We start from the raw sequence: 120,519 nt of genomic DNA, 5'->3' as shown, positions 1-120,519 counted from the left end.
GGCTCCCACTGACTGAAGAGTCAGCGTCTTGAATTTGCTGTCCTGAAAGTCTTCTGGCGATTTCATGAGCCGGGCTTGTAGGACCTCCGTTTAGCTTTGAACTCCAATGCAAAAAAGAGTCATTTGTAAATAGGATTAGTAATACCTGCACAGGATTTTTGAATGGTCCCATGAGTTCGTGGGACTGGTCAGAGAACAGTCAACCGCAGCCATTACTGGCGAGCAGATGTATTTTCTGCTCTAGATATTACCTATTAAACCCTCATATTACCTATGAGTAACCATTTCTAGCTACATAGCACATTGTATTAGCTGTAATAAGGAGAAGCTGAAAGAGAAATATCAGGGAAGTCAAGAGGCTTCAAGGACACTAGAAATAAAAGGTACTCATGAAACTGGGGCTCTAGGCAGTGCTAGGAATAGGTATCAGCTGAACCCAACCCTGGTTGCATTGAGGGGTTCCAGTTAAATTGCACTGAGCCTTTTGGGGTCAATCAATAAATATGATTAAAGATACCATCCTGCTGACATTTTCATCAGAATTTTTTACATTGTAAAACATGACAGAAAAGCTAATGTTGTTTGAGTAGACATCAAAAAGCCACAATGGGATTATAGCTCCACAGCACAAATTTATCAAGGCATGTGTGCGTGAGGGTTGTGGTGGAACAGGGAGATACAATGTAACACCCCAAATACCTCTGTTTCCCACTGTGGCCCAAAACGTCTTAAAATATCAGCGGCTTCCTCGCTGCCGTCTCGCTTCTCCTGCAGGAGACTTCTAGACAGATGACTGGCAGAAGAGTTGCTGTTATTTATAAATCACTGTAAACATTTATAAAGTGCCAATCACCCATTCTAACTCAGCATGACTTGAGATTTTATATCCATAATGCTGTTTATATTTAACTTATGCACTGAAGACATCACACTGCAAATGCTCGACGCACACAGTTAGGGCGGCTCGCCTGAGGTGTGGTATGTAACTTACTGAGGCATGGCTCTTGATCACGAATCTGAGGGCTCTCATACCCAAGTTCTGCTGGGTCCCACTGCATCTCTTTCAGGTGTTGAAACTTCCAGTTCCTTACGCCTCTGCTCGCAGTTGCTGCTGCCAGTGAAGAGGTGGCAGGACAAGGTGAGTCTGTACTCTCTCCTCTGGTGCGCAGCCTGCTGTGCTATCGCCAGCCCATCTTTGTTGGCAGGGTGAATTAAAATGCCAATCCTGCTACTGGACCGATCCCAACCAGTGGGAGATAGCGGCAGAGCCACTGCCTAGATTTATCAGTCATTGCCTAAATCTTTACTTTGATAGCAGCTTCAAGTTAAATAGGCATAAACTATTTGTGAAATGACTGAATTGCATTCATATTTGTGTGGTGCCAATTTTAACTGCACAATTTTGAAAAAGTACAGCTAAAAGAGATCACATGGGTATATATATTACTAGAGTTTGATATACTACAGATTATACGGCAGGGAACAATTTGTTTGCATACTGTTGTATTTCAGATCATGTGGCGCGTGTGTGTAGCTGGTTTATTACAATGGCTGAATATATGCTGGTGTTACCTGTGATCTGCTAAGCCTATTGAACTATGGATCTTCTCAGGAGCGGGGCTCATGTATCCCACCTCTCCCTTCCCCTCTCTCCACACACACTTTCAGACCCATCCCTGAATAAATCCTCATCTGCGTGGTTTTCAAAGCCTGTGTCCTGGTTGTAAGGCTCCACTCTCCCCTCCTCCTGCCGGCATGACTCATCACCTGTCACTCCTCTGCACCGCCTGGGCTCTGCTAATTCCATTTCTCATTTGCCATTATCCCTCTCGAGTGCCTCATTTCCCATCCTGCCCCTTGTGAGTGCAAACGCCCTCCCTTAGCCTGCCCACGGTGTAACTTTCCTTCTCAAATCCCATCTTGTAAAACACAGACCAACCTTCTTTACTCATAAACCAAAACCTGATCTGAGAGAGTTCTCCCTTTTTTTGGTCTGTATTTTGTCTTTTTATGCTGGGTAGCTCTGTAAAGAAAATCATCAGTAAAAGCATATGTAGAAAATAGTAAAGACTGGATGTAGCTGTAAAAGGGAAGGAAGGGTTCTAATTTCTTGTAGCACTGAAACTGTGTGAAACACATAGAATAACATGAATTTTCCACTTGGAGGGAACTGCAAGTTCCTAAGAGCTGTAAATATATCGACTCTGTGTACGTACTGCTCCAGGGCTCCAGTGAAGTACTGGCACTGTCCACCACTGAACAAGAAATAGCTGTCAGAACAGCAGTGTCGTATGCTGTGCGATGGAGATACCTCAAACGGCTCCAAGTGCGCTGGCATGGGCACTAGAAGACTTCTAGCCACAGTATTATGGATTTACTGTGTGAGTTACATTTTCCTCACGGGCTTTCTCCAGGCAAAGACACAGCAGGCACTTGCCTCTGGCAGCAGATTCTTGGGAACAGCAACATAGCTGTGGTTCTGCTGCCCGCTCTGCCTGTGCCAGAGCCCTGGAAAGCGAGGGCTGTTCCTGTATCACAGGGTGGAGTCAGACGTGCAGGGCAGCGTTGCTGAGAAGGAGAAGCTGACTATTCAAGCAGCAGCAATCACCATCTCACTCCCTCAGTGGGTGCGTGAACAACAAGCCCAAACCCTGCCGGGATGCCTAGCTTGACACCTTTTGCTCCCCTTCCCAGGGTAGGACCGGGCCAGCCCCAAACCCTCACCCTCATGTTTGGCTAAGTTTGACGTTGCTTGTGCTGTCCAGAAGCTTGGAGCTTGCTCAGTTTACCCTGCTTCTTATTCACAGGCAGTTTGGGTACCTCAATATCCTAAGGTCTGAACAGTTTGGACACATCTGTATGAGGTTTAACAATAAACACTTGAACCAGGTAGTCGTCTGTCACACATCTTTTCCAGCACAAGCAGGATAAAACATTTGCTCCGTACAAACATGTTTCATGCTACTCCCATCTATTTCCTGCATGTTTGGGGCTTAAGAGGCTAGTTCTCAGAAGAAAAACAGGTGGAAAAAGCAGCTGCAATCTTGTGCAACATGTTGGTGAAAGCAGCATTGCAGAGACTGTGCTGGGCAGCTGGGTTCTCTGTTCCCTCACAGCAAAGGCATTAGAATTGCTCATCTCACTACTCTTTGCTTCAGACTCTAAAAGTGAAGCTATAAATTCAGAGAGGCAGAAGAAGGAGCTAGGCAGGTTTGGAGATGCATGCCTAAAGGGAGAGAAGGAAAAAAGGGAATCAGCAGTGGAGTGGGCATGTAAGAAGGAGCACCTGAGAAGACTGTAAAGCAATAGTTCAGAAATACTGGGAGACGCAGAGGTGAGCGGGCTGAGTGGCTTCATGTACTGCCATCAGAATGGGGATTCTGTCCCTTTTGGGTCAGATGACCAGTAAGATCTAAAATTTATCATTTAGCTTCATGGCACTTTTCATCCAGAGTTGCAAGAGAGGTCAAAAAGTGAATGAGCATACTGTGATACGGACAAATGAACTTAAAACATTCCTGGTAACTTTCAATTACCAACCAAAAAAGACTCAGGAAAACATTTGAATCAGCCAGGTTGCTACAGTTTTTAGAATTGGAAAGGATAATTTTCTATCCACACCGTAATTGAGCTAAAGATTCTTGTTATTGTGTGTATGTAAGTACCTGCTGAAGCAGCTGCACAAGAATGAAGTCATATTATTTGTGATTAAAGATTTTGGGGGCAAATCCTGCTCTGAGCTACAGGAACATAGATTTTAAGTAATTCCAGTGAAATTTATCATCATATTATTATACCAAAACTCCATAGACTCCCTTGTTTTTTTCCTTTTCTTTGATGCACATGCAAAGACCTGACTTTAATCCACCAAGCTTTTTAATGCATTGAGATCCAGCTACCTGTCTTGTTATTTGTGCTGAGTTTGTTCTCTGCTGCAGAGAATAAGAATCTGAGATGCTCAGAACAATATGACTGTTGGGATGTATTTTTATTCCAAGAGAAGTGGATTGATCCCAGACTAGCTGAGATTACTTTGAGTACAAGATCTTCCAGCTGACAGTCTTATTTCTTCCTCCACAAAACTATGAGACCATGTGGAGGAAGAGGACAGAGACAACCTACTTGTTTTTCCTTTTGCATAACAATGTTGATGAGTTAGTAAACCTTAGAAGGTAAACTGTAGAAGGATTCTGTTTCCATTCTTTTTAGCCAGCACTGGCTGAATTGTGTAATAAGAAATCACTTCCCTGCTGTTTGGTTGACCTGGCTGAAATATTTATGTGCCTCAGTCTCAGCTGGCATTGGTTCAAGAACCACTGTAATCCCCTGCCTTCACTTCACCTTCTGAACTTCACACCTAATGTTGGGAAGAATCAGATGAACTGTCACCATTTCATCTGAGTCCACTCTTTATCTTACTAGCCTGAACAGTTTTCTTGTTGATGAGGATTTGCTTGGATGAAAAGAAGCAGTATGGAAAAGAAACAGTATGCAAAGATTCATAAACAGTAAGAATGAACAACTGTCCTCTGACTTCACACATACCCAGAGGTCCCAGGATTTCCCTGAACTTTGACATCAAAGCCAATAGTTATGGTTGAGCTAGAGCAAATCTGGAAAGAACATAGATTTTGAAATCTTTAGTGATGGAAAATCCATTACAAGCCTTGCTAAGTTGTCCTGTGGTTAGGCTTATCCTTGCTGTAAAGAAAAATCTCTTTCTCTGCTCTGAATTTTTCGAGCTATTCGATCTTGTATCTTTATACACGAGACTAAAAGCTCATTATTACTACATGTCTGTCCCTTTACAGCCTGTGCTTATGCTATCTTTTCCTTCACACACTTAAGAACGGCCCTTAAGTATCAGGTGATTAAATAATCTTAGGAGTTGCTGGGCTCTCCTTTGAGCCCTTTCCAGATTCTCAACATCTTTTTGACTTGTGGACGTCAAGAACCCAGGGTTCTCCAGCTCTGCCAGACATCAAGGGACATACACGGAGCTCAGCCAACTTTGTGAGCCTTGTTTATTCTGTCTGTATTTCAACCTGTAGAGATGACATTAGCATTTTAATGATTTTGGCTCTGGCTGAGATGATGCCCAAGATCTCTTTAGATTCCAGGTTAGACTCCCCATCTTCTCATACCTCTGCCTGCAAAGGTTCTTCACTCCTGCATGCCACCTTACTTTTGAGTGTGTAGAAACATACACGGTTTTCTTGCACCAGGGTTACAAGCACGTACTGGAATAACTTCCCTATGGATGGCAGGGAATCTCTCCCCCTGAAAAGCAGATCAGGCAAAAATCTGTCAGAACAGCCAGTCCTTCCTTGAAAAAGGTGAGGGATGGAGTGATCTTGAGGTCCTCACCTGCCCTATTGACAATCTAACTAGATCACCCCCTTGATTTTTTTCTCTCCCCTTTTCAACAATGCCATAATTTGTGTCATTGGCAAAGTTCTCAGTAACAACTTCATAGTTTCTTCTGCATCATTGTTAAAAACATAGTTAAATACTGTAAGGGCAAGAAATGATCTCTTTGAGCTCTCATTAAAAACCCATCAAGTTGATAAAATTTTCCCCATTTATGGTGACATTTTCAGACCTAGGATTTAGTCAATTTTTAATCAATTTAGAAAAATACAAATTCAATATAACTTACATTAATTTCCTAATTAAAATGTCAGGTAGCGTGAAGCTGTATACCTATGAGAAGTCTGTAATATCAAACCCATTTCCTTTACCAGCTAAACTTTTAATTCAGTTTTAATTTCACCAGGTATTTTTGTTGACTGGTGGTACTTCCATTGTCCTCCTTTAATTCTTTAGCAAGAATTCTTTATAACCTGTGTAAACTGTTCCACTGTTTTACCTGGAATTGGTCTTAGCTCTGAAAGACCTCCAATTACACCACCTATTCCATATATCTCTAAAAATGCTGGCATAATATTAGCTGTCTTCCACTTTAATGTTCCTAGCCTTCCAAAATCTGTTGAAGCAGCATGTGTCAGTCAGAGAGCTCCTCAGCATGCACATTTAAAATTCTTGAGAGCAAAGTGTCAGGACCTGATGATTTCAAAACATCTTAAGTTAGGATTTGCTTTTTAACATCATCTTACTGAAGATCCTTAAAATAGGAAATAAGTTATTACCTTGCAGTATAAGTAATGTATAATTTAACTTTTTTTTCCAGATACTTTTTGAAGTCTTTGCTTTATTATTCACAGTTCTATCATTTCCACCTAGTACTGATACAAATAATTGTTTGAATTACTTTAATTTCTGGGATGCTTAACTCCTTTCATACTGTTAATTCTGCTAGCCATGGACTTCTCCGTTTGCTTCCATTATTTTTTTTTCTAAAATCTCTATTTCTTTTTTGTCTCCCATGTTTTATAGAATGTATTTGTATTCATACCCCTTCTGAGTCCGTCTGTTCTCTGTTAACCAGAATAGCCTCCGTTCTCAGTTGGATTGTGGTTTTTAAAGCATCTCCTAGAATGTTTTAAGCAGTTCATAATTATTATTCCCTTTTCTATTTGTTTTTTTTTTTTTTTCTTTTCAGCTGATTTAGCTTTTAACTGTTTTCAGCTTTGTGAGACTGGGTTGCTTTGTTTTTTTTCTAAATTACCGAGAACACATATAGCTGTGTGAACTATCTTCTGGTCACATATCACAAATGCAATCAAGTCATGATACCTTGCACTTAAGCAATCTCCTTAATTTAGTGACAGATTTCTGTACCAGTCAAGACTGAGTCTAACACATATTCCTTTCATGTCAGATGCAGAGGTTTTGGGGCTAGGGAAGTGATCCTTAATGAGCAGAACTTTTCACAAGAAATTATTGACCTGACAGGATATCCTTCCCGACCCTTCCTGAAAGTACATTTAAAAGCAAGTCCATAGAGAGATTTTTCACTTGGCCATGTTATCAATGAAGAAGAGGTATGAAGAAGATCAGCATGTTTTGGAAATATTAAGAGTGGGGTCACGTTAACGTGCTAATTTCATTTCTTATGGGCCTTTTTCCATTTGAAACTCAGCTTAAACAGTTCCATCTACAGAAGTTCAGTGCAAAATAGAAACAAAATACTTTTGTCTTCATAATGTTAAGGGATGGGCATATGGAATCTTTACCTTAGTTGCCTGTGAACTTCTTAATAGTTTTCACCATGTTTTATCTCCATAAACCAGCCATAGTGGAGCAGTGATCCCTAAAAAGCCCTTGCGTGTTGTGTTTATTTAGAAGGTATGGTTATTTGGATCCTCACACGTTTATGTGGTTTCTTCACATTCTTGCTGTAGAAAGGGGAAAATAATGGTCACAACAACAAGCCAGTTAACTTTTTTTTTTTTTTTTTTTGTGGACTTACTACCTCATTAACAAATGTCTCAAAACAGAGACTGTAAAGACGTGTTTCACTTTCTGAGAAAGCCCATCTTGGAATGTCATTTGAAACTCATCTTCACTAAATAATGTCCTTGGACTTCCCTCTCCAGATGAAAACATGAAAAGATGTTCACAATTAATGTTGATGGCAAACATCTTCTTAATAATGTTTTATTTTAAAACACTCCCATGGTTTAAACAAAGACAGTATATATGCCTTTGGGGGGCAGGGGGGAAGACATCTTTATAAACTAGACTATTTAAAACTCAAAATATAATGAGAGGAAAAGAAAACCTCAGTGCTATTTGACAGACAAGAACATTGTACTGATAAGCACAGCTTATTTGTTCAGTGTTGGCATTAGAGCAGGATGCAGTGAGTAGAAGGGAAAATGCCATTTGTGTTAGAAAACTCACTGTATTTTAATTAAAAACTTGATTTATATGGATCAGATTTATCTGTATTTTCACTATCTGGCAGAAGTAAAAAGAGCCTCATAAACTTATAGTTGCTTCAAGCAATAGGGGTCAAGCAATGCATCATTTTACCATGTGTGTGCTTTAAAACAAGTTGGGGACCGAATGAATATTTTGCCCAGGGGTTCCAAGAAGAAAACTATTGCACTCCAATCCACTCCTTGCAAATACGTTAATAGCAGTTGTCTTGGAGATCATGAAGTTATTACTACTCCGTAGGACCAGTAGCAATGGTCTGTTTGGAGGTCCGTGCGCCTTTCAAAGGGAGATGCATTTAGTAATTTGTACCCTGATTTAAAGCTGACTGCAGTTCATGGGAACTACCACCATTTTCAATAAGTTATAGATCAAGCAGTTATTGAGTAAGGACTGCAAGACTAAGCATGTGATAAATTCACTCCCCTGGGAATCACCTGGCACCAAATACCAGGCCTCACATTTAATCAAGTTATCAGAGAAGCTGAGTTACATGAAAATGTGTTTTACTGAGTATCAGTTCAATGACTATTTGTCAGACATCCAAAATGTACACATCTTAAAGAATATTTTTATACCTACAAATATTTTTTAACCCACTCAATGCCTAAGAGGAAATACTTTGAGATAGCCTATTAGTCTTCACAGCTTCTAGTCTTGCCACAAAAAAAAAAGAAATGGGGAGAAGAAGCTGTTTTCCTGTGGAGGAAAATAGGTCAACATTTAAAGATGGTCCACTAAAATATACCTCTAAGTATATCACTTTGGACAAAAAAGTATTTATTCCTTAAGTCGTAAAGCAGCTACTTATTTTCTAGAATCTTACCCTGTTTGCATTACAGGGATGTACAGGGGTGCATGTACTCTTGCCTTTTTATGATGTCTCTTCATCTTTTTCCACCTTCCAGTTCATATTCCAGAAAAATTTCCTCATTCCTTCCACAGGCACATCTGCCCAACTGAGTGTAAAATGAACAGTTTTTTTGTTGTTTTGTGGCTTCCGAAGTTTTACTTCCCTCCATCACAAGACTTAAAGGCACCATATTCTACAAACTAGCACATTTAGATTCAGTGAAACCCTATGTTACTGCACACTAATGTAATAATGAGAAATGTAATTAAAGTCACTACTATAATAACATCTTATCGGAATGCACAATGAAGATAAACTTGCTTATTCCAGAGACAGAGGGCTTATTGCATAGGAAGCAGTTTGTTCTGATGGATTCTTTGATCTACAACCGGTATCTTTGTTAACTGGAGGGGTGGGGAAGGGCTTGGTACATATTGCCACATTTTCCTTCAGCTGCCAAGAGAAGAATAATTAAAAATAAGGGGGGCTTCAGGATCAAAGAAATGGAAAAATTTACCCTGCCTGAGTGAACAGGCTGAGGGAAAAAGTTTTTAAAAAGATCTTCATTAGTAAATATTTAGAAGGCACAGATGCTGAATAAACACCTCATTTAGCTACAGACTTCAGCAGAACAATTACTGTATGAAAAAAAATCAAAAGACTCAAAAGAAAAATAAAACTAGGTTGGTGGCAAGTATGTAAACTGTGTATAGAAATACCACAACTATGCACAAGGTATCAGGTTTTCTTCATAAAGGGCAAGAAATTACTCTGACTCATCTCTCCATATTTTGTACACAAATGAGACTGGATGGCAACTGAAAGCCTCAGAGACATTTCAGAAGTCAGTCCCTGGGAACTGGGGGAGATAGATAGCTTCAGCATACTGGTCCTTGGCACTGTGTATCTCAAACTGGGACATTCTACTAGCTCCAGTCTCTTCCAAAGAAAGTGCTAACAAGCTCAGGGAAATAAAGAAGAAAAGAAGGAGTGATTTCTTTTTTCTGCTTAAGGCTTGCCAAAGCTAGAGCACAGCATTAATAGTTTATTCCAAATACTTAAACACTCAGTGCATGGGTCCATGTTTGCAGAGTCCAAGTGGAAATGACTCAGCATGCAAAAAAGAAAAAAAGAGCAAGCTGCCCTGTTGTAATTCACATAATTAAAATATTCTGCCTAAATGCATTACATCTCCTCACACACATCAAAGGCTTGTGTTTCCTCAAACTCTTCATTTACATTTAGGGAAGCCAGAGTTCTTCAGAGAGAGAGAGAGAAAATATGATGTGGCCTGGGCATCTCTGCCTTGGTGTGGATAACACATCCCAACACTGTGTAAAATACCAGGTCCCAGGCAAAGATGCCTTATATTTAATATATACTGCAGCAGTACCACAACTCAGTTACCCTTTGCTGTACTAAGGGCTGTATGTCCAACTCAGTTTGTATGTTAGCCTGTATTGACATGTGCCTGCAATAGGGCATCTAGGTCCTTTAGTGATCTACACCACTGGCAGCCCAGCTGTGTAGGAAAACTAGGTTGCAGGTGTTAAGGAATCGGCACAGGAATTTGTCCTAGCTGGCAGGTTTTAAAGGCTTCCTGGGGGTGAGTGATTTTTGGTTTACTTGTTTTTTCAAGGTTGTGTGGGGAAGTCCTGGGAAATGGAGGGCTGCCTAGAAGGGTGGCACTTCTGATGTGAACACGGCAAGGGTCTGCTCTGCCACTGATGGTATTTGGATGGGGCTACCCTGTTCTCCTGTGGGGTTAGATAAAATCAATGAAGACTTTCTTCACCAGGATGTGTGACGTATTTGCTGTTTTGCCTAGCAGCCTTCAGGTGGTGGAGAATGCAGGTTGAGAGGCTGCAGTTTAGGGAAACAAGGACTCAGAGATCCTGATGTGGGAAGAGCAGTAGCAGCAGCTGTGGGTTTTGATCCAGTAATGAGAGTTACAGTCATTGCAGAGGTCCACTGAAAGCAATGAGGAGCCAGCAGTAATTCTTGTCGGGGCTGCTTGCACTATGACTAACAGGTAGTGGGTCAGGTGCAGCCTTGTGGGGCTTTGCTGGGAAGAGAGATGGATAGGGAAGATGAGGGGCAGACACACAGTGCTTGTTGTACCGTCTTGTATCAGGTCCAGGAGGCCAACTGATGTGAGCAAAGAGAAAGATCAAAAGCCTTAGAAGAAAAGTTGGATGCTACTTTCCCCTTTATAGCTCAGTTAGCTGGGCCTAGACTGGGGTGGCACTAGGTCAAGGATGCTAAGAACATGAAAAGAGTGAGGGTAGGGGCCAGGGTGTGGTGGTGATACCCCACATCTCTAGGTGTCAGGTCAGGCCTTTGCCTTGGCTTAGGGGGCTGTGTTCTGGCTGACTATGTGATAGTGTCAGGAGTCTTCTGGTAGGGGCAGCCAGTCCACGAGCTGGAGTGTGTCACCTGGCCCATATTCCCCTTGGCTGAAGCAACTTCTCCCTTCAGGTGTCCTTAATGTTATTTGGTACTTCCAGTGGGGTAGTGCCATTTACTGGCATACTGTACTGTGTCTCTTGGGAGGACAAGACTTATGACTGACTACTACAAACTACCGCACAGTGGTTCTTCAGGGGATGAAGAAATGAGACCATGGACTGAGCATATTTTGGAAAAATTTCCTTGCTCAGCTTGTTTTCTTTTCCCGTGATACTCCCAATCTAGTTTTCTGTAGCAGAAGTAACTGATCATTCTGTTGCTTTTAGTCTTATGCTACAAAACAATGGTTTCCCAATTAATTATGCCTTAATGAAGAGTTTGGGAATGGATCTCATTTCCACACCATGACTGTATAATGCCCTTCTGGTAAAGTTTTGATGGCAGTTGTAACAGTTCTCCCTGCCTGTCTTAGCCCCTCAGTTGAAAGTTGTTGAGCGTAAGAGTAGGTGCTTGATTCAGCAGGGAGATTCTCACAGTGTAAGGTAGGTGGTTGGGCTCTTTGTAATGGACAAGGCTGGGTGCTCCCACAGTGGGGTCAGTGCAGGGTGTGTGGAGCTCCATGATGGTCTTCAGCTGATCAAGGCAGGGCTGTTATCAGTAGGGACTGTCCCCAGCTGTGCCTTCTTGTCCCTTCCCTTGTAAAGGCATTTGTAATTGGGTCTCCATGTGGGGAGTTTGATGGGTAAAAGGTCCAGCTGAAAATGAAATACTTCAAATGTGTTAGCATTCAGCTGGCCAACATGCTGATGTAGATGTGGTTGTGCAGTAGTGACATGAAGGAGGAGATGAGGATGACAGACAAGAAGATCAAGACCACACCTTACAGCAGCAGGGGAACCTTATGTAGGCTTAGTGACGCGGTTATCTCTTGATGGTATGGGGGCTCCATATGCCTCTGTATGGCAATTTCTGGTTTTGTTTTTATGTGTGTGGGAGCAAGGCCATTTGGCGTCAGCTGCTAGAAAACACAGTGTATTTGAAATGTGTGCTTCAAGAGGCACTTTACTCAGGGCTTCACAAGAGACTTGCACCTCTGTGGAGAATGAGCACCAGACCATCTTCTGAGGAAGGTAGGAAGTAGGGACTATGTTACCACAGCAACATAATGGTTACAGCGAAATGGAGCAGAGGGGTTCTGGGTCCTCCTTAGCTTAAAGGAATTTAATCTGTGGTACCTCCTTTCTGAAATAGCTGCTGAGCTATGGAAAGGTCTAGCAGGGGGTCACTGAACTCTTGTTGAAATGGGGCTGCTGTTCAGCAAAGAGTGCAGGACTCCTGAGGACACAGACTAAGTGGAGAGGTACATAGCCTCCTTTTTTACAGAGGAATGTGTCTGAGAATGGGAAGTCTTGGTTCTTGTCCATGTGCTGGGAACGGCTTCACAACAGTTGCCTGACAAGCCATTGAATAAAATGCCTCCACAGCACTGTAAACAAGACTGAGGACTCCTTTCCCAAGGGGATATTTAAACTTTTCATTGGAAAAGATTTAAACTTTTCATTGGACATATTTTGTCAGCAATGATTTTATTACTCAGTGGCTATTAATCATGTGCCTTACTGTGGCATTCATATTTCAAGTCATTAGCCTTTTATTTTCTGGCAAAAATGTAGTAGATCTGTAAAAGTGACTGTTCCCTGCTATTGAGAAAGCCATAGCATCATAAAACTTGAGAAGCCTTGCACTTATGTAATCAATCTACTAAATGACATCTATATTTGAAATACGGTGTGCATGTATAATGGCTCACAATAGAAAACAAAATACTGGTAGCACTACCATGTTGTGGCTCTGTTCTGCATTCGTGTTCTGTGGCATTTGCCGAGTTTCTTATGTGAAGCTTCTTCTATGTTGCAAACTCTTCTTCTATGTGAAGGTCTGTTGCCTCTGACTTAGTGGCGCTTATCAAACACAAACGTTGTGTTGCCACATTACATTTTGATATCAGGTTTGCGTCTTCAATTTTTTTAATTACATTATCTGTTTGATATGAAAGATAATATTTGCCACTGACTTTACATCCAGTGAATGTTTCCTATAAGCTTTTTTGCTGTGTTAAGCAAAGCCCTGGGAAATGTGAGCCAATTTATTTTGAAGTTCTTTAGTGTTTTACTGTCTACAAAGGCAACAGCCATCTTAGATGCATTGCTCTCTTTGATCTGTCCTCTTCTTTGAGAATTAAGAATTAATCTATACAGGACGCAGTCCTATCTAGAAGGACTGGATGGGATTCAACCATGAAGGAGTATAAATGCAGATTAAATTAGCGGCAAAATGTTGACAAGTCTGCAGAAGAAACACGGAAGGAATGAACCTTTTGCAGAGCTAGGATTGTGAGTATCCTAAGAAGCTTTTAGGGTCCTTGTAAATTATTATCTAGGCACAGCTGAGAATAGCAGTCTACATGCTTGCTGACTTTTCCTAATTCTTAAATATCTGACCGAGGGCAGTAGTGGCTTTATGAATGACCACTGTGCAAATGTCTTCCCAAAAATCTTGCTTGATGGAAAAATAAAAGCTCTTGCACATTGCTCAAGCTTGTGCAACTATATTATGCACTAGATTTGCATGTAGTAGCAAAGATGGTATTCTCCCCAAAGTAATCACTGTGCATAATAAAACTTATTTAAAGTGGGGGATGTAATTGCTTGGTGTTGACTGCATACCTACAGAGCTATATGCATAATGTTTATATTAATAGAGAACACGAGGAAAGGAGATAAAACCCCAGGATTTTTAGTGCAGCCTGCAGGCAGGGTAATTGGGGTCCTAGGTAATCAACAAAATCACTTCATACCCTCCGTGAATGTTTGCTGTTCACAGTGAGGAGCTTCTGTTCTAACATATTGAAATCTTTTGCCCTACCACTAGAAAATTCAGTAGGGGTTTTCTGAGGGTAAATAAATTATCATGCCCATCTTCCAGATTAGGGCTAGACTGAGGTACTAGATAATCTTGAGTAAATCAGAAGTAGCCAGGAATAGAAAGAGTCCTTCATTATTTTACAACCCAGAGAAATCAGTACACGTAAAATTAGATTCCCTAAAACATGCAGGTCTGTTCAAGCCACTCCTGAAATTCCTTTGTGATGGGGGAGGGTGCATGCAGCAAGATCAACCTTTCCTCGCTACTTTCTCCAAAGCTGTTTCAGCATTGGAGGCAGAGCATCCATGCTTTCAGGGAATGGAGTGGGCCTTGCACTGGATTTTCCTTCCTTCAGTCTTCCCAGTGTAAGATGCGACTGCATTCTCCCTCCTTTGAATGATTGTTCAGGTGTAATTAATTTCTAGGGTACCTGAGCAGTGACCCTGTATTTGGGATTTTACCATGATCCTCTTCTGTTGTCGGGAGAAGGCAACATCCAGGATATGAAGTTAGCTCTTGCTTGGTTAGCATGAGGCTTAGGAAGGCACTGGCAAGTATGTGAAAGCCAAACGTTGTACATGTAGACAGAATGGTGAGTAACATCTCCAGTCTGCAGTATTTCTGTAGCATCTGACAAATCACAGCATTCCTTATTCCTTGTTTACCACTTAAAGGTGAATGGCTCTAGTAAGTTGTCTAGCTGTATTTATTCGTTTTAGTAAACAGTCTTTCCCAATAATTAATTCATTTGATAATTGAACTGAAAAGGTCCAGATTTTTTTCACCATGGGATCACTTGCACTATATGCAGATATGGGTGTGGGTGTAAGAATTTCAGAGGTATTGTGGAAGTTGAGGCAATGCATGAAAACATGAATAGTGCACACAGAGGTTGCTTAAATCTAATATATTCTTGTGCAGTCAGCCATTCTTTTTTCCTAGCTTTCTAGCAAATACTGGAATGAAATTCCTTGCTGTGTCCTTTATGAGAATAATTGGTCCTTTTTGTAGTCCCATTGCAGTACTCCTGCACAAAACTGGTTATTTTTCTTCTATTCCTGTTCTTAAGAAGCATTTTATTAAGAAAATAAATTGTCAAGAATAGTAAAATTAGACATAACATGAGAAAACATTTTTGTGAGACCAGAATTTCATTGTTTGATTAAAAAACAGTAAAGGTTGTTCTAACCTCATCTGTCCTTAAGCTCTCATTATCATGAAACCTTCTACCAGACAGAACCTAGCCAGACTTGTAAAACTACCAAAGGAAGAGCTGACACAGTTGATTACCGTTTCCAAAACTTATGACTTGGCTGGGAGACTGGAAGATGGCCATGGATATGGTTTTGTTTTTTTGTTTTTTGGCAACAAGATACGAAAGTTATCAGCAGTTCTGTTGTTGAGACCTGAAATGGCATCAGACCTAGTCAGCCAAAAAGAGTTAGAAATTCCTTGTGGTTTTGACCTAGTCCCTAGTTTGACAGCAGATGATTGAGAGTATGCAGCAGGGTAGTTTATGACAGCCTGTGTAACTGAGGTTGTAACGTCCTTGACATAATTAGCTAAACCTTTCTCTACTCTACAAAGATAGGAAGATAAAGATTTGTCCCACATGTGGAAGGCTGCTTTCCAGAGACCATGCAAAGTGAATTTGCCAAAACTGTTTGCAGCACTCAATGATTCTTCATCATCCTGTGGTTCAAACAGCTCGTCTGATCTCCAGTCCAGAAGCTGACACTCAATATTTCCCCTTGCTTTGTAACGGGATCTTTATATAGCTTCAGAATAACCCCAGATGAAACATTAGAACATGGCAAAAAACTGATGGGAATTCCAGAGTTAATGTCACCTCATTCTTAAAGAATATTGTATAGAGCATACCAGCGACAAAGGTTTGGATTCAGTCTAGATATTGAAGTTCACTCTGCTAAAACAAGAGACTGCTCAAAGTTCAGAGGAGGACAGTGATCTTGACAGCAGAAGATGAAGACACAAGGAAGGTAGAGCTTGACTGATGAAAAGGCATGTACCTGAGAGGGAGTTAAGGTCATGTAGGTAAGAAGGATCACCTGTGGCTAAGCCATTTGGGGAGGATGTTTGTCTGGTCTGCAGCTGTTCCTTGAATACTAAGTGTACATGTAGAAAGAGACTGTGAGTATGAGTAAGTTATTTATATAATTTGCTGCTTGCATGAGAGTGCTGGGAAGTGTGGTAGAGTAAATGTAGGCAAAGGATAACAGCCCACAGCCTGTTAGAGAACTTATGGCTGTATTACTGCTCACTGATGGTAGGCTGTGTCCTTAGAAAAGGTATGAAAATTGGGAGGCCTTAATGCAATACCTGGAAGCCTCAGGAAGTCCGAAGAGGAGTACTCCCTGCTAGTGTAGCTTTCCTGGAGAAGTTGGAAGCATTTCCCCTGGGCCTGCTGAACTGCTCTAATAGTGCTTACTTTGCAGCTGGCCAACACGCCCAGCTGACCCACACCCTGTACTGCTGCAGCTTGCTTGCTGCCGTTTGCCTCAAGTAAGTTGGATTATTTCTAATAACTGCAGTCATGCATTTATAGTGCATTGAAGAGCTACTGCTGAACAAGCTGCTGGTCTGAAATGGGCTAGACAGTTTAACTTCGTTTAAAATGGGTGTCCTACATTTGTCAGGTATGGAGCTCTATTACCAGTGGATTCCACATCCAGCAAGAGTTCATCTCCTTCTGCAGAAAGGTAGGCATGGAGCACATTGCTTTAGCAAAAAAAATCTACCTTTTGCACTAACGTGCACATACTAAGGCTGTGTGTGTCTATGTGTGTATCATATAATCATAGGATGGTTTGGGTTGGAAGGGACCTTAAAGATCATCTAGTTTCAACCCCCAAGCCATGGGCAGGGACACCTTCCACTAGATCATGTTGCTCAAAACCCCATCCAACCTGGCCTTGAACACTTCCAGGGATGGGGCATCCACAGCTTCTCTGGGCAACCTGTTCCAGTGCCTCACCACCCTCATAGTAAAGAACTTCTTCCTTGTATCTAATCTATATCTACCCTCTTTCAGTTTAAAGCCATTACCCCTTGTCCTGTCACTACATGCCCTCGTAAAAAGTCCCTCTCCAGCTTTCTTATAACCCCCCTTTAAGTATTGAAAGGCTGCAATAAGGTCTTCCCGGAGCCATCTCTTCTCCAGACTGAACAACCCCAACTCTCTCAGCCTGTCTTCATAGGAGAGGTGCTCCAGCCCACTGATCATCTTCGTGGCCCACCTCTGGACTCGCTCCAACAGGTCCATGTCCTTCTTATGTTGGGGGCTCCAGAGCTGGACGCAGTATTCCAGGTGGGGTCTTACGAGGGCAGAGAGGCAGAATCACCTCCCTCGACCTGCTGGCCACACTTCTTTTGATGTAGCCCAGGATACAGTTGGCTTTCTGGGCTGCAAGCACACATTGCTGCGTCATGTTGAGCTTCTCATCAACCAAATCTGGCAGACAGACGGACAACTTACAGACCGATTCACTGTTACCTGCAGAAGTGTACTGGTACTTGGAAGACTGTGCCAAGCAAGCGTGACTGGAACAGGTTTTTTGTTATTTTTTTACACCAGGGAATTATCTAGTTATGCAGTTAGGGCAGTTGAACAGATCTATGAATGATATAAAGAAAAATGGTTTAAAAAAAATCCAGGAAAATCGAGGCTAGTTAGCTCTTTCTTTTCTGATGGATCTAAATCATATTCTAGCACACCCCTCTCAGCTATGATCTCACAACTATTACTTAAGCTCGGTCATATAAAAATACCATCTCTTTTTCCAGTAAGAAACAAAGGTTTGTCTGTACCTTCTCCCCTGAGCCTAGATGACCCCTTGGGCTAGTGTGCTCGAGACTCCCTTATGTGCCGTTGGCTAACACAATAGGCACGACATAGTAGCATCCAATTCTTAACCTCTGAATCCCTATGCAAAGAGGTAGATAACTTATGGTTCAGCTGGCAGGGTGCAGCCTCCAACAGTGCTGGAACACTACTTTAATTCATGCCCCTTGAGCTATAACAGACATGCCACTGCATCCCTAAGAAACATACACGGATCATAAATAAGGTTAGATGTTATTTTAAGTAATAAACACTGAGATACAGAAACTTCATTGCAGCCTTCTGTCTTTGCCTGTCTCTTCATTTGGACTATTTTTAGTTTGCAGTCAGCATTATGACTGTGAACCCAAGGAACACTTGGACAATAGGTACATAAACAATCATGGATAGGTCTCCAGAGCCTTGAACATTAGCAGAGGATTCAAGTTAAATACTGGCTGGGACTATTCAATGGCTTGGAGATGTTGCTGTGCTTATACATATTAATACAATTTCATTTTCCGTGGTGAAAAACTAACCTGGACTCCTCTGCATCGGTGGTGGTGGAAGGGTCTGCACAGAAGCTTTCAGAGTTGTAAACTGATGATTACCAAACATAATTCTGCAGAATGAACTGGAGCTGTCTTCAGTGTTTCACTGTTTACTCTTCACAGTAGTGATTTCTGAGTACTTTATATGGATTAAAACTGATTAAAGCTGCATTATTACTCATTTAAGAGTTACGCTGCTTTGTGATAATGATGCAGTGTCACTGAAACCAGTTAGGGATATTGAGCTAACTGCTAGAGTTGTCATAGAAAACACAGTGTGCATCAGCAGGACATGTCTGAGAGTAAAAAGAGAGAAATATTACTGTCTTTTCCAATCCATATCTGAAACATGAGTAAAAAAATGGCTTGTAAGTATAAAAGCTAAGTGTGTATCAGGGCATTTTGCATTGCTCTTGCTTTGGGTTGTGATAAAAAATGGTAACAGTGAAGAAAACTACTGAACCTTTCTCAGTAACTTGGGTTTTTGCAGGTGTTTTTCAAAGAGAACTCTTTGATACTAAGTAGCCTATTGAAAAAGTCACTTGTGAAGTGTTAGTAAAGTGGTGCAGAAAAGTAAGGTTTTTACGCAGAGATTTTTTTTTTTTTAAATTTAAATCTAAATTTATGAAAGCACTAGTTATGCAGGCATTGATGTTGGTAAGAATGTTGCAGAATTACCATGCAGATTTTCTCTGCTTGATTTTATTTCTCTGTCAAAGTCTGTGAAATTATTTGGTTTTATGTGTCTTTGGAGGGCTGGGCCATGTAGGACAGTGAGTAATCTAGAAGACTTCTATCAGCAGGAGTCACCCTAGCAAATGCAAGGGTAGGAGGAAATAGTAAAGGTTAAGAGCCCACTGAAATACAAATGAGGAGACCTTTTGTATCTTTGCAAGGCTGTGAAGAGTGAGGACAAGTTAGGCAGAGCACTGGTTTGAATGACAGGCTTTGTGATCAGGGAAGCTGTCTACTCATGCTGAGAGAAACTTGGGCCTCTACACAGTCTCTGTAGTCAAGTAGGACTGCATCAAATGTGAATCAATCAGCCTTTCTCCTAGTAGGAATGACCAGGAAATGTTCCACCCAAGCCCACCATTCCATGTTGTGACACTCCATAAAATCAAGTGGGGGCTCTGGAATACATCAAGAGAGGGAGCCAGGACTTTCTTGCTGGAGCTCGGTAATTAAAGGTCTCATTTTAAGAAGGCAACAAGACCTCAGGTCTTGTCTAGGCTTAAAAAGGAGGAATTTAAATTCACATTTCCTTAGAAAAGTATCCTAGCCTCCAGGTGACAAGTCATTCTTAAAGCCTGTGGTGAGTTCACAGCTGTCAAAAGGGGAAGTCCTCCTTTTGCTGCTGCACCCTGTGCCTGCTGGACCACTCAGTGAGTCATTTTAAGTCACTGAAATGGCAGAAAACTATCTCAGAAGAAAAGAAAGGAAAAAAAACCAAGCAAGGGGAATACAATGCCCCTGTACTTGGCAATGGGGAAGCTGCACCTCGAGTACTGTGTTCAGTTTTGGGCCCCTCACTACAAGAAACACACTGAGGTGCTGGAGCGTGTCCAAAGAAGGGCAACGAAGCTGGTGAAGGGTCTAGCGCGCAAGTCTTGGGAGGAGTGGCTGAGGGAGCTGGGGTTGTTTAGCCTGGAGAAGAGGAGGCTGAGGGGAGACCTTATTGCTCTCTACAACTCCCTGAAAGGAGGTTTTAGCGAGGTGGGGGTCAGTCTCTTCTCCCTAGTAACGAGTGATAGGACAAGAGGAAACGGCCTCAAGCTGCGCCAGGGGAGATTTAGGTTAGACATTAGGAAAAACTTCTTCACCAAAAGGGTGGTCAAGCATTGGAACAGGCTACCCAGGGAAGTGGTTGAGTCTCCATCCCTGGAGGTATTTAAAGAACAGATAGGTGTGGTGCTCGAGGACATGGTATAGATGGACTTGGCAGTGGTAGGTAAACGGTTGGACTCAATGATCTTAAGGGTTTTTGCCAGCCTTGACGATTCTATGATTCTGTGGCATCCTGCCATTCTAGTGAGCTGAACCGGCTTGAGGGAGACTCCAAGCAGCCCCACAACAGGTGTAGAGAAGGAGCCGGAGCGCTCCTCTTTGTGGCTTTCTGCAAATAAACCAGCTGCTTCTGAAATGGTGCCTAGGAGAATCTGCCACTGATTCTGCAATCGCTGTGCAACAGTTGAGATATGTTGGGCCTGAAGAAAGACAGAGGAGAGTACTGCTCTCAAGAAATCTATCACCTGATACCCTAAGTATTTATAGTAAACATATAGTAAACAGACAGTAAATATCCCAAAGAGAAGGGCTGGAACCCAGGTCTTTCTCACCCTCAGGTAAGTGCCATGATAAATGAGGCAGAGTTATGTTTCACTGTTAGGCTTTATGCACATCAGTGCACAGTGGAACAGCTTAAATAGAAAGCAGTCAGAGAACAGCCCATGGGACACATGGGTTTGACCTCCCTCCAGTGTGGGAACCTACTCGTGGTCTCCCATTTCTCAGATACAGATTTGAATCAGTAGACTAGTAAGCAGGCTCCAAGCCTAGACCTGTTTTCTGAAAGGCTTCTACTCCTTCCTACTCTAGAAAAAGGGCTCTGGGCTGTGCAATGAGCGGAGAGAGATCTCCCCGCACGCTGAACAGGCTGATGTGAGACAACTCCGACTAAAGCCAGCAGGTTGGCCTGCGATGTGCAGTATTTCACGCAGGTAAAAGGTGCCTTGTTCAGGATTCTGGATTCCAACAACCTTAAACGTAGGCACCCGGGAACCTGATGCTTAACTTCTGAAGTCACATACTGGGTCTGGTCCAAAACCTCTGTCACCTGACGTGATCTTCATGGGAAAATCAAGATAGATGATTCCAAACTTCCCATTGGTTCAGATAGCTACACAGAAATATAATGGTTATAAATTAAATAAACTTGGAAATAAACTAAACTGAGTAACTAGTAAGTATCTACAAATTTATGGATTTAACAAGAACAGCTAACTCTTCCTTTTAAGGTAAAAGCTTGGGGAAGATCAGGATGTGAATGACTGTCAGGATATATATTTCATACCAAGACAGGGCATCTCTGATCTCTGACAGTTACAGATTTCGATTAGACGTGTTCTTAACTTTTAAAGGATCTGATTTCTGGCAATTCTAAATGAGTTATGTTTCCCATCACTCTGCCTCTGACATCTCTATAAAACTTACAAGTTCGTGTAAAATGTTTTGGTGTCAGAGACTGCTGCTTGTGTAATTAATACTGTAATTTGGGGTCTCTGCCATGTGGTCATCTCTTATTTAAATAATTCATAGCCATTGCATAGCTGCTTTTCAAAATATCTGATTATCCTTCACATTTGATTAACAGTTTTCAGCGCATACGTGTCACTGTGCTTCCTTTTCTCTGCATTCAGTAAATATTTGGATTAAGTTGATGTTGACCTATGTATTGATATAGGGCTCAAGACACAAGTGGATTTAAGACCTCTGGCCCAAAACTGAAATTTGTCAGTGTTCAAAATCTTCACTCTGCTGTGGCCTGACCTGAAGACATGTAAAAGCCATGGACTTCAAAATCTTTTGAAGTTTCTCAGGTGTACTAAATTTCACTAGGGACAGGCTCTTATGCCCTTTAGTTTTTACAGTGAAAAGCCACTTTTTGCTAATCTTTTATTTGCTCCTAGTTGGGATCCACAAAGCAGGTGCACCTTTGCTTCATGAGCATCATGTTTACACGGACCTGCCCAACACACGTTTAGGGGAATGCTGATAACTGACTGTGAGCAAAAACCTAAAACCAAGCATGAGTCTAACCTTCTGTTAGAGCATGTGCCTGCTGGAGTCCTGGTCTCCTGTGACAGCCTGTGTGTCTTGTATTTCATAATCTGCAAACACAAGGACTTGCGTGTGCTACCCAGAAGCCTTCTGATCACTACCTGAGTGACAGAAGGCAAAGCCAACCATCCTTCTCAGCTAAACTAAGTCTCCCTTGCTGCCTCTGCTTCAGAGAAAGCTTGAAGCAGTTGGTTCAACAAGCGCAGGTAACTGTTCCAGACCTGAGGTCATTCCATACAAAGCAAAACAGTTCTCAGAAAAGCAACCGATAAGGTTTCAGCCCCAGAACACATTATGGCAGACTTGGAACTCAATTTTTTTAACTCTGATCTGCTGGAAGATAGGGATAGTGCCATATCTGCATCACTGAATTGTCCAAATATCCCTCTGAAGTGATTGGCAGAAGGGCTTGGGAATTCTTTCACCATTTCTTAAGATGTGGGCTTAAACAATAGAGGAACTCAATCTGTACCTCTAACACCCTCTTTGAATGTGTTGACCATTTAGGCAAGAGGGAAAAGAACCATATGCCTGTCTTATTTCAACTTTATCTGATGAAGGAGAATATTTTGCCTCTCTTTAATCCATTGTCTTATTTATACTCTATCCAAACTTGCATTTTCTAAACAGAAGACCAATCAATCAAGTTGTCTTTGCCATACCACTCATTGGTTCCTGAATCAGTCCCATGCCCTAAAAATACATCTTTTAGGAAAAGCAGTCCTTACATAAGCAAGTATCTCCTCTCATAGCACATACGCACAATGTGGGAATGAGTCAGAAAGGCTACTTTTTTTTTCCTATGTTCTTCATACCTGGCTTTCTGAGTCTGAAAAGTGAGCTTTCCGTGAAACTTGGTTTGTATAATCTCCCACATCTTTGTGAAAGACTCCATTGCTCCTTCATGCTGTTCAGAATTGGAGCCTGTAGATCTACTGCAGATTTTGGTGACCAGGGCTGGAAGAATAACTGATACCAATAGCCAGTTACTCTCTTTATGGACCGACACAGAAAGAAGATGAGATATGACTTGCCAAAGGATTTTGTAGAGGTTAAATAACGACTGAGAAACACTGAAAAAGGGGTCCTGGGTTCCAGCCCAGGCTCTGAATATCACTGTATCTTCAGTTCCAACTTGTTTTAGACAGTATCTGTCCTAACCCTATTCATATGGAGGACTTGGCTTAGTGAGCCCCTTCAGCTTCCCCTTCCCTCATTAGCAACTTTTCCATTTTTCAGCCCTTAACTGATCTGTCTCCTTCCCCATTCCCTTGTTCCAGTCTTTTTGCTGAGCCCATTGCTGTTCCACCCCCATTCCTCATGCAGTGTCAGTACTTTCCATCTTCCATTTCACTCTCTGGCTTTCAATCTCAGCCCCAGATCAAATCTGGGGGTTTCTGTTTCTCCCCTTTTTCCTTCTGTCCCAGTTTACTCCTTTTGTATTTTTCATCCCAGTTCAGCTTTTATCCCCACTGCAACAGAATGTGTCAGGCTACACCGATATAAGTAAACTACACTGTGCCAGCTGTCCCACAGCTGCCTATCCCTGCTCTCAAAATATTTTTGGGCACAGCGTGGCAGTCAGTGCAGGTCAAGGACTATCTCCAACAGACAGTTCAGATGTAGCAAGCCTGCTTTGAAAGGCAGCTGAGAAGGGAGATGTAGGCATATGGATGTGACCTGGGCCATGTCTATCAACCTTAGAGCCAGAGAGCAGACTCTGGACTATGAAGATGTGTAGTGACCTTCATCCATGGCTCAAATCCACTGAAAGCCTAAGAGAATTCCCTGCCGACAAGTTCTAGCATCCAAGCCCACAAAGCTCAAAGATGGTAAATCTAGCCTTTCTTCTGCATCTCTGAGGTGGAAGATATCAAGTATTTTCCTGGACTGACATATGCACAGTTCCTAAAGGAGACTGCTCAATAAGGAGAGAGTTAATGGAGAGTTTATCTGCAAAGTTTTCAAAAAACTTTATAGAAAATGCATAAATTTGTGCAAAAAAGATCATAAATTTAGGACCCCCCCTTCCAAGCTTTGGCATCCAATTCAAAAGCAGAACTGTTTTAAAGATGTCACCAGATGTTTACTTATCATGCAGAAAATAATACATGACCTAAGCCTCATCATTTGAAAAAGCTGAACTACTTTGGTTAAAATTTCAAAAAAAACTCAATTCAAGGTAAGACTTGAGGAAAATTTTATGAATCTGCTTTTGAGAACTGGTTGGCAACTTTAATTAATTGTAGGCAGAGCTATCATTGTCCTGGTTTGATCAGGGAAATTCACTTTACAAAAACTGAGATGCTGGTATTTTATTCTAGCGATAGCAACGAGGAGTCATGTGATTGGTTCTGCAGAAATGGTAGTGATGTACGTGGAGTAGGCAAGACAATAAAGCCTGTGAAATCAAACTGAAGATATTTTTTGAGAATTTATTGCACCATTTCAATTTATAGAAAACTGAGGTAACCCTTAACAGGAGGAAAATTCAACTCAATATTGCAGAAAGAATAAGAAAAATCACCAGTGAAATCATATGTGAAAGTACAACCATATACTGTTCATTCTTTAAATCTGTTAAAATTTGTACATGTTTCCGAAAGAAAGATTGGCTTAGTTTGTTGGCAACCCACAACTGTTTTGAAAGCACTACTGAAACTTGTGTACTGTAACAGAGTATGACATTACTAAGAAAGACTCAAGACCCTCCCTCCCTCTCTGATCTCATTTGAAGCATGAGAACTTCAAATTAGCATTGCTAATGCACAGGACCCCAATGTACATTGTGTCTCATTTTTGTATGCTCTGAATTAGCTTTCCATACCCTTTTCACTACAGATTTGTAGATGTCAAGGACTCCTAGCCTTGAGCATGCAGTATTAATTAGTACATATGAACAAAACATATTTATAAAAGACATTTTAAAATGAAATGTGCTTTCTCTTGGACCTTCTACAGTCTGGAGATGATCTGCAGTTTGATCTCAAACTATTTCAGCTTCAGACAAAAACATTTGGAATGTTTGGAAAGACTACTGAAAGTTCTTAAAACAGCCTTATGAACATTACTGTTACAACTCAGTAAAACCCATTAATGTTTCCCGCAACACTGAATCTAAACATGCATCAGCGTGACCATGATTGATAATTCCAAGTTGCAATATGGACATATATTTCCAGATCCTACAGAAACAAGTGGCTGTGGTCATTCACAACACAATATTGCACAATGTAGAATAGAGTGCCTCTTTTTAATATGTATAAGGAAATTCCAATGTGTATGATGAGACAAAAGCAGATATATTTACTTGAGTGAATTTGTAAGGCATGTTAAAGCTACTATTTAATAAAATAAAAACCTGATTACCAGATAAGAAAATCTTTTTGGAAATGCTTTCTCTTTTCAAAACATTGTACAAATTCCCCGCTGACAATTCTTATAAAACATATACATGCTGCAAAAATGAAACGTACAACAGGAGCAATGAAGAATTACCTCAGCTTTCATCACCACTTCACTTGATTGAAACTGTTCTCATGTTCCATTAAGTATAATAATATATTTGGAAAATGTAAATAACCTAATTACATTTTCTTGTTTCAAGCTGCCAGGCACCAGTCATATATCGCAGTCGTATAAAAAGAAGATCCCTGCCCATCTGCAGCCAGCTCCAAAAGGGAACTAACTTGGAACCTGTGATTAATGAAAAAGAAAATCAGAAGGACGTTGTTAGAAAAAATGAGCATTGGCAAGACACACATTTAAGCAGTCATGAACCTCTGCATTCTCACCACATTCAGCCTCACAACCTAGACCTTAATATTAATAAAAATTTATATTGCGAAAGTTATTGCTTTATAGTAATTACATTATACCATAGGTGGGAGATTCTAGTTTGCAAGCAGCACAGTAATTCCATGTATGTCACAAGATGCGTAGTCTTCTCTGCTACAAGGCTTTGTTCAAGTAAATAGGAACCTGAACACCGATAATTAAGCAAATGATTTCTTAGTGAATTTGGAGAAAAGGACCACCATGTTGTCTTACAACACTAATATGAACGTGTCAATCTTCAGGCAAGGTAAGGAACCCACACTATGAGACCAAGCCCTCTTCCATCTCTGCTCACATTTGTGTTAGGTGCAATATACATGTAGAACTGCATTGAAAGAAAACATTTCTTTTCTAGTAAAGTTGGCTTAGGATGTTCTCTACTTGCATCCTTCATCACCATTGCAGTTCATTATACTTTCTGTTGTTCAGGGGTGGTGTTGAGGATAAGAGATTCAGATTAAAAAAAGAAAAAAAAAAACCATGAAAGAGAAAAAAAGAAGGAACTGCAATTGATGGGAGGGAGGAAGTGAGCAGAAGCAAGCAGTACCGCTTAAGCTGGCTTTGCTATGAAGACATATGTATGGAGGTACACTTTCCAGTAACCCAGTAACAGAGACCTCCCTACAGGTCTGAAAGAACATCACATCTTAAGAAGAGCGAGTGCCCTAGAGGAAGGCTTAATAGGTAGGCTGAGAATTTTGGAAGGCAAGACACAGTGAAATGGAGTTGAATCAATAAACAACGATGGTCAGACTTCCTGCACAGTGTTTTACAATTGTAATATTTTTATTAACACATTACAGCAAGAGGATGTGCCAAAATAGTGCTTTGTCCTAGCAGTGTAACTACCTACTTTTGTCTCCAGTGGGAGTGAAGAGTTTTTCTCCCTTGCTACCCCTTCACCTACTCTTCCTGTACCATGCCATGGCAGAAGGCTGGCAAGGACATGAAATTAAAAATTCGTATGGAAAGAAGGCTGTGTGTTATCAAAACTGGGTAAAATATGGGAAGACCCTCAGATATTTTATTCTGGATTGACACTTAAGGAATCTTACAAGAGTATAAACAATTTGCCTACCTTCAATTTCAGTCCAGTTGACAGCAACTTCTGCTATAGGTATTCTCAAGCGCTGAGCTATATAAAGAAGTTCCACATCAAATGCCCTGAAGAAGACCAGGAAATAGCAAATAGTCACACTTATTTCCAGAAGAAAGATGGTGGCACTGTTAATTAAATCCCTAGCCTGATTTAAGAAGGTTGATGTTCAGTTATGAAGTTGATACCAAAGCTCTACAGGTCAGATGCACATGAAAGGGAAATTAATTTCCCTGACTGAACAGCTCAAAACATAGCCAATATACAGACAACAATACTTCATTGCATCCTGTTTTTGAAGGTATAGGTCACGCTGTGTTCAGACGACTGCTCACTTTTCATTCTGCCACAATCATGATTTAAACGTTTTTAAAGACCAAGCAGTCAAACGTGCAGTGTGAATCTACATCTCTAGTAGTTTCATCAAAGGGGACAGGTACCTGCTGTGGCTTTACGCTGATCTGATGGTTTCTCCTTGTACTTTCTAAGTCAAGAATAAGGGCAGCAGCACAGAAGTGAGAAATTATTTATGTTACTGTGCATAACAGAACCTGAACAACAGTTGTACTTTACTCGGTGACCATTTAATGTACAACACAAAAACCCTCTTGAGAGACCTGTCTTTTTTGCTGGCACAATTGTTTGCAGGTTGTTCAGCAGAATGAACTGGGGAAGTGATCCTACTCTCTAAGTCAGCTGCCCCTCCCGGCCCAGTTAGTCCAAAATATGCTTTAATCCTCTCAGTTCTCTGGACAGAGAACTGTTTCTATGTTTCATTCTTGCAAGTGCATGCTCAAGTGGGCCTTCTGGATCTGAGACATGGAGGCTTTTGGTATTTGAAAAGCGTTTTGGTAACCACAGCTTGTAATGCTTATGTAGAAAACAGCATATGAAACTACCAGTAGCTACTATTGACAAGGGTGAATGCAAATCACAATTATGAAGATCCTGGTGATTTTGGTTAAGTTTCTTAGATTTATTGATTGCTGGCTTTTTTTTTCCCCTCTTTGTAGTCTTCAAATGCCAGTAGAGGTGCTCTTGTTCCTTAAATGAGTTCTAGTAATCGGAATTTAAGCTAAACAGCCCCCCGCCAATAAAAAGCTTTTTAAAAATACTAGTCTGTATTGGAAAAAACTGTCAACGGCCATCCACATCGGATTTCTACCAGATTCAATACATATTCAAACACAGAGGTTTTTTCCCAGGGAACTAAACCTTGAAGGTTAAGGAATTGGAAACGTTTTAGCCAAGCTGTTGGTAAGGTTTCCAGTTTGAGGTCAATGGAACAGATGTTCCACACCAGCTTACACAGGTCTTGAAAATGCAGCTGCGAGGCAGTCAAGTACAATTCAATACTAATCCACATTTTCTCTCAATAACTTCATAAGTTTAGAATCTCCTTGAATTCTCATTGCTAAGTCCAAGACAATTTTCTTTTGAAATGGAAAAAAATCTTTTGCCACTGGAGCAAAAGTATGCAATAAAAAAAAACCCCAACATTATTCATTCATGCTTCAAGGGCTGCTTGAGTTCAAGTCATTGGTAATCCCATTTAACACTACAGAAAGGGTAGAAAGGGACAGATAGGTGATCAAGAGCAGGCAAAAAGACATACTTTAGCAGGTTGCTAGCCAGGTTCAGATGCTATTTCCTTCTACTTCAAGCCACTCTCTCCTTTTAAGCAGTGCAGTGCATTTCTCCAAAACTATTAATGAATGCCACAACAGAAGACCACTTTGAAATGTGCATTTAGGTATGACACGTACACGTAGGTTCCCATTGAAGTACAGACCACAGCACGCTGGCTTGCTGGTGAAATCATTACCAAACATGCATCAACCTGAACTCGCGCTGTACGTGTATGTTACAGGAGAGCTATTGATATCACCCTGGACAGCATTAAAACATGCAAAGGCAGCATAAACAGAGGTTATCTACAGAGACTACAGTTATTGTGTATAGAGAATTTAGAACCACTTTGTAAATCTGATTTTGATTAGGGGACAGGCCTTTTACTTGTCACAAAAAAAGTTACAGGAATAAATGGGGTTTTTGTTACCTCAGTGAACTGAATCTGCTCCAAGTAGCCTTGCCATTTCACTGTTTTCTTTAAATGAGGGTTGAATATTATTTTATTAATTATGCCATGGTCTCTTCTGCTGAAGTTGTATTATTTAATTTTTTGCTGACATTTTACATTTGTAAGCCAAAACCCCCATGTATTCACCTTTGAATGTTTATGAGTCATGTGTATTAAGACTAAATCTAATTTTGTAATACTTACTACTTAACTGACTAAAAATCTTAAGAGACACAGAGTAATTGTCTGATGAATTATACTATATGAGCTGCTCTAAAAATATTACTACATAAAGTATTAGCCTAGTGAACTAATACTTGTTTGCAACAATTCCTATGGACAACTGATTACTGGAATGTCAGCATATACATCACAGTACAACAACATTAAACAGTTTGGTGAACTACAGCACTCAAAGTAAAAGATTAAAAGCACAGGAATTAATCAGGTTGAACACTAATATTGTTACATGTGGTTGCCATTTGTGTAACAGTGAACATATCCTGAAATTAAAACACCCCTATTCAAAGCTGAAAGGAGAATTACTTCCGTAGTATACCGCTGGGATACCTTTTTCCTTCCCCTGTTCCCCACCACTTTTCAGTACACCTCATACGCATACTAGAATAGTTAAGCGGGGAATATAGATCGCAGTGTATTCAATACGCTGCTAGTATTACGCCCATACTGCAGATCACCAGATCCAGATGGTACAGAAGAACCGTACAGAAGTTTCCATAGTCAGGATTTAAGTGTGGGTATGTTAGCTGGAGCCTACCCTAGAGGAGATCAAAGCAACACCAATAGATGAGTTGGTAAGTGCAATACATGTGTTTTGACATGAAACCATTTGTGACTAGTTAACATGTGACAGAACCGCTCTTAGAAACAGCAAGGAATTATTCACACCACGTACTTCACCAGATCCTGCTGCAGGGAGGGAAAGTAGGTGCCTCTGGGGAGGGGGGGATGCAGCTCAGAATACCTAAGTTCGGCTCCAGCCTGAATGAATTCAGACTCCAATCTAAGTACCCAAAGTTAGACACCCAAAAATATATGGTGTGAACAACTTCGCCATCTATTTCTAATAGTGGCTCCATTAGGTGTTAATTAACACAAACATGAAGTATAAAATATAGAAAGAGAAAAAACTTCTCCATGTGGTTGTGTTTATGCTAAGAAGTACTTTTGGTTAAGTTACAATTTAAGATGATGCTGGCTAAAGTTCAGCTGAACACCAAGTTGGTAGGTGTTTAATTGAATTCAACCCTTTTAAACTGAACCCTTAGAATGCTTCATCTTATAAAATATCTACCCTGCAAAATTATTCTGTATTTTTAAATCACACTAGGACTCTTTTTTGCTGGTCCAATATTAAGTATTTCAAATATCAAAATTAGGCCTTCAGTTATACTGTTTTAACTGGAACTTTTGGACTTTTCTACACCCAAGATATGTTGTTCCAGAAGACTCTTAATGGGCAGAAAAAACTTTCAACAGTTAAAGAGGTTTAAGAATGAAATAGGATGTCAAGAGGCTTAGACTGCCCCGTACTGCTCTAGCTGTACTGGGGCTTTTGAAAGTCCACACGTCTGCCAGGAGCAGGACTTTTTTTACAAGACATAGTTATAACAGCATAGTTATAACAGCAAAATATTTTTGCTTTGATTAGATGTTCATAAACAATTCTACTTGTCATGCACAAAACCAGGAAAAACCAATTCATTCCACTGCTCATGTTGGTCTACAATGCCAAAGAAGTGGAAAAAAAATTCCTGTAGCAATATGAATGCTTATTTTTCTGAAATTTTTATATAGAGACTCACATTTAGAGATTAGTGACAAACTGGAGAAACAAACATTAATTTTTTATATTGAGCTTTTGAGTTTTAAATGTGAAACAGCATGGCTTGTTCAGTGCACAAGGCAATTTTTATAGACAAAAGTAACAGCAACAATTTGGTCTAATCAGTGATCTGCTGAGTTGTGTAATATCATTATAAACTGCCCCTTTACAAAAGTATGTCAATCAAACCAGGACTAGAACTATGTTTTGAATTTCCTCTCATTTTATCAATATTCCAGGTAGGACAGTAACCGCTGCTACGTCTAGTTCTCCTATGTAAGGAAAGACATTTTCTGGCTGGAAGAAAATTTGTGATTTTTCTGTAGTCAGAAGAAATCAATGATCAAATTTAGGGTAGGAAAATTCTGCCAGTGAGACCATTTAGTTTTCCAGTTTTTCTCCGGTGCACTGAAATTTAACATAAACAGTTACATTTCTCAGGTCAAGACTGTAGATGCAGAACTAGAGCTTTTTTTGGAGCCTGAAAGTGAGTAATTCCAACTGTCTCTATTATGTTTTTAAAACATCCCTTTTAATTTTCTTTTAAGTTTTAATTTAAAAAATGTGCTCCATCTATTTCTGAAAAATAGATCAGTGGTGTAATCAGATTCAGAACCTAAAACGCAAAGCATATGCTCTCTGTTCAAAAGGTTGCTCTCATTTCAAACTAATGTCAAAACTTTGCTATTTAGAAAGTAAATTTCAAGAACGTTTGGTTTGTATTCATATATACACAGCCAGCTCTCCAAAGGACAGTTAAACAAATAAGTCAACGAGAACACTCACAAAAAAAAGCTAGTTTAGGATGTAAGCATTATTTCTTAGTATCAAATATATAAACAGTTTCCAGTATCTATTAATTTTCAGATGTTTTCTAAACTTTAGGGTTAGATTAACAAAATATTCTAGGAAATACTGTGAGCTCTCTGTAAAAAGTGTTACATGATCCTTATCACTATAAAAGAGTATTTTTTCTTGTATATTTCAGTTTGCTTTTAAGATTTCCTAAACATAAGCACCTATAAATCAAATTCAGCACAGCAAGAAGAAAACTGTGGTCTGATTTCTAGTATTTTTAACATTAAAGAGGTGATATTCAATTCAATGTCCACTGGAATAGAAAGAGCATGAAGAAAGCAGAAAGCCTCTACAGCCCAGAAACTAAGCTGCCTTTGATACAAAATTGCTACAGTAGTTTTTCTTCTAACTCACTACTTTCAGGATTTACTGAATAGTTTATCCTTTTGACACAGCTGAGGCACCAGCAACCTGACACATGTTTTTTCCTACATATTACTATGCAATGAGTTGAATTCACCCTGCTGAACTTCAGTTGTCTACAGCACAGACAACTCCTCCTGTACAAATTGTCCAGAGTCCCTTTATAGTCAAGGGCAGGAAACAGGCATTTGTCGGCTGCACTTCACCTGGCATATTTTAGAGGCCTATATTCAGATGAAATGAATTATACTCTAAAACTGTCCCTTCTATTGGTCTAAAAAGGGAGGCTAGATGACAAGGAGATGCACTCTATATGTGACGAAGCAAATCCTCTGTTGTGTGTGCGTATTTATACTCTAAATGAGCAGTAAACCTAACAGTTCAGGGCAGGAGTTATTAGATAGCCAATTTGATAGTCATTTTATATTAACATTGTGAGTAAATATGTTATGTATTAATGTTTAGTCTAAATACTTATTATGTCCTCACCTAAGAATTTCTTTAACGCTGTAGTATCTCAAAAAACCCAAGCCTGACAAAACTTGAGCAGACAGGATACATCTATCCTGCTTCTGCAGAAACCGAATCATGTTCGTTCTCTTCAACAGCTCACCACATGCTCTGGTTCAGCAGCAGGGAGCCCTCGACAGACGCAGTGACTAGGGTGCTGGCTCTCAGACGGCTTTTATCGTATTAAATCCTGCTTGTTTGTTGAATACTCCCCAGCACTCTCCTCCATTATTACCAGAATATCTGAGCACTGACCACACTGAACTGAATCCTTCTTTCAATACCCAACAGAGCTGCATGTCACTAATGGGATTTTAAGATTCAAAAAGAATCAAATAATTCCTTCAGATGTCAAATAGCCCCAATGCAGTGATGTAGAGGTGGTAATAAACCCGGATTTCAGAGCCTTTTGTCCAGTATCAAGATAGTGGTTTCTCTGCAACCCCTTGCTGATGGTCTCAGTATGAACAAGTTGTTCTGTGACCCAGTTAGGGACTCACCATTGTTCCAAGTCAGCAGGAACGTAATACTGACTACTATTTCTTCCTCTTAAATTTTCATTCTCATGACATGTACAAAACCTCCACGGCACAATGTCTAACCAGTTTTTATTTTCCTTTTTACACACATGTTATATGTGTGTAAAAGACATCAGGGAACAATATCAGGGGCCAGTTTTGTTTAAAATAAGAAGTTTCCATTATTGGGCTATTTCAGATTCTTACATTACCACATACAAAGGAATCCAACGTATGGTTCTATGGGATGAATGTTTGATGTCCCTGTATCATTTCCTACTGCAATTATCCCAACCGTCTGTACACCACAGACATTTCATTTAGGACTACCGTTTCCTTTAATATACCCACTTTCCCCACATGCTTATACCTCCCCATCTCCCAGTTTTCTTTCCAGATCTTATGAATATTAACTGGGAAAGGGACAGTACTCTCTTTTGTGCACTGAAACGTTAGCTTGCAGTGACACTTGCTGAATGGCTATCCATGAAGCTGATGATAAGCAACTTTTGAGTCCATACTGTAGTTTTTTTCTTCAGCTGTGGTAACAATCTGAGTTTCTCTCCTCTACTAGGGTTTCAGTTGCCACAAAACTTGCCAAAGCTTTCCACTTGAGATCTCTACTCTTCTGTCAGATTTTGCTGAAATTAGCCAGTAAGTATGAAAATAAAGGCCAGGAAGTACAGGGACTGCCTGAAGGACAGATGAGGATAAAAGCAGGCAATATATTGCCTGTTTTGGCAGAAAATTAAACCAAATAAAAAAACCTCTATTGTTGTTTTAGGCAAATTTGTGACTTGGAAGTATCTGAAGAGCTGTTTACTGGAAGAATTTGAGTTATTAAAACAAACATTCTTCATCACTAACCAATAAATTTCACGCAAATAGGAAAACACGTAGGGGATTAGTTTATGCATTACTGTAAATAGAAGAGCAAGAATAGAAGGCTAATTTTATAGCAGCACATAAAAGCACAACGAATTAACACACCAAGACCTGAAGATCTGGTGTGTTCCACACCAGCAATATAATTACTATAAAGTAAATGAGCAATATCCCTTTTTCACTGCCTCTGTTCCTGGATAATGGGGTACAGATGATAATGTACAGCACATTATTCGTACTCTTTTGTTCCTTTGTTGCTAGAGAATCTGAGTAGCAGGAGAAAGCTTGTTAAGATTTTTTTTAATAAAAACCTGAACATTTTATGTAATATGTCCACCCAGTAAGTACAATTATATTCAAAATCTTCCATTTACAACAGAATAAGATTGAAGATTGCATTTTTACAGATTAAACTGATCATCCTCATTCATTTCTTTCAGTATTTCTTCTTGAAGCCCTTCATTTAAAGAGTGAAGTTAAACATGATAATTTTGAGATGTGCACTTCTGGGCTACGCATACATGTTTATCCATGTATTTAGAAAATTCCTGTATATGAAATTTACAGAACTTTATAGATCAAGTTTGGTTTTGGAGGTAGCAGCAAAAATCACATTTCTGGTTCAGCTATAGTTTTCTTTAGAGCAATAAGCAAACCACTCAGCTAAGAAAGTGATTTTGCGAATGCTGACTGCTCGCAATTCCACATTCAATTGAACAGAAGCTCCATGTTCTGCATCAGATTTGTGCACCCAAACATTACCTTTGCAATCCCATTCTGGAGGAGCAACAGAGTTCAACTATCACTGCCAAGGCTCAACCTAAAACTAGATGTATTGGAATTGACTAGGACTGCGGGACTACACACATTCTCGTACGAGAACATTGTTCAGTAATTCTATTCCCTGTCAGCAAGCAGTAGCCCGTGAGAGATTTTCTTGGACGAAGACAACAGTTTGAAAAGATTTGATTACACTTAATTAAGCCTAGGGACTGTCACCATCCTTTTCAGCAATAATTGTGGTGTAGGAAATTTACAGAAATTATGGTATTTGTGCGGAAAAAGTGTTTCAGTCCTGTAACAGTAGTCATGACTGTATCACTCTCATAAGGGAACTGTTCCAGCTAAATTATAATGAAAGAGAGCTCTAAAGTAATTCAAAGACTATGCATAATTTTCTTCTGTCAATGAAATCTATCAGTAGTTTTCTCATGAAATATTCTAGCAAGAAAATAAGATAAGAGTAGGCATTTCCTTTCACTTTGAGGCTTCAGCAATTACAAACATCAACTATGGATTTTAGGTAAAATGTTTTGGTTAAGCAGCACTGAATTTTGAGGTGGTAATGCATAAAAATAAACTGATAAAATTTTTTAATAGGATTAATAACTCTTAACTTTCCGTATCATAATAAGAGCTGCTCTCCATTTCTTACTCTGTTTGCATGGCTCATACCTGTAAAAGGAGAGAGGACTCTCAGAAACAGGGAGTGGATTACGACACAATCAAAAATTGTTTGTTTGCGATTTCTTTTAGAGGTAAAGAGAGAAGAGTTGAGTTCTTGGGATTTTCTTTTTGTTTGCTTCCCTAATCAATTACCAGTTGCTCTGACAAGGCAAAACCAAAATGTCCTACTTCTCCGTATTACACAACTCCTTCTATATCACATGCCAAAGTAAAATGGACTTGCAAGGAGTCAAGGAGACAATTGTTGCTGCTCAAAATCTCAGCAATGTAGTCTTAAAATCCTTCTTGCAGTTTATGTTGGATGCTCATTTAAACTTAAAATTTAGTAAGCCCATCTGTTCCCCTTCTCCCTATCATCACCAGTAGAAAGAATAAAATTAAATACTCAACTATTTCCTAAAGTATATCTTAATAATAAAATAGAAATCCTACCAAATACCAGGATATTTTAGCACAACAAGAAATCTAAATTGCCAAGCAAGTAGTACTATAATTGGTTAAACTGAGCAGCTAGGATTTATACACAAATGTCACATGCTTCATAGTAGCTGCAATACTGAAATTACTTTTTCAAAACCATGTTTAATTAAGAAAAAAAAAAAGAACAAAAAAAGAAAGAATTTACCAGCGTTCTATATGAAGAGTTGAGAAGGTCCGCGAGGCAGCTTCTCTGGTTAAAAGCTTAAATCCACACTGCGTGTCCCTGATCTCTTTAACACAGAGAAACCATACAAGGAAGTGGAACCCATACATAAGAAGAGTTCGAAAGTAAGAGCGCTGTGGACAAAAGACAAGAAGTTAGATGGTTTCATTTAAGTGATGAGTGAAGTGTTTGAACAGAACTGGCTTACAGGGCAATAATCCTGTTTCATGATAGCTTTCAAAGTTTGTAAACTGTTTTTGTTTTGCACTGGATAAACCCGGAACTTTTCAATTGTTACACTGAAACAAAATTACAGCTGAAAAGGAAAGACTTGCCCGTCAAGCGCATGGTTAGGATGCTGGCCTAGGATATGAGAAGTCCAAGTTCTTTTTTCTGCTTTCCCTAATTCAGAGCAGCTTTTCATTCTGGATAATGCCTTAGTAAGTGGAGCAGTAACCTGCACCTGGATTTCAATTAATGAGTGGGACAGCCATAGTATCTTCTACATGGTTCTCTGGGAATTCCTCCAGGAAGAATGAAGAAGGAGGGGGGATGGCATGCTACCTGCTCTATTCCACTGGACACTTATAAGCTATTTTGCCCCTCTGTCTACTCCCCTTGTTTTCCTAAAAATTGGATGAACAGGTCCAACAAATTCAAAAGTTACTGGGACAAACAATGAAGAATAAACCAGCAGGACTGCATAAAGACTGCTATTCTTAAGAATGCACACTAAAAACTAAACAGGTTCCAGCTGCTTCTCTGAAACAAAAATTTTTAAAAAAGTTTTATATTATAAAAAAGCCCAAATGGGAGCATCTCTTGTTTTTCACCACCCACTTCTTTCATTCAAGACTGCATGATCTCCAGAGCTTGCACACACCATGTTAAGGCACTTAAGGGAATGTAATTAGAGAATGCACTTTTTTGCAGTATATGATGGACCAAGTAAAACCAGGACTAAAGTAACAGCTGCTGTGCAAGATAATATTTCATTTTATATTTCCAGCAATGTTACACAGTCATCTCTTTTGTTCTTTTGCTTTCACAAATGTATTTTATGTTCCTGGTAAACGTTCTCCCAGCCTACTCTTTGGTTACATTTTTGTTCTTGACCTAATAATCATACAGGTAAGTTTGTCCATGGAATCCAGAGGCTGGACTCTGGGTTTGCAGTGGTCCCTCCTAGTCTTTTATTCAAGACAGCTCCCGAACAACTAGAACTCTGATCCACAAACAGCTTCTGAACTCACTGCTGGTCTTAAGCTCAATTCAGGTGATTACATCTAAGACTGCAAGCCAAATACTATGCAAAATCTTTAGAAGCCAACAATTTAACTGGTAAGCATTTCTGCGTGATAAGAGATGCCTTTAAAGCTAATAATTTCAAACCTCACTTGAAAAATGAGAAGATGCTCGGCTTAAGGAAATTCAAATTCATAGCTTGTGCCTCTCAGAAAAGTGTTCTAGCCCTAGGTTAATGGTGGATCTGGTGTGGATTCTTTGGCTCTTTTGGTGAAGGTGAACCACTGTGTGACCAAGAACACACGGCTACTAGTCCCAAAAGGGAAGCTCTAAGAGTCTGCATGACTGTCAGCCAGTGAAACTGTGCACTTACTTCACAAAGAGGAGTTCCTGGTTTATGTTCATCACTCCCAGGACTATTTATGCATGTCATACTAGGGATTCATTAAAGTACATTAACAATTCTGGAGGCAGAACAGAATTCTTGATGTCTTGAGACTGAAATTAAGAGTGAAATTCTGGTCTTAATAATAAATCCCACATGGCTGCTTCTTACAGCTTCATTCTACTGTTTTAGATGCCACTAAGCCCAGAGAGAAATCCCAACTTCTCAAAGATTGTTCTGCAATTTTTTTTATACCTAGTGCACTACAGAACAGTCTCTTCCCAATATGGTAAAGGCAGTCTTTCCTCTCCAGTCTAGGGACAGCTGGGTGATGAAATGGGCTACATATTTCAAACAGAGCAGTACTACCTAACCAGTTGGTGATTCCTTTATCAAAAAAATCAGAAATATGGGGAGAAACAGGAAGCAAAGAATGGACACATCCTAAAAATTGTACTTCTGCATTAAAAGATAAAGTCCTATTCCCATTCCTCTCCTTCATGTAGCAAGACCTTCAAAGATGAAAAGAAATATGAATGCACTGAAGAAAGTTTTTCTATATTCAGTACCTGACCACAAAATGAAGCATTTTTTCTGTGCTCAAATTTATCAGCTATGTGGTCTCCATGCAGTAACAACATTTCCAGGATACACTGGCTGCACAGATAACAAATAACTGCAAATGGTATATTTTGTACAACAAGTGTGCAAGTACCATGTCAAAGATTTATCCTAATTTCTGATAATGATGAAGGTTTTGAATTTTTTTTTTTTGTGAGGATGCTAACATACATGCAGCAGTATTTACAAGAAGTCTTTCCAGTGAACCACTCCAATAGTACCTGATAAACCAGCAGAAAAAATTAAAGATCTGCCAGGGGATGAACATTACCAGTGTAACTTCTTTTGAACTTTTGTAACTATTTTAGTAGTTGTGTATATATTTTAGAATCATTTCAAGTGTTAAACATCAATATAAACAAAACTTACTCTTGAGAACATTCAACATGATAAGCACATCCAATGATGCTGAAAAAATTAGTCCAGCAATGTGCCTGTTGCAATACAAGTTCCATGCCTGTGCTTTGTCAACTGTCTGCCAAGACATCAGAAAACCAGATGCAAGATAAGACTGTGCGCCTATGCATCACTGTTTATTCCACAAGAGCCACACACAGAACAGTACTGTCTGTGTGTTCAAAACTCAAAAATTTTACTATGAGTAATACAGAAAAATTACAGTACTTTCCCATGAATTGAGATACTCTTCAACCAGTTTGCTGCTAATTATCCCTAACTCATTTTAAACGGGTTTCAAGATCTGCAGATCAAGTTCTTGCACTGGAAGGGAATCAATAAAAATGAACTCATCAGTTGCCTTCCACTCCAGCCGCAGTACTGGTTACTAGCTACCAATTCTGACAGGGATTAGAAGCTATGCTTGTAAGATGTTCTCAACTAGGAAAATTAAATCCATAAATTGGAACACTAACTGACACCAGTTCAAAGTACCTGAAATCTAGAACACATCCTTTGCATATGATGGAGCACATGCTACACTTATGACAAGCTTTTCCTACTGTTTTGCTTGCGTTCTTTTACAAATATTGATTATTTAATTGTAAAATCTGTAGAGCGGAATCAAAAAATTGAAGTATTTGAGTATTAGTACAGAGCGGGAAATGGAAACAAACCTTTGCTATTGAGTCTTTCTCCAGATGAGCTCTAGAACCACAGGAAATAGCCATCTGGTTCTGCACAGGAATACAAATTACAGAGTTATTACTCAAACTAACATTTTCTGAATCAGTGGAATCTTGTGCTGAGAGCTGTATCATAAAAAACTTCAATGAAGTATACTTTTCTGCTTCCTGTAGCTGCACTTTTTCTACTGCTAGATTCTGAGGCTAAAATCAGTCTTCTCTACAATTAACAGATCATCTAAAGTTTATTACATTTTGCACAGGGTGCATACAAATTGCTGCAATTTATCAAGGTCTGGTTTAGCTTACATTGTTCCTCTGAGGTATGCATACAGTAAATGTGTCAAACAGCACAGATAAGCATTCAGCATTCCTAGGCACTTAATGTTATAACGTATGTTTTCCCTGAACATTGCACTGTTGAAAGGATAACAGAATAAAGTACTTGGTGCACTGATGTACCTTCAAACAAATAAAACGCCATGGTATTAGCCAAAAATACCATCTCAAATTAAATCAAAAGATGTGATCAAAACAAAAGGTTTAAAATTATTCTCGCGCTACTACTTCTCACGTGAAATCTCTCAAATCTACTGCATTTGAGAGTGCGGGACTGACGCTGGAGAACCAGCAGCTGCTGCCGCCTTGGTAGCGGAGAGCATCAGGGCAACACCGCCGCCCGGCGGCTCCCGCACTTGCGGTCCTGCACTCGCAGGCTGCGATCCTTCAGGCCGGCACATCCCTCGCAGCTCCTGCTGGAAGGCTGCACATCGCTTCTGGCACATCGGGAAACGAGCTACGAGTACCTCGCTGTTCTGCATTTCAGCACTAGGTTAATAAAAATAAACCTCGGTTCTTTCAAGTCAAGCACCCAAAAGAGAATGACTATGCAGGGAGGAGCTCTTGTTACACAGGTTTTTGAATTTTTATTTACAATAAAAGTTCTTCCAAATACTGTCATTAAACTAACAACTCTGAGAAAAGAGAAGCTCTATAAAACAGGGTGAAATTAAGATGCATCCTTAAAGGTATACAGGATGACATCAGATAAAAAGAAAATACAAAACAGTTAACAAAGAAAAAATTGTTTTTTAACTGAGTAGGCAACTCATGGTATTTATACAAAGTAGAACGACTTCAAAGGAAGAATGATAAATAGAACATTATGTACTGCATTGAAATAGGCACAGTGAATGCAAAGGATGTAAGAACTCTGTGAAAGCTACCTTCTGACAGCCCATTCTTGCAGCTTCTAAGCTTACACCTAGGTCTTCAGACTTACACCTAGATCTTCAACCAAATCTCAAAAAAACCTCAAGTTGAAAAGAATTACAAAAATCAATCTGTATGCATGTGTATTAAACTAAAACCACTAGAATTTATACTCACAGGCCATGGCTGAAGACTTTTTAGACCTTCTTCTACTTTTTCAATATCTTCAAATTTTGTAGCTCCATCTGCATCGGCCATAAGAATTTTTTTCCCTCGAGAACTAAAGACACCCTGCAATCAAAATAGTCAATAAAAATCAACACCTTTGAAATCAGTATTTGTCTTTAGCTGCAAGACACTCCAAAAACCTAATGTAGTAACTAGAACAGCGGTATCTCAAAGATTCAACACAACAGATGAGTCTTAATATTCTGCTAACAAGAATTTATCAATTTATATTGTAATAACATCTAGAGACTCTACACACTGAGTAGTGTCCCACAGTGACAGACAATGCATGAACACGAAAAGTTAACAACGCCTCTCCAGAGAAGCTTGCAAACTAAAAGCTTTACAAACCAAAATCCCAAGAGACAACAAGTTGCTACAGTCAGTTGTACAGCGGAGCACAAAGAAGCAGTGATTAGCAGCTGCCACTGTACTAGATAGCTTTTCTTTGTCATTTGAGGTATGGAAAGGAGGATGCAGCGCTATTTTTTCCTAACACTGTTTCAAGAGAATTCAAGAGAGAATCTTAAATTAGCTTTGAGAAATAAGTCTTAAGTCACAGTATCACTGCAAAACATTTATGATGCACAGGTCTCACAGTTTGTTTTGCCATATTCTTGGTCAGACATCTTTGACAATTTTTGAAGGGGTCCAGACAGGAAAACAATTAGCAGTGGGTTTGCCAAAAGTACTGTCGTAACCAAGCATGTGTGACTTTGGAAAAACCTGTCAAGAAAGTAGTAGTATATACATCCACTCTACGCTCTGCAGTGCAAAAATATATCACACAGAGAATTGTTCTCCTTCTGTTGGAATAACTTCAAAATTATATCCCTTACAAAAGCTCCATACTTTCTAATTTAATGTTTTCTCCATTTCCTATAGTTACTCATGTTTCATTAAAAAAAAAAATTAAATTGACATATTGAAGATAGAACTTAAAATACAGATAAAGACAGTCACTGATAACCCATAAACGATACCAGCCTTTTTCATAAAAGTAAGGTGTCATTCATCTTGGGAAAAAATGTTCCTTCTAAATGTGTAACAGCTATTTTATTTTTAGATCATGATGATTTTATGATAATATCTATGTGAAAATTAATATGTGAAAGCATAAATTGTGCTGGTTCTACTAGCGAGCACAGGTGATAGCAGTAGGCTTCAGTAAACACAAACTTTGCTAGATGAGAGTGTTTGTTCATTAGCCATTTTTAAAGCCACAACTATTACCTGGAAAGGAATGTTTGCAAATTTAGCTGTATTTTCTCTACAAAAGCTTTACTTTAATCTGTAGAGGTTTGGTTTTTTTTTGGTTGGTTGGTTTTTTTAAATGCAAGCCTATTTCTAAGTGGAACTAACAGGAACATGAAATTCAAGTGGAACTACCAGGAACATAAAATTCAAGTGGAACTTTTTTTTTTCTTTTGAATTCTCATATAAAAAAAAATTTTGTTACTGATCTTCCTGGCAAGAAAATACCAGGTTTCCAAGATCTGAAATAAGCTTATTTTGAAAAGTTTTTGCCTTTATTTATAGAACCTGTACTCAGTTTTCTGATAATGATTTTGTTAATATATTGAATTCAAAGTGTCAATCAGCACAGCTCTATCTTCTGCACATTTGGGCACAGGTAGTTCAGACAGAGAAGGAGATGAAAGTATCAATTACCATCCTGACTGCTCCTCCTTTCCCTCGATTTTTTACCAAAGAAAGCACTCGCACTTTGTCGCTTCCATATTTCTTGCAGTATTTCATTGCAACCTGATAGACACACAAAAAACAGCATAAAACAAAAACAGGAATCAAGGTAGAAGTTTACATCTGCTCACCCTTTTTAAAAAAAAAAATAATAGCACAGAGCTATAACAACTTCAGTCGGCACAAATACATTGCCAGTGTTTGCTGGAGTCTGTTTGGGAAAATAAAAACCAGTTCACAGTCAACACAAGAAGACCGAAGAAGCTAGTCATGTTCAATAAGAACAGGATATTCCCCCAAGAAGTTCTAAACCCCATTCACCCAAGCCCAAAAACCTCAATGCTAATGGAATTTGTATCATGCTATTATAGACCTTTTATACCAACACCAACAGTTATTCAAAGAAAAATAATTTTCTACTACTGCTACCTATTTCTCACTTGTCTTGCTGCTATCTGTGGCTTTAAACAAAAATTCACAGTGATCTAAAATCCCATTTGCACTGCAGGGATGTGCACATTTTGTTCCATGTTGTGGGGAAGAGAAAGCATGAGTTTTCTCCTCTATTTTTTTCTAAAGGTTCTCTCAAGTCCTTGTAAGTCCAGAGGCCCATGGCCATAGTGTGCTCAGTTAGAAATGATCCTAGAAGGAATGCAAAGCAGTCAAAAAATATATACAAGCAATCCTTAATGGACAAGCTTAAGGGAAGTAAATTAAAAAACAGCATTCATTTTAGTAGCTAACTCAAACATCTTCCAATCAGTGGTAAAAAACCCCTCAAGTTGGCCAGCCTTCCTTTCTAGTGACATACATCGAAGTCGAAGCAGAAGAATGCAGAACAATTTTGAAAACACTACTATGGCATGGGGATTTTTAAATGAACAATGCCATGAAGGGTATGGGAAAGAGCTATACAACATGTCAGCTGTTCTGGCAATCACAGTATAAATCAGCTATTTTAGAAGGCTTTTTAGCTTCATCAAGTTCATATTCACATCACTATGCACATGTAGAATATTTTATAAGAAATTTCCTGAAGTTAAGACTAGAATTTTTGGAATCTCAGCTGCAGGAAAATGGCTGTCACAGCTGCCAATCAAGAACACTAGTATTTGCAAAGAATTATATGTGTATGCATGCGTGTACGTGACATCTACAATGCATATAGGACAATGACAGAAAGTATTCAGAAACATGAATTTTAATTATCAACTACTTCAAGTACCAAAATATAAATGCAAAACGTTGTTATATTTCACTAATGCAGTACAAAAATACGTACCTCTGATTATTTGGTATGACACTTCTTTTTCTTACCTTTGTAGTTTGATCTTTACTACCATCATCAACCACTATTACTTCATAAGTGAATGAAGGATCTCGTTTCTTGAAAATAAAAACAGAAACAATGCATTTCATCTGATTTCTTAAGTAGGCAGTAGGTCTTTCAAACATCAGCATTCTTTTCTCCCTAGCAGTTTTTAACTCATTCATGGTTGCCAACAGACACCAATACGAATGTAGTAAATTTGTTTAAGCTGGCATAATTAAAGAATTTTGCCATATGTGATGCATGTTCCATTACATTGGCTTGTCAGTTTTCCTCAGCTACCATCAAGAACTGCAAAATCAATTTAGTTCTAAAAGATGAAAGCTCAGAACAACATCACTGTTATGAAAACCCAAACAAAACAAAACCCACAAACCTTCACAATGGGCTTCTTACCCAGAGAACATATCCTAAGGAAGAACAGATGCTTAAGAAACTTGTTGGAACAAACAAGGATTTAGTTTAGAAAACGAAATGTATGGTTAATCCTTAATCTCTGTCTTGGAGAGATATCATGCATGCAAAGATTTTTCATCATACAGTAGTATCTTAAATTTTTACTTAATTTAAAAATACCTTCCGGCATTCAATCTAAAAATATCTGATAAGAGACAGAAGCATTACTTCTAAGTGGCTAAGTAATACTGTTTTAACATACACCAAAATAACAAAGTCAATAGATCACTGACTTATTATATGTAATACATAGAAAAATAATGAATTTTGAATGCAAAATGAAAATACCTGTCTTTTTTCTAGATAATCCAAAGCTTCATCCATCATAAGAGGTACTAGGGAAAAGGTGGGGGAGATCAGGTTAGTAATTATAACAAGCAAAGCACCAAAAAGCACCTGCACAAGCAAGCTGAAAACAACCACAAAGCAAAGCTGAGAAAATTGCCTCTTTCATACACTACTACCTTCAGTAAATAAGCTTAGCACCTGCAACTCTAAGTCCTGTCCTTTCTGAATGCAAAAAGAACACTGAAGAAAATCACACATGTAAGACAGGACAAAAACATTTCTTCTGAAGGTAAGAACCAACTTTCCATTTTGAAAGATGTAATTCTCTACACAATATTAAAGGGAAAAAAAAAAATCATTGTCCATGACTGACCCTGCAAACCAGCACTGACTTTATCTCCTTAAGCAAGCTGACAGAGAAGGCAACAAGAGAAATTCCTAACACTAGTCAGTAACATGCCTTCTCTTACTAAGGCTGCTGGCCATGATGCTTCAGCCAATGAACAAGCACTACGTTTGCAGCTGATTTATCTGCAGGTTAGAAAGACATTCAACCTTATGGTTGTCTTTGCAGTATATGTTCATTTCTGAGCACATCTCAGGTGATTTTTCTGTCTCCAAAGAGAAAGACAACTAAATGAAAATCACATGATGCATATTAAGACCTTACTTACTGAAGACAGGTGTACGAGAACCAGGACTGAGGAATGCACTGGACTTGAGAAAGGGCCAGGCCTACCCTGTGTCCAGATACACTTTATTTGTCAACACCTCTCTTAATGGAATCCCAAACAGCTCAGTATATTCACTCACCAAGAAAAGCAATGACAACGTCAGCTCCAAGTACAGCTTTAAAGCTTGATTATTTCTATCGCATCTGAAAGCCTTCACTTTTTAGTATCAGGTACTCGTATATATGGCCAAGTCAAACAGAAACCCATGATATTATCCTTTTTTCTGCTTGTCTAAAGCTGCTACTGTTGTTTACAGAGTGGGAAGGTCTCAAATCAATTTTAAAAGTCTTTTTCTACTTCTTGCCTTGTAGCATTTACAGGGGCAATGAGCAGCCGTTCTGCTGGACTTCATTAAAAGAAAGAGGATTCTTACAAGTGCCTCATGCTATTTTTAGCAGCAGAAATCAAGTTATACAGTGTCTTAATTTTGAAATTCAATGTACTTGGGCTATTTTCTAGAAACTGTGTCCAAAATCAGATACATAATCTGGCCTGCCAGAATCTACTGCTAACATAAACTGACCTCTGCATTATTAGAGTAACAACAGATAGATTGTCTTCTTTTTCTCAAAACAAGAAAAATCTTACACCGGTCTTCCTCATTGTATGAGGGCACAACAACAGAGAGTTCCCTTGTAGGGGGATCATGTATACTTGGTACAGGTTCTTTCCTGCCTTCAGCATTTACGAAGAATTTCTCTTCTTCATGTCGGTGAAGGGTTGGCATTTTTCTGGCAGTTACATGAGCAATCACACAAATCTGTGATAAAAAAGAAAAAGAAATGAGAAAAATTGTTGAGCATTCCATTAAAGGTTTACCTAGCTGTTGAATGTGCTACAAGGGGCGACCAACTATATTTCAGTAATGAGGTGGCTCAGCGGTGCAGTACTTCATCCACTGACCAAATCACACAGGACCAAAACCTTCTCATGCCGTTTGATTACTTCATTTCACCTACTCTGACCACTGTCAGCATCATTGGCTTATTGCTGTTTTCAACTGTAAAGCACTTAGATGCCTCCAAACTTGCGGTCCAAGCCCTGCTGCCCCTTTTCCCAGTTACCTCTACCACACAAGCTGATCCTGCACAGAGCCAGTGAAATCAATGGCACTACTGATGACCAGCCAGCCGTATATGCTTGCAAAACTGAGGCTCAGATCATTTTTTTACGCATGGCTAAAATAAATCTGTAGAACTTGGGAACTCCATATAGGCGGTATTGTTGATGGGCAGCAGAATTTCTCTTTCCAAGTGTCGAACTTCTCAAACTTGCACGGTATTTCAGTCACTCAGAAACATACAGGACTCCCAAGTGGTTACTGTGAAAAGCGCGTTCCCAGGGCCTTTCACAAGGACGAAATGCTCCACTTTCATCTCGTTTGCAAGGCGTTTCACCCCACGCCTCGTGAAAAAACATTCCCCTCATAAAACCACGGGCAAGCACGGCCCCGCCAGCTGCCGCAGACACGGAGCCAGGGGTGAGCCGCGCTGCCGGCCCGCCCGGGCCAGCCCTGCCGCCTCCGCGGGCGCGGCGGGGTCGCAGGGCCCGCTGCAGGCCGCCGAGCCCCCTCGGCAGGCCCGGGGCCCGGCAGCGCCCCTGCCCCACACAGCGGGGGCGGGGAGAGGGCGGCACCAGGTACCGCCCCCGCCCCGGAGGCCCCCCCCCGGGCCCGCGGTGACGGCGGCGCGGCTCTCACCAGGACAAGGAGGAGGGCGGCCAGGGCTGCCAGCACGGCCGCGGCTTGGGGCAGGGGCAGCGGCAGCGCCATAGCCCCCGGCCGGCGGAGGGCAGCGGCGCGGGGCGGCGCCCTATCGCGCAGCGACAGCGACGCGGAAGCGAGCGCCTCAGCGCCCGCCGCCAAGAGGGGCCGCTCCTCCCGGCGAGAGGCGCTGAGAAGCCGCCCGCGCCCCCCAGCGGCAGGAGCCCGCCAGCGCCGCCGCCCCGATTGCCGCCGCTGTAACGGCCGCCGCCGCCAGGCCGCCGGCAGCGGCTTCCGGCCGGCCGGGTCACGAGGCGGCAGCACATCCGGGAGGGCAGCGGCGCCGCCATGGCGACGGCTTTCAAGTAAGTGAGGGGCCTGGCGGCCGTTGTCCTCCGCTTGCGCGGCGCTGGGGTCTCCTGTCCGCTCTTCGTCCCCTGTGGCAGGCGGGCGCCCCTCTTCCCGCTCCTGAGGGCCGAGGCAGCGCTGTCCCAGCGCCGCGGGGACCGCTGGGGCCTTTACCCCGTTAGCGCTGCGGCCCTGCGCCGTCCCCAGCAGCGTGCGCCTGGAGGGGAGAGGGCCCCGGTGTGTTCTCTTCAACTGTTATCGTTTGGTTTGCGATGCTGTTTCCCGCTGCCGTGCGGTCCGCACGGCAGAGTCGGCAGCCGCCCGCAACCGCCCGTTCCAGCCCCCGGTTTGCGGTAGGCGCCGGCGCTGCCTGAGGTAGCCCCGCGTTCCGGCGCTGCGTCGCGGGTGGGTGTCGGGGGCTCCCCGTGGAGCTTCCCGTTGGGCACCCCAGCGCAGGACGCCTCACGGCCGTGGCGCTGGGCACCTGGGGTGCCGGCTCCGCTTTGGGGCATCCCGGTACGGGAAAGATTTGGGCAGGCGAAGGCAGGTCCAGTGGGGGGTGCCGAGGGGGCTGGAGCCCCGAAATGTGCGGGGAGGGGCTGAGCGAGCTGGCTTTGTTCAGCCTAAAAAAGGTATGGTTAAGCGCAGAGATCAGTAAGGCCTTGAGCTCTCTAATAGGGTGGGGTGTGGAGAAGAGAGAAGAGGTAGACGGTGGATACAGGTTGAAACGTATTTCTGAACAGATACCGGGGCGGGGAGGTCATAGTGAAGGGTGGTCAACCAGGGAGGCTGTGGTGTCTCCATCTTCAGAGACAGTCAGTGCAGTCAGACAAGCAACACATTGCTCTGTGTGGGACCTGGTTTGGGTGCGGGGCTGGACCCAACACTCTCCAGAGGCTCTGCCAGCCTGAACTGTCCTGTGGTTGGTTCCTGGGGCATTAGAAGTGGAGGAGGACAGCCTTCAAGAAGTAAGGGCAGAACTAGTTTAGTGAAGCACTGCAAGATGCTTAAAACACCAGGGAATTCAGTGGCTTCCCATTTATAACTGCTCTTTTTAGAATTGTAGAATGTTTGGGTTGGAAGGGACCTTCAAAGATCACCTAGTCCAACTCCCCTGCCACGGGCAGGGACATCTTTTGCTCAGTCAGGTGGCTCAAAGCCCCCTCTGGCCTGACTGTGAACACTTCCAGTGATGAGGTATCCACAGCTTTTCTGGGAAGCCTGTTCCAGTGTTCCTGCTTCTCCCAGATTTACAGCTTAAACATGTGAAACAAGGTTTAGCAAGTGCTCTTACATGAATTGGAAGAGAACAGGCCATGTGTTGGGGTTAAAAAATGCTAATACAGGACAAACATATGGGGAACTGACAGGGGTTAATTCATGCTTGCCATCATGAGTTGTGATATGTCTATATGTCAGTTTGCATTTGAAAAACTTGCCTTTTCCAGTTAGCCTTTTTTTTCCCAGAAGTGCTTATTTTAACAAAACTGAGAAGGCTTTGTTCAAATATTAACGACACTTTTATGAGTATTTTTTATTTTGATGTTCTGTGCTTAAAATACTAATAAACAAATGCTGTTAGTAGTATATAATTAATAATAAGCATTGATTATTTCTCAACTGAAGCACTGCATGAAGCATATTTCTTAATTTTACATTTTCTTAAAGATTCTAAAAAAAAAACCAACTGTAACATTTCAAGACTGTAAAATTGTTTTAAACCATTTTGTACATCTGGATGCAGTCCCTGAACCAACAAATATTTCAGACACTGTAATAAAATTACCCTTTCTGCATTTCTGCAAAAACATTCTACACCCTTGTCTCAATAAACACTCCTTTTGAATTAAAACTAATGGTCAAGGTTATTGAGGTGAAAGCTAGTAGTTTGCGTTTGACGTATGTGCAGGCAGGTTCCTTGTAAGGAGGAAGCATTTTGGAAGTGAATGTAGGAAAACGTCTTTTTCTTAGATCAGTTTAGAGTTTCTTCATCTTTCTGTAACCATATTGCTAAGCAGCTGTGCCAGTCATCTTGATTCTCAAATTATTTGTTGTTGTAGGTTAGTGGTTGCTTATCTGTTTTGCTATCTTACCTGTTTGGGAGCTTGCATGTAAACTTGTCTTTCTGTTTGTTTTAGAACAGTGGAACCATTGGAATATTACAGAAGATTTTTGGTGAGTAAAACACGATATGCATGTTTAAATTGGTTGTAATCAATGTTACTTCTGATTTTCTAATTCGTCTGTATGGAAACTTGAAACTATAAGGGAAAAACAAAAACTCATTGAGCAGGGGAAAAATGGTCATACTCTTCAGAACATGTTTTTCCATCTGTCTGTGGCATTGATGCTGCAGCAGGTTGTGTCCCTGTTCAACTCAATGGGTAAATGCTTCTGTTGGCCTTGAAAGGAATGTGAGTTAAATTTGACCAAGATGGTGATGCAGGTTTGTGTCTAGTACAAAATTATGTCAGACCAGGCTTTTAGATGCTAGTAAAAATAAATAATAGAGAATATCGCTGCTAACCATGCTCACCATAGCTATGAAGGAAAACCACTGACTTTTTGGTATATTAAATTAGTCTATCCGCTACTAAGGTAGTATCAACTTAGAAACGGGTCCAGTATTATTGCAGTCAGTTTTGGTTCTCGTAATTGAACCAAAAGTCTTTGCTTTTGAGAAGCTTGAAATTGTGACGAATAATACTTCAGGTCTAACATGATTGTGAATTGGTGCAATTTCTGACTTAAGGTTCAGGTATTGTACAGCTTCTGACTGACAGTATTTGAATGTTGGGGTTTTTCTGGGGAGGTGTTCTGGGTTTTTTTGTTTGTTTGTTTTTGTTTTTTTTCTTTAGTTCACTCTAACATTAATTTTAAGAACTCCACTAGGTGGAGATGGGGGAGAGGAATTGCTTACAAATTCTAAACAATGCAGACAAGTGCAAACTCTAATTTTAAGGTATCAATGAGTATTCATTCTTGGATGATATTCTGCATCTAGCCTGTAGTACTTACTCTTGAGACAATCAATCTATTGTTATATTTATTTTGTAAATAAATTATAATAAATTTAAAAAAATAATTTTTTGCAGGCCTGCAACCACAAACTACATATCAGTTGATGAAAAGCTGGCTAGAATGTGATTGAGTTTTCCCTAGCATTTTTGTAACTGTGTATTTCTGCTAAAAAGAAGAGAATACTGTTTTATATGAATTCCTATAGCATAAATATTGGTGTGTTATTTAATAAAATATGTTTTCTAATTTGAACTTTGTAATTTTTTTTTTAGAAAGAGAACTGTCGACCTGATGGAAGGGAGTTAGGTGAATTCCGGGCAACCACTGTCAACATAGGCAAGTGCTTATTTGAAATAATAATAATGGGGGAGGCATTATTAATCTCAGATTATAATAGTTAGTGACCCTAATGACTTGCTAATCAGTTTTCTTTGTGCTTGCATTTTGAAACAAGAAAGAGAAAGGATTTTTATTTATAGTTTCAACAAGCATTAAAGGGAATGCATGGTATGTAATATATTTGAGCACTGTTATTCAGTTCTGCTCCTGGGCTGATATGCACAGTGCAATTTAGGCGGTTGTGGAAGCTTGTCTCTTTCTAAGATCAGCAGTGTACGTGTTAGATGCTGAAGCCAGTGTCTAGGCATATACCGACCAGCACAAAACTGATGCCCTAGCATCTTGAAAGAGGCAGTGACTCCTGGCTTCTGCTTTGTTCTAAGCTTAATGAGCAACTGTCTCAAGCAGAGGCAAGATACCTCTTATGCAGTGAGCAGCAGCACCTTACCTGCTGTTGTTACACCTTATAATTTCTACAAGTAAAGTACAGGTTAGCATACCATCGTGGAATAGTTGCTGATTATTGCTCAAACTTGACACTGCAGCTCTCTTCCATTGTACAACACTGGACCACAAGACCATTAGGTCTTGCTGTAAGCCAGCCAGGAGGTGGGCTTATGGCAACCATCTAAGGTTTCTGGTTTAAAAAAAGTACACCAGGGATCAATATTGGGTCCAGTCCTGTTCAGCATCTTCGTTAATGATCTGGATGATGGGGCAAGGTGTACCCTCAGCAAGTTTGCAGATGACACCAAACTGGGAGGAGTGGCTAATAACGCCAGTGCTGCCATCCAGAGGGGCCCCAACAGACTGGAGAAATGGGCCAATGGGAGCCTCATGAAATTCATCAAGGAGAGGCACAAAGTCCTGCACCTTGGGGAGGAACAAGCCCAGGCACTAATATGTGCTGGGGGCCAGCTAGCTGGAAAGCAGCTTGACAGAAAAGGACTGGGGAGTCCTGGTGGACACAAGGTTGAACATGAGCCAGCAATGTGCTCTTGCTGCAAAGAAGGTCAATGTTACCCTTGCCTGCATTAGGCAAAGCATTGCCAGCAGGTGGAGGGAGGTGATCCTTCTCCTTTATTCAACACTGGTGAGGCCACACCTGGAGTACTGTGTTCAGTTCTGGGCTCCCCAGTACAAGAGAGACATGGACATACTGGAGAGAGTCCAACAAAGGGCCATGAAGGCGATGAAGAGACTGGAGCATCTCTCCTATGAGGAAGGGCTGAGAGAGCTGGGACTATTCAGCCTAGAGAAGAGAAGGCTGAGAGGGGATCTTATCAATGTATATAAATACCTCAAAGGGAGGGTGTAAAGAAGACGGATCCAGCTCTGTTCGGTGGTGCCCAGTGACAGGACCTGAGGCAGTGGGCACAAACTGAAACACAAGAGGTTGCCTGTGAACATGAGAAAACACTTTTTTACTGTGAGGATGACCGAGCACCGGCACAGGTTTCCCAGAGAGGTTGTGGAGTCTCCCTCCTTGGAGATATTCAAAAGCTGTCTAGACATGATCCTGGGCAGCCAACTCTAGGTGGCCCTGCTTGAGCAGGGGGTTGGCCCAGATGACCTACCTCCAGTGGTCCTTTCCAGCCTGAACCATGCTGTGTGATTGACTGTTTAATAGGGAGATTCTGTTCCCACCCTGGATTCATTGAGACTTCGCTTAGCCTGTGTTTAGTATAAAGTGATGGAAAGTAAACACTTTGTGAAGGTGGATGTTAGTTAAGGCCCCTTGAATGGAAAAACAGATTTTATTGAACAGCACTGTCTCTCTTCAGGTTCAATTACAACTGCAGATGGGTCTGCCCTGGTGAAGTTAGGAAATACTACGGTGATCTGTGGAGTTAAAGCGGTATGGTTGTTTTTTATTTTAACTTAGCTGTTAGTTGAATTTGTGTATTTGTGTTTAGAATGAATCTCCTGCAGAGTTACAATAATATCCCAGTCCGACACAATTACAGTCTTTCACCTGCATTACTTTCAGACATGAAAGTTTAATATATAATTTAATTGTCTAATCCTACCTGCATAGTCTGAGAACATGTATTTTTGTGGTGTGTTGTGTGTATGGGGAAAAATATATACAAAAATAAAGTCTTTGTTATTTCTAGATAAAGGCTGTATAATTGAAGAGTTACTAAGTATTGATCAATAAGTGCGCTGCTGGCCTGCCATGAACTATGAGACAAATCACTTCATGTCCCTGTATTGTGCTTTCCCGTAGGAAAAATATGGATGGGGACTGATTAAAAATGGCTCTTGTAAATCTCATTGTAATGATAACTGGGAAGAAAATGACCATTTGTATATAGACTAGCTGGAAAGTCTTTTTGTACAAAATTCAGCTCTTCGTTTTTGTCTTTTTTTTCTCCAGGAACTTGCTGCACCCGCAGTAGATTCTGCTAATAAGGGATATATTGGTAAGCTTTTCCGTATGGATCTTACTCAGATCTTGTATTGCTTCAGCTAAAAGGCTGTAATGATGGGACAGATTGAGTGTGTTGTGAAGACTTCTTAAAAGAATGAATTTGGGTAAAATTATATTACTTTCCTTAAAATCTGTTTCCAAATTGACTTATAGGAGGTGGTACTTCAGAAATTTCAAAACTCTCCCTGCTCTGCTTGTGAGTTTTCCATGTAAAGCTACCTTCTTATTGCTGGTTCCAGGCCAGGCTGAAAACAAACCTGCAGCAGGGGGAAGTATGTATGTTAAGAGGGGCAAGGTGGTTTGTCTATAAAAGATTATGGCATGCAAGGTTGTGCAAAGGCACATAAACTTTTGTCTTGAAGTCACAGTTGGCAAAAAATTTAACTCGTAAAAACAGTGAAATAAATGCTGTTTATTTCTTGGAGAGCTGTAGAAGTCCCAGGGGTACGTCCTCACTCCTGTTTGGAGTTTCTTTTGAAATAAAATCATTCCGTGGAACTGAGAGCTTAGACTAAATCCCCTTTTTATAAGGCATCTCCAAAGTATGTTGTTTTCAGTGAACTTGATTATGCTTAGGTTTTTTCAGAAATGTTTATGCATGTTTTTGCTTCAAGTCTAAAGCATCAGGTTTTAATAGTTGATGAAAAGCAGATAGCATACCAGTAAAGTCAGGCAGTGGAATGAAAATGCTGTTGTTTCTTCATCTACTTAAGAATGTTTAACACATAAAGAAGAGTTTGGGTGGGGTCATGATATTCATAGCAGGATTACAAACAGAAAATGGTAGTTAGGAGTATGTGCTTCTTCATGGAATATACAGTTTCTGAGTACAGAGTACTGCAAGTTCTTAAATACAAACTCACGCATAACTTGATTTTTGAGGGGAGAAGTAGGAAGGCTTGATTGAAAAATTCTTGGTCTTGCCTTTCATTTGAAGTACATAAAATGGTATTAAGAGTGTGTTGTCTTACTTCTATTTTGGTATCCCGTTGCCTGCTTTCTTTAGTTTATGACTAATAATTCTTGCTACCTAGTTCCAAATGTAGAACTGCCATCCCTCTGTTCAACGAGGTTTCGCTCTGGACCACCTGGTGAAGAGGCTCAAGCAGCAAGCCAGTTCATTGCAGATGTGATTGAAAAGTAAGAATCATCTTAATGCATTTAAAACACAAACAACAGTGCAAGACAATTTTCTGTTTCCTGGTTTACTCTCTCATTTTATTTTAGTTCACAGATAATAGCGAAAGAAGATTTATGTATTGCAAATGGCAAGGTAAGTTGTATCTCAAAATGAAGATGGACATACTAACAAGATTGCAGTGTTGAGACGTTACCGAAGGTATTTGGGGTTATAGGTTGTTTTTGCTTTTTAGTCTTCACAGCTCGGTTTACATCTGAAGTGTAAAAATCGTATGATAGAAATAAGTATCTGTTCATGTGGCCAGCATTTTCTTGGATATTGCACCATTTGCTTACCTGCTGTAGTAACTCACATGTGCAAACCTTTTTTGATAGCTTGCCTGGGTGTTATACTGTGATATCATATGTCTGGACTATGATGGAAACATTCTGGATGCCAGTGCCTTTGCTTTGTTAGCAGCATTAAAAAATGGTAAGTCTTCTCTAGAGCAAGAGACGCGTTCTGATTAGTGTTGCTTGGAGAAATGTGTTAGTTTTGAATCATGATGAATAGGTAACTGGTTCACAATTCCTTAAGACTCCTTTTTTTTCCTGTCATTTGAATGCCAGATTACTAAAATGCAAATACAAAGTGGTATGGATCCCATAGATGTGTAACACCTGGGGAGTAGGATCTTTTTGTATGTGTGTTACTGCTCTCTTATAAGACTTAATCGCTATTTTGCCATGTGTTCTTCTGTGTCAGAGGTCTGAGTCTTTCAATAGTGGTTAAAAAGAACTTTAATGTCTAGATCAGGGTCTTACCTTGTTAATGTATTTTGTGTAGGCAGAATAAGTTGTTGGGGGGGCTTTGCTTATTTGTCACAACAGAATATTCCTAGCTTAATGCATTGTAGTTTGAAAAAACTGTTTTCATGCATGCAACATATGGATTGATTATTCACAGGTATGTGGATTATAAATGCACATAGGAGGCAGTATAAAGGGAAGCTGACAGCAAGGCCTCCTTTTCTAACTAACTGAATTGCTTGCCTTTAAATTCCTATAGCTACTTTGCTCTTGATATTTTGTCTTCAACACTGCATAGGTTGTCAGAGCAAGAGTTATCTGAAGATCAGATTGCACAGATTTTTATATGTCCAGTAGGATTTTTGGGGAAAAGTACTTTTTTTAAAATATGACTCTAAAGGTATTGTAATTGTATGGCATTTTGGAAGCAGAAAATGCTTCTGTGTAAAGAAGAATGTTAGCTTGAGGAGAATACTTTCTCGAATGGGTGGTTTTAAGCTAAATACTTTCCTCAAATTCAATAAATTTTTTTGTACAGAACACCAGTAATGTAGCCAACACTCTATTCTTATTTGTTTTCAGTGGCTTACCAATATGGTAAAAGAACAGCTTAAATATTTCAGTAGTCTTGGACATCCCTAGGCCTACTAAAACCAGCAATGTTTAATATTATACCATTGTCATTTTTTCATCTCTTCAGTGCAGTTGCCATCAGTTACTATAAATGAAGAAACTGGTTTATCAGAAGTTAATTTAAAACAGAAGAATCCTTTGATTATCAGAAAGCATCCAGTTGCCACATCATTTGCTATATTTGATGAGTAAGTTCGTAACTGTTTTGTACTTAGGAAAACAACTGTGTGTGTAAAAGAAGGGAAAGACAGAGGGTGCTACCAATGATGTTTCTGCACTTAGGCACTTCTGCTAGCAAAGAACGTGCAGTCTCGGGCAGCGCTGTTTCACTCCATCTTAAATCCATGGCCTCTCTTGAACTGACCTGTAGTTCTGTGATATGAATGAGTACGCAGAACAAAACAAAGTCTGTCCAACTTCTTCCTATGACTTAAAGCAGAACTGGTTCCCAACCTAAAAGATATGCTTAAAAGTATGGGAATAGGTATCGTTCTGTTTTTGCAGTATCTTTGAGACGAAAGAATGTTACCAGTGCAATTAATGTTTTAGAGCCTATGTAAATAACCGGTATAAAAGATGGTAGATTTTGAACAGCTTATACCAAGGATTTAGTCAACAGAGGAAGTAAGAAGTAATGGTCCAGTTAGAACAACAGAACAGAACCGAATATGGATAACCGAAAACATAATTACCCAAGATGAAGTATGACCAAGACTCTTAAGTCATTGTTCATGTAAAGAATCTGATTATGAGAATTCAAAATAATCACATCTGATAACTTGACTCCTCACCTGAAATTGTTTACTGGCTCTTCATTAGTCCAAGTATGTTAAGTACGTGTTCTGCTGTTTATAAGAAATGCAGTTATTTATGGTGGTATCCATTTGGAAAGTAGAAAATGACAAGATGATGCTCACTGTGCTGTGAATCTGATTTAAGATTTAGGTATATTTGGAGACGCCAGGGGGTTATGGCACACTAATCTGTATTCGCAGAAATGATTAATGGGCCCTTTCGTTCAAATATGAGATGGGGTGGGGGGAGCACTGAACTCAAGTGTTGACCAAGTGATTACCAAAATGAATGAAAGCAGAAAGTTATCAGTCCTTTAGAGTGCTTCTATTAATCGTTTTAATACCAGTTCTTGTGGGTCTAGGAGTTTGATGTAGACTGAAAGTGGGAGTTTGGATAGGATGATAGGCAGGCAGTTGTCAGTAGGATATTATTTGCACACAAATCACACGTACTTACCAATAGACGAGAAGTTGCCTTTGGAAGAAAGCTTTCAGTGACAGTCTGTCAGGCTTTGTTCCCTTCACTGAAACCGACTGTTACATCAAATAAGTTACTGAAGTCTCCCTGTAGCTCTCAAAACTAAATATTGAGGGGGTGTGTGCCTGTGTTGTGTGGTTTCGTTGTTTTTTGGTTTTTTGTGTTTTTTTTGTTTTTTTTTTTTTTTAATTCTGGTTTATTAGTTTTTCTACAGCTGTTGATGCAGCCCTCTAAATAATATGCTTTACATACTCTGGCTTCCAGAGATATTTTTCTTCTGCACAAAAGCCCTCCTTGAATAAATAAAACTCCTGGGTTGCTGGATAGTACAGCCATGGGCGAGGAACGCTGGTGCAGAGCGCTGTGCAGCTCCACAGCTGGCTCCTGTGGAGTCGGCCTGTACATAAATAACAAGTCCGAGGCATCGAACTCTCCGTGTGTGCCAGGTCCCTGTGTCACGCAAAGGGCCGATGCTGCACAGTGCATGCGGGTAGCATTAATAAAGCAGTACTTTTGAGTATTGTAGCTATGGACTGATGTTTTCATTACACTATTGCTATTAAATGGCAACCTGAAACTATTGGTGAAGTTTTAAATTACCCAGAAAACCTTTAGTTGTGCATTGCATGCGAGCTCAAATTGAAAAATTCTGTTACTCTTCCATCTATTTTGTGTAATCGACTCCTGTAGCCTTGCTGCTGACTTTCCCCCTGCAACCTTGCCATAAACATCACTGAGGATAGGTGTACTACAGCTGCTAAATTGAGTTTGGTTACATCAATACTAAATTTTAGTTCAACAGTGTAAACTGAGGCTTCATGAAAACTTTAGCTAAAGTCTTTCCTGTCAAGATACCTGCACTTCAGCCAAATGTTTGTAATGGTAGTGATTTTACTTATTTATTTATTTTTAAAAGAAACTAAGGCTCAATGGTGGTTGTTCAGCTTTTTTTACCTTCAAGTTTTTCTTGTTGTGCAAAGTTGGCTTACAGTTTAGATCACCTTCTTTCTTTTGCCATTAGTTTACTCTATTTTTAACTTAAGTGGTTCAAAAATAACAATATTTAATCTCTTAATGATCTGCATTATGTGATGTATGACAGCTTATTTTGGCTGCCTTAAGGAACCCAGTAAATCCATTTTTGAACTATTCCCAGTCTGAGTGGTGTTAGAGTTCTCTGACAAGAAACTGAGAACTATTTTGGTGAATTTACCATTGGAAATGAGTTTTGCCTTAAGGTCTAGTAGAGATTAGTGCAGCCTACGCCTAAAAACAATGCCATTTTCTTTGCGTAACTATGAAATAAGTGACTGCATGTTGCAAATAGCAGTTTAATGGCATTTTCCTGCAATACATGGGTGTCACAAATCTATGAAACTTAGGCATAAAGCTGTATTTTCAACAGCTAGTATTTTAATGGACACGCACTTGAATATGTGGAATCTCTCACTTCATTTTTTTTTTTTCTTAAATTGGTGCATTTTCATAAGAAAACAGAGAAGCCCGAGCACTAAATCCACCTACAAGTATTTTGTAAGACTACAGTAAAAATTAATAAGAGACTACAGTAAAAATTAATGTTATGTGTACTTTGCAATAATGTTAATGGAGCAACGTATACTAATGTGTCTGCAACGTTCCTCTTTCACAAGCACATTACTCATCGTTGATCCAACTGCCGAAGAAGAAGACTTAGCAACTGGAACTGTAACTATTGTAACTGACGATGAAGGCAGACTGTGTTCTGTCCATAAACCAGGTACTTCCAAGTTTATTACACAGGAACCTCTGGAGATAATAATCTTTTCTTGACCTAGATGTTATGTACCTGCTTTTCTTTGTGAAATGTGGGTGCTTTATGGAAACAGGCTGTCTGCTTGAGTACTTATTAAATGCTCTTGAAATTCATTTTGAAAAAGGTGGCGTGACTGAAGTTGTAGGTACCTTCCAGCTGAAATAGTCTATTCTAAGTTCAAAAAGAAGTCACAGCTTGACCTACCTAGAGCAAAGGCATGTCTCCTGTTGTACCTCCAGTTTGTTTCTGTTTCCTTTGCCTGAGGCTAGAGTCGGGGAAAGCTGTATGCTCCCCAGGTGAAAGTTGTTGGTCATGAGAATTACTGTATTACTTAATACTCTCATTTGGAAAACACATTTAGAGATACTTAACTGAAGTATAAGTAGAAAATCAAACTGTTCCCTTTAATTTTTAGGTGGAAGTCCTCTTACAGGAGCCAAGCTTCAGGACTGTATCACCAGAGCAATTACAAGACACAAAGAAGTAAAGAAGCTGATAGACAAAGTCATAAAAAGTATAAAGCCCAAGTGAACAAAAGGAGAGATCTTTTTCAAAAATGGATTTGTAAAAATTGTATTTGTTACAGTGTTCACAAACCTTTTATACTAAATAAACAAATACCATTACTACATTTACAAAGTTCATTTTCTCTAAAATGTTTTTCACCCTTATACTATGTACAATGCTGCCAAGTGGTAAAAAATACAAGATAAAACGTTCTGTTAAAAAAATTAAGTGACTTAAGGAAACCAGACCCTCGCTGCTTTATAGATTAAATCTCTAAGTTCTGTAGGGTTGGCTTCCAAAACCAGTTCATTTATTTCAGTGTAATGTCAAAAGTTCATTTTCCACCAGTAATATAAAACACTGATTTGTTTTAAGCTGTCTCCTTTTTAATCTGAAGAAAAAAAAAATCCCCTCAATCAATTTTTTGGGGGGGGGGGGGGGGGGAAGGGCACAGGGGAGCAAGTGAGTCTCAGGATTTTGGAGGGGCCGGTGTGCCTCTTTTCCTTCTACTTTTTGAGTGGCTGCCTGAATGCTGTTGATGACGCAGGTGAGCTGCTTGTGCTGCTGCTGCTGCCATAACCATTTGATGCTGCAAGAATCGCAACTGCTGCCATGAAGAAGGGGGAGAAAAAGCTTGTTAGTGTTGACTATAAAGCTACGTTTCACATCAAGAAGAATGAAAGGAAGGTGGGGGGAGTGGGGAAATGAAAAGGAAAAAAATGAGGAAGCACCAGGTTGACAAAAGGAATGCACCACGTACTGGGGCAATGAGTACAGTCAAGCAGCACCAGTGGCACAGAAGCCGGCTGAGGGCATATCCAACATTTTACACGTGTACTTGGACAGCTTTGTGTCTTTGCCCTTTCTCTCCATTGCAGTAACTGCAGTAACTCAGCAACTTCAGTGAATTGGGTTACGTAGTAGACTTTTACATAATGCCTTCTCAGTGGACGCATTGTATGCATTTTCTACATGTATCACAAAGAGGAGACTGTGTGCTAAAAAACTTCAAAATATTTTCAGAAAGCATCTGAGTGACAGAATGCTAAAGGCATGCTTTGCCAGAGCTGTTGCTTCCATGTACTGCCTGTAGCAGTGCTACATGTGAACTTACAGGTGCTTACATTCATGCTATTTGAAATCTATTGGCACCTGGCAGAGCTTATTTAGGTATGTGCCACAAGCACCCCTTGAATGTTAGCATGGATGGCTTAAATGAATAAAAATAAATTCAGTGCTCCAAGCTAAGAGAACCACAGATTTCAAATGTTCCATGATATAGTTTGCCAAAATTCACTTTTTTTTTTCATTTGCAAGACCATAAAGACATAAGTTTAAGGAAAAAAAAAAAAGTCAAAGAGGCAAGATTTTTTGTTTTGGAGCTGAGAATTGTATTTTTAAATTTCCTTAATTTTATTTTTTAAACACAGTCAGAGTGAAGTTGCTGGATTACTTGTATCTGTTGCTGCTGCTGCTGCAAGGCTTGTTGTTGCTGCTGTTGTAAGGCAGAAGAGAGCTGGAGTCTCTGCTGAGGAAGGCTTTGCCCAGGTCTGTTCACAGCAGAGCCAAGCTGAGACAACACTAAGAAAGGAGAAGGGGAAAGCAGGCAGGTCAAAGAGGTCAGGTTGAGTTTGTCAGGGTCAGGCAAGGAAGGCATAGGGAAAGAGTGTAACAGAAAAGGGGGATCAATAGAGTTAGTTTCAGAGTCAAATTGGAAACAGTGCAGAATAAAGTATACATGATATACACACTCTGTTAGTTAGAACGTAATCAGATTATGAAGTGCTTGTGGGGGCACAAAGAGGTTTCTCGTACTGGATGTTAAGCACACAGTTAAAGAAACATTCCTCAATGAAGTTTGGCATGGAAGTTCCCTGTATTTTCTTTTTGTGTCGTGTGACTTATTTTCACATGATATTATCAATTTACTACACTTAACTGCCAAACAAAGCAGAAAAGTGCATGCTTGGACTTTCAAAGTTCACTATTTCTTGCATAATTCATGCAGCAATCACAGTAAATTGTTCTGATCTAACGTAAGACTTCTTTAGGACCAAACTTCATTTCAGTGTGAATTTATCAAGATACACACTTAACTACAAAAGGAGGCTCAGCAAGCACATACCTGTGGCTTGAGGTTGCATAAAATTCCCTACTCCAGTCAGGTTAATTACAGCAGCTTGTTGGGCAGATAATGCCTGATCTTGATTGGATGGACCTTGGTCAGACCCCTAGCAAAAATGAAAAGCTTGATCCTTATTACCAAACTTTGGTATCAATGAATAAGTAAACAAAGCCAGTGTGAAGGCAAACTTTTGAAGTGCCATTTAAAAACATTTAATCCTACAGCTTCCAGTGTGTGTATAGATACAGGCTATAATGTAGTCACTATTAAAGCAGAACAAACAGATGTTGAATGCCCCAAAACAGCTCAGTTTTGGCAGAAATGGTATTATGTCTGTTACCCAGCAGAAGTCCCATGTTGTTGTCAAGTTCCCTGCAGTCAGCAGAGACTACAGTTTATGGTTGTAATGTTATGACATAAGACCAAAGTCTTCAGCTGACACCTGAAAACATCCACGTGCAAAGGTCCTAATCGATCAAAATGTGAGAAGTCTGAAACTTACGTTCATGTGTTCACATTGTGCCACACACTCCTTAGTTTCACAAAAATACAAACCCTGCTTTTAAAATTTTATTTTCAGAACAGAGTAGTTCTCACAGTAATCACTCAAATGGAATTAGTGGAGTCTGATCTAGTGTCTGTTGAATTATGACCTTTTCTAGAACTTAAATAATTCAAGTTGATTCATAAAGTGAAGAAATAAAATATTATATATGTGATTCAAGCAAACTGCATGGCTTATCAGTCAGAAAAAAAAAAAGGTGCTTCTGAGCTGGTGCATTTCCAGGAGTTGCAATGCTTATTTAGGATAACCATATGAAATAATGCCACTAAGATCTAAGTAAACTTGACCAAAAGATTGCACATTAAGAAGACACCATCATCTCGATGAAGACGACTAAGAAAGACTTACAAAGTCATAGAACCAACTTTTGGGAAAAAACCCTAAGTACAAGATGAGAATGTATCTATTCTGTTGGCAGCACAGAAAAATTGATGGTCTTTTGGGCTTAGGTTTTTTCCACTAAGCACTTGGATTACAGCACTGTGAACACATACGTGCTTGTCCTTAGTGAAAGCTAAGGAATCCGGTATTCATGATAGCTCATTTTAGCTAATGACCCTAGTCTTACTCTATAATGTGTGGTAAGAGAGAAGTTCCTCAGGGCAAGTTAGGCAATGCAGAGAGATTGATTTCCTCCAGAAGAACTTTCTGCCATAAGGAGGACTAGACTTACATCAGCCCTTTTGTAAATGCCCTTAAAGTTCAATGTCCAGAAAATAAAACCCAATAGTATGAGCTTGCATGATTTTTTTTTTTTTTTTTAGTAATTCAGCTAGTAACTGACATTTGGATTCAGAGAATAAATCTGAAAGTCTCCCATTAAACTGTCCCACATTCCAGAACAAGGCCTGTGACACAGGAAACTATACACCATAAAAACATTTTAAAGAGGCATCTTATTTATGAACAGTCTACAGTAGCACAAGCAAAATTATTATGACAAACTGAGTATCCAGTAGAGACTATTTGGTAAACAGAAGTCTTGCATGTCTGGGAAGACAAAGGATAAAAAAAGACAAAAGCAGAGCAGCTGGTTTTCCCAAATTGCTGCATTAATGCTGATAAGATTTTTAGGCACAGGTAGAACCAACCACTCAAAATTTGTCATTTTGAGAGCAGATTAGTCTCTATCAAGACTCTAGACTTCTTCAGTGACTAAAGCCTTTAACACCAATTACAGGCAGCAGTAGAGCAAGTGTCTTAAGATTACAGCTTTAAAGCCAACTGATATTTTCTCTGGTGAAAAGAGAACAGTTCTGTTGAACTACAGCAGGAAGGATCATAACCCAACTCACAGCAGTGTAAGTAAGAAGTTTGAGTTACTCTGGTAATCCTGACCGTGTTTCTTCTCTGTTCATCTGATGTATCTGCTAGTTATGATAAACAGGGCAACACTAAGCTGATTTTACACCACGCATACAGTGGGCTGGCTCTCTTCATGCTAGAGTACGCCAGTTGTTTTGCTATAGCTCTTCTATACAAGATATAAGTAAAGGAGTATAACCCAGCTCCAGCCATGGCCACAAAGCCACTGCAGTCTTTGCAGTTTGAGAAGGTTTTGGAGGAAGACTTTCCTCCCCTTCTGCTTCAGATCTGTTGTGTAAAGGCTCATTTACTTGTGGAGATGGGGAGAATAGGAGAAACTGTTTCATCCACGCATCCCAGACTGAGGGCTGTTAGCACACACCTGTTCTCCCTGTTGCTGAGGACTACAGGTTGTAGGCTGCTGAGATTGTTGCTGTGGAGAAAACTGTGACAGCTGCTGCTGCTGCTGTTGTTGCTGGAGTGGGTTAAAAATAAGTGAACCACCTGGAAGCTGTTGAAGATTAAAAACAAAAGGCATAATTCAATCAAACTGCGGAGTTTCCCCACTGTCCTAGGATGAGCATGACATTGATAATGACATACTCCTTGGAGGCTTGTTTTTGTTTTGGTTTGGTGGGGTTTTTTGTTTTGGTTTGTTTGTTTGGTTTTGTGTTGTGTTTTTGTTTTTAATCCTTTAAAATGAATCTGTTTACAATTGGTCATGTTTGTGAAAAAGCCTTATGCTCAGGAAACAAACCTGCATTAAATTATAGCAGGAAACAGAAAAATACATTCTTATTATTCTAATTAAAATAGTAGAGATTGTACTGATACTGGAGATATAACAGCTAGTCTTCAAAAGCACTGTATGTTATTTTCACTTTCAGAATATTCCACTGAATTTTAATAGATGCTTCCAATCAACAAGCTGCAAGGTCTGAGACAAAAAAATGTTAAAGTGAAACAGTCTTGATTCCTCTCCCCTACCCCAGCTTTAATTGCACTGATTTCAGCCAAATTATTCTTGGCTTATACAAGTGGCAGAGGTAGCTTGAAACGATGTACGTCAACATGGAATTACACAAATACAAGCATTAAATTTTATAGAAGAGCTCTACTCTGGCGTAACTGCCTCCTGTACCTGCCATTTTCCACGTTTCTGGAGTGTGTACAGGAGTGGGAGGAAGAAGTAGCAGAGCTACAGCTCATCTTTTACTGGTATTAATTTTTTGAAGCATGGTGCAACATTTGCTGAACACTGAAGTTGCACTTCTGCACCTGTAACTCCCAGCTGACTTCAAGATCCAGGAACTACACCCAGTTCCACAAACACTCCCTGTTCTGCTTTTAAATGGAGCTCTGACATAATAAGCAACTTTGGCTCATGTTTGTATTTGTATGTATGCTTAGTGGAAAGAAAAACATTTACAGACCTTCTGAACTCCCTATATTACATGAACTTCTGTTTCCATTACCAGAAGCTCTTTAAAGCTATTACTGCACCTACCCGTGCATGTTCAGCTCAGCTTTTAGGCCTGTATGTGTAACCGCTGAGTGATTCTACTGTATTGTTTTGTACTTTTAAAACAATCATAACTTCAGTTTAAAGAATGATTTGCAATAAAAGCTTAGGCAAATCCTGAAAATAGAAGATTGTATTTCAGGATTAATCTCTTGAATTCAAATGTCAGCATTTTTAGATTCTTACTGAGAATTAGCTGCTTTGTTGGAAGCTAAGAATATAATTTCCACCTTGTATCTTTATGAAAGTAGCTTTTTCTCGTGTTCTAAGTGTTTTAAGCAAGCAATTAAAATGTGCAGTAAATGGTTTTACTGATCAACTAGCTTCAAAGCTCTGCAGGGGCAATGCAGTAAGCAGCACTAAACGCATCTATAAAGAAAATTAAGAAATTATTATTATTGTGTCCAAGTATATCAATTACCTGTAGAAGATTTAAGGGCCGAAGATTTGATGCATTTTTCAAACCAAAGGGGCTGCCTGTTAAAGAAAACATCTTTTTATTAGTTGGAAGTCTTTACTTAATTATATATGTGTATTGCAATTAATATACCTTTCCACTGGGATCATTTTTAAACATTTGGAAGTTGGAAAACTGGCAAGTTTTAATTTTATAGTTAATACAATGCTGCTTTTTCTGTAGTGTTGATAATTTCATAGTTATCCAGATTCAAAGTTAAAGAGAGCTGACTAAACAGAAAGAAAACTGTATCGCTACTAAACACTGTACCCCATAACCTGTTAATGCGTTTACCCAAAGGTGAATGTGGAGAATATCATAGCAGTTATTCTTCAGTGATTCTTCTTCCAACTTTAACAAGTTTTACTGTTTGTACAGTAAATCCAGAAATGCCCAAGGGCTCAATGGAGCAACAGGCTCTCAGTTTCTCAATCATTACCAGAAAACAATCCCACCCAAAATCTTAGCAACTGCCCAGCCCCCCAAGGGCTTCTGGCAAGATGTATCTGACTTATAGAGCTTTTGGCATTATTCCACATGGCACTCTTCAAAGCTACGCTAAAAAAAGATGTATATGTAGTACACTATGAGTTGGGTATAGAACAGATACAAACATTCCAGTAAAACAGTGGCTGTCAAACAGAATCCCCCAGAGGTCTGCCACCGACCTAGCTCAGCTCACTACTCCCATCTCTTACGTGGGTGACAGAATAGCATGTAAAATCTGTGACACCAAACTGCTAAAGGTTGACAGAGCTTGAAAGGACAAAATTAGAATTAAAACTGATCCTAGGGAACCAAAGAAAGAGTCCCAAAATCAATAACATTGAATTAAAAAAAACCACAAATGAACAAGTACAAAATTGTAACTAGCTTTGTCTCTATACAGCAGGAAAGGACATGAGAAGTTACAGCAAGTCACAAACATATGCAAATCATCCATATCACAAACTATAGAACACACAAAAGAACCTCTTCACGCAGTTCACATTTATAAAACTCACTGTCACAAGATGCCGTAGATGCCAAAAATATAAATGGATTCAACAACCGATTAGATAAATCCACAGACTAGAAGTCTAGCACAGGATATTAAGCACAAAGATCCACATGGATAGTCTTCAGCTGAGAAAGTCTCAAAGCTGTAGATTGCCAGAAAAGGTACAGTTGTATACAAGGGATGTTTCACTTCACACTTCTGCCTCGTCTTAAACTCTCTCCTAAGTATCCTCTAATGGCGACTGTCAGAGACAGAATATAAACTGGACAGATTTTTGGCCTAAACCAGTAAAGCCATTTTAATGTTAATGTAATGCTGTTGCAAAAAAAAAAAATACAAATAAAAACAGGCAGACCTCATTTGGGGAAATGTTAACAGGAATGTTGTGAAAGAGATGAGATGCATTTATTCTGCTGTGCTCCACAGTGGTAAATCAGCCAAGCTCAGGCTTGTGTCCAGTTTTGGTTATCACATTTTAAGAAGGATGTAAGCAAATTGGACAGTCTAGAAGAGAGTGACAGGATTATGAAAGGTTTGAAAAATACGACCTATCAGAAAGAGAAGACAAATGTGGGACATGACAGCATGTTTGATACTTAGAAGGTAAAGAGAAAGAGTGAACAACTATTTTTCATGTCTGCAAGGAATAGGAGAAAAAAAAATTTAATTTGCAATTAAGGAGATGCACTGCAATTAGAAGGAAACATTTTGTACAGATACTGAACTACTCCAAACAGCTACTGAGGGAGACTGGAATCTTCTTTAGTGAAGGTATTTAAAACCAGCTTAGATAAGCATTGGTTCAGTATGGTTTAGACAGATTTGACTCTGCCTCAGTGTAAGGGATGGATATCTTGAAGTCTCTTCTATACTTCTGATTCCATAATCATACATTAGGGTTTGGTTTTTTTTTGGTCTCTATTATTTTTTCAGAAAAAATAAACCAATAATTTAAATGCTGCTTTAATGAATATTGAGGCATGCAGATTTAGACAGTCACATTTGAAGGCAATAAGGAACTAATTGATTGTCCTCCTAGAATAAAGCAGTACCAGTGACAGAATAAAATGCCCCGCACATTTCAAAGTGATGCATCTTTCTAAGTTCAGTCATGCCTTTTTTTCTGGCAGTCATCATTATCAACGTTGCATTTGAATTTGTAGTTTCTCTCAAACTTCCTACTAAGCATACCGAACAATCCAGGTTTAGAATATGTTTCCCCAGTCTAGCTCCTCAAAATCAATTTCAAACAATAACAAACATAGCCTGCACTTTGAATGCAAAAATATCTATGTTGTTCCCGAGCTCCAGCCATCAAATACACAATCTATTCACACAATGGCCACTTTCGTCCACTGTTTTCACACTGTCCCTATCTGACAGGTGGCTTTTCAACTTATTCACACTAACCTGCTTGAGAGGCAGACTGCATTGCAGCGGGCAGCGCACTTGGTACCAGACCTCCTGATGGTAAAATGCCACTCAGATTTATACCTGCAGGGGCTATGGCACCAGTGTTGCACCCCAACATGGGGTTTGAACCACTCATCAGTGTCTGTGCTCCACTGTAGAAGAGGAAAGACAACACATCAAACCCAAGTGGTACAACTAAATCTGAGCAACTAAATTTTTGCCCTCTGTCTCACGACAAGTAAATCAATTGTTTGCTGTAAATAGGATTATGGATAAAGCATCAAGGCAGCTTAAAAATTGTTATGCCTAGGGTATAACAAATGTGTAAATCCATGTTCTCGGTATATATGATTTTTTTCTTTGGTATAATCTATGGAAAATAAAACACAAGTGGTTCTTTTATTCTAGAAATACTGGAAGATCAGTCTTCAAAATGGTTGTACTACCATAACAAAAAGTTAAGAAACAGGTCTGTGTTTTCTTTTTGCACTATTAAACAAAAAAAAAATCTGTCTAAATAATCAACAGCGATTAACTGCTGAACACCTTGCATGAGTAATTTAAGTGTCTGATACTTGCACTGAAGCACACTATGTGTCTTACACTGACCAAGTTATATTGATCACAGAATTTCATTTAGTCTAAAAAGCAGTTCACATTATACCACACAATCTATTCTTTACAGCAGCATTTTTAACCACCAAATGAGTTTTAGGGATCAAAGAATGTTTAACCTCAGTGTTTGATTAAATTGTTAGAAAACAGATTTGTTGTTTTCTTGTGTTTTACATACATCCTTTCATTCATAGGCACTTTAATATCAAATCTCTTTCCATTTTTCATTTAGACTGGTCTGCATATGATATTCCACTTCCTGATTAATAAGAAAAGTTTTCAAACTTAAAGAGCAAAACCTCAGAAACCACTTAAATTGAGGTTAAGCTTATGAAATTCAACTATATGCATCCAAAAAGCTGAAAGCACACTTTTCTTAATAGACCTTTTCAATATTCTGATAGTAGGTGCCTTATATTTGAGAAATACAAGTATTTTCTAGTGGTTCTTCACTTTATAATTACAAAGTGAATGATCTTTTTGTATTGCAGATCCTGAAAAATATCTGTCCTAATGGATGCTGGACAGTCCTGTACCACTCTCGCCCTCCCCACCCCACTGCCCCAACCACCAACCCACCCAGGGCAAATTAAGAAAGCATCGTAACAAAAAAACCCAAAAAACTTACCACACAGAGCCCACTACATTGATGAAGTTAAGTCCTGCAGGGTTTGCCATGACCTGGGTGGAGGTTGTTCCTGTAGTAATGGATGTTACCATGGTGGAAAGAGGAATGGTCATTACAGGCAGTGCCTGGCTCAGAGACATTTGCTGCTGAGCAAATGGGGTTAACAAAGTGGGCTGAGGGGTGAAGCCTGAATCTTGGGGAGTAGGGGTGGCAGAAGGGGTAATAGGAGTTGAGCTCTGAGCATCAGGAGGGTGTGGGGTCGATGAAGGGGTGTTGGTTGGAGTAGGAGTAGATGGTTTAGGAGTTCCAGACCCTGCTCATTGAGAAAAATAAAAAGCGCTAGTTTGTTATAAAAGGCCAGTCCTTTTTGTATAATAAGGTTAATGGAATCTTATTTAGCACTGCCAATTTGTTCCATTTTTTAGACTGCAAGTGTTAATTTCTACACGACACGAGTGTTGCAGCACACACTCATTGTTAAGGATGCAGTATAATCACACAGAAAACCCATTCTCCATGCTTAATTCCTTAAGCCATACACCAATTTGTATCCTCCATTAAGTCCTTCCATAATTTATCGTACATTAAGTCATAACTCCATTCAAAAATGCTTAAAATAAAACAATTTCTTAGTGACCATTTTAACCTAATTTATGTTTTTGTCCTAAAATGTTAAACATATAGTCTATACGCACTGCCTGCACAATAGCATTGTGTTAAAAACATATCATGGAAAACAACAGATTCAACAAAGAACACATACTGTTTCAATAATCATGGTGTTGATCTAAATTTCATCAGATTAGCTAAACTCCCATTTGCCAAATTTTGATCAAATAACAATATTTTTTTAAGAACCAAAGGATAATACTGCATCTTTCAAAATTACTGTGTAATTCCTTCTGCTTAAATGTAGCATGTATAGCTATATTTGTTGTGGATGCAGTAAGCACAGTTTATCAGTAGAAAAACAAAACAAAACCCCCAAAAAAGCTTGAGGTGTTTTTGTTTTTCCTTTTTTTAGCTTTCATGTCCTGCAGAAAGAAAGGAAATAAATGTGAATGTCCAGCTGTTGTGACCAGAGCCTTAAAGGAACAACTGTGTGCAGATTTACACAATTCATAGCACTAACATAAACACAGAGTAAATATGTTAGAAGAAAGCTTTTATAATTTTTCTTTTTTTCTTTGTGCAAAACAAGAAGGCAGAAAACTTACACCTTTTGAGCTATCCAGATTTTAAATTATTTAATGCAAAAAGCATATTATAATACTGTGCAGGATACTGGAATGGGCAGTATACAATTATTAATAAAAAAACTGAGAAACTGCAGCTATGATTTCTCTTTGTACAAATCTGTTCACGAAATGTCTCAAGACGCATACATATTTTAAGAAATGTTTATGATCTATAGCTATGATTACAATGATCCTGTCAGCGTTAGTGAAAATACTTAAACTAGTATGTCACTTATTATTGAAATTTACATTTTAACACCTGAGAATATGGTGCTATCATCATCAGCGTCACCACCACACTTGCAATCAGCAATGATTTGTAAAACAGTGTAGGAGTGTTTTAAAAAATCATCTTATCGTTTATTGTATCACCACCTTGGGACTGATCAGATTATATACATACATAGAGATACAACTGCACCAGCTCCTATAACATTTAAAAAACCAGATGCTTAAATTATGTAAAGGCAAACTGATCTAACATACTGTTTTTACACTAGAGGAAAAAAAAAGAAATCTACACTTTGGAATTTTATCTCATCACATCATCTACCAGCCTTTCATAAATGAGATCATACTAATTGCATAAAATGTATTAAAACGTATACACAGAGGGTGCATACATATATACAGAAAAAACGAACACAGTTACAATAAACATAAAATACATACAGTGAACAAGAGACCTGCCTAAAGCTGCACAACTTATACAATTTAGGGTACACTGTACACTTAAGTTTCACCATTCCACAGGTTAAGAAGTTTATCTCAGGAAGCATTTATGCAAAAGCCTAAGATTTAATGGAGAATTTAGGTCGTGACTCACTTTGTGAAGAGCTCGCAGGAGACATGGCAGCTGGAGAGAGCATGCTAACTTGATTAAGATCCATAGATTGTTTCCGAGAAAGACCAGGAGGCTTAGAAGGAGGAGGAGGAGGAGGAGTTGGGGATTTTAGATGGCCACTTGACTGTTGTGGACTAAAAATATTACCTGAAAAAAGCATAATTAAAATACATTATTGTTGTCTGAGTACATGTTAACTCGAATATTTGTTAGGACACAATTTTGTAAACGATATAATCAGAAATCAACAAAATTATGCTCTTTTTACAGAGAAGGTTTTTTTTTAATTAAATCTTTACTAAAGGGATATCATGTCATTTTACAATAGGCAGAACACATAGAAAGGAGACACCGAAGTCAATAAATAATTACCTGAAGAGCTACTTCCTGAACTTGAAGGTAATTTGATGGGAGGAGGTCGGTGTTTTACACCTTTCCCCAATACTGAAGACTGAACAGAGCCTGATATACTTTCTGGCTGCTAGGAGAAAAGAGAAATTCACTATCACAGCAATAATGTGAGCTTCCACATACTTAATAGAAAAGACAATTCAATTAATTTGTATTAGACTTCTCAAAACCATGACAAAATTCCCTTCAAACATTTCAGATTTTTATTTACTTAAAAACATAGCCTATGACCGACTCTCTTTAGATAAAATGTTTACCATCAAGAAGCAGCTTGAAAGTGCCAGTAAAAATCAAATCGAGAAAAAAGAAAAACTAAGGAGTTTCACTTTTCTCTGAGATTCTGAAATCCTTCTTAGCAACTTTTCACAAATGCAAGAGATGCATTTTAAATAAAAGGACAATTTGGTCTTACTTGAAAAATGACTTAATTTCATTCATTCACCATCTGTATACATCTGGCATTTCCAAACAATAAGGATTTAGAGAGCAGGATCAGATTTCCTGATTCTGGGAGTAGGAAGTTAAATACATTCAGGAACATCCCATTGACTTCAGTGGGATCAGAACTTCACTAATCTTTTTAGAGGAAAGGTGCTACCTTTTTACTTGTTCTTATAGCCTACTTATCAGGTTGTTTGAACATAAATTAACTTCAGCTAATCAAGTCTGTAGTTCTCAGTCAGTCACAACAGACCCTAAATCCATAATTTCAATAGCTGACACCATCAAAAGACTCCACAGTGAAACATGTTTATAGTTATAGACTATATATTTTTACCTATAAAGCAAGTATCCCATAAATGAAAGTAATGTCTAAACAAACATAGAGTTCAAAACCTGCTGAAACTAAATAATGAGGCTTTCAATAAATACTTCAATGCTGGAGCCTAAATTAGATGTGCACGGGTAACAAATCAGGGCATCCACCATTGTGCAAAATCAACTTTTTTGGATAGCTTAGCTTCCACTGATTCTCAGTAATAATAGGCACTCCCTCTAGATGTTTCTAATTGTTTGCTTATAAAAAAAAAAAATCTTTTGAGGAAAATTCTGAGGATTACTTTTCTACTATTGAAAACTGTTTTCTTCATTCTGAAAATAAAGACTAATGCCCCATTCAAAAGAGGACTAGATCATTAAGTAGAGAAACCTGAGTAACTTTGGTCCAGCTTTTGGTATGGGCTTGGACAGCCGGACAAGATGACCTCCAGAAGTATCCTCCCGCCCTAAGTTATTTTATGATTTTAATATATATTTATATATAAAATATATACATATATACAAATATACAAAAAATATATACACACACATGCATGCATATGTCTGTATGTATATACACACATACAGAAACACTCATACTCCTTTCTGCAACTGCTGGCGTCTGCATGCTATTCTTCTGGCTGCTACTAAGAACTACCTCTTTCAGAGCAACGTTGTTGCAACTTAAAAGTAGGTATTTAGGGGAAAGATGTAGCAAAGGAAATAGCCCAACAGATACAAAATTCATTTACTAGTTGGAGCCTAAATACAGTTCACCACTAGAGTACTGAATCTGACCAAGGAAGCCAGAAGCAAGTAAAACACAATGGAATGTCAACAGGCACAAGAATCTGGGAATGCAGGAATTTCTACTGGATGTGTGCATACAAACATATGCACTTTAAAGGTTTTGGTCTTGGTTTGTTTGGGTTTTCTTGTTGGGTTTTTGTTTGGTTGGGGTTTTTTTTTGTGTGTTTTTTTTTTTTTTTAAGTTTTCATCTTCAGACTAAAGAGAAAATAATTTTAATAATTTCTAAAGGTAAAAGAAAACAAGTTCAGCTACTACATCTGCTTCTGTGCTTCCTGACCTATAAAATAAAATGCATAGCTGCATTTTACTATACTGCTCTGTGAAAGGTTCATCTGAATAGGGGAAAATGCTACAAAAGAACCTTGGAGCCAACCATGCTATACACAGCCTAAAAAAAAAAAAAGAGACATGCCTAATAGACACAACATTTGAACAGTGAAAACAAAAGTGCTTTCCTCTAACTTTTCCAATATACTCACTTTGAATGATTATGACAATAAAGCATTTAAAAATTCATTCAGAAAGAAATTTCTAGGTTATTTTACTTTTAAACGTGGCTAGCAAGAATTATTCTAATAATTCAATAATCAAATGCAAATAAAATAGATGTATGGCTAAATAAACTCACTTCCATCTCCTTCCCTGGAGAAAGATGACTAAGATTGACCGATCCACCTGAATTATGAAACATTTTCACAGGACATTTAGCTTCATTTTGTACTAACTCCTGATACTGGTTCACCACTCTGAAACAAACAATGAGGGCATAAAGAGATTAACAACTTGGAACTTCTAAAGTAGATACGTATATGTAAACATACACAATTATATGTTACACAGTCATATATTACTTATTTTATGCATAAGTATATATTAGGTAACCATATATTTATATAAAATAGAGATGCACATATACAAAACATATCTATATATATCTTTCTACTTTGTGTTCCTGGGCTCTTTTCTTAAATTTATTCCATTTTAACTTTTCTTTTAATCACTGTCTTTTTTCCTAATGCAAAATAGTTTGAGAAACAAGTTTAAGAAACACTCTTTTGGAGGAATATGCAAAACAAGAGACAGAACAGTTCCCTTCCCAAAAGCAACTGCAGTTCTTTGGGATGTCAGTCAATGGGGATCCCATTCCCATCACATGGGTCCAGAAGCTTTTATAAAACTCTGCCCCATGCTTATGCTCCCTGTGGAACTGTCAATTCTCCTTTAGCTTGAGGTCTATGTCAGATGAGGACTCTCAAAGCAAGGGATGAACTAAGAGGTCCATACTGAATGCACATCCAAGAACCAGTTATCATATCAAAAGTGATCACTCTTCTTTGAGCACCAGGACAGCCAGATCTTATTGTATGAGACTAACGACCAGTGATGTATCCAGGAATTTAAAGCATCAATAGCATCAGGCAAATATGTTTAAAATACTGTTCTGCAAAATAAAATACTCCATCTCCACTAATCCAAGAGAACTAAGTTGACAGAATACTGTTTCACAAACATGAGCAGAATATACAAAGTGACATTGCAGACTTGAAAATCAAGCTGAAGACCTGTTGTTGCTTATACTGTGGCAGACTGAACCTCAATGAAAAACTGCTGGAATATTTCCATTAGCTTACACCTAAATATGATGAACTACACTACATTTTGTTATAGCACTGATTCAATATGCTGCTATGTGACTAATGCAGACATAAGCAAGGGCCCCAAGATACACGGCAGAGGAAAGGGTGCAGTGTACTTTTGTCAGCAATTAGGTTTTAGACTGCCTTAAAATTACAGTGGAATCGGAGTAATAAAATGCCAGGTACTCAAAAAGGTGGTCCTGTCCTCCTTCCTCTTCTGCTGCTTCTTCTTGTCCTAGTCCCTGAAACCCAACTGCTTATTCCAATTGAAGGATTTGTGCAACCCAGTGGCAAACATGATCAGGAAAGCAATCCCACTTAAACCTAGACCCCTGTATTATTGTTGTTTTAGTTTTCAGCCATCCAGTCCCCCAATTCAGCTTACAGCACAAACATAAAAAGTCTCTGTGAGCACAATGGAGGCAGGAGAGAATATAAGCAAAGAGTTTCTTGATCAAAATTATCTATTAAACCAAAGAACATTATTATTGATTTTTGACGAAACCAAGGACTCATCTCCCTGCCAAGCACATAAGAAGAGCCTGGAGGGGTAAGAGCTATGGCATGTACATCACCTCGAGGTCTCCTATAAAGGCAGAAAAACAGAACTGGCTTTGACAGAGATTGCTTTTTAAAGGTTCTGTGCTCATATGCACAAAGAAACACAGGTACTGTGATGTGATGCACACTGACAAACATTTGAAGAAATACTTATTTTGCTGCCTCAGTTATGCCAGAATTACTACTCACAATCATTCTACAACTAACATATACTGCAAAACTGTTTTGTTACTTGCTTCTCTAAGAAAGCTGAATCAAGTAATGTACAACATGCAAAAATAAGTTGTATATATACAAGTCCCAGATTACATTTAAAGTTCAAATGAACAATTTCCATGATTGCTAACTTACCATACAAAATGTCAAGATGAAATTCCTGCTAAGTGCTCTCAGAATTTTATTATTGCCTATGTAATCAAGAATAATTGTGCAAATAACTGTAACAATATGGTCGAACAAAAATTTAGGTAGTGGGCAAGCTGTATACACGTATTTGCTTTCCTCTATTCTTCCTTGCTTCTTAAATATAGAAACTGCACACTATATCCTACTTCTTGTTATGATGATTGATTGCTCTTATTTTCCTCATCTGTTCTGCATCTGTTTCCATAAGCACAACATTAACAGTCATAATGGCTAAAAGGAACAAAATTCATTATATGGCATGAAGCCAAATGGTTTTATATAGTATATTAATTTACCTTTCAGCATCAGTCTTCGAACCAATAAGGAACCTGAAATGTAAAATGTATAATACATTTTCAGTCATGAATTGGACTAGAAGAACATGTCACAAAACCTCAAACAAATATAAATGCTGCTCCTTTTTCAGACCTGCTGAAAATACAAGTAATACTGTATTCATTTAATGGACTGTGTATTATTTAGTATTTTAAATACAAACTTGGCTTCATCACGATATATGCACAATATACGCATGGTCTAATAACGTCTCCTTTAAGAGTAAATTGCCAACAAAGCAGAAGGCAGAAAATGGAAGTTTTGTATTTTATACTTTCAAAAAAAAGTAAGTAAATAACTGCTACAGAATTGCTACTGTAAAAAGTAAAAGGAAAAAGTTATGTATAAATCAACATATCAATATGCTCACACTGAAATATAAACATAAGTGTCCTGTGGGTATGTCAAAAACAGCCCTACCTGTAATATAACAAACATTTAGTTTCCATTGTTTGGTTTCAGTTACACAAATTCTGATTCCTCATGATTTTCCAGAGCTCCTAAATAAGCATTTCTCTTTTGCATAATACTTATGGCTTGCAAACTTACTACTTCAGTGATTTTTTTTTTTTTAAAACACTACAGACCTTTTCTCTGTTTCTCTAGCTAAAAAAAAAAAAAAAGCATTGTTTTATTTTACAGCATAACAACAAAAATGTCTTCTGCACCTTTTACTTCATACGACATTGTTTCCAATGAGGAAGTATCCAAATTTTTATGAACTTCAACTGGTAATGTCTTAAAAATAATGGAGTAGAGCAGTGATTTCCAAAAAAAGCCCAGACCTTTTAATTCACAGCCTTATTACACAACTGTAAGGTAGCACCGCTGTACCAGGAAGATCAGTACTAAGTCTGTGTGCTGGTTTTGACTGGGACAGAATTAAATTTCTTCATACTATGGGGCTATGTTTTGGATTTGTGCTGAAAACAGTGTTGATAACACAGGGATGTTTTCGTTACTGCTGAGCAGTGCTTACACAGAGTACAAGGCCTTTTCTGCTTCCCACCCCACCCCAACAGCGAGTAGGCTGAGGGTGCACAAGAAGTTGGGAGGGGACCCAGCTGTGACAGGTGAACCCAACTGACCAAAGGGCTATTCCATACCATATAGAATCATAGAATCGTTAAGGTTGGAAAAGACCCTCAAGATCATCGAGTCCAACCATTAACCTAGCACTGCCAACTCCACCACTAAACCATGTCCTCAAGCACCACATCTACACGTCTTTTAAATACCTCCAGGGATGGAGACTCAACCACTTCCCTGGGCAGCCTGTTCCAGTGCCTGACTACCCTTTTAGTGAAGAAGTTTTTCCTAATACCCAACCTAAACTTCCCCTGGCGCAGCTTGAGGCCGTTTCCTCTTGTCCTATCGCTTGTTACTAGGGAGAAGAGACCCGACCCCCACCTCGCTACAACCTCCTTTCAGGGAGTTGTAGAGAGCAATAAGGTCTCCCCTCAGCCTCCTCTTCTCCAAACTAAGCAACCCCAGCTCCTTCAAATGCTCCTCCTAAGACTTGTTCCCTAGACCCTTCACCAACTTCGTTGCCCTTCTTTGGACATGCTCTAGTACCTCGATGTCTTTCTTGTAGTGAGGGGCCCAAAACTGAACACAGTACTCAAGGTGTGGCCTCACCAGTGTCGAGTACAGGGGCACTACCACCTCCCTGGTCCTGCTGGCCACACTATTCCTGACACAAGCCAGGATGCCATTGGCCCTCTTGGACACCTGAGCACACTGCTGGCTCATGTTCAGGCAGCTGTCAACCAACACCCCCAGGTCCTTTTCCGCCAGGCAGCTCTCCAGCCACCCCTCCCCAAATCTGTAGTGTTGCATGGGGTGGTTGTGACCCAAGTGCAGGACCCGGCACTTAGCCTTGTTGAATCTCATACAGTTGTCCCCAGCCGAACGATCCAGCCTGTCCAGGTCCCTCTGCAGGGCCTTCCTACCCTCCAGCAGATCGACACTTCCACCCAACTTGGTGTCATCTGCAAACTGCCTGAGGGTGCACTCAAACCCCTCATCCAGATCATCAATGAAGATATTGAACAGGACCGGCCTCAACACTGAGCCCTGGGGAACACCACTCGTGACTGGCTGCCAACTGGATTTGACTCCATTCACCACCACTCTCTGGGCTTGGCCGTCCAGCCAGACTGCACTTATCCAAGCCATGAGCAGCCAGCTCCTCCAGGAGAATGCTGTGGGAGACAGCGTGAAAGGCCTTACTAAAGTCCAAGTAGACAACATCCACAGCCTTCACCTCATCCACTAATTGGGTCACCTTGTCATAGAAGGAGACCAAGTTAGTGAAACAGGATCTCCCTTTCATAAACCCATGGTCATAAACCCATATGATGTCATACTCAGCATATAAAGCTAAGGGAAGAAGGAAGGTGGGAATGGTCAGAGTGATGACGTTTGTTTTCCCAAATAACCATTACGTGTGATAGATCGCTGCTTTCCTAGAGATGACTGAACACCTGCCTGCTGATGGGAAATAGTGAATTAATTACTTCTTTTGCTTTGCTTACGTGCGCGGCTTTTGCTTTACTTATTAAACTGTCTTTATCTCAATCCACAAATTTTCTCACTGTTACTCTTCCAATTCTCTCCCCCATCCCACCAGGGGGGAGTGAGTGACTGACTGTGCAGTGCTTAGTTGCCGGCAAGGGTTAAACCATGACAGTATGGAAAGAAACAGTAAATAACTCAGTCTAGGAATAAAACATCCTGAGTATTAAGAAGATTTTAAGATTTTAATACAAAATAAGATAGGAATTACATACTAGACAATAAAAATAGCCTTCATTAACAGAACTAAAGTTTGCTCAGGCTCACAGCTCCTTGCCTTACTGAAATTTATAGGGTCTATTCTGCAGCACAGGTTCCTCCATACAAAAAATCTGGTACACACAACAAATAGCCAAGAACAGAGAATCTTTGCAGAACCACAGCCAACAACAGCAGATTCTAAACAATTCAAAATGATGAAGCTTCTTAGGAGCTCATGTTTTTCTTTATCATTTATTTAGCCTAAATTTCTTTGCATAAGGGTAAACATAATATAACTACATCTTATGTTTTCACAGCATCAGACAAATTTTTACAACAATCAAAATTATGAGTAACACTGAAAAAGAGTGCTAACAATGTCTCACAGTGTCTCCACAATTTGAGTTGTTCGTGGGTTTTTTTGGTTGGGGCCTTTTTTGGTGTTTTGGTTTTTTTTGGTTGTTGTTGTTTGGGTTTTTTTTTGGTTTTGTTTTTTTGTGTTTTTTTTTTTTTTTTACACAACAACTTTAATGTAAAAGAACATACAGATTTAACATAAAAGTACATTTAAGATATGATGGCTGCTTGAACACATTTTGGGTTTTTTTGTTAAAAAAATTTAGGTTCGTTAGCTGAATTTTTCAAACAAAACTCTTAAATCAGATTGCTAGCTCTACAGTATTTTTATGACTGAAAATTATTAAGTAATGTTTGTCTTCCTTCATCTATCAGATCATAGCACAGTTTAAAAGAACATGCAACTTACTGTGATGGAGTTAATAGGTTGTCATTTTCCTCATCACCTTTGAGTGTCTGGATTTTACCATAGTACAAGGGATTGCCAAGAGACTGAAAAATGGTCAGTTTTGTTTTTTGAAGCTGATTACCAACTTCACATTCAAACACATAATCATCTTTTATTTCCTAAAAAGACACAAGAAAATAACTAAATAAGTCTTAAACAAGTGATAACAGAAACAGCTAGTAAAATATGCCAGTTCTAAACAATACAGTAAGAAAAACACTATAAGAGAAGGGGTGCATTATTTAAAATGAAAGCGATTTGAGAAGAAATTATCTGAAGGGATGAGGGGAAAAAAAGTTTATTATATCTTAAAAATAAAAAAATATTGCAAACCCTAAACAATCATGTTAGATATGGAAAGGCAGACTGCACAAACATATATAGAAAGTTATAAGTTATGACAATGCAAAAAAAAATGCTCTGAGTAAAACGTTAGAGATGAAGATTAAGTTCTCTGGAAAAGTATTACTTCTTGCTAATATGAAACTACAAAGACATTTGTTAATGAAGATTAATTCTTTGTAATTTCAGAGGCAAGATATTATGAACTGATTTATGGCCAATTATATTAAATGACTACTTTTTATCAAATAATGTAATTTGTGCCAAGAATCTTAAGGTTCAACTTAAACATTGCAGAAAGAGCTTTTTGTAAGAGGTATTTACTATTACTTAATCTCTTTCAACATTTAACATTTTCATTTTAACAGAAGCTCTTTTCCATCAGTTTTTGAGTATCTGAGTGAAGAAAGCAATTTGTTGAGCAGAGTACTGCTCTCTAACTTATTACGCTTTCTTTACTATGCAGCAACAGTCCATGTTACTCGGGAGGTTAAAGTTGCTTTTCTTTGTATTTCTGGAAAACCTGAGGAAATTACAAAACTGATTGCATGCATGCCGCGCTGTATGAAATTACAAGTATCTGTGGTAATCTTTCTGTGTTTATATAACACATGGAAGATTAATTGGGGGAGGGAAGACTATTCCCACATTACTTAGATTTTGTGGAAATAAGAGGCATTTTAACTAGAGACAGAGAAGTTTGGCCAAAGGTCTAAACTACTCACATGGGCTGGCCAGACAGTTGGTTGTGAGTCATCAGGCTTGATAGACTTTTCCACTTTGGCATATTTTTCCACCTTAAAGAAAATGGAGATACCAGAAAAGAAAGAACAACAGTATATTGGGCCAGAGTTAAAGTCAATCTAGCACAGTTTCCTGTTTTTAACAGTGGCTAACATGATAGTCTTTAAAAGTGAGTGCCAGAAACAGACAAGGATAGCTTGATAATTTGTACAACGTCCCCCCTTTGTGTTATGCATTCAGAAAAAGTGAATTGGAGAACCTTCAGAACTTTACATTTATTCTGTTACACCACATTTGCTATGTTAAACTTAACGAAAGTGTGAAACATAGCTTAAGACTACAGATTGAAATCACTGCCTGCAGTGTGGAATGGTTAAGAAATTGACAATACCAGTAATACCTAAAGACGCTGATTAGGTCAGGTACAACACTGTCGAAGTGCAAAGGGAGAGAAGGTTTGTACAAACTTAAAGCATCATTTCACATGTAATGCACACTCTTGCCAGCCCTTTTAACTCCAAAGCTACAATCTTGTCTAGTCTACTGAGTGCCTTCTGTATGCTCGTAGTATGTGTTTTGGCAGTGCCAGAAACTGAGAACGTGAATGTCCCTGAGAGCAGAATACACACGGAGTGATCAGAAGAATTCCCAACTAGAATTCTCATGTAAAAAAATTAAACTATTGAAAATATTATGTCCCATAGTATCATAATATGTCAAAACCCAGGGATTTCTACCAAGCTGAGAAGTGACTAATTTTTAAGTAATTTCCTTACCTCATTTCCTTTTCTATTTTTTACATTATCAGACAACTTCAAATAGACATGTGCTCATTGAACCCACAGATGAACAATACTAAAGGTCTGTTTGCATCCAAACTATCATGTTACAATTGCAATGTATTCCAATGTGGTTTAGCTTATGTTTATACTTTATAGTACAGAAAAATAATTTTAAACGTTAAAGTCACTTCCACTTTTTAAAGGTCATTCGTTGACACTGGATACTCTTTAGTCACTTCTTCATACAATACAATGTTCAATACAATTGCTAGTAATTGCTAATGGTAACAACTGGACTTACATCCACTTCAGAAGGTGCAGTCAAGTAGCAAGGGTTCTGTTTCCACATATCTACGCACTGGAAGATGAAAAAGCAGTATTAATGTATTAAAAGTTTTAAATAAATAGTTAGAAGTATACCCACTTATGACTCGAACACTTACATTTCCAGCTTTAGAAATTTTGAGGTCATACTGCTGGGCTCCTTTCCTCTCCTTTCTTTTCTGTAAGTAGTCAAGTAGTCTGAGCTGAGGTGGAGTTGAATAGTGAGCTACTTCCTGCTGTCTGTTCAGAGACGACCTTGAGTACCTTTTGAAGCACCTATGGTAAAATGACAGATAAGCTTGTAAAACCGTCAAAATTAAATTCCCCACTGCCTGAGTACAAACACAAAAATTATGCAGGGAAATGCTACTTACACTGAGACTGAAAAACAGGTTTTGAAATATTAATTTAAAATTGCTATTCTGGATTACACTGTACAACTCAAACTCTTGATTTAATATTTTTAAAAAATACTAGTATTCTGTTCACATGTTTCAGCACTAAGAATGGGGTTATTTTTGAAATGCATAATTGAAGTACATTGTCAAAATGAGTAACTAACGGAAAAGTTGCCAAGCTTAAAATATTTGTATATTATCATAGATTTCAGTTCTGTCGAAAGATTTACATGCTGCTTATGTAATTGTAAAGTCATAAACACAGTCACTACCCTCCATTCTTGGTCTCGTGCCAAACCCACTGACACATTAATGCTGTTCTGGACATTCATTTAACACCTTCACCTATTTTTCTAGTGGAAAGTTTGCTGACCACCAAGCTCTAATTTTAAGGACAGCTTGATCAATTTCACTATTTATACTTTTCTAGACATTACCACTGGTTGTACATTAGCATAGTATTTCAATGCAAATCTAGTTTTAAATATTTCAGTAATTCTGACAGGCCATTAGTACATTTTCATTTTACAGAGTGAATGCAACTCTTAGTAGAACAAATGTGAACCATTTCAAGCTTTTGTGGAAAAAAGTGAACAACCATGCACAAAATTGAAACAATTCTAACTTTTTGTAGATACTGCATTCCACATTACTTTTAACTTTTCTAAGATTCTAAGATGCCTACACTTCTGTTTAGCCTAAACATCAAGCATTTAAATAAATCCCTTGATTTCCTCATTCAAGGTTAAACTTGTACATAGCTTTTAACAAATCAGAGACCGATATGCAAGATACCTGTTTATATACTTTACATTACTGAGCTGCCATTTGATTCAGCTTACCTCTGAATTATGCAAAAAAAAAGACAAAATTAAAACTGCAATAATGTATTATGTTAAGAAAATAATATATATACACATTCTTTTGATATACAAAAATAAGCATATTACAGTATCTACCACTAATTGAAATACAGTACAATATTGAGCACTTAAGATATAATTTCTTGACTGTTCCTCATATTCCTAATATTTAAGTAGATATTAGTTTGAGCACTGCATATGAGAAGCAAAATTTTCACATAGAGCGTTGCTTATATTTTTCTTTGAAACACTTCATAAAATTTCAAAGAAAGTCTCAACATGCTTCACACTGAAAATTACCGTTTCATGGGACGAGTATTCATCTTCTGCTTGTTGTACAGGAGTCTGTTTGTAGTACAGGTCACTGCTATTGAAGGATCAAGACACAAAGGCTCTGCTGTAGCCAAAATAAGTTGGCTCTCAAGTAGGAGTTTGTCCTCCTGTAATATACACAGCCATTAATGAATGTAAAAATATGAACACTTTTACACTAATTAAGTTGATATATACCTACACATATGTGCACATTATCTTAAAGAAAACTGAAAAAATTGTGTGTGGATATTGAACAAAAGAAAATATTCAACAGTTAAGTATCACTAGCCATTGTTATGAGTTACAGAGCTTTGCGTTGGGTTTCCAACAGGAAAATAAATCCTTCTCAAAAGCAGAAGGCATGTTCTGTTTGTTTGTGTTTTCTTTGTTTGTTTGTTTTAACACAGTACTAGTGGCAATGAAATCCATTTTCTGTCAGTGATTTATACTGATGGACTGGCAATCAGTGCCATAAAGATGACCTACCTAGGACTTTAGATTACAATTTGAAATGGATTTGAGCATGATTGTGGCTCAAATACAAACGAGCACATCAAGTACACCATGCTATTCAGCATTTAACTATAACTGTACAACCACAGTTACTTGGGATCCTCTTTACTGTAACTGTATCAATAGCAAAATGATGCTAGAGGAGCAATTGTGTCATTATACTCCAACTGCTGTTCTGGGGATGTATGCTGAAGATGAATGAAGTAAGGTAAACTAGTTAGAGTAACTCCAATACTGTCATTCTGCATTACCAAAAATTAAGGTCTTATTCTACAAAACTTAGCAAATCCTATTGTTTTCTATGGCATCTTGTGAGAAGATGCTATTAACAAGTTAATTTGGCAGCTCTCTGGAGTGTGTCCCATGCAGCACTATGCACATCACTGACACTCTGAATCAATAAAAAACATAATCAGTTTTGCTTATCAGATTTTATTAAACAAAGAAATAAATAATTTAAATAAATTTTAATTTATTGTGTATTTACTGCATTACTGTAAAGTTTTAAAATAACGGCTAACCCACCTGTGTCCATTTGTGGTTGTCACTTGTTATAGAATGCACATCACATATTAAAGTCTGAGGAAGAAGACATAATGGTAATTAGCTTTTGACTAAATAATAAGATTTTTTAACATACCGTCCTGGTTTCGGCTGGGATAGAGTTAATTTTTTTTTTCCTAGTAGCTGGTATAGTGTTGTGTTTTGGATTTAGGATGAGAATAATTTTGATAACACACTGATGTTTTAGTTGTTGCTAAGTAGTGCTTACAGTAGTCAAGGACTTTTCAGCTTCTCATGCCCTGCCAGCGAGAAACTGGGAGCAGGCACAGCCAGGACAGCTGACCCAAACTGGCCAAAGGGCTATTCCATACCATGTGACATCATGCTCAGTATATAAACTGGGGGGCGGCAACTGCTGCTCGGGAACTGGCTGGGCATCGTTCGGCAGGTGGTGAGCAATTGCATTGTGCATCACTTTTGTATATTCTTTTATCATTGTTATTACTATCTTCCCTTCCTTTTCTGTCCTATTAAACTGTGTTTACCTCAACCTATGACTGACTTTTTTTTTTTCCTGATTCTCTCCCCCATTCCACTGAGGGGCAGGGGGAGTAACGAACGGTTGTTTAGCGGCCTGCCGGGCTAAAGCATAACACATATGTTACGTAATAGCTCATATCCAGTCTAGGAACTACTATAAAACAGTGAGGAATGACTTAAAACACTTCTTACCTGCATTGTAGGACGCAAAAGAATGTGCTTGCTTTGGTATGTTGGAGATTTCATGTTACCAGACTGCCTATAGTCACGTATTTCTGCTATGACACATCCACAATGAAAAATATTAACCTAGTTGAAACAAAAAAAACAATTTGTAAAAAAACCAAGTATTTACCAATCTGCCTCAGCCCTTGCCTCCAAAAAGAAGTTTGCTGTATATCATATACTATTCAGTGATACTATGAATAAAACTAATCACTAATTTTGTCAGGCCAGTGGTCTTTACTACATACCTAGACGTACCTAAAATACAAGCTTCAAATATAGTGTTTTCATATGCCTGCAATGTAGTTTTAAGAAATTCCCATGTCAAATGTTTCATAATGACAAAGAACAAAGGATATTTCGCTAGAGCACAGAGTTGAAGTTGTTTGGCAGCATTAACCATAGCAATCTCTCTTCTACCTCTTTCTCCCCAATATTTTTTTTTCCTATATCTCAATAAAATACTTATTTGGGGCATTAAATATCACAGTTCCAAACGCACAAGTGTTTTAAAGTCTTGTGGTTGGAATCACCTATGTGAAGCATTCAGAAAATCAAGGTCTATCTGGGCACAAAACGTAAGTTCTTTTTGAAAACAAAACTTTCAAACCTGAGATTTTTCTAAAAGATCAACCAAAATAGGTGGTAGCTCCTCTGCATCCAAATATTCAAGCAGCTCTCCTTCCTCATAAGGCAGCCGAATGGTCTCAGAATCTGAATTTAAACAAAACATATTGCTTTTCAAGTTCAAACTTTAACAATGTGAAATCTAAAAGCTTGCCAGAGGAAAAAGCAGGGCCTGCGGAAACCTATCCAAACCTGCAATTTTTTTGCATGGTATTGATTTTTTACATCCATTTCTGTTGCCAGAGCTTGATTTTGCTCTTATTGTGCCAAAAGGCAACATGCCTTTATAGCTCAATGGGATGAAATTTTTGCTCCCAGCTGATATACTGTATGGTCTTATTGCACATTGCAGTACCAGTGTCATGAAGATGCAACTAAACTGGACCACAGATGCCTTTAGTCAGACCTAGATTTAGGAAGCAGTGAAAGAAACAATTTGTGAGGAGTCTGAAGTGAGAGAAACTCAGATAAGCAACACAAGAAGCCAAGGGGAAATAAAAGAATGGAAGGCTATCAAAAAGACTCATATCCACTGATTTATGCTGTACCATTAGAGACCATTTCTGAGCACCTCACAGCTTTATGCAAGTTTTTAGTTCAAGTACAACTGTTCGGGGTTTGTGGGTTTTTTTGTTTGTTTTTGTCCACAAGGGATTATGTTAGAAGTGAAATAGTTAAATGCAAGCAACAACACATTCCAACTATTCACAGAGCATTGTGAGCATATTTAAAAATAAATAGCAAAAATATTACCTGAGCCATTTTTTCCCCTGAGCATAAGTGAATAACCCTCATTTCCCGGATAGAGGTTCACTACCAGACATGACAACGTCTCCTGCATAACCAGCTTCTCAAGTAAATTCACATTTCGCCTCAGCTTCTGCTTTAAAAGTAAACATTGCTTATGAACATAATACTATCAAGTAATTAGTAGCAATAAAAACCATTGCTAGAATATGAATACTGTTTAGATTAATGTTGAAGTATACAGCCAAACAAGCCCTGTTAAAGTTAATTGGACTGTATTATTATACGTACTTATACACACAGATTTTTTTTAAAAAAATCTCATTTAAATTAAAAAAAACAACTTGAGTTATAAGTCCACAGGCAACACAGTTAACAAGAATGAACCTATGCTACTATGTTGTAAACGTACAGTGCACTATTATTTTTATCATTTCTATAAGCATCATTTATACACTATACATTGTTTGATAACAACAACAACAAAATATTTAGTACTTTCAAATATTCCTAGCAGAAGCAGATTATTCCTTTCCGTGATTAAAATATTGAATTACAGCATTTGGAAGCTTTCTTAATTGCATTGCTTTGTCTGTATTTGCTGAAATCTGATCCAGCAGCTGCAGAGACTTCTGCAGCTTCTTTAATTGTACGAATGATCTTTTCCACACACAACAGATTTTTAAAATTAATCAGTATGTTTCAAAGACCTGTACATCCTACAAATTTAAACATTTTAAAAGTCCCCTGAGAACTTAAAACAATGAATTCTAAACCTCAGATAATTTTACACCTTCTGGTTGAAGAGCAGATTTCATGGCTGAATACCAGGTCTGGGTGGAGCCATTCATTGGAAGTTAACCCTAGCACTCAGACTGCTCAACTAATCATTTCACATACACCCAACTAAATAGTAGTGGGCCATCTCTTTTTGAACAAATTTATCTTTCCAGAGATATTGGGAAGATAGAAAGCAGAATCATTACTTGTAAGGGAACTGTTCCTAAGAGAAAAGTACTGAAAACAAACCCCCAAATCCCACAGCAATATAATCCAACAGATCATTTTAACAGGTATGCAGAGAAAAAGGAAGAAAATCTTTTTCATCTGCTGCTATGTAGTTTTGGAACCATTGCCCAAAGTTAACTCTTCTCCATGCATCATGAATGATGGTGACTATCTCCTACTGCCTTTTACAGTTTAGAAATTGTGGAAACTAACACAAAGAAAAGGACAAAGTAGCACAAAAATCCTGGAGAATTAATGGGGAAAGAACTGGAGGAGCAGGGGAGAATGGGGGAAAACATGTCATGGCCACAGTAAAGGTAGAGACTACTCAGGAAAGCCAGTTCCTCATACAGGACTCTGGTGATGCAACCTGTTATGCAAAACCTTCTGCAGTTAAAAATCCTATTAACCGCCCCCTCATCGACCCCAGAACAAGAGACTGCACATGCACTGCTTCACTTTTCAGACACGTTCCTGAGTAGGGGACATAGCCGTTGGGCTTTCACTTAGACACAGTATGAAGTAGCCTGGGGTACAGTAATTGCCACTGGAAAGCAAAGTCAACACTCAACTACTCTGACATCTCTTCTCTTAAGAACTGAGATATTGTCATCTTTTAATGGAAAAGTTCTTTTTTCAGTGTTGGATAGATTAATACTTTCATATTTAGTTATACAATGGCATTAGGAGGACAGAAAGGAATATAAGAATTCTGTAAGAGTTGATTCAAAAAAGGATCATCATGTTATGTAAGAGAGGTTAAGAAGAAATTAATTATTTAAACTGAAGTTATATTTAAAAATAAAAAAGAAAGCAATAAAAAAATAAAAACAATTCAATTCCTCTATCATTGGGACAGAATTCATATTGCTTCTAGAAGTTGTTACTAATAATACTGTTAACATTTCCAATTCAACTTTACTATTTTCATGAGCTGAAGAAAAAGGATCATTCAATTAAGGGCATTATTCCATCCAAAATACAGGCACTGAATAATGTATACTAACTAGTAACCACTCATAGAATTTTTAAATAAACAATTAATCTTTTTTCCCCAGAAATTTGTCTATGCATGCAAGAAATAGCCATGAGATTTATTTTTATGGAAGGCCTCTGCTCCTTAAACACTTCATAAGTAAAATATATAATGGTAATTCAGTTGTAAATGTAATTAAATTTAGTTAATCACATCACTCTCTAGTTTAAATTTATTCGGTGAATGATATGTTAGTTTTATTTTTTAATTTTTAGGTTTTGTTCAATAGTAGCTGGCCAGTTATGGCTTGGGGTTTTTTTTGCTTGTTTCATTTTTTGGGGGGTTAGGATGTTGAAGGGGGAAGACAGGTAAAGGAAAGAGGAGGGGACACCACCACAGACCTAAGAACATTTCTGAAACTGCATTCATATGACTTGAGCTTCTGAAGACAAATTCTAAGCACATTTTAAAATATAAAGCCTCTCTAAGACATGGGAGTAAGTTAGCATTTTAAGTACAAACATTTCAATAAGCAGGTGAAGTTACATTTCACTAAGCATGAAAATTTTTTGACTACAAAAATCAGCTTTCTCCTTTGAGCTGGCTATTAGAGATATTAGCTCAGAGCTGATATTAAGCATTAGCTCAGGTCTTGTCTGGAAAGATTTTAAAGATCAAGAAGTGGCCTGAGGTGTATTACATTTCTTAAGCGTTCATCGCAGTATATTGCAAGAGTTCAAACACCAAGCAACCAGGCCAGTTATACTGCTCTGTTACATCAGCTAAAACTCCTAACCCTCTCTGACTTCATCCACAGAAAAGCAGCACTCCTCCCTCCTGAACACACACCGCAGCGACTGCGCAATGGCTGGGAAGCAGCACAGAGAAGGCACAGGTGCTTCCTTTCACTCCCAGTGACTTCTGATGACTTACTACTGAATAAAGAATACTGAGTACTCCTGCCTAACGAGATTGAAGTAGTAATTTTATGCTGTTTGTTACTGCTCTGTTCTTGGCTATGAGGGAAATGTTAATTTTAATACCTACTCCTCCAACGGTGCACTGGTGTTACACAAAATTATGATTTTATCTTTATCATGACTACTTTTCTTGTCCCTCACGGTAGCATCTTAAATCGATTTTCCCATTTACCTTTATGACTGAAAAGTTGGTCAAAAACCATAAAATAAACAGATTGCTTCCATAAAAAAAGTTCTTGTAGCTATTTACTAATCTCTGTGAAATGGAAACCTAAACTAACCATCCCAGGTTCTTCCCTTGACTTTGGACACATTTCATTAATCCCAGCACCACTTTATGATGCATAGAAGATACACCTTCGAAGGTACAATTTTGTCTAAACTTCAACAGAACTATTAACTATTTGAAAATTAACTTCATGAACAATGCTAAGCATTGTTCTTTCAGGAAGCAGAAAAAGCAAAGCGGAGCTTCGTATATATTGACTGAAAAATAAAACCCAACTCGCTAAAACAATTTGAGGAAGCATCATTTTTCGGTTATAAAATACAAGGAAAAAACTGAAGCCTAAAGACCTTTGTGACCTAGCTGAACTGAAATCAGATCCTCAGAGAAGACTGCAATTCATAACTAAGTATACTTCTACTAGGGTATAACTGGCTGTGTCAATCTTGGGCTGCCGTTCTAATAGAGACTAGTATTAATGCAGCTCATAAAGACAGGGCCATGCAGCCTCTCTAGTGGAGGCAAGAAAACGTGTTTCATAAGTAACACCTAAGGTAAGTTTTTGCAGATCAAACTTCAGGAATACTGTGGTCTGAACAAAGTCTGCTCAGTTCACCCTAATGAGGTTAGCTTTACTTTAAAGTGCCTTCTTACAATCATTTCCTCACCTTACACATAGAAGTTGTATTTTCTTCAAGAACAGAAAGATGCATGCAAGACGATGTTCTATACAATTTCACAAATACATCCAACCCTGCATATCATTCGTCACCATTAGAGATTAATGAAGGACAAAAAATCCCACCAAACCAAACAAAAAACCCCCACTGTTATCTGGCACCATTTGGTTTATTCATGTGTCGTAATTACTCATTTCCCACAGCTACCAGTGTACCTCTTAGAAGCACTTTTACAGCAAAATAGCAGATATGTGCTTTACTATTTTTGCACTAGTTCAGCATGGAACTTAAGTGACTTTCATTAACAGTGTTCTGAAACTTTAATTACTCCGAGATGTTTTCATGCTTGCACACTGGTGCTACCATGTGCAGCTGTCAGAAAGCACCAATTGAGAATGGGCGACTGATCAGTGATTTTTAGTATTTTTTTTTCTGTAGTGGAGCCCCTCAGGTTTACCTGCCTAGCACAGACCACAGACCAGGTCTGTTTCCACATTCATGTTTAAGACTGCTTCCAAAATTATTGTTTTGATTTTTATTTCTTTCAACTTTTAGGTACAGGAATGCTGCATGCTAGAGTCCAAATGAAAAACTGCTCTAGAGAATCACCTCAACATAGTCAGTTCTCTCGCTAGTGTGCACGCACACAAGTAGAAGAGATGCTGAGAAGTAATGAAGCTGGGCAAACTGGACTAATAGAAGATGAATAATTAATTAGTCCTCTGTGAATTATTGTGGAAAATCTGGTCTTCCCTATGAACACCAAGAACAAGGATATGACCAAGTAAACTGCAGGGTAGAAAATAGGAACATGACAGAGATGCAGTATTACAAGAGCTAAGATAAAGGGAGAAAGTTAAGACTGAAAAATAATAGTCAGTGTCAATTTAAAAATTGCTTCTGAGTGGACAACATAATTACAACTTCTACCATCAAAATGGTACAATACTGGCATAGCAACTTTGACAGTTCTGTACACTAAAACCTTTAAGTTACATTCAAGTCATTGGTCAAACTCTAGTCAGAATACTATTTCCTTCTTCAGTTTTACTGTGCAAATTAAAAGACAAGTAGGCAGCCCTATGCTCGCGGATGAAGTTTCACAATAGCACTATCTTGTAACCTTTGCACCTTGATCTTTGAGCTTCTCATTTTCAATAATTACAATCCATAACATAAGATCAAGATATCTGTTAACTGTCCACATCTTAGTTCAGTGAATAGGGGCTCTAAATACAAATTTTTCTATCATAATAAGCTTCCAGTTCTTCAATAAAGAAGAACTTAAATTTTTACTCAAATCTAGATCAGCAATAACTCACTTGATCTACTGTGACGTTATAACTCTCTTCATCACTTATTTTTTATTACAGTTTTATTTTATTTTATGACAGTTGGGTAAGTTTGGCGAGTGTCTTCTAGTTTAACAACTATTGCATTGAAATCCTACCTTTTTTCCAGATTCCAGTCTAGCAAGCCTGACCTTCTCCCTGCTGCTCAAGTATCTTGTTATTCATATTGACATTTTAATCTTTTCAAGTGTGTAATTTGCTTAACACCTCAGGTTTCTGATTTGAATCATATGCTAAATAAAACTAACTACATCTGAACAACCAAAAAGAATTACAGGTGCTCAGTAACTAATCTCTCATTCCCATTTGTCTTCTCATAGGTTTTTACTTCCTTGGGAAGCAGCAATACAGCAGATTCCACACTTATTGTTCTCATTCCATTTGATATTCACAGTTTAGCAAAATAGTTTGTGCCTTTTACGCCTTAGATTTATCGTCGCTAAGCCTGTTTGAGCTTCTTTGTTAATGTTATGAAAAAATTTCACAGAACACCTTAGCAGTTCATCAGTTATCGAGAAATAAATCTGAATTTACAACAAAGCACAGATTCTAAAAAATTCTCTGCATTTTTCCCATGGCAGTTATGCTAAGCAATTGGTTCTGAAACAGTCATACTGAAAACAATGCATGTGGCATTGACACTGGCCCTGAACTTGACCACAACTGACTTCAGTGATGCAGGATTAAGTCAGAATGAACAGGTCACTCAAGCCAGTCTAGGCCTTATTATTCATATTATATCACTCAGTTATTTTTAATAGTACTGTTATCTAGTAAACTTGTTAGATACACCTCTGCATTCTAGACCATTCTTTTGAAATTCTCTCTTTTCATATATAGAAAAGCATCTCGAGCACAATCTTTACAGTCCTCTGCCAGCAGTCTACCTTATTACCTTTAAAAACAGATTTAGCGTTACCAGGTAGCCATTGGCCCTCCCATCACCTTGTTCTTATTTCAAGCTGAACTAAGCTGATGCTATTAAATTACACAGTTTAGTCCACAAAAGTCATAGCAATCGTTTCTCCTGTAGTGTTAGCCTTACGTAACTAGTATAGTAACCAGAATTTATTCTTTTTGAACAAAGGAATTAAGTGAAATAAAAAAAGTATTTTCTGAACTTGCCTGTTCAGACAGCAATGAAAAGCTTCTTAGCAATTTCCACTTACCTTTATCTCAGGCTCTTTTTCACATTCTTCTATATATAAATCATAGAGTTTTTGAAATACAGATTTTCTGAAATTAAAAAAAGCTTAAAATGTAACCAAAATTAAATCAAAGAAATGCTATTTAAAAGGTAAATATTGAAACTCTTACTACCTTCCACTGGATAAATATTTTCTTTTGGGAGGTCTCTGACGGGCACTTTCAATGATATACTAGAAGAGAAAAGTAAACCAAAAAATAACATATATATTACAAAGAAAGTTAATTCTAGCTACCATGCAACTTTGGATCATTACCAGACAGTGTTCTATGGATACAGAAAGTAACTAACGGTTATGGTACCTGACTGTTTCAGAAGCGTACTAAACATGATCTGGTATATGTTACAGTCATCAACAAGGACACATCTCAATTTAGCTGCGAAACACAGCATTTCATGGCTATGGCATGAGTTGCACACGAAGTCTTGATTTTACATTCATGTTTTGTAATTACAGCAGTAAATAACACTACTGTAGTAGTTAACACTACTGTACTTAGTAGTTAATGCTACTGAAGTTAACATGGTAACATACTGAAGTTAACATGCTAAGATACAATCAAATTTGTGTGTACTGGCTCGTCAATATTTACAAATCAAGTACTCCTCAACATAACCAAATTCAGGAAGTTTAATTTTCCCCTTGTTTCTTGCATTTACACTAGTTTTCTCTACAGAGCTGTGTATTATAAATACAATTCATGTACGTTAAATATTTGAATTAAAAAAAGAAGAGGAAGAAGAAGAAGAAGAAAGATATCCTGCATTAAATGTAGCTTATATTCTAACAGGGTTTTTTCAAATCTCTGTTGTTTGTCTGAAGTATTTTGATTAACAACTTAGTTGAGAATTTCAATGAAGAGAGGTTCGCCCACAGAAACATATTTCCCATAATAGGGTTCAAGGTAACCATTATATCAGATGTCAGCATGAAAGAACATGAATGTAAAGGCACTTGCCCCTTTGTTCTAACTGGGCTACCCTTAAAAACACAAACAGGGTTTTGCCATGTATTTCTGCCAGCTGTCTCTGGATCACCACTGTACAACTCCGCTTATTTCACAGCGCACAGATTTGCCGGTTTAACAGGGGAAAACTGAAGTCCTGCATAGTCTATCATCATTACACCTGATGATGTTCTCAGTATGATGGATAAGAGAGAAATATGCCACAGAGCAATTTTAGGGAGAATTTTGCAAAACCAGTGTTACATGTATGGGTGAATATTTATATACATACACACATATATTTACATAACATACTCCTCCACTGCTTTTCAGAAAAAATACAAAAATACAATAGTTATTTTTTAACTGTGAGACCAATATATTATGTGCAAACAAATAACTCAGCTATTCCTTACCTCTGCGCGATCCAATGCCAGTTCTAAAGCTTGTTGCTGCAAGGATTACAAAGGGTTTTTTTTAGAAAGCGCATTAACTGTTTAGACATCCTCATACATAAAAAACACTACAAAAACTCTATTAGTACCGATATGAATTTATAGTTAGAAGATGAGCTCAAACATTCTTTGGCACATACTAAACTTAGCAGGTGAAACCTCATGTAACTGCATCAACAGTAATTAATCCCACTACCAAGTGTCTACACTTGCACAGTTTTGACAAAATTATGAAGTCTTAGAACAATGAAAGGCAATTAGAATTAAAAGTAGGAATAGAAATTACGCCTAAGTAAAAAACAAATATTAACCAAAACAATTAGAGATGACAAGTAGAAAATCTAGGCTACACTAATCAAAAAATAGAGAGAAGTGTTTCGGAGAATCTTCCACTTTTCAGTAAAGCTTAGTAACACTTGTAATAGGTACTCCTTCCCACATATATACTTGTGTTGTTTCCTCAGTTTAACCCATCCCTATCAGCTGTTTGTGAAAGCAAATACCTTTACTTGAACCTGAAGGAACAGAAGGCATATGAACCACATCCAATACATGGCAGTACTAGTTATTTCATACTTTAGAATAGAATTTGGGGGAGAAAAGCATATTACAAGTAACAACAAAGAAATATACAGCAAAAATACTCAAGCTTTTTACCATTCACCTACAGTGTCTCTAATACAAAATTTCTTACCTGTTCTTGGAAAAGAAAATGCACTTGATGTGCTATTACTCACTAGAACCTGCCACTGCAGAACACTAAAAATTTTAAAGTGCTTAGGTGTTTTTATTAATACGTCAGATACATAGGTCTAGTGGATAATTGCATGATTTCAGACGTTCAGTTCACTGACTGCTTGACAATAGGCAAAAATCCATGGCAATATTGCCACCTGTAAATGGAAGAATACTATGTGGAGGCAGGATTTATACTTTACACTCAACTGTCTAACACCAGTCATGACTGCAAACACACCACTAGCTTTATATGATAACTCCTATGATGCACTGGACAGTGACTAAGTGTTCAGAAGTATTTACAAGCTATAAAGGAAGACATCCCTAAAAAAAGAAATATCAGAACTCAAGAGTGACAAGCAAAATAATTTTTTTGCAAAAATGAGAAACATTAATGGCATTCTCCTTATCAGCCAGACAGCTAGCAGACTAGAGTGAAAAGATCTGAAAATATATTACCTGAATCATAACTTACCATTGTAGTTGAAGCCAGGTGACCAAATGGCAAAAGAAGTACTTAAGTTTGGTGCAGCAGGCAAAGAATCATATTTTATGGTCACACTTGGGGTACTGAAAAAAAATGAAGGAGAAAAAATATCACTAAGAAACTAAATTAGCATTTTATTTAAATACAATATTTTCAGTGGTTAATTGTAGTTAAATTTCATTTGCATAGTATCCTTTCCTCCAAAAGTAGAAACAAAAAAGTTTCAGTGTCAGTGTGGAGGTTTCTATTCTAATGACTACTACTACTTTGCACAATCGTTTTACATTAGTTATATTAAATAGTAAGGTAACAATAAGCATGTAATTGAAATTATAGAGCCACGTAGTCTTCTCTATTGCAGCAGTCTACCTAGACAACCCACACATCACATCCACAGATGCACAGAAGGCTAGAATATTTAATGACAAGCAGCCATAACATTTAGTATACACTACTAAGTTTTTTGTTTTGCTTTTATGAAGGTATTATTCCATAGACAACAATTCCACTAGCAGTGCCTTCTAGCACTATTTTAAGATGTTAGTTTAATACTGACTCATAGTAGGCTGTCGATCACAAATTTGCACAGCACTAGCATGTTCCTTAGATGTCCTTGCCCTCAAATACTATGCCCCATGCCCTTTCATTTTCAAAGTCAGCTAGACAGTTGTATACAAAAACAAACAAACAAACCTAGCTAATACCTCCAATCTTTAAATACTGTCCTTAGTATCATTCCCAATGACAAGATGTGAAAATTCAAGTCAATTTTGCCTTCACATTTGAATGCTACAGTGCCTTACGATACTTGAAACATTCACTTAAGAAATTCCACCACACATAACTTTAATTTGTGGAAATATTTCTGTTCCAGCTACATTCCACATCAGCCATGGCTTTGGTAAACACCTTCCTAGATATCAAATGACATGTGCCTGCTACCTCACACCTCCCTAAACCTTACTCAGCTGTTTCAGAGTCGAACCAATTTAACTAGAGAAAAACCACAATGACTCAGAGCTCCCCGCAAGGCTGAAACCTGCTGGCTTCTGGCAGACGGCGAGGTGGTGGGCGAAAAGGAGCCTGCACAGGATGGCCTGGGGGGCGTCCAGCCGTGCCATCCTACAGGCCGGCTGCTTTCCGAGCAGCCTCTCCACCCCCGCCGGCGCCCACGCTGAAGCCGGGTCCTAGGAGAAGGAGACCGACCGAGCACCCAGCCCGACTGCGAGCGAGGCGCAGGTGCAAGCCCCGCAAGGGACGGGGAGCCCGATCCGCACAGGCCCTGCTGTAACCGCCCCGCCGAGCACCGCCAGCCGGGCCAACCGCACCTCCGCGCCCGCCGGGGCTGCCGCCGTCTCCGCGGAGACGGGCCTACCTGCGAGGGCGGAGAGTGACCGGACGGAGCCACCGACCGCAGCAGCCGGCCGGAAAGGGCCGGGCCGGGCTAAGCCGCAAGGCCGCGCTGCGGCCAGGCCGAAGGGCGCAGGCCAGGCCCCCAGCTCCTGCGGCCCACCCGGCGCGGCGCGGCGCGGCCCGGCCCGGCCCGCCAGGGCGCAGGGGGCCGCCGACCGCCTGACCAACCGCCCCCTCCCCGGCGCGGGCGGGGGAGACCCGTGACGCCGAGCGCCGTTACCTGCCGGCCTCCCGCGGGGCCCTGCCCCCCGCACAACGGCCCCCGCCGCCCGCTCATCCGCCCCCGCCTCAGCCCACCGCGGCGCCCCCGGCCGCTTCCGCCCCGCCGCTTCCGACTCGCTGCCGGAAGGGGCGGGGACAGTCGCCATAGCGACGAGGTGGGTTAGGGTGAGGGCGGGAAGCGACTCGCGGCGTCGCCATAGAGACGCCCCGCCCTACGCCCCGCCCCTTCTCAGGCCCCGCCCGCGCCGGGAGCGGCCGTTGGGTGCTGAGGGGCGGAGGGGGCGGGCGGCAGCTGCAGGCGGGAGGGATCCGAGCGGTAGCGAATGCCTGGATGCCTTTGCAGGCCGAAGGTTTAATGCCGCTGTGAAGATATTAATAGGTTTCCTCGTGTCTCGAGGGTGCCGTAAGGATATTTGAAGATTTTTGATGTGACTGTCGTGGTTTAACCCCAGCCAGCAACTAAGCACCACACAGCTGCTCACTCACTCCCCCACAATGGGATGGGAGAGACAATCAGAAGACTGAAAGTGAGAAAACTCATGGGTTGAGGTAAAGACAGTTTAATAGGTAAAGCAAAAGCTGCGTGCACAACCAAAGCAAAACAAGGAATTCAGTCACCACTTCCCATCGGCAGGCAGGTGTTCAGCCATCCCCAGGAAAGCAGGGCTCCATTACACGTAACGGTTGCTTGGGAAGACAAACGCCATCATGCCAAACGTCCCCCCCTTCCTTCTTCTTCCCACAGCTTATATACTGAGCATGACTGATCATACGGTATGGAACGGCCCTTTGGCCAGTCTGGGTCAGCCGTCCTGGCTGTGCCCCCTCCCAGCTTCTTGTGCACCTGGCAGAGCATGGGAAGCTGAAAAGTCCTTGACCAGTGTAAACTCCACTCAGCAGCAACCAAAACATCAGTATGTTATCAACATTATTCTCATCCTAAATCCAAAACACAGCACTGTACCAGCTACTAGGAAGAAAATTAACTCTATCCCAGCTGAAACCAGGACAGTGTCTCCCGGGAAGCTGCGGGCTGCGGAAACTGGTTTCCTTGAGGGCAGAGAGGAAAGGTTAGGTGGTGCGTGGCATGAGAGCAACTCAAGGATAGAGAAGGATTACTTGGGAAAGGTATGGTGGACACATGGCTGGGGAAGCTCTGCTTAGTATCAGCTCGGTGCCTGACTGTAAATTTTACTCAATCATAATGCTCTGTATTTTCATAATTCCCATTTGAGGTATGCAGGAGTTATTCTAAAGAATTATACCAGGAACATTTAAGCCTCTTTTCTCTGTAACAGATTACTGTGAGTAATCTGTTTTAGTAGCTGCTTCTGGGTAACTTGCTAGAGCTGCTAGGTGATTCATCAGATCATTATGCAAACAGCCATTAGTTTGAAGTGATAAAAGCTAACTCTAAAATTGCATTAAAAGCCCTCTGTTTGTAAAGTGAAAAAATGACTGCCTGTTTTGGGGGATTCGTTTGTTTTTTTTTCTGGAATGTTTAATTTTCTGTGAAATCAGACAGATAGACAAAAAAGCACAACTGCATAGCAGATTTGGTATATATATGTTCGTGTACACATTGGCAATTTCTTTTAATTACATAGTCAACAGCAAAGGGATTGGAGGCAACTTGAGAAGAAATTTACTGTGACCTCTCCCTCCAGAGAGGTTAAATAATGCCTGTATTGCTTTTCACAAATACTTGTGTAACAATGAACAGATCTGTCTGTAAGCAAAATTAAATATGTTGTTACAGATTAACAAATATCAGGATTACTTGGTAAAATATCTTTGTGATAAAGGATTGAAACATCATCATGTTAGGAAAACAGTTTAAAGTAGGATTTGTATTCCTAAAATCGTAAGAATTGGGAAAAAATATTTTAAATTCATCATCCCTCAGCGTGGACAGGAGAGTCAAAGGATGTGGCTAAAATAAACTACTGCCAGGTTCACATGAGATGCCTACAGTGCTGTGTTGGGTCGCTTCTATGGGTATCCTGGCAGGAGGGTTCCTGGGTTGGGATGCACTCCCAGTATCCATATTCTGAGTCTAAGTATTTCCAAGCTCTCCCAGGCACATCTACACTATACGTTGCACATACTGTCCCTGGGCACAGCACTTACCCGACTTGTTGCCTGTTATTCCCAGGCCTTTCTAGCACTTCTGGCTCAGTCACAATTTATTTGTTCATAGCAATGAGCAAGTGTGCTACTCCATGATACAGGAGCCAGTCCTGTATGAAAGACCACACCTAACACTACCCTTCAATGCCTTTGTTAACCTTGCAGTGCTGACATGTCCTAACAAGGGGTGACTTGAAAACTTGAGGAAATTTAGTCACGGGGAGCTCCAGGGAGCTCTGGACAAAGGCCGATGCTGGAGTGCTTCCTGTTGGACCAGCCATGTACTCTATCTTGTTGGTGCTGACATTGTTTTGATTTCAGCATGGGATTCTTCTTAGCCTCTCTGCATTTCACACTCAAGACATAGCCAAAATGTTGGAAGTCATAATTGCTGATGATGCCTAGAGTCTCTCAGGGGTTCTCAGTATACACACAATGAAAACCTCTGATGAGATCAGTGTTCTTCAGATGTGGGGATAAACAAGACTGACACCTAATTTCAGCATGTGAAAAGCTACTTTAATGGTTTGTCAGGAGCCCACATTGTTCCTGAACACCAGAGAAGAGATGACCAGGATCCCATCCTGGTCCAGGAGCAGGTGGCAGTTCTTCCTGGACTCGTCCAGGCACCTAGTAGATGCACGGTACAGCGGTTCTGCAGCTGATTCAATCCAACTTTGAAGCTAGCCCACCTTTGAGCAGGCAGTTGGACTACCTTTCAATGTAAATGCAAGAGCGCTGCACATTTCATAAGACCTCCTATCCAAAGGCTCAGTTAATATAGTAGTTAATATAGCTAATGACACATTTTCCTGTCTATTCTTGTAAAAGATCATCATTATGTGAAAAAGATTCTTGCTTTACTCTCAGCTGTTTACTGTCTGGCTATAGAAAATGAAAGGTTGACACTTGAGCTATATTCTTAGCCTGTACCACCAGGACTTATGTTTTGAGTGCCTTTTTTTCCCATTTCAGTTCAGGCTGGAATGAGTAGATGTAACCTCAAGCGTGGCATAACGCGTAGTCATGATCTGCCTGAAGACTCCCCAAAATACCTTATATCCAAGGCAGAAATGTCTTTTCAGTCTTAGGCAGTAACCTGTGCTATGCTCAGCCTCTGGAGGGCCTACAGCCTTCCCACAGTGCCACCTCCAAGTTAGGTTATACCTGGGCTGGAGAATCTGACCACAACCTACCTGTCTGTGCGTGGGTTTCAGCTTGCCTAACGTAACACTGTGGTGGGTGAGAAACAGCATATTGCTATTACTCCAGTGTGAACCTTTGTTTACAAAGGCATCTCAGTGTTGGATTTGGAAATGTGCTTTCTTCTCAAAAGAGGAACTAGATGTCTTGGGATCACATACGGTTTGCATATTCTCTAAACATATTGTCTCTTTATGCCGTCTTTGTCCCCTTACCAGAAACAAATACATATGTACTCCTTATTGTACACAGATGGAATAAATAATGAACATGTGGCCAACTTTTACACAATGATGATAACGGTAAAGAATATTGTAATTATGGTGTTTTGAATGCTTGCTGTTGTCTGTTCTATTATGGTCATTCTACCTTCTTCTGCTTGACTTGGCGTATATTAGTCATACGTATTTTATTGAAAATCAGTCTTTTCATTGCAGATAGTTTGTCACTGGAGTTGACTAGCTAAAAATCACGTGTATATGACAATAATACATCTGAGATCATTAAAGCTAGCGTTATAAAGCATCTGTGTAAATAAAAAATATTCATTTCTTCATAATTCTATTAAAAATATGTAGCAAGAATCCCTTGGGAGATTCTATCCTTGTTCCTGTCCTCCTGGAAAGGTTGCAAGGTTCGTGATGATGGTTTGGGGATAGGGAAGATTGGTGATGGAGATACAAATCCTGCAATAGATTTCTAGCATTTGTTATACTTGCTCAGAATAGGAGGCTTTAAATTTACTTTTTTTTTTTTTTTTTTTCTGAGTTCAGTGATTAACTCCGGAGCACTGGACATGCTTTCCTGGTCATTTAGCCATTCATCATGCTAGGTGAACATCCTCACTACTTTCTTCCATTCTGAGGAATTCTGAGCATCATTTGAAATATGAGCTCCTGTATAATCTTTTCTCACTTGAATGACCCCAGTGGGCTTCATGATGAAGGCTGCCCTCTCCAATTACACTTTTGGAAATCTTAGACTCAGATTTCCTATAGCAAGTCATATGTACTTGATTTCAGTTAGCTTAATTCAGTTGTCTTCATGTTCTCTCTGTGCTCTCTACAATTCATGTGGAAAAGCCTCAAGATTTTTAACCCAGGTTTTCAAATAAAGCTGGAGGTACAGAACTGATCTGGGAACCTACTGACTTCTCCAGTAAGAAAACCGGAAAATCAGTTCTCAGGGTTGGTGGTCCATCTATGATGCCTTACAATTTGTTCCATCTATCTTTCAATTTGTTCATCTTCTCATTTTCTTTTCTGTGCAGCATGTGTCATTTAAAAAGCCATCCTTTAAAACTCCTTGGTTACCATTCCTCCTACACATGCAGAGCATTTGAAGATAGATGCTGTCCAAGAAGTTATGCTATGAGTCATCTTGCAGTTTACAGACTAAATTTCATTGAAAGTTCTTGCTACCAAACAATGAGTGTGCTTTCTCCTTCAGAACGGGGAATGCTGACAATAAATAATTAAAGCCATTTCTCCCCATCCCTTCTGTGCTTTAATTGAGCTCTCAATTTTTTCATACATGTGTTTTTGCATTCCTTTTCTCAGGAACCTGTTAGCTGAGAACAGCCCCAATGCAGTATTTCAGGCTGGGTAATTTCAAATGCGTGGATATTGTGGGCCCAGGTTTCCCTCTAGCTTTGCTTTACTGTGTTTGCACCGTGAAGGGAGGGCCATGGGGAAAACAGGCATTCTACGTTTCCTTTTCCACAAGCCCTTTTAATGTTGACTTTTCTGTACTATCACAACTGCAAGATCTCACCATTTTCTATACTACTCTTCGCACTAACAACGCATAAGTTCAAATTAGTGAGATAAATGCAGGCCAATGGATGAATTTAAAGAGCAGGCTTTCTAGACTTTTCATGTTTTGCACCTTCAACTTCTGAAAAGATGGGGTAGGATTCTCCTTCAGATTCAGACTCTGCGAGTTTGGGTTTAAACTGACTTTTATTTATGTTGAAGTTCACCTGCTATTTTACTGCATAGTCATTTTCGGATGTGAGTTGACCTTTACTACTCTGAACAATTTGGTATTATAGAATTTTGCAACCTTGTTGTTCACCCGCTTACCCAGATGGTTTCTGAATGTGTTGAACAGCACAGGTCCATCAGAGATTCCTGTGGAGCCTTACTGGTTCCCTATGGAAACAGGCTATTTATTCCTTCCTTTTCATTCTTATTTACTCTTAAAAGTTCATGTTAAGGCAGTCTCTAAATGCAACCTTGAGTTCTCTGAAGTCCTCTGTAGATGGGCCCCAGCAAATGCAACTTCTACAATCTTGCCAGTTGCTCCCAGGCTCTAGTCATCCAATTTAAGAGTTGCTGTCCCTCCATAACTTAGTGTCCCAAGCTCCTTTTCCTGATAGCAGCATCCCCTTTTTAGACCCCAGTAAGAAACATGATTTTTTTCTTTTTGAGTCAAGAACCTTGTCTGGTGTGACAGATGAGATGAACAGATTAGGCTCTGTATACCCCAAGCTTCTACAGGCCAATTTGCTTTATTACATTAAGGGCTCTGCAGTGGAGATCCATCACTTACATGGATCTCTGCTTGACTTTAGCTGAACCTGGAAAGATAATCTGAGTTTGTTGATCGCTGCATTTGCGTTCTCATATTTAAACTGACTTCCCCTTAAGGTTCATCCCTTCCTCATCCCTTTCAGTTGTAGTGTGGTATAGCTTTTCTGCCTTGGGTCAGCAGAATTGGTTTTGTTCTGTACTATTGACAGAACAATATTTGACATTACTTCTTAATTCTCTCAGCATTGTTTCTTCACTAAATTAAGCTTTGAAATCAGCTGATGTTATACTCATAGCCCCACAGAAGGAACAGGGAATAGCTATGCTGCTGCAAATCTCTATTGGAGCATGATATATGATAGAAGTATTGGCAATGCCTCTTTTATTCCCTTCTGAGGCTAAGGGAAAATTAATTCATTCACTTGGAAAGATACTTTCCTGCACATGCAACCTCAGGTACCTTCTTGGGACAAGAGCCAAAGCTCTCTCAGTTTCCTTTCTTACCTACCTGTTGTCCTGGCTGGACGAAACGCTGAGGAGCCTGGCCTGCCCCCATAGCTGATCTTGCTTTGAACAGGAGGCTGGACTCTTCAGGTGCTGAAGTATCCAATGAGCAAATGACTTTTGCATAAAGGATTAGCAGCAGCTGTTATGAAGCCTGCTATGCCTCTTGATGTTCTGGCTTATAAATCACATAGGTTACAAGGAAGAGTCAGCTCAGTTGTCTATAATAAGATCAGTCAAAGACTAACTCTGAATCTGTGATACCTATTATTAGATTAAAAAAAATTTTTTTTCAGAATTTCTTAGACAGGAAATTTTAGTATATACGTTCCACTTTGCTGACTGAGTAGAACAATAAAAATACAAACTAGAAATGGCAGATTAAAGTGTTGTGATGGGACTGTGGTTTTTTTTTAAGCTTTAAACATTTCCACATAGGCACGAAGTCAGTCTCATCGTTAATCTATCTGAATTGGATTATACTTTAACAATAGCAAACCTTCATTCATAACATTTATCTGTCTATAAACAGATTTGCATGATTAGTGTGTTCGATGGATTCATGGGAACAGAGTACCAGAGTTCTGTAGCCATAGTGATACAATTGTCCCAATACAAAATCGCAAAACTGTTTTTCATTTTCCTGTGCTGTTTCAAAATTAAATGGCATGCAGACATATGAATCTGAGTCAGATTTATATGTTCAGGCTGAGACAGTGATTCAAGTATGGTCCCTCTCTTTTGAGTACAGATGAAAAAAGAAATGACAGCATGCTATGAGTAGGAAGCTCTTTGTTAAAGTCAGACAGACTGTGGGCATGTGAATGAAACTTAGGGCAAAGAGCCATGAACTCCTGAATTCTAACTCAGTTATGTCATTGACTTTCTGTGTTGGCAGTTATAAATCCCTGTGGCTAACATTTCCTACCCTGGGTATGTACATCCGTATTTAGCACTGAAATAATTTGCAGACATGCTGAAGACCCACAGCTTCTATTTATTTTTAAGGTTAGATACACCTTGTCAAGTACATTGATCATTCTTTTGTAGGCAGATATTTCTAATTTGACTGTTTAAATAGAATTTTACAGTTTGTGAATAGAGATAAACAATATTCTTATTCAATTTATGTTCAATTTGTTGTCTGAAAATTTGTTTTTCCTTCATGAAAGCACACACAGAAAGTTACAGAGAAACCCCTTCATTTATTTTCACGCAGTAGAGGTCAAGAAGACATGAAATACTGTGGAGTAAATGTTTTGAAGTGACTTGGGGTAGGATTCAGTACATAATTAACGCACATAAAGTAACTATAAGTGAGCTAGGAGCATAGGTGTTTGTTATACCTATAGCCTAGAAATCAATTCAACTCACTCTAAAGTAGGTATCTTGGGTAAGCTTCAGTTGCTTGAAGATAAGTATCTAGTTCCTTTTGTGATGCCCCTGAGGTATCTTAGACACATTTTCAGAACTGGCAAATATGACACAGAACTTGAGGGATATCTGTATTCTTCAGCTGGAGAGGTTACCTAACACTCTAAAACGGTATTACACCCCTGTCTTTAGTCAGCCTGTGGCTGGTCAACCAAGTCCTGCAAGGGCCAATAGACTATTGGCCAATAGACTATCCTGCAGGGCCAATAGACTATCAGACTGAGTCCACTTGGGCTGTAGAACAAAGTCTGTGAAGAGATAATGAGTGTGGAACTGAAGGCACTTCAAGGAGAACTTAGGGCAATACAGATACAGTCAAAAATTTGAGTCTATGAGGCCAAGCTTATGTAATGGACTGTAGCATGCTAGCATATAAAGGGAGGATTACTTTTAAACCATCTCCTACATTTTGAGTATTTCAGGGGAGATAATTTGTCCAGTACCAGTTGGTACAACATGACAGATCATAGCAGTCAACTTGGCTTTGCTGAAGAGTGAGGCTGCCATGGCAAACCATACTGGAACAATAAAATGGGGCCCTCTAATTAAGGCAATGACGTCTGAATGCAAGAATCTCAACATAACAAAATTTAGGACAGCCTCAGGAATCCCTAGAAATTTCTGTCAAGTTATTCTTCATGTAGCAAAATATATATATGTACTTCTATTGTGAACAAAGTTAATGTGGATATTGAGTTAATTAATCTATAGTAATGATAGAAAAAGGATGTTTTCTTCTTCAAAGATTAAAAACCGCAGCTTTTATTGAGCTCCTTCTGTAATAAATAAGGAAAGAAATGTACCATTTCTACATAATTAATTTTTGGATAAGCTGCTTTGGCTGAGTTTTCCAGACTTCATAAGCAACAGATTTGTTGGTCTTCTCTTGCAGTACCCAGAGTCTGGAAAACAGATCTGCATATTTGCATTTTGAACATATACAGATGATGTGAAAGTGCAGCACATTTGTGACTCTTTGGAAGAGGTATCTTCATTTTATTTTTTAATTATTTTTTATTACAATAATGATGCCTTTGTTATGTTCTTTTTGTCTAACTTGGTCTGATTCCCTTTTGCTTAGTTAATGGTAAATCAGAACAACATTATTTACATTAATGTAGGTATATAATATGACTAAGAGAATCAACTGTATGAGTGCTTTCATTAGCACTTCTGTGCTGGAGACTGTAGGATATATAGGGAGTAGCATATCAGGGTAACTATGGCTATGCTGTTAAGACTGCCTATACATCATTTACCCTGTGTCAGGAGTTTGAAAGAGACAGCCCTCATTCGCATCACTTTGTGCCTTTTTTTGGCCTTCTGGATGAAAACAGCTAAATTTAATGTTGTGTCTTGCATATTTTCTGCAGTCTCCATATGGAAGCCTCCCATATTTCATTGGAAAATCATTGCAGCAATCTTTTCAGAGCTCTGGAATTAATTTTCACTGTGGGACAAAAATAACAGCAAACCTAAGATCCTTAATCTTTGAAGTCTGGAGTGTATCATGGAAGTGTTAATTTTTTACTGAATGTAAGAAGTCTTCACAGCAATCAGGTATTCTCAGATTATAAAAAAAAATTGCAACGTACTTATCCCTAACATGACTTATTTGTTTTTCTGAATCCAATGATAGATATTTCTTGGGCAAAAGATACTTTAACCAGAAACAGATAAGTCAACCAAACTATGCAGATAGCTAAGAGACTAATAATGGGGTTTGCTTAATACAGAGCTCCCAACAGGAATGAGCATTCATCTGCTGGGTGTCATAAACACTTCATCAATCAGATGGATGTTGGCATAAGGCAAACACAGTACTGTTGTTGGCCTGTAATTAATTTTCATTTGTTTAATAAAATAGCTGGTCCTTGGCTGGTTGTATGGCTTTGCTGGAACTTCTACATTTTCTAGCTTTAAATGAAATTATTTATGAAAGCAAATTATCATGTTATCCTGCCTGCAGTGACTGTTTCACTCAACCCACTAGAGGTCAGGGCTGTACTGCTAAGGTAAATGGTTAAAAAACAGCTGGGAAGAAATCTCTTAAGATGTTGCCAGAAGTGAAAATTTTGTCAGACTTCTAAATTTTAGAGATTTAAAAGATGTTATATATATTATTCAGTTAATAGTAAATAATCCATTGTATTTAATACTGGTGAAGTAGGCCTATTTGGCAGCTCCATGGTTATTATACAATTATATAGCTTGTATTAGCAATGAGAAAAAAAATTAACTAATATGTTTTTTAATCCATGTATCTCTACATTTCTATTTAATTGCTGTTGAAGCTTTATTTCCAGCTTTGTGATTGCATTTTGTACACTGGTTATTTAAGTGTCTACTTAAAGAAGATCAGAGGCAGGTATAAGGGACATTTCTTAGTTCTGTAGAGCAAGGGTTAATTTCAGTCATGTAACCTTCTCAGCTGCATTTTGAAGGAATGGGTCACAATAGTAATAGTTTGTAATCCAAAGGATAGGCAAGGTCTTTGACATAGCATTTCATAGCTTGACACCCAGCCCATGGAGTTTTACTCTTTTCCTGCTGGTTGTAAGAACTTATTTAATCATCTTGTTATGAATGAATAAAACATAGCATGTGATCAGTACTTTGTTAACATTAGTATATTCTGCTCTTTAATAGTGTCCTTTTGGTAAAATTCATACATGCTAATGTAAAAGGGAGCCACAAGGCTCATGGCAAACCTATACAAAGGGTTAATTACACTGACCAGATCAGTATATATCAAAGCCAAGGGAAGACAGACAGGGAACTTGCTATTTTTTCTGGTCTAAGAAAGGAGACATTCTTTTTCCTGCTATATTGACTATAAGCCTGAGATAGCTAGCTCCACCTTGTGACAAGAAAAGGAGACCTGAACAGATGGGAAGCTAGTATTCATCCTGTGACTAGTAGTGGCACTCACTCCTTTGGCATTGTTTGCTATGAGATCAGTGTCTAAAATATCTCAAACATCTCTCTCAAGTGACCGGACTTCAGACACACAGGATTCATTTGTCAGACTGATGTCTGCTTGTATGATGGATGTGTGCCTGCAAGCAGGGGCAAGTGACAGCAGCACCAGCTCCTTGCTGTGCATGTAACATCACAGGAGAGATGCATGCCTGCATTTAGAGTAGGTGCGCTCTATGGTATGTGTGCTGGGAGTGCCTCAGAGAAGGGCTGATAGTGCAGAGTGGCTGCTCTAGAGAGCCACGTAGTGGGATCGTGCTCCTGGCTTTGCTGGGCAATGCAGTGGGATCATGCTCCTGGCTTTGCTGCCATTCTACCAGCCCAGTAGCCATTTTGCCCAAACAGTAGTCAACAAATTCCAGATCAGGATGACATATGACATCTGACACGTGGGGCTCTGATGTAATGAAGTTGCAAAAACACAAACCAAAGGGACCATGGCAGAGCCAAGATTGAGTGTGAGAGGTTTGACAGGTCTGCTAGTATTTGTTTTTAATATTTTTCATAGGGTGAAACCTCTCTCCTTCTTTAAGTTTTTGAAAAAGACAATAATTTAAAATTTCACATATGCAGTTGTGTATTTTTATCCAGAAGACCTAAGGTTCTTTCTGTGATATTTGGCTTAATTATTCTTTTAGAAATCTCACATTTACAGAATTTGATTAAATTCAAACAATGGAAGTTGTCATCATGTTTCTGAGCAGCTCTGATAACAATATTTGTGGGAGAAAGTAATGTAATGGGTTTGCACATTTGGCAATTATTCTGTAGCAAAGGAAATCCTTTTGACTGTGCTGGGATTTATCAGCCTTCCATTTTCACCCTGTCTTAGTGAACTGAAGTTGGAAAAAGCAAGGTGGACACTTCTAAATTCTTCACAGAACTATAAGATGATGCAGAACAAACTTATCTCCCTCTGTCAGCGTGAAGGGTAATATACATTGTGACAAGAAAAGGCAGAGAATGTTTTCTGTAACGAGTTTGTGAAGAACATTGTAAAATAACCTGTAAATTTGTCATAGCTTGAATTCTACCAGATTAAGTATATAGTTTGCTATGCTATACATGGAGCTTGTTCACTACAGGTTCCCACAAAGGAGAAACAGCTGCATGATACAGCATTGTCTCTGGAAGACAGTTTGCAGTTCCAGTAGACAAAGAAGATGAATAAATCAGTGAGGTGATGTAAGAAAGTCACTGACCAACTGATTATTCAGTATCATAGACTTTATTCAAGTTTTGCTATAGCACATTGTCAGTCCAGGATCATTTCTTTTGTTTTTTTGCCAGGTGTGGCTGGCCTGCCCTGTGTCTCAGTATGACCAAATTGCCATTCTGAAACCTCAGTTGCTTTAAGCCTTTTGACTCTCACATTTTACTTTTCCCATGATACTCTCTTTCAGGACACCCAATTTAAGAAGAGAGTTACTTGTTGAGTGCATCTTTGTCCTACTAATGCCAAAATAAACGCCAAAGTAAATATCAAGCATTGCTGCTACATAGCAGTCATGTGTAGATGATGTAGCTGATAGCCTTAGGAATCTCATACACCTTCCTGCATGTCAGAAGCTTTCTGAAACTAATTTGGTTACCCAGTACTGGGTGAGAGTTGGGGTAGTGAGGCTCTAAAGAGGGAAGAATGACAATATTTTCTCCATTGGGTTAGGCTGATGGATTGTGATGTTCTCAGGCTGGATACCCAGGGCCAGTTCTCCACAGAGAGTTTCAAAGGTGGCCCTCTGTATGGAGAAGTTCTTCATCCATTGCTGGTCATGCCACTTGTAACACAATGTAGTCTTGCCAATGGGTGTTAGTCTTTCAGGCCTTAGACCTCCCTTCTCTTAAGAGGTAATGTGTAGCAGACTTGGACCCTCCTTGTTGCTGTTGACCCTGGCAGGGAGGTCTGGGCCTCAACAGCAATTTTCTTTTGTGCATTGCCGAGTCCCAGAACCAGACATGGGATGCACGCATTGTGGAGACTCTGCTGAGTAACAGTTTTGTTGGCCCCAACCAAGAAAGCAAGCCTGAAAAAAGCATGGAAGGCTGCCTGATATGGATATAAGTAACAAAAACTCAAAGCAATAGGAGCTTTGGGAATGTGAGCATCCAGAGGCAGCATGTTAAGACACAGTGTGCTCAATAACTGCCCATGTGAGAGCATCTGAAGTTATCTACTGTGTGGGGCAGATGAGGCTGTGTGTGGCCTATATGACATGCTAGAGAGGAGCGGGTAATTTCAAACCTCTGAGAGATACATTCTGTGCCACCTAACTGGCATCTGGCACAAAGTCACTCTGTTTTGGAAGGTGGTGAGTCTACTAGCCTGGATGCACACCATGTTGTTCCAACTTGCCAGAGGGCCAGACCAAGTGCTTTGGCATGTTCATTTACTAGTGGAAACATACTGTAATGTCCAAATTAGGCAGAGCTAAGTACCTGTGGATGTTTCATGAATGCCAACATTCTGATTGGGAAATCATATAGACTACATTTTTCAAACTGTTGAAAACAGCAATGTTATTAATCATAACTTTTCCCACCCTTCTCTGCATCAGAATCACTGCCCAGAAATTCCTTTGAAGGTAGAGCCCTTGTAACAAAACTGAGGAGACATCAGTCCTTTCTCTCAAAAGACGGTAAGAGATTAGATCCACATTTTATCAGTCCTTTCTCTGGAGTTTTTCCTCACTTTCTTCCATGTTCTTTTCTGCTATCTGGTTTGAAGAACATTTTCTTATCCATGAAGAATGGCGCACTTTGAATGGAGTTATCAAAAATAGCTCCAATTTCCTCCACTCTTCCCTCATACTGTCTTATGCTACAAACATACATTTTTCTGAACATCCTAAAGCTGTGGGGAGAGGATTCCCTGGGAAAGCAGGAACAGTATCTTTAATCACCCAAGCAAGGAGTGGACTTAAATGCCCATCATCCCCATCTTTGGTAATCGCACTAACCATTGTGCAACCACTAATGATGGAAAGAGGGACACTGTATTCTCCTTTACAGAGAGATTGATCCACTGTGTGTGGTCTGAAGATGCTTCATGAATTGAACTCTTAAGGTGACGAGCCTGGGACTGGAGAAACATCTAATCTGGTTTACGCATGAAATAGGTACTGCGCTTCTCAGAGCTACATTTCTTCTGAGAATTCACAGGTGCAGCATTCCAGGCATCAGGTGAAGTCTGATATCAGAAACTTGGTCAGCTGCACAGCTTCTGTCCATCCAGATTGAACAAATACCAAATGGTGATTTTGCTGGGCTACACTTTCAATTAACCTAAAATGGCAGTTGGGACTCATCTACAGTGAGACTCAGGCACTTAAGGGAAATCTAGATTAAGTTATTTAATACTAATTTTAACTGTAGTAAAATTAATAACTGATCAATTAAATAGCTGAAAGCAAGGTCCTTCATTTTTTTCTCAAGCCCAGAAAGAATGCCATTACATTATATTTCTCTTTACGTGCCTCAAAATTTTAAAATTTTCAATATGCCTCTGGTTTAAGTCAATTTAACATGCTATTCAGTATAAATAACATTATTTTTATGAAGAAGTAGTTCTGAAGTCAGATTAAATACTGCTAAACTGACATAGCATGGAAAAAATCACCTGGTGAGAAGGCCAAGTACCCTTATGATCTAACTTTGTCTTATATATCAGGTCATAATTTTGTTTGAGAATATATATTTCTTTCCAGCTATTGGCAGTCTCTGCTTTTCAGCTTTATGAGCCTCAAGTGTGTCTGTGAAGAAGAACATTGACTCAAAGCCATTTTCTTTTTGTTGCTTTCCAGACAGAACAGAGTCACAGCATCTTCTTTTTGTGTAGAGAATCCAGAAAGCTTTCCTACGGGAATTTCCTTCCTTTTCATTTTGGCTTTTTATTTTCTTTCTTTCATGTATTATTATTGTTATACAGTATGCTGTAAATGATAAATAAATCCAAAACTTTGAACTGATACTGAAATCAAGAGTATTTGGCCCTTTCTTACATGGCCAAAGCCAATTTGTTCCATACGGTAATGAAAAGTTGGTTTGTAATTTCTGTTTACATGTTAAAATAAATGTCTTATCAATACTAACACCTACTCCTCATGATTCTAAGGACTTTTTCCTATGGAGTCCATTTCAGTCCTGGAAGAATGTGTAGCCAGGTAGGCTAACTGAAGAGACTGGCCAGCCCAAGGCCTGTGGCCTTAACAGAAGCATAGTGCACCTTTCACTAACCTGTATCCCTCCACAGTGTGAGGTGTCTTTTGTTTTGTCTTTGTTTTGTTTTGCTAGAAATGTTAATTACTATGTCCAAGACAAACTGCTGCCTGGGGAATAACATACTTTTTGACTTTGAAGATCACACATGTTTGCATGTTCTCAACTCGATGGTGCTTTTAATTATTGTCTAAGCTCTTGATATGTCAAGGGCTATTTTTTGGTGCTTCTGGTCTTTTGTATTAATAGTTTCACATTTGGTATGGAAAATAGGAAGTGTGTCATGGCTTCTGGTGTGTGTAAGGGCAAGGAATGGACATTTCTTAGGACTTGTCGTTCTACAGCTGTGGAAAAGTGGACTTGATACCTGAGGACATCCCATCTGTTCCTACGTTTCTGTACATTTGTAATCTCTATGGAGCTCCAGACAGGATATGTGATTTCTGTTTTAAATTCTTATACATGTTTGCATGTATCATTCAAGTATTTGTATCTTCAAGAACCCAAGATGGGAATCATGTCCAGACTACAGACATCTAAGCTTTTGTGTCTCAGTAGAAGTTTCCACATTCACGTGAGGTGCCTTAGATGCTGATGCAGTAAAGAGAGATCAATACAGAGAACAGGGTGGGATTCAGTTGCCTGAATTCAGCCCAACAGTCGTCTTAGAAGATTATTCAGCTGATCACCTGTAGGTGTTTCTTTTAAGATAAACTGGATCACTCTATAAACTCTATTGATTACATAGGCTGGAGGAAGATTTAGTTTCCTAAGCATATGACTTTAATGTACTTTTTGGTGGTAGGGGTTCGTTCCTGGACTTCAGCTGCTGCTTCACATTTTTCCTGCAAGTCCTGTGACATAGCTGCTAGCTCTGTGCAGACGTTTTGGATTGTCCATAACACTGGAAATCTCTCTTAAGGCCACTGAATCCCACCCTAGACCTGGTAAGGGAACATCAAAATGTCATCCTCAAAATCTGAAACTGATTCCAGCCTTTGTCCTTCATTTTCCTGCTAATCACCTCTCTGTTAATCTACCTCAGATTTTTGTGTCATGCCCAAAGTGTTGGGCACTGGTTCTGTATTGATGTTGTAAACTTTACTTTGTCATGTAAGTAATCCTGTTTTAAGTTCACTATACTACTCAGACAGTTAAACATACTGATAAAGTTTTTGATTAAAAATTTAAATCAGAGATTTTATAACTTTATGTTCTTCTTTACAAAATGCCTTATGAATAGCATAGTATAATTTTTCAAGTATAACTCTGTGCTGTATTTCAGTATTTCAGTTATTTGTGAAGTGATTCTTAATTGCAATTTTGGGATCCTTCTGAATTAGTGTCATTGGTGTCATTGTTATTTGCTTTAAATAAGGGGTTTACCACCAATGCAATTTATCTAATGATGTTGGTTATAAATAGTGAATGTCCTTTCTCTTGACTCCATAACCTCATCTTTTAAGCAACGCCAGGATTATTCTGATGTAGACGGCAACTATCCAGTTCTGCAGATGCTATGAACAGGCTTAATTATAAAACCTTACTCTTCTCCTCAGCAAAGAATATTCTGAATTGCTAGACAAAAAATCAGTTTTTGAAGTTAGTCCAGCTGTAAGCTGGAGAAGTCTCTGTCATTGCCTTTTTCTATTTCTGTCTGAAATGAATGCCTTCTACAATAACCAAGTTTTGTATAATTTCAGACAGCTACCTCTTTCAAATGTAGCATTTACTACGTAACATGAGTAATTATGCAATATTTCATGACAATAAATGAGTGAGAATGCATTGTAAGGAACAAATATAAATGCCTCAATTTGAGCTTCTCCAGGTATTAGTGTTGCCTTCCTGGGCTTCAGAGACTTAAAAAGAGTGGTCAAAGTATGTGGGACCTAGGTTTGTGTTTCTTCATAAAGAAGAGACACCTTTAGATTCAGGTTTTATTTTAATGTTTTGCTGAAGATTTAGTTCAGTACTGATAGACTCATACCAGATAACACTCAAATAACGTCTTGGTGATGTATCACTCACAGTCAAAGATGTTGTAGAAAGACTCCTTACAGGGCAAACAGGAAGACTAAAGAGACATTGCTCTTGTGGCTAAGTCATAAGAAACAAAGATTTATTCAGTAGCTGTGGGACTTTACATGCTGTATACCCTTAATCTTCCAATGCTTTCCTGTCCTACTGTGGCAGGTTGACCTTGGCTGGCTGGGAGGTGCCCACCAAGCCGCTCTATCACTCCCTCTCCACCAACAGGACAGGGGGAGAAAATACAATGAAAAGCTCGGAGGTTCAGCTAAGGACAGGAAGATCACTTACCAGTCACTGTCATGGGCAAAACAGACTCGACTTGGGGAAATTAGTTTAATTTATTGCCAATTAAACAGAGTAGGATAACAAGAAATAAGAACAAACCTAAAACCACCTTCCCCCCACCCCTCCCTACTCCCCTGGCTCAACTTCACTCCCAACTTCTCTATGGCCTTCCCCTGAGCAGCGCAGGGGGACAGGTAATGGGGGTTGCAGTCAGTTCATCACATGTTGTCTCTGCCGCTCCTTCCTGCTCATGCTCTTCCCCTGCTCCATCATGGGATCCCACCCATGGGATACAGTTCCTCATGACCTTCTTCAATGTCGGTCCTTCCCATGGGCTGCAGTTCTTCAAGAAGTGCTCCAACATAGGTTCTTTCCACAGAGTGCAGTTCTTCAGGAATGGACTACTCCAGTGTGGGTCCCCCATGGGGTCAGAGGTCCCACCAGAAAACCTTCTTCTGCATGGGGCTCCTCTCCAAAGGCTGCAGCTCCTGCCAGGAGCTGCACTGGTGTGGGCTCTCCATGGGCATCTTCTTTCAGGGCACATCCACCTGCTCTGGTGTGGGGTCCTCCATGGGCTGCAGGTGGATATCTGCTCCATCATGGACCTCTATGGGCTGCATGGGAACAACCTGCGTCACCATGGTTTTCACCACAGGCTACAGGGGAATCTCTGCTCCAGGGTCTGGAGCAGCTCCTCCCCCTCCTTCTTCACTGACCTTGGTGTCTGCAGAGTTGTTTCTCTCACATTTTCTCACTCTGCTCTTCCAGCTGGTGCTGTGCATCATTTTTTACCCTTTCTTAAATGTTATCACAGAGGTCCTACCAACATCATTGGTTGGCTCAACTTTGGCCAGTGGTGTACCCATCTTGGAGCCAGCTGGAACTGGCTCTGTCCGGCATGGTGGCAGCTTCTGGCATCTTCTCACAGAACTCAGCGCTGCAGCCCCCTGGTACCAAAACCTTGCTATGTAAACCCAGTACACCTACTTTGGACATGAATTAGGTTTACCTGCTGGAACCTGCAGGACCCATAACTTGTTACTGAAATAGGAAGTTTTCTCTTAGTAAATATTTGCAAGAAGAAAGTTAGTTTTATTAGTTATATATATGACTGCAGCCCTGGAGAATCTTGTGTTTCTGTCATGGCTGTGCTATGTCACTGGAAAAGTAATTTTCTGGTGGTCAATAAGTGGTCAGTAAATGGCTGCCCAGTATGAGATCTTATGGTTACATTTGTAGAAGTGCTAAGGACTCACAGCTGGATGGAAGTCAATGGGAGCTGTCCTTTGAAGTGTCACGTAATGCTCAATACACTCAGGAGACAGATACACTGTCCTCACTTTTAGAATATTTTATGTGTTAATACCTGCTTTAATTAACATTACACTTTTCAAATCCATGCAGATTGCCTTATGAATGAAACATCGTTCTTCATTTTAGATTTCTAGTTTTTGAGTAGGATGTTTCAGAGCCCACCGTTTGACATATCTCTCCTGGAGAGATGCATAACAGTCAATATTGTCAATAAACCCTCTGTGTCTTTGACTCACATTCATCTGTGTCTTACATGTTTCCTGCTGAGTTACTGTATGGCTTTCTCATTTACTTTTCATGTTTTAGTGTTTTCATGTTTGAGCGAGAAATTATTTTGGCTGCAGGACATACTTTTCTGTATTTCTATGTATTATGTATGATGAAGAAACGTGATGCAAAAAGCTGGCAAAACCAGCCATGGGATGATCACAAGAAAGTATTTTTTTAAATTAAACAAACCATTCATTTAAAAATAAAGGTAAAGCTGTAAACTAGTCTTCTTGCCATTGACAAGGCACATGTTGTAGTAGCTGGAAGCAAGTGGCCACAGAAGTCAATCTGCAGGTTGTCATTTGGACAGAAGAGATCCCCATGTTGGCCACACTGATTTACAGGGAACAAATTGAGCTGTTGGGTCTGTACTTGTTAGTCTGCAGCCCCTGTATCTCCAAGACTACCTGCAACAAATCTGCCAACTGAAAACCTGGATGGTGAACAAGATGTCATTGAGATGAAGAACTTTATATAACAAATAAGGATTGTGCTCAGAAAAAATGCTTCTTTTGGTGGTTTTCCTCTGCTTCCACCTTCTTCACAGTTGCATGTCTAAAATGGTCTGCTGGCATAACTCAGCTATATTAAATGAAGAAATGAAATCAGTCCATATAAAATTATAAGGACAGATATTTTTATGTTCATGTGGATGACTCAGCATACGTTTGCATTGCTAGAATAATAGTACAAAGACTAAAAATTAATGAAGATTAAATGGGTTTAAAACTGGGGCCTAATTTTCCATTGGTGGAAGTGTTCTTGGTCTCTTGTTGCGAGGGAAATGTTACAGACTTGCAGAACAATGGATCATTCCCTCTTACTTTCACTTCCAGGCTTTCCACTTCAGCACCTGAGTTCTTCTACTTTCTCTTCTTTTTTCATTCTGGGGAAAGTTTTAGCAAATGAAAGGGCTTTGTATTCTTAGCAAAGCATTTGAAAACGGGCGCTTGTATTAATATGTGGTAGCCTATTACTGAGAATCCTCTGTCCTGCAGTCTACTTGCAAGCATGTTTCTGTTTATAGCGTTTCTGCAGATTATCTAGGTAGCTGCTAAACTGTCTGAGTCTATCAGGTCCTAGCACTCTAAGGGCCTTAAATTAATGTAACTACTTTGGCTTTGAGGCAGAAGCAAAGAGGAAGGTAGGGAAGCTTCCTCCATGGAGGTGATATATCAATGCTTAGTTTTGTCATTAATAAAGCTGACTCTAGCAACTTGAATGGGCTGTTCACACAGTAGCTACACATGACTGTAGGTTGAATGACTCAAAGCAGCATAATATAAAGGTAGAGGTTGCAAAATGAGTCACTGTGTCACAGATTTCTTATACGTAACTGAATTCCTTTGATGATCCACAGAAGCAAAAGACATTCCTTGTCGATCTATTGATTGTGTAGTAATGAAGAATCTGTATGAGTCCTGGGTTTTCTGCTGCTTTGCTTAAAGGAAATTACAGTCCATGATTGAGGTTGAGATTGGTGTGGCCACAAGGTACTGGAAGTAATTATTTTTATGTATCACCGTCAGACATCTTTTTCCTAGTTTATATTCAAGGCAGCTTGTTTCCATCCATCTGTTATTTTCTCCAGGAACTGAGACACACAGATAATGAATGAACCTGTATCAGTTAAGCAAGAGACACACATTTGAATATTATTTCCATTTTTTTGACCCTTTGGCATCTCAGAGACTCTCTGATCAGCCTCAGATTCTTGTGTGAAGGGAAGAACAAGCACTGAGCCTCCTGGGCCTGCCTGTGGAAACTGTGGTGGGTTGGTGCTTCTGCTGAGTATGCATTTCTGGGACTGAGAGGTTTTAGAGGAGGAATCTGATAGCACCCGTAGGACTGACATGCAGGACAGTGGAGTTAATGCTTTCTGAACATTATTACCATGGATTGCTTGACAGTGTTGTGTATGGAATATGGTCTAAAACAGTAAAAAAAAAAAAGTCTCAAAGAAGAAACCACCCTTCTCAAACTAGTAAAATTTGGTTCTTCTTTTCTTTCATTGTTTATATAAACTAATTGGCTATTCATATTTATCTCCTCTTTACGTTAAGAGGAAAACCCTTAAGAGACAGACCTGCTCACCTTTGATATAAGTAGCGGGATAATTTGCTTTTTGATCTGACTTCATATATAATTATGGAAAGATGTTCCCACACTAGGCCCTCAGGAAGAATGATGAAGCTAAGAAACGATGTGACTTTCTTCCATGGCCTGCCATTGTTCCTATCTTAGACGTCCATATCAGGATGGGATCACCCTCTAGAGATTCCTGTCTTTCCCCAGTGACTGTCGAGGGGGTCTTGCTGTTCCGTTCAGATCTGTAAATTTTTGAGTAACCAAAATACAATGAGCTAAACCTCTGCTCAATGGTATGAAACAATCAGTCCTAAAAGGGTTCAAGTGATTCATCTCATCTTGGAGTGTTCATCAAAGATAGAGCAGATAAACCATGCCATAGAAGTACCTATTTTTTAACCATAATGATGTTTCTGTATAGACGTCTAAAGTTAGGTGAGATGGATCCCATGTCTAGCCTCTGTTTCCGATGGTTAAATTTGTTACAAAATCAACATTTAATAAGGAAAGCTAGAGTAAGCTGGTGACACCAAAGCCCGTAGCGGCTTACAGAGGTTGAGAACATGGCCAAATATTGTCATGAATCAGTGATTTCAGTATTCAAAAAGGTATTGCATAGCTTCTGCAGCTTTCTTTACTTACATGACTGCAGATGTTTATATTTCTGGCAGATAAATGTTAACAATTCTGGTAGGATTGTTTTAAGCTCACTTTTTGCCTGCCCTTTGAACAGGAATGAACTTTGGATAGGAAGTTTCAGAAACCTGGAGATGCTTAATAGTTTCCTGTGTCCCCTGTATTAGACTGACTCTGTATGTATAATAGATTTGCACATGTGCAGCTGGCACTTCTCTAGGATTTCTGGACATACAAAAGTCAGTAGGTCATTGCTTGGAGCAGTAGGATGGCAGGGTATTGCTGTGTAACACTGAAAGCAAAGACTGAGAAGTAGCCTGAATATTCACAAAGTCTGTTTCTCCTTTGAGTCATAGCCCCAGAGATTCTGACATTAGCTGTGTTGCTTTAATCCGGTCTGGGGAACTATGCAGCTGTTTCTCATGACTGATTCCTAGTAATTCTTTTATAGTATTTGATTTTTTTGTGCCACGGTGATTCAGTTATGGAAGAAGCTTAGCAATATTCATTGGCACCCTCATCCCTTTTCTGTGTTTACTAGAATGAAGTCATTGACATATGGGAACATTTATATGATTGCGTCAGACAAGCTAGACTGAAAGCAACAGACAGATGTCCAGTGAGTTAAATATGCAAATCTTTAATGTAAATGTAATTGTAAGTGATGAAGCAATTAGATTAATGAACAGATGAAAAATGACCATATTAAAAATGACTGGAATCTGATCTCATTCCTTCTGGGAGAATTTTGTGAATCACATTATTACCACAAAGACAGCGTGTTTCCGTTTAGTATAATTTTTGATAACTAGCACATTCTTTGTTATTATCATGCTATGCATGAATGTATTTTTCTGTGCCTAAGTGGAGCTTTTAGGCAGGTACTTCCTGAAGATTTATCATTCACATTCACTTTTATTTGAATATAGCACTAGGTAGATCCCAGTAACAGGGGTTTTGATTCATACTTTCAGTAAATTTAAAATACCAACAATTGACCTAAAGATGTCTGATCAAAGTAACAAAAAATTCTGCCTTTCTTTTGTACATATATTTTCATCAGTGAGAACTGTGTGCAGATACACAAGGCTCGATTTTGAACCACTGAAGACTGTAGGGTTTTGGCACTGGCTGGGGCACAGCTGAGTTGATCAGATTTAATATGAAATGCATTTAATTAATTACAGCAGAAGAGATTAATTTCTACCTAGCAGACAGCCTTGTCTGAGTGATTTTGTTAAACTTCCTCTACAGCCAATGGAGTGAAGTAGACTGAGGTCATGATCAGCAGTCCACTTTAAGCCAACATGCCTCTGGGCTGCTGCTGAAGGAGGTGTCCCCTCATGCCCCATTTGTCCCATTGCTCCTTCTGTTTCTCTTTTAGCATCTTTCCATCATTTATCAGCAGCCCTGGTCAACCAGGGAGGTCCCAGTAGA

General features: G+C 39.2%; 3 protein-coding genes across 13 annotated transcripts; 1 reads left to right on the top strand and 2 right to left on the bottom strand.

Annotated features, from left to right (window-relative positions):
• Nucleotides 1–24,676: 24,676 nt before the first annotated feature.
• On the bottom strand, nt 24,677–47,552 carry ALG5 (ALG5 dolichyl-phosphate beta-glucosyltransferase). 3 transcript variants are annotated; one of them, XM_087759624.1, is made up of 10 exons: nt 47,346–47,552; nt 46,235–46,406; nt 44,913–44,959; nt 44,156–44,224; nt 42,809–42,901; nt 41,087–41,200; nt 39,689–39,748; nt 36,347–36,498; nt 27,177–27,262; nt 24,677–25,957 (listed from the first exon to the last, which is right to left on the bottom strand). In XM_087759624.1, the coding sequence occupies exons 1-10, from the start codon at nt 47,415–47,417 to the stop codon at nt 25,845–25,847; spliced, it is 978 nt and encodes a 325-aa protein (XP_087615750.1). In that variant the 5' UTR covers nt 47,418–47,552; the 3' UTR covers nt 24,677–25,844. The 3 variants fall into 3 exon arrangements, with proteins under 3 accessions (XP_087615750.1, XP_087615748.1, XP_087615749.1); XM_087759622.1 differs by lacking the exon at nt 47,346–47,552 and adding an exon at nt 46,711–47,241; XM_087759623.1 differs by lacking the exons at nt 24,677–25,957; nt 27,177–27,262 and adding an exon at nt 27,271–35,709.
• A 67-nt stretch (nt 47,553–47,619) lies between these two features.
• EXOSC8 (exosome component 8) lies at nt 47,620–59,750 on the top strand. Its single transcript, XM_087759625.1, has 11 exons — nt 47,620–47,713; nt 49,835–49,871; nt 50,990–51,053; nt 52,841–52,914; nt 53,437–53,482; nt 54,525–54,630; nt 54,718–54,763; nt 55,006–55,102; nt 56,120–56,240; nt 58,977–59,083; nt 59,535–59,750. The coding sequence occupies exons 1-11, from the start codon at nt 47,697–47,699 to the stop codon at nt 59,648–59,650; spliced, it is 831 nt and encodes a 276-aa protein (XP_087615751.1). The 5' UTR covers nt 47,620–47,696; the 3' UTR covers nt 59,651–59,750.
• Nucleotides 59,677–97,589, bottom strand: SUPT20H (SPT20 homolog, SAGA complex component). 9 transcript variants are annotated; one of them, XM_087759621.1, is made up of 25 exons: nt 97,455–97,589; nt 95,810–95,904; nt 94,558–94,593; nt 93,308–93,366; nt 93,157–93,223; nt 86,772–86,901; nt 86,002–86,105; nt 85,359–85,475; nt 84,648–84,701; nt 83,595–83,734; nt 82,153–82,309; nt 82,011–82,067; nt 80,909–80,980; nt 79,803–79,960; nt 76,219–76,251; nt 73,948–74,065; nt 71,711–71,819; nt 71,321–71,485; nt 69,257–69,569; nt 68,011–68,165; nt 65,565–65,620; nt 64,004–64,132; nt 61,752–61,857; nt 61,080–61,207; nt 59,677–60,233 (listed from the first exon to the last, which is right to left on the bottom strand). In XM_087759621.1, exons 2-25 carry the CDS (start codon nt 95,810–95,812, stop codon nt 60,096–60,098), a joined length of 2,604 nt encoding a protein of 867 aa, XP_087615747.1. In that variant the 5' UTR covers nt 95,813–95,904; nt 97,455–97,589; the 3' UTR covers nt 59,677–60,095. The 9 variants fall into 9 exon arrangements, with proteins under 9 accessions (XP_087615747.1, XP_087615742.1, XP_087615743.1 ...); XM_087759616.1 differs by lacking the exons at nt 61,080–61,207; nt 64,004–64,132; XM_087759617.1 differs by lacking the exons at nt 61,080–61,207; nt 64,004–64,132 and having other exon boundaries at nt 59,677–60,230.
• Between the last annotated feature and the right edge of the window lie 22,930 nt (nt 97,590–120,519).

Source organism: Nipponia nippon, unplaced genomic scaffold (assembly GCF_047370975.1).
Source record: "Nipponia nippon isolate SJK-2023a ecotype South Korea unplaced genomic scaffold, ASM4737097v1 scaffold_2, whole genome shotgun sequence".
Lineage (NCBI taxonomy): Eukaryota > Metazoa > Chordata > Aves > Pelecaniformes > Threskiornithidae > Nipponia > Nipponia nippon.
The sequence above is the reverse complement of the archived record's forward strand: the minus strand, read 5'-3'. Positions and strand labels throughout refer to the sequence as shown.

Coding starts and splice junctions, on each gene's coding strand:
- ALG5 (XM_087759624.1), bottom strand. CDS start 47,417: ATGGCGCTGCCGCTGCCCCTGCCCCAAGCCGCGGCCGTGCTGGCAGCC. Junction 42,902..44,155: donor GTAAAGATCAAACTACAAAG/GTAAGAAAAAGA, acceptor TGTGTCTATCAG/GTTGCAATGAAATACTGCAA. Junction 39,749..41,086: donor AAAGTCTTCAGCCATGGCCT/GTGAGTATAAAT, acceptor ATTCCTGTGCAG/AACCAGATGGCTATTTCCTG.
- EXOSC8 (XM_087759625.1), top strand. Junction 53,483..54,524: donor TGCTAATAAGGGATATATTG/GTAAGCTTTTCC, acceptor CTTGCTACCTAG/TTCCAAATGTAGAACTGCCA. Junction 54,764..55,005: donor TATGTATTGCAAATGGCAAG/GTAAGTTGTATC, acceptor CTTTTTTGATAG/CTTGCCTGGGTGTTATACTG.
- SUPT20H (XM_087759621.1), bottom strand. Junction 85,476..86,001: donor ATCTTTTAGAAAAATCTCAG/GTTTGAAAGTTT, acceptor TGTTTCAACTAG/GTTAATATTTTTCATTGTGG. Junction 84,702..85,358: donor TTTTGCGTCCTACAATGCAG/GTAAGAAGTGTT, acceptor CTTCTTCCTCAG/ACTTTAATATGTGATGTGCA.